Here is a 111273-nt window from a genome sequence, read left to right on the forward strand (position 1 = left end):
TCCATATGCAATCCATCCTGATAGCTATCACAGTTTAAAGGGTCTGCCTATGCTATTGCAAGGTAACCAAGGGAGAGGTCTGGGATTCTTCTTGGCCATGGACAACAGCAGTTGGGTTAGTCTTCTGGAACAGACATTGCCGCTTGGCTCTTGCCTGGCTCTTCAGAGATTCTCTGGTGATTCGCAGGGACTTAGGGGCTAATAATGCTGAGGGATTTTGGGCCTGAAAGGGCTGACTAATCCACTGCCTCTAGGCTCGCATAAGCCGAGATCTCAGGCCACGTCCCAGGCAGTTTGAGAGACTGGCTAAGCCACCTTCCTGCTTTCCCTTTGGGGACCTAATGAGGTATCACTGAAGCTTCCTTGATGATTTTGACCAGGATGGATTTCCTTTTCGTCATACTGGCCCAGGTGTCACTCTGAGGGATCTTTCTCTCTGGACAGCAACATCAACACAAGCCACACCATGGGTGAGATCAGCCAAGATGCTGTGGAGAGATACCTGGAAGAGAACCCTCGGTTTGCCAAGGAGTATTTTGACAAGAAGCTTCGAGTGGAGGCGCTGGGGCCCATCTTCCAAAATAGCCATCCGGGGGTCCAGGCCAGCATGTCTCTCCCTGAGATGGCACAGGTGGAGGAGTCAGCCCTGTGCCTGGAGCTACTGCAACAGATTCAGGATGAGGAAGGCAGTGCCGAGCAGGTGGCTCACAGGGCCCTGCAGAGGCTGGCTCGGCTCCTTCAGGCTGACCGCTGCAGTATGTTCACATGCCGAGCCAGAAATGGTACACCCGAAGTGGCCTCCAGGCTGCTGGACATCACCCCAACTTCTAAGTTTGAGGACAACCTTGTGGCCCCTGACAGAGAAGTCGTGTTTCCGTTGGACATTGGGATAGTTGGCTGGGTCGCTCATGTGAAGAAAGCCGTTAATGTTTCAGATGTGAGAAAGGTAGGTGGCTCTTCCTGTAATGGGGCAGAGGTCTTGTCACAGACCTGGCCAGACTACAGTTAACAAAATACAAGGTGCCGGTCGAAGCTGGGTTTTAGAGCAGCGGTGAATACAGTTTTTATTGTAAGTGTAAGCGAGTCTTGCAGTGTTTCTGTTTGTTTTTTTAAATCAGGTGCTCCTGGCTGGCTAGGTCTAGTATGTTCCTTATCTTCTCCCCATTTCCTCCATTGCTTTGGGGACTACCACTGTGCCAAGCCCACTAGGAGATTAGCCAGCACACTAAAGTCTAGCACAGGGAACCGTTCCCAAGCCTCTCGGTCACCACCCTTGTAGGTTTCTCTACGATGAACCGGCTAATACACAGATTCTTCCATCCATAGGTCCACGGTGCAAAAAAGAAAGCATTTCTCCTATTCAAAGGTTAAAATCTTTGACTTGAATCCTCACAAATGTGGATTTAAGTGATTCAGTGCCCATCCCCCACAACTGGGATGATCAGCCGCAAGTTCCAGTGGTCACAAATTCCAATTATATAAGGAGGCCTTTGCACTCTGCTAATGACCAAGACACCGCTGTCCTAAGACAAGGCATCGCTACGTTCCTCATGGAAACAGAAAACGCAGCTCTTTCTTCTGACCACTGGCACACATGGTCGTTTTAGAAAAGCATTAGAAAACGCTAATCACCCATAATCCCTCACTGGGAAGCACCGAGAGTGCCGGCCCGCGGTTTCTGCAGGCAGTGCCGTCTTACACACATGTCCGTCCCGTTACTGTGACTTGCTGTTTAACAGACCGGACACCCCTGGTCTGATGGAGGGGAGGTGAGTCAGAAGGCAGCCCCTGAAGTGTCTTCTGTTCAGGGTTCATAAACTGACTCGTGACTAAGGGCAGCTGAAAGGTCGGAGGTAATCTCCAAATACCTCCTGAAGCTGATTACAGGAGGCTTACCCAGAGAGCGAGGATCAGTGTGTCAAACATTAGCGCCATTCCGCAAACAACCGCAGGACGCTCCTCAGGTCCAAGGGTTGATTTGTCTAAAGACTGCATCTCTTGACCCCAGCTAACAGGCTACGTCCTGATGTTTCCGAATGAGAATATACTTCTTCACATCTCCAAAATTACGGACATCAAACTTCAGAATCTGATGTGTGCCATTTTTTTTTCTGAGACCTTTTTTTTTTTTTTTTTTTTTTTTTTTTTCCTAAGGAGAATTGGGCAAAATGATTTCTGGTAGGGAGGAGATAACAGCAAGAATGTGCCCGGCCCGTCTTGTCTCTGGAGCGTTGCAATAAGGGTGATGGACTCGGGGAAAGCTTATCCCTGTTTCCCTCAGCACTCCTGGTATTGAGAATCAGGTGGAGAGGCACCGTGTAGAAGCCAGAGAAGCTGAGCTCAGCGGGGGTCGGAGGCCTCTTTTCTCTCTAGTAGTCCACTAGAGTAGTCAACTCCAGCTAGCCGTGAAATCAGATTAATAATGCCTGTTCTTGCGGCTCCCAACTAATCAACCACAGTCGACACTCTTGGTTTGGGACGTGGGCTCCCCAGGTGCTTCTAATACACAGCCAGTGCTGAAAAGCACAGGTCTGTCGGGTGAGCAGACGCAGGAGGACAAAGAGAACTTCAAATGTGGGCTATCTGAGCAGGGAAGGCTTGGTGAATCTTTAGCCCACTCCTCTCCTATGTCAGATGGGAAGTTGGGGGTCACAGAACAGTGTCTGCCCCAGAGTCCTTGGTAGATGTCAGCGAATGGGAAAAGCTGAGAGGGAATCAAGGGCTGGCCAGCGCCCACCACTGCTCTGCGTCTCTCTAGTGCCCCATGCTTTGGCCACTGCAGTAAAATCTGCAGCAAAGGAAGGTCAGAGCTGCAGTTTTTTGTTTGTTTGTTTTTGTTTTGTTTGTTTTGCTTTTGTTTAATTACTTAATTTTTTATTGTTCCTTAGAAGCCCATTTGTTTTCAAATGAGGCAGAAAGGGGGTGGATCTGGACTGGAGGAGACGGGGGGGGGGCAAAAATGGGAGGGGAAACCATATGCAAGGAACATTATTTAGGAAAAAAATATTTTCAAAAAAAGGGAAAGAAAGTTTAACATTTCATAATCAAACCTGCCCAAATAATTTCATGCAACCTGTTCCTCCAGCCAAAGGGGTCTTCGCTCTGGAAATTCATCGCATAAAAACAAGAACAGGAATGCCTGGTGTGGTCTTGTTTGCCGACTGCTCAGGAGAGGAGAGTCACATGGATTGTCGTCTAGGATCTAAGAGTGGAGTCCACAACCACAGGCTTCACTTTGTAGGACAGTCCCTAAGATGATGTCAAGTGATTAAAATATCACATAAAGTTAGACAAGTAAATAGAAAATAGTGACAGTCACAAAGAAAGGTCTGGAAGGTCAGCAGGAAGTCACTACAATCTTCCTTACATGGAAGAAGATAGGAGGTTCTTGAGCAGTGGTTCTCAGCCCTTCTAAAGCTGTGACCCTTTAATACAGCTCTCCATGCTGTGGTGACCCCAACCATAAAATTATTTTCTATCGCTACTTCATAACTGTAATTTTGCTACTGTTATACATTGTAAGGCAAATATTTTCGGATATGGAAGTTTGTCAAGGGGGTTGCGACTCACAGGTTGAGAACCAGGGGTCTTGAGGGATTATTGATTTTTTTCTTATGCTTTGTTAGGGGGTTGGTAGTTTCAACTGTACAGTTTGAATTTGCAGTCCTGGTGTCCAGTGCGCTTCCCCTCCCTGTGCACACGGCTATAACCTGGTGATCCCCTTTCATCTTCTCAGCATCTCACTTTCCAGCAGGTTGTGACATCACCTCCTTCCTCCTGGTCCTACCTCAGCCTGATCCAGATAAGTTACTCCTTGGGTGGGAAATGAACATTCCGAAATGGACAGTTTCGTCCCATGCTGATTACAGAATGACATGGGGCGGGGGCTGAGGGCGGGACTTCTGAACTAGAGTTCCTGCGATCTGTTCGTAGGATTTTAGAGCGTGTCTTAGAGCTACCACTCTCTGATTCTGTCTATTTTGGCAAGTCCATGAACATCTTTTTTTTTTTTTCCAGAACAGTCATTTTTCTGACTTTATGGATAAGCAAACTGGGTATGTCACCAAGAACCTGCTGGCAAGCCCGATTGTCATGGGAAAGGAGGTCCTTGCTGTGGTCATGGTGGTAAACAAAACCAATGCTCCTGAGTTTTCCAAACAGGATGAGGAGGTAATGCTAACCCAGAGTTCACCAGACATGCACAGGAAGTGACTTGTACACCCAAAAGTCGGGATCCCAACTATAACTTGTCCCTTTCTGTGGCCTGTAGATCTTTTTCAAGTACCTCAGCTTTGTTGCTGTTGCCCTACGGCTGCAGCACACCAGCTACCTGTACAGTGTGGAGTCCCGGAGAAGCCAGGTAAGGGGACAATAACAGTAGTCGTCCCATGCCTTCCCTCCCAGCCTTCAGCCCTCCATTTGTGTGACAACCGACTGAGCTTGTTCAGTCTATGTCCCTGTTGCCTGTGGATTCTGCACCTAGGATGTGGTGGTGATTACAGTACCCACCTCATATGGCTGGGTGACTATTAAATTGTCGCTAGTTCTCACTTAAATCTCTTAGTTTACTGTAGGAAAAGAATCGTTTATTTGTGGCTATCGCTTCCATGAGACAGAGGGGCAAAGAGGAATATCTGCAGCCAGGATCCTCAGTCCCTCATCCATATAATACAGGAGTAGGCTTTGAGATGAGTGCGTCTAAGGTCTCTCCCTAATCCATCGTTCCAGGTTAGGCTAACTCTGACTAGCTAAGGATGCAGGGAGGAGTTCACAGGTCCCTTGGCAGCCCACTGATACTGGACCCTTTGCAAACGTTGAGGGCATTTGTTCTTTGTGCTGGACCGATCACGTGTCCTCCCCTTTCATAAGCCCATGGCTTGGCAAAGGTCATGGGTTCATGACCCATGATTATACATAGCTCCACTTAGAGAGCCCACGATGGAGGTTGTTGGAGGTTCAACATAGAACTGCAGTTTCTTGTGAGGTGTGTTCAGTTTTGAATATACTTTTTGGTTTTTTTTAATACTAATATTCTCTCTGTGTGTCTGTTTCTCTCCCTCCCCGTCCTGTTTTCTTTTTAATGCTCACTTTCAGATCCTTATGTGGTCGGCCAATAAAGTATTCGAAGAGCTCACTGATGTTGAGCGGCAGTTCCATAAAGCGCTGTACACCATCAGAACATACCTGAACTGCGAGCGCTACTCCATTGGTCTCCTGGACATGACCAAGGAGAAGGTTTTCCTCTTCCATATGCCTCATCTCCCCTTGGGTCACCTATAGAATGCATACCAAAATGAAACCTGGTTCACTGACAAACAGATATGCAAATACCCAGCCCTGATGAGAGCTAGGGCTACAAAGGCACAGCCCAGGGCTACTGTGAGCAGCAAGGAGCAAAGGGACACGGGCTTCAAATTTGGCTTATCTGTCTCACACCCGTACCCATCACCAGCAAGTCTCTTGTTTTGATTAATTGTTAGTCTTTCATTTTAGACTAGTTTTACGCTTATAATAAATGGAGCAGAAAGTACAGAATTCCAGTATCATCCTCCACTCCCACCACCAGATTTCCTATTGTTAAAACATTGCATTAGTGTGGTATATACAGAATAGCCAAGGGTTTTTTAAATTTATTTATTCTGAGACAGGGTTTCTCTGTAGCTTTGGAACCTGTCCTGGAACTCACTTTGTAGACCAAACAGGTCTCAAACTCACAAAGCTCTGCCTGCCTCTGCCTTATTAAAAGCGTCCGCTACCACTGATGCACTTCCTCCAGTAAGGCTCCACTTAGAGCTTGCTTAGCAACCATAAACTCCTTTAGCCTGCTTTTGTCATCAATGCGTTTATTTCTACATCGAATGTTATTTCTACAACCCAGGGTATAGAAGCCTGGGTTGGCGGCTGCTGGTTTTCAGAATTTGAAATATGTCTTTCCTGCCCTTCTGGCTCTGGAAGTTTCTTTTGAGAGGTCAACCATGATTCTTATGAGCTTGCCTTTTTCTCATCTTGTCACCACGTTCCTTGTGCTATGTAGTCAGTGTTTTTACTGTGATGTGATGTAGGGGGTTGTTGTTGTTTTGCTTTTCTCATGGCCTTGCCTATTTGGATTTCTATATGCCTCTTCTACTTGATGGATCCCTCTTCCTCTAGGTTTAGGCAATTTTCTACTGATTGTATTAAAATATTTTCTGTGCCTTTTACCTGGTGATATTCTCCTTCCATGCCCATAATTAATATATTTGATCTTTTCACAATGTCCCAAAGTTCCTGCATATTCTCTTTGTATTTTTTATTTAAATTTATTGTTGTTTCCAACTGAATGTACCAATTCCTATATCTTGTCTTCAAGTCCTGATGCTCGCCCTCCTATGAGTCATTCTATTAGTGAGGTTGTCCATTGAGCTTTCTGTTTGACTCAATGAAATTTGTATTTCCAGCATCATTTCAGCTTGGATTTTCTTCTGTATGTTTGTCTCTTTCTCACACCTCATTTTCAGTTTTTACATTGACTTCCTTGTTTTAACCATTTGTTTATATGTTCTCATGGAATTTACTCAAGCATCTACCTTTGCCTTCTTTCATTTCCTTGAACATAATTATCCTTATTCCTTTGGAAATTCTTTGTCTGGAATTTCGACTAAGTAACTGTCATTGGAGGCATTTACTGTGGTATTTTTTTTAGATTTTGGAGGGGATATGTAGTCTTGGGTTTTTATGTGTTTTGTATTGAGATTTGTGTATCAGGAGTTAGATTATTGATTGCATTTCTAAAAAAATTGCTTTGAATTTAGGTCACCTTTTTTCATCCAGTTGGAAATGTTTGCAATATTCAGAAGAGGCAGGTCATGGTGAGTTGAGGCATCGTTCTCCTTTGTAAAACACCGGGGAGCTAGATTGTATTCCCAGCCCTGCCCTGTGACAACAATCCATATCCAGAGGTAGGAAGACGCACTAGGAAAATAGAATAATGTTTGATTGTGCAATAATCACCCCTGAAGTACTAACCATTTTAGGAAATAAAGGGGCATTGATAACACTATGTATACTACTAGATTAGTTACCGTGGGTGTCAGGGAGAATAAGAAGAAATCACAGAAAGCCACGTAGTTACTATTGGGGAGACAGAAAAACGGCAGAAGAGAGAAATATTGGGGTCCAAAAGTCAGGACAATAAGGGAATTTAGGTGAGAGGCAGACTAAAGAGGAATAAAGACATGCTGTAGGACAATGTAGAATGGCTTCTCTCATAAGGCACAGGAACCCTGTAAGCCAAGCAGATCATGTTCTTGGGGAAGAGAAAAAGCAAAAAAAATAAAGAGAAGAAAATCTGAAATGAGAGGAAAGTAAGCAAGATAGGGCAAGAAGGAAGTTGAGATGGGCCTTGGGTACAAACACGGGGATAGACGAGGAGGGCGAGAAAGCTGGGTGGGGACATAGGTTACAAAAACCAATGATCCGAGGCTGCTTCTCATTTGTCTCTCCCATTGCTGTGCCTTTTGTAGTCTTCTCGAGACAGAATCTCAGTAAGTCACCCTAGCTGGCCTAGTACCCACTGCACTTAGCCCAAGGTAGCCTCAAACTCAGTACAATGTTCCTGCCTCATCCTTCTAAGTTCTAGAATTATAGGCTTGTGGCACCATGCCTAACTTTTTGATAACTCATTTAAAATTTTTGTTTCTTAAGATTAAAAAAGTGACAATTGCACATATTTATGGGGTATAGTGTGATATTTCATGTATAGATACATTATGAAGTGGTTATAGTAAAGTAATTAGCATGCCAGTCACTTTGCATAGTGGTGATACCATTTAAGTCTGGTCTTTTTCTTTTTTTTTTGGATTAAGAAACAAAGTTTACTTTTTTGTTGTCTGCAGGAAACTCAGATTTAAAGATAAGCAACATTTCAATGTGAAAGGAAGGAAACAGGATTCCATGCAGGTGGGACCAGGAAGGAAGGAGATTTACTCTCTTACTACCTGACCAATGACTTCAAGCTAATACTTATCAGAAGAAATAGAGAAGGACATTTCATTCCAATCTAGGGAACAATTAATCAAAAAGACATTGAGCCGGGCGGTGGTGGCGCACGCCTTTAATCCCAGCACTCGGGAGGCAGAGGCAGGCGGATCTCTGAGTTCGAGCCTGGTCTACAAGAGCTAGTTCCAGGACAGGCTGTAGAAACTACAGGGAAACCCTGTCTCGAAAAAACAAACAAACAAACAAACAAACAAAAAAAGACATTGAAATCCTATGAATATATGAACTCTGGTGTACCCAGTTTCATAAAAAGCATATTACTGTAACTAAAGACACCAATTAACACCACCCATTAATAGGAGGTGATCTCGGTATCCACTTTTCTCCAATAGCAGGTCATCTGGACAAAAAACAAGCAGCAAAATATCAGAATTAAATGACATTATACATCAAATACATGGACCTAACAATATCTACAGAACATTTTAGACAAACACAAAGTATATACTTTCTATTCAGCAGCCCATGGAAGCTTATCTAATGTGAGCTACATCCTGGGACACAACCAAACTTTTACAAATTAGAAAAAAAAAAAGAAGTAACTCTGTGTATGCTGTATGATCATGATACAATGAAACTTTAAATTGTAAGTCTAGTCTTTTTAACAGTTTTGAAATATATAGTACATATTCACTTTGGTTGTGCTTTTCTGTAATAAATCCTGTAAACTTGCTGCCTGGCTGGAACACTGTGGAATTTGCACAACTCCTCCCCGTCCTGACAATGGCCCAACCCCGAGTTTCTGGTATCTACATTCTACCCTCTGCTTCTGTGTTTGCCTCTTCAGATTCCAACATGCATTGACCATGTGTTTGTCTTTCCGTGCCTAGCCCATTTCTCTTAGCACAGCTCTCCGGGTTTGCTAACACTGCCACAGCGACACAGGTTTTGCGCTGTTTTTTCTTTTCTTTTCTTTTCTTTTCTTTTCTTTTCTTTTCTTTTCAGGCTGTATAATATCTCATTGAATATATGTTCCACATTTTCTTTATCCGTTCATTCGCTGACAGACACGTAGGTCAATTCCACATTTTTGCTAGAGCTCATATATTTTTTGCTAGTGAATAGTAGTGCATCCTAAGGTAGTCTGTTTCTCACACAGTGAAGAACATTACGGTTGCTTCTAATTTGGAGCAAGTATGAGCAAAGCTGCTGTAGACATTAACGTATGGGTTTTTGTGCACACATGCTCTCAACTCACTTGAGTAAGTGGCAGAAAGTTCAGTTGTTGGATCGTCCACGGAGACTGTTTATCTTTGCAAAGCGCTGTCAATCTGTCTTCCCAAGTGACTATCCCTTTTGCATGTCTACATTCTCCCTAGGAGTTAGTGGTCTTTGTATTTGGGTTCCACCCATTTCAAGACATGTGGGTGCATCACAGTTTGACTTTGCAGTCCCCGGTCTCATATACGATGTTGAATAGTTTTTGTGTGCTTCCTTGACATGATGTTTCTCATCGGGTGAAATGTCTATTCAGATCTCTTGCCCGTTTTTAATTTGAGTTCTCTGCTTCTTGGTGGTTAGGTTTCAAGAGATCTTTGCAGCCAGAAATGATAGTATGTATTCACAATCCCAGGACTCTGGAGGCTGAGGCAGGGGAATAGCTTGAACTTAAGACCAGCCTAAACAAATTAGAGTTATTTTTCATTAAAGAAACAGGGTTTGTTTTCTTCCTGGATGTTCCTTCAGTACAATTTGTTGACTAGACTAGCTTATCTTAAGTTCTTTGCTCTTCTGCCAAAGATCAGTTGGTTGTGTTTACATGGACCTGCTTCTCTCTGCTCTTCCAAGTTACTGATTTTTCTCTCCTTGGCTAATGCCACACTGCCTTGGCTGCTACAGTTCTAATGCAGGGCCTGAGGTTGCTACGGTTCTAAAACGGGTCTTGAAATCAGGCAATGTCAGCTCTCTGTCCTTCATTTCAGCAAGGTTTCCCATGCCCCTGGTTCTTGGCTTTCTCACCGGCACAGCAGGGGCATCTCTCATTCTCAGCTTTGAAAACTGGAGCGAAATAGGTCATTGAGTACATTGTAGCTACAAAATGAACTTAGTACCAAATTGACATTTCATATCTGAAAAAATAATCTTAAAGTAGAAAGGATGATGCCCACTCTCATCTTTGATTCTGTTGGACAGTTGGGATTTCAATATAACTGACTTGGTATCATTTATATTTCTTATCATCCATGTGATTGGCAAATGTTTTTCAAAGTCATTGTTCTAAGCGGGCGACCTAGGGCCAGGCAGCCTAAGAACAGGGTTCTAACACCAGCTGTGGGACTGAAGATATTGTCTAGGATGCTTCTGGTTACCAGGGAAACACCGCTTCCATCACTTTTCCTCTGAAGAATACCTTTATCAGGTAGCCCCTCAGCAGACGTCCCCTGACCTGATTCGTAGACTCCCCCTGACCTCATTCATTGGTCTAAACTGAGCCACATACCTGCTCTGGAATTAATCTGGGTGCTTCATGTAGACCCCTTATGGGCTGGATAGGACCCTTCTTTTCTGAACAAATTACCACCTGACATCCAAATGACATGGGGTTCAACTAGCAAGACGGGGGAGAATGGGTGTTAGTTAAGGCAACTGACGTTGCTGGCTGCTCTGAGAGACTTAAACTAAATTTCTTAACCTACCTGACCTTAATTCAGTTGTTTACAAAACAGATGCTGTACACGGAATCCTTTGAACCATATGCCAGCGTTTGGCGTATACTGTTCTTTAATCCTCACAGCAAACTGAAGTTGGGCTGTCCCCATTTTACAGACAAATAAAAGATAAGCCACCTTCCCATAGTCAGGTTCATGAGCAATATTGCTGAGAATTAGGGTTTTCTCTCAAGTCTAAAATTCCAGAACGATAGAGAGTAACATGAAGTGTGTGAGTGTTTTAATTGGGGCAAGGTAAGGTGACTCGTGGGCTAGCTTGTTTAATAATGGTTAACTGTGATTGCCTCCAGGAATTTTATGATGAGTGGCCAATCAAGCTTGGAGAAGTTGAGCCTTACAAAGGACCAAAGACTCCAGATGGCAGGGTAAATGCGAACATCTCCTTTAGTGCTGTCTGGGTATGGTGCCAAAGAAACTGAAGGGCAGGAGGAAAGAAACTTCACCGGGACTCTGCCAAGCACAGTCCTGCACAGCAGGGTGGGCCTGAACATTTCATTAAGCTCTTGCTTTCCTTTCCCCTAAACTCTAAAGTTGGCCTGTGGGCCTGCGGGTCTTTGCATGAGGCAGGCATCAGAGCCACTGGCACAAGGTTGTTTGTTTGTTTTGTTTTTTGAGACAGGGTTTATCTGTGTAACAGTCCTGACTGTCCTGGAACTCACTCTGTAGGCCAGGCTGGTCTTGAACTCACAAAGATCTGCTTGCCTCTGCCTCCAGAGTGCTGGCATTAAAGATGCCCCCCCTCCCCCAACACCTGGCAACACAATATTTGAAGAAAACCATGGGCACCTTTCAGCCATGCAGGATGGGGACCCGCTGGGGGGCTGGGTTAGGCTTACTGTCACACTCAGCTGCAAGCTTCGTGGAGGTAGGAAATGCCTTCACTTCTCCACCACCATACACTCTGCTCAGGTTAAGCAGAAGTTGATGGTTTTGCTGGGCCGCAGATTCTTCTCAGCCCAGGTCCTCCCAGCAGTGACCTCTCTTGTGGAGGACCTGCTGAGATGAGCCCAGAGAGAAGGGCCATGTGCTCAGGGTATGACTGATGTCTGCCTGCAGTTGACAAAGTCCTTAATGTCAGCTACACCTGGACAGCAAAGAAGCAACCCATTCAAAGACAAGACAGAGTCCCCGGTGGTTTGGTTATCAGAGTCCCCCTCAAAGCTCTTTGGGTAAATTCAGCTTTTTAAAATGACATTGAGCCCGCTCTTAGTGTGGGTATGCAGTCAATCCTGCTTCTTGTCTGATGACAATATATGTAACTAATATATGAGTAGTTTAGTGACTTACACTATACAGAAAACTGTGGCTAGGAAATCAGGTGCTATTTACATGAATTTTAAAGCCCACATCCTCCAGGGAGGACTCTTTTCTTTGGGAACTAATACTGTGCCCACGATCTCCTTCCCTCCTAGGAAATCATCTTTTATAAAGTCATCGATTACATTTTACATGGAAAAGAAGAGATCAACGTGATTCCGTGCGTGTTTGCCTGAAGTAGCCATGGGAGTGGCCGCTGGGTTTTCCTACCTGGTCATTTCCATTCATGCCAATGACTTTTTTAATCTTCTCCAAGGTCACCTCCTGCAGACCATTGGACGCTCCTTAGTGGACTGCCAACATATGTTGCTGAAAATGGATTCGTAAGTCACTAGACAAACCTCAGTACTAAATAACAGCCTGAAAAACGCTTAGTAGTTACAAGGTAAATGCAATAGTTGAACCAAGTACTCATGAGATAAGGGTGAGAAGACCACTTTCCGTGGCACAGAGAAAGGAAAGGAAGCTAGGAAAGACAATCTAAGTTAATCAGGACATTCTTATTCTGAAGAAGTACAATTTTCAGACATCTGCTTAAAGCTGGGGATATTAAGTCAGTGGCTGTGCCTCACGATTGGTTCAGTTCCATCTCATGTGCTCAGCTGTCTTAGTATGACTATAATTATTTTCTCTGAGACCTCACAGCAAAGGCTGAGAAACATGTCCGTGACAGAAAGGTTAGAAGAAAAGAACAAATTGATAAGCATCATTAAGCCACACTTGGAGGTCAATAGTCCGTGAAATAATGTCAATCATTCAGATTGGATCGTGAAATTAACAATGGCACCAGAGAGTCCTCGAAGTTCTTAAATTATCAATACTCAGGGAAACAGTAAGGTGGGGTGTGGGGGGACCTATAACCCCAGCAGCGAGGAGGCTGAGGCAAGAGGATCGCTAACCCCACACAATACGGAGCTGCATAGGGAAATCCAGACTCACACAAAGAAACAAGTACACGATAAACCCCGAAAGTAAACATGCACCAAAAATAAACAAAAGCTTCAGAAGATTTCTGCATTTTCTTTGTACGGCTAGCATAAAAAGAGTAGAGATATTTCATCCGCTCTTAGAAAGATCTGAGCACCAGCAGTTCCCATGGCTCATGGAGCTTGCAGTGGTGGGGGAGATAATCCTTCAGACCTCACCTCAAGTGTCAGGTTTCTTAGGAATTGTGTGAGCAGGTAAATGTCGGCAGCCTACACCCTCTAGTAGAAGTGTTTATACTAGATGAATGGGCAATTCATACAACCCCCGGGGTTCTCCCCGAACCCTAGCCAGGAGAACCAATCCCAGCAGCCCTCTTTAGAGATGACAATTTGAGTTTCATCCAGTAAATTTGAACAGAGCCCTAAACTTTTGGGGACTTCAATGTCCTCATCTTTGAAAGGAGAAGACTGCTCAACCATTACCATGCAGGCTTGAAATGCTGTCAGTTTAAGTTGGACTTTGGTTGAAGTGAAAATACAGTCTTGAGATAAGACCTGGTTTGTACATACAAACCAGGTATAGATAATTCAGAGCAACTCAAAATGGATATGAGAAAACGGTCTCCAAAGTCTGGCTGTAAGAGCAGTATCTTTAGGGAAATCTTACTTTAGAGCAACTGAAGCACTGCCCGGCCTTTCCCTCCTACTCCTCAGGCACCTTACTTTAGGGGAGCATAGACAGCAAGGCCAGGCCTGGCCCACGCACACCTGTCTCAGCATGGCTGTCTTTCTGTTCACCTTTCTCTTTTGTTTGTGCGGAGGGGTTGTTTGGAGGTGGGAAAGTGGGGAGGAGCAAAGGTGGCACTGAATGTCAGTCAGTGATGCAGCAGAAGAGGAGGTGACATCAGTAAGCCTAACCTAGGCTAACTAGATGTGGCCTAACCTAGAGAGCATGTGTTAATGTGTTTACCAAGTCACGAAGAGCTGCGTGGGAAACACTCACTCCCAATACGCACTCCCTCGCCTCCCTCATGGGTTTACGTGGCCCTAACCTCTCCATGTTTCAGAAGCACTCTGTCTCTTCCTTCACAGATCTGCAACATGCTGAATGCCCCTGCAGACGAGTACTTCACATTTCAGGTAAGGGCAGCCATGAGCCTGCCTCGTCCCTCAGGACTGGAGGCAAGGGGAGTGCTCTCTTCTTCCTTAGCCAGAGTCTGCGTTACTAGTGCCTTAGGTGCAGTCAGCAGACACATAGGGGGTACAACTAGCAAAACTCTAGCTGGGCCAATGGCCTTCATGAAGCAGATTCTTCAGTAAAGGAACAAGGGGTCTGAGAGAAGAAAAGAGAAGACGGGAGATTGTGTGTGTGTGTCTGTGTGTGCCTGTATGCCTGTGTGTGTGCATGTGTGTGTGAAAGCAAGAACGCACGCTGACACACTTCCATTCCCTTCCATTCTTGGTTCTCTAGGGCAACAACTGAGCTTGGTGCACAACAGGCAGGCATTCTATAGCTCTTGTCTGCGTGAATGATTGACTGGAGACATTGTATGGCCCAAAGCCAGTCCCATGGTGCCTTTCTCAGCAGCCCTTACTACAGTGTACTGTAACTAGGATCTAAAAAAGAAAAAAAAATTCTTACCAGGTCCTGGATTTTTTTTTTTTTTACCTTCTTTTAATCACTATTCAGAATCCCACTTCCAGGAGAAACCAACTTCCAGGAGAATCCCACTTTCGGGAGAATCTTCCTCCACTTACCACAAGGGAGCCCCCAGCCAGGCCCTCTGTATTTACTGTCTGGACTAACCACTTCTGCCCACTGTCACAGCTGGGGTTTGAACGTTACCCCTTAGAGTTCATGTGTTGAAAGCTCAGTCTCCAAGTTCATGTAACTATGTCTTGAGGAGCATGTTTAGAGGTATGCAGACAGACCAAGGTGTAACAAGAAGGCACAGAGCCTTACCAGCTTCCAAAGAAAGGGAAGAGAGACTTAATCTGGCCCTTTCAGGGCCTCGTGTTCTGTAATGCTCTTTGCTGTATTATGATTCAGTGAGCAGAGCCTCTGAGGTTATGGAGCTGGGCCCTTAGTCTCTCAATCTAAATTGACTTTTTTCTTAATAAATTACTCAGCCTGTGGTGTTCCATTATAGCAGAGAAAAGAGACCCCAGGGATAGGACTTTCTAGCTTCATCGGATTCTCCAGAAGGACCTGCTCATCTTGGCTAGACCTTCCTGGTCCCTTTGGAAAAGCAGACAGATGAGATGGCTCTACCAGAATGCCGCAGCCTCCCTTCTGTGCATGCTGACACTCCATGCCCTGCATGTCATAGACAGTAAAGCCCCGATCTGAGTCAGGAGGAGAGACTGCCCTCCCCAGGGACACTGCTAATGTTTGTCTTTCTCTGTGTGGTGGAGACACATGGAGTCCCATTGATTTCCCTAGGGTATGGTGATCCTGCCACAGTAGCAAGCTAAACCCATCTTGGGAAAACCTGTTCACAGCTGTTTAGTTAAATGGAGGTTTCCCTGGCTCTGCCTGCCCATCCCTTTGCTTACCGAGGTGGAAACACACAAACACCATATGGTCCTGTTTCTTCTTGTCTCTCTCTTCCTGCACCCAGAACCTGCTCATGATTGTGTTGAGCCCAACCCTGGCCCATAGGTCTATAGCAATTGTGTGCCAGGATAGAATACAAGTGAGTGTCAGAGAGGGAAACAGCGAATGGAGCAGCCGCTGTGGAATCAGCAGGATGGAGGTCAACCAGCATAAGCAGGTGCCTACTGAGGTTTGAGGGGCCCTAAAGTCACACCGTGAAAAGAATGGGGGGACCTTGCTTTAGCATCAGAAGTCCCTAGAATGGGACAAAACTCCAGTCTGCAATAATCACCCAGAAATTCAGTATATTTCAGTGTGGTATCCATGGAAATGAGCCTATAGGAACCCCAATGGTTCAGGGCTGCTGTACCCTGCAGTCACGTTTGTTTCAAGGCCCGGCCTTCCAGATAGTGACTGATTGGCAGGCCCATCCTAGAAGGCAACCAGAATCCTCTAATGGGCAATATTGACCTAGGAAACCCCAGCAGCCCTGTGTATTATTCCAGAGCTGCACTGAGGTGATTTTACTCCTCCTTGAGTCCATCTTTTTCTCTGTAGCCTGGGCCCTGTCTGTCTAACTGCCATTTCCAGCTCTTTCCCCACGTCCCCACAAGCACGCCCCATGTACTGGTCCCCAGAGCAGATATACATTGGGGTGTCTGCCGTCCCCAGAATACTGGCTTCCTTCCACACTCTGCCTTCCCGTTCTTACCCTGCTCCTCACGCTCGACCCTGAGGCTCATTTTTCCCTGTTGTACCTAAAAATGTTAAATGAAAAAACCAAACATTGAAAATGAACTGTTTGGGGAGCAAACCAAGAGAGGCAGTGGTTCTCAAACTGTGTTTCCTGGAGATCAATGTATATGTTTCCTACAGTGTTGTAACCATTACAGACAGGAAACAACAACAAAGTACCACTTACTCCTGGAAACAATCTGTGGTTCTGAAGCCCAGAGTATAACATGTTTCATACTGTACTAAAACCAAGATGTCAGAGGACGGTGTTCCTCTGAGAAGATGCTAGGATAGAACCTTTGCCCTGACCTTCTCAGCCCTTGGCTCCTATTGGCTGCTGGGATTCCATCATCCACATCAGCAGTTGGTCCTCCAGACCCTGCTCTGTCGGATGGTCCTTCCCTGATTCTAACTTTACTGCTTTTAAGAGTCTGGGTTATTATAAGGGTCCTCGGTTATTATAAGGTTATATAAGGGTCCTCTTGTAAAATTCAGGGTAATTTCTGCTTCTCAGTTAACCGATAGGTAACTATAATTTCATCTGTGTGGTCACACTCCCAGGTGCTGGAGATTAGGCATAGGCATCTTTGGCCAGGGAGTCTTCGTTCTACTTACCATCATCAGTGTTCCTTGAATTAGGTTAAGGGATCCTTCCTTTAAAGAGACCCTAACTCTGGGGCGTGGGTGGGGGGCAGTGGTGGAGGAGTACATAGAATTGTCTCAGTTAGAAGTTTTTTCTCCAAGTTAGATTTTCGTCTATCATTTTGCTGTCAAAATCTCTAATTAACAGCAAAACAAATGAAGATGAACAAATATCAAATGGACATTTACCAAAACACCCAGAAGCCACCAGTAAAGCTTATTTTGGAAGATTTAAGATGGTACACGAAGGATGGGAATGTAGCTCCTAGGTAGTTTCCAAGGATGGATCCTTGAAAGCATTGTATACTGCATTCTTTTCTTTAAAGCTTTAAGGTTGATACACTGAGGTTTAGTTTCTCTGCTTTTCACTCCCAGGACAGTGACTGGTAATAAATAATAGACAATTTATTTGTACATGCACAAACCCATCCACAGACACACACACATATGTCACCCCACCCACTCACCGCCCTTCATGTATACATGTGTCTTACGGTTTCTATTGCTGTGAAGAGACACCATGACCACAGCAACTCTTATAGAGGAAAACATTTAATGGGGTGGCCTACAGTTTCAGAAGTTTAGTCCATTATCACTATGGTGTGACATGGTGGTATGCAGGCAGACATGGTGCTAGAGAAGGAGCTGAGGGTTTTACATCTTGCGCAGGCAACAGGAAGTGGTCTGAGACACTGGGCAGTATCTTGAGCATATATAAGACCTCAGAGCCTACCTCCACACTGACACACTTCCTCCAACAAGACCACACCTACACCAACACCACACTTCCTAATGCCACTCCCTTTGGGGGCCAGTTTCTTTCAACCCACCACAGCATGTAACTAAAAATTTTTAAATATATATAAAAATAAAACATTTTTTAAAGATTCTATGGTATTTTAAAGCCTATGGTATATCAGGCTTTTTCTTTTGGGTCACTAACCAGTTCCCAAATGATGACACAGAGATTTAATATTAGTTTTAAATGCTCAGCCTTATCTTAGCTCTTATTCTAATGTTTTTCTTCATCTACATTTTGCCTCAGGGATTTTTACCTTTTCTTTCTGTATATCTTTTTTTTATTTTAAATACTTGTTTATTTATTATGTATACAATATTCTGTCTGTGTGTATGCCTGAAGGCCAGAAGAGGGCACCAGACCCCATTGCAGATGGTTGTGAGCTACCATGTGGTTGCTGGGAATTGAACTCAGGACCTTTGGAAGAGCAGGCAATGCTCTTAACCTCTGAGCCATCTCTCCAGCCCATCTTTCTGTATATCTTACTTTCCTGCTGTCTCTACATCTGGCTGGCTGTCTTCTGCCTGGTTTCTTGCCCTGGGTGTGTCCCCTCTTTCTCTTCATTTTCTTCTCTCATTCCACTCCAGACTAGATTTCTCCTCCTATATATTCTCTCTCCCTGCCAGTCCTACCTATCCCTCCCCTGCCTAGCTATTGGACTAGCTCTTTATTAGACCAAACAGGTGCCTTAGGCAGACAAGGTGAAACAAATGCAACACATCTTTGCATAATTAAACAGATGCAGCATAAACAAAAGTTCAAGTAATACAGTTCAAGTAATATTCCAAAGCATAGACAAATGTAACACATCTTTGCCTGGTTAAAATTAATATTCCACAACACTGTGGTCCATGGGTCACATTTTGGGAAACACTTCTGAAGCTATTTGTCTGCATCCCTCCCACTAGAATGGGAGCATCTTGATGTAGGACTTGTGGTTGACTCCTTATAACTCTGGCAACTGGCCTGGGGCTTGACTTGCCATTTGGTCTCACAGGTTTTCACAACCACAACATAGCATAACCTGAAAGACTATCTTGATGGGTTAGATAGAAATTAAACTAAGTACTTCAACAGAAAGACCCTAACGTAAGAAATTAACTACACAAACATTGCAAGATAAAAACAGTGCAAAAAGCAAAGAGGTAATATAAGGATAAGGAGCCCTTTCCATCCCCAGGGGTGTGGAGCAAAGGGGAAAGTTACAGTTTCAGAACACAGTTGCCCTAGTACATTTGAATGGACAGCCTGGAGTACTTATCCTAACCATGCTCTCATCCTAAGATTTACTTTAAAATAAGCTAAGTGGTGGTTGGGTAGTAGTCGTTATAGGTCTAGTAGAAGGGTGTATTGTGGGGTGGGATAGTTTAGTTGATTCTAATAGCAGTTAAAAATTTCCATAAGAGATAAACATATACATAAGCACAAAGACACATATAAATCTAGAGAGACCCCCAATAAGGACTATGGGTTGGATATTGTCTGTTTCTTGGGTTTTGGTACTGTACTGTGGTTACAGAAGATGTTTCTATTGGTGGGAACTGAGTGAAGACCTTGTGGATTTCTCTGTACATTTCTTTTGGAACATCTTGTAAATCTATAGTTGTTTCAAAAATTAAAAAGTAAAAATGTTAAAGTAACTTAAGTTCCCTTATTGTTTATAGAAAGGACCGGTAGATGAAACTGGCTGGGTCATTAAAAATGTCTTGTCCCTGCCTATTGTTAACAAGAAAGAAGACATTGTGGGAGTGGCTACATTTTACAACAGGAAGGACGGGAAGCCCTTTGATGAGCATGATGAACACATCACTGAGGTAAATGTAGGAAAAATCAACAGAGCATCTGAGCATCACCAAATGATAGCGGCTGCATGGCTTCTCCTTGGTCTGGAATGACGTCTGAAGAACATTTGAGACATGATCTCATCGTTGTGATCAAGATGCTGTTGTGTCGTTTCTTTTCTGGGTTTCTACGCTGCAACATTTTATGTTCAAGTATAAAGTTTTGATTTCACCCAAATTCTTTTCCAATCTTATAAAAACAGCAGAGAATATTTTTATCCTCCCACCGCTTCCTCTTCTATAATCTCTCCCATTCTTGGCCTCAAACGCCTGTCTAATTTTTAGATTCTACTTTATTTTATTCTGTTTGTAATTCCTTTCCTGCAGTAGAATATTCTGGAAGCATAGCACATTGAAAAGAAAAGCTTAGTCAGTCTTACTGTCTGGGCAATAAATTCAGATTTTTTTTTTCCTTCTGTTGATACAAGCAGCTGGGTTGGCAGCACGGATGGGGGAAGGGGTTTGTGAAGTCCCATCCTTTAGTTGAGGAACAATTATAAATTGGTAGCTTTAGGAGAAGGGTCGGTTTTCTTCAGAAAAGAGCCTCTGAGACGCTACCCAAGCTCCAGTAAGGAGCTTGCACATACAGACGGCACTAAGTGGATCCAGTGGTTTAAGCACATGAAGTTGAGAGGCAGAAGTGGTGGTGGAACGAGCGATAGGTGAATTGGAACGACTTAAATAAAGACGAACTTGATCAAAACACATTATGTGCACACATGTAATTTTCAGGTAATAGCTAAAATAATAAAGTAGCTTTGAAAACGAACTGGGCTGTCGTGGTGGAAGGGAGATCGCTAGGGAAAGTGTGCACATTGTTGTGCACAGAGCAAGTTTGCTTCAGCTACTTAGCTGAGCCACTGTTTCTTACACTTCAGACTTTAACCCAGTTTCTTGGATGGTCTCTCCTAAACACTGACACCTATGAGAGATTGAACAAACTGGAAAGCCGGAAAGACCTTGCTCAGGAAATGATCATGAGCCGCACAAAAGCCACCCCCGATGAAATCGGCTCTATTTTGGTAAGTGGGGCATCCAGTCCTAGATGGCATTTAACCTCAGCTTCTGGAAATCGCCTAGTGACTGGGGAGTCAGACTTAGTTCTGGAATAAGAAGAGCAGAACACAGTAAGGTGGGGGAGGAGCTCTGTTAGCCAGTGAGTTAGGTTTCTTAGAAATCCAGACTGCAGTGTTCCAATAGCACTTTGTGAAAAAAACAGCTCCTGAGTGTGTAGGAGCAGAAGCAGTGACTGCGAGATTCGAGTATACTAGTGAGGGAAGCAATATTTTGAAGAAGAGTAATGTATCAGTCAGTCATTCTTCTCCACTGCTGTGTAACAACCGCTGTATCATCTTGGTGACTTACATTAGTAGGCATCTATGCTTTCTTTACATAGCTGTGGGTTAAGAAGGCTCTGGCTGACCTTGGTGACCAAGCTGTGAGTCTGATTTACTCTCATCTTTTGTGAACCAGCAGCAACCTGGTGACTTAAAGTCTTTGCTCACCTGGTGGTCTCTAAAAGTCTCACTGACTAAATTGCAGGATCAAGTCCAATATTTTCGGATGAGGGAGCCACCAGATTTTTGCTAGCAATGTTCTAATTACCACAAAAGGAAGGGGAAACCACATCAAATAAGCACTTTGTTGTTGTTGTTGTTGTTTGGGTTTTTTTTTTTTTTTTGAGACAGGGTTTCTCTGTGTAGCTCTGGCTATCCTGGGTCTAGCTCTTGTAGACCAGGCTGGCCTCCAACTCACAGAGATTCGCCTGCCTCTGCCTCTCGAGTGCTGGGGTTAAAGGCAAATGCCGCCGCTACCACCCAGCCACATAATTGCTTTCATTTCTTGCTTTTTTTTCTAGTCTTTTGAGTGTGTATATAGGTGTAGTATAGTGTGGGGTATTTGGTTTTGTTTTGCTGGGGTCACTGAGAGTTAAAAGATATTTGACTGAAGGGCTGAGAAGATAAAATGGCAGCACATGCATGAACTGAGTGAAACTGCTATTGGCAATCAAGAGAGAGAGAGAGAGAGAGACAGAGAGAGAGAGAGAGAGAGAGAGAGAGAGAGAGAGAGAGAGAGAGAGAGAGAGGTAAGCCGCTCTTTTTCTCTTTTTCCTTTCTTGCCGACCTGAAGCCCATAGCTTGGTTTTAAGATGGCTACCGCTATGTTTTGCAAGGGAGAGAACTCAATCGCAGTAGATCATTTCTTTGGTCTAATTCTTCCTAATCACTTGCAATAAGGCTCTTCCCACGCAGAATGGCTCAGATGTAACATGTGAAGCCTAATTCGATTTTATCTTAAGTGCCTTATAATAGTAGAGGGATCAGATGGGAATCTTCGTAGGAATTTTACACTCCTACTGCTTTTCCACTTTAGAAATTTAAAGAGAAGTTCCACGTAGATGCAATCGAAGAGTGTGACGAAAGGCAGCTCCTGGCCCTGTTGGTGAGTGTGCCCCTCTGACGCCCGTGCTCTCCCTCTGACGCCCGTGCTCTCCCAGTAGACTTGGCCCTGTTGGTGAGTGTGCCCCTCTGACGCCCGTGCTCTCCCTCTGACGCCCGTGCTCTCCCTCTGACGCCCGTGCTCTCCCAGTAGACTTGGCCCTGTTGGTGAGTGTGCCCCTCTGACGCCCGTGCTCTCCCAGTAGACTTGGTCCGGGCACACATTCTTGCTTTGCTGAGCTTCTTTTTCCTCAACATTTTCCAAGACTGGAAAGAAAGATTTCTTCTGAATACTGACCTTTTGGTTTCCTGCTTTTCTCCATCATTGCTCAATATGGTTCGGTCCACAGAGATCATTTACAATCATAGCTAAACTAGATGCCTACAAGAGGTACCTCGGGATCTAGAGAGACCACGGTTAGGTTTATCTACGGTTAGTAGCTTCCAGCCACAGCATAGCCATCCCAGAGGGCATGCCAGGGTGACAGACCTCAGCCCTTCTCAGGGCAGGGACCATAGTGGGAGAGAAAGCACCAAGAGAGAGGAGCGGGCAGCAGCTCTGTGGTCCACCCCAGACCTGCAGGGGAACTCCGTTCAGGGACTGTTGGCTGAGTGTGCATTGTGCCCTCAACACTGTGCTGATGAGACCCAAGAATACAGAAAAGCATGTCACTACCTTCCATGAGTAGAAAGTTCCCCCTGAGATCAGTTCATACATATTGCAACACCAAATGGCACATTCCTGCTTTAAGCAAAACTATGGTTTCAGGTGCCTGAGCTGCCCCTGGTGCTCCGTTCCCTCCTGATTCCCAGTTCCCTCCTGTGTCCCTCTTCACCACTATTGCCTCTCTCCGAGGTGTCTCCCACCCCTGCAAATCCTATCTTCTTCCTCCTCCATCCCCAGCTCTGTTTCTTCCCTTCCTCCTTTAGCAGCTCAGCTCAGAAATGCCCCTCAGAATCCCCCCTCCTTTGACTAGCCAGAGCTTGTTCCCAAGCATTGTTTACCCCACAGCACTGCATGTGTGCATGGCACCCTCTTCTCCAGTCACCCTGAGCTCTCCTCCTTCAATGCTCTGCACTTTATAAGCATCTCACTAAACTAAATTCCTTGCTGGAAAGATTCATTTCTTTTCTATCGCCCAAGTTCTCCATCTACCTTCCCTCCCCCCACATATTCCCAAGCCCTTTGTGGTGAATTTAAAATTTAAAAAAATCCATTATAGAAAGATAAAGCGCCCCTGGGTTTGGATTGGAGTAAAACACACTTAGAAAAAATTTAAGTACAACTCTAAATTGAGATTTTAGTGGTAATCAGGTGCTTGGCGTTGTGTAACTAACTGAGTTGATATAAGGAAGAAGGGAGGGAGAGATGGAGGGGAGGGAGGGAGGGAGGGGAGGGAGGGAGGGAGGGAGGGCATAAGCGAGGGAGGGAGGGTGGGGGTGAAGGAAGGTAGAATAGGAACCATGACACCGTGGAAGAGAAAGCCCCAAGAGGAGGGACTTGGCTGTGTGGTTCAGGGACTTGGGCGTGGGTTTCTTTTATCATTGTATTTCTTTTTAATTACTCAATAAATTAATTGAGTGGGGGTGGGGGTTGAATCACGTGCCATGGTGCACATGTGGCGGTCAGAGGCTAACTCCTGGAGTCGGTGCTCTCCCTGCCACGTGGGTTCCGGGGACTGAACTCAGGTCCTGGTGCAAACACCTTGAGCGTCTGAGCCATCTCCGCAGCCCCTTTACCTTCGATACTGGGTGTGTGGCGGAACAGGCCGTCAGCAGAATGTCACCTGCACCCATCTGTCCTGTGTCAACAGAAGGAGGACTTGCCGGACCCAAGTGCAGCAGACCTGTACGAGTTTGGCTTCAGCGACTTTCCCATTACTGAGCACGAGCTGGTTAAATGCGGGCTGCGGCTGTTTTTCGAGATAAATGCGGTGGAGAAATTCAAAGTACCGGTAGAGGTCAGGAGGCATTTTGCTTGAGAAGCAGTTTGGTTCTGTTGCTGTGCCTGACTGATGTTTTCCACAGTTCCAAAGATTAGCTCAAGTTAGGATTTCGAATTATCATTAACTCTGAGAATACCATGGCTTAAACTCTGTCAACAGGACCAACACACTTTTTTAGATAAGCATGCCCCGGGGGCCTCCAACCCTTTAGAATTCTGTTCTAAAGTCTGAACGGTGTTGTTGTTTTGGGGTAACAGGTTCTTACGAGGTGGATGTACACCGTGCGGAAAGGGTACCGCCCTGTCACCTACCACAACTGGCGGCACGGATTCAATGTGGGGCAGACCATGTTCACGCTGTTGATGGTAGGTAGCACTGTTGGAAGCCACTGGAAGGGTTTGCAACTCTGAACAGTTCCCATCTGAGAAAGAACGAGAAACGGTTGCAGCCCGTTGTGTTCGATTTATCATTTGACATTTACGGACAGGATTCCACAGACGCACACCCTTCCGGAGCTGTGGGTCTCCCTGGGCACTTGGCTAGATTATCAATCAGAAATTCATATGCCTGCCATTTTAAAGACAGATCCAGACACGTCCTAGGTTTTGAAACTGCCTGGGATAACCCAAGAGTCACTAAACACGAAACTAATTTTTGGTGGAAACAAGGTGCCTAACCCTTCATCCCCACCCCCACTCCCACCCCTCACCCCCGCCTCCCTTGCAGTCAGACTGGGCTGGGCTGACCTCTATAAATACGTATTCATATATCTCTCTAGACAGGGCGACTAAAGAAATACTACACAGACCTTGAAGCGTTTGCCATGCTCGCGGCTGCTTTCTGCCATGATATCGACCACAGAGGCACCAATAATTTGTACCAAATGAAGTAAGTGAATGTGTGCCCTGTGCTGACGGATGCCAGAAGATGCCAGCGAGGGAAGAAAGAGCTCCCCCGCCCTCCAGTCCCTTCCTCTACCTCATTTATGGTCTCAGGCAGGGCTACTCTATCCCACCTCAGCTATAGCCTTGTGGCAGCATCTGTCCTTTGCCCATAGTGCTTGCAGGCCTCATTCCTTTCTGCTTCCACTTCTGGGGTCCCCCAGCTTTGTTCAGGCAACTTTTATCAGAGTATTGAATTCAAATATCTGAGTATATTAATTTTAGGCATACACTAGTATATACCCGGGGATGGCTCCCCTGCTCAGACTAAGAAGCATGTCTTTTGGGGTTTTGTAATCCTTTCCTTCCTGGTCCTTTGAGTCCACCAGCACCCACCCCCAGCTGCTTTGCTAGCGCATCACCGTGCCCCTTCCTTCCCTTGTCTTTATGAAGGAAGAGTAGAGACACAGGTGCAGACTCGTAGCAGACAGACTTAGATTTCAAGTCGTTGACATTCTCAGCCTTGATTTCCTCATCTGGACAATAGGAATTAGGATAATGGGGTGCAGCTGCAAAGCTTAGCTGGAATACAGCGCATAGAACCCCCAGTCACGCTTCGCTCTCAGCCCCTAACACACGACACAGCATCCTCCCGAAGCAGTCAAGTGTTCCAGAACGGCTTTGGTGTGTTGGCTTGTGGGCTTCGACTGCTTCCTGGATGAAAAGCCTTAGGCAACTCACTGATTCTGAGACTTGGTTTCTTAACTTGAACATCGACCTGTCAAAGATTGTTGTGGGAGTCAGGTGAGATCACTCCTATGAAATGTGTGTCAGGGACTTCAGATAAAGGAACTCTGTGAGTGAAGAGCACATCTGAGCAGTCTCTCCCCACTTTGAACAACTGGGCTATCAACTTTCATCTTGAAAGGAGCATCTCCACTGAAGCTCTTTCCCAGGATGTCACCATGCCTGAGGCTCCAGCCCATGCTGGGCATTATGTCCTCCCTAAGGCAAGGGTCCTAGCGGTGAGGGTAGGCGGTGTCAAGGGAGTCCTCTTGTTCTGCTCCAAAGAAACTAAGATTTACTGGACATCTCTTTTTCACTTAATTTTCTTTCTTTTGTTCTTTCTTTCTTTCTTTTACCAAGATAATGTTGCTATATAAAGCTAACCTTAATCTTATCATTTTCCCACCTCAGCTGGGACTGCAGTTGTGTGCCGCTAAGCCTGGTGGGTTAAACACCTCCCGTGTGCTGGAGGCTGATGGACACACGTGGTAGGCTTTGTCTCACTTCACCTCCTGCTGCCTCATGTTATCCCCCTCTCTCAGGGATGAGCAAACAGACTCAAAGATGAAGACAGACTCGTCCTAGGTTATAGTCAGCAGTATCGCTAGCTGAGGCACCTTCCTGCCTATGCTTTTCAGGACAGATGGGCCGCATCCCGGGCCTCACAGTGGCCTGGTATCTAATCTGTTGGTGTATTCCAGCCATTTCCAGACATAATGAATGTATGTGACAGAAGAGTTTCATGACATCAGACTGGGGACAAGGCCATCTTCTTCACCCTTAGCATGATTGAACCCTCTGGCAGTTCCATTAAGTTCCTGGAATCAAATGAGCTCTCCAACTGTCCTTCAAAACAAACAAGCAAACAAATAACAAATAAATCCCACAGCGAGCCCCTTTATGTACTTGTGCTTCATGGAAGAATTGCTCCGGATTCTTCAGAGATACCGCTCCACTGACAAATGTAATCACTGGAAAGCCTGACTAAGACTAAATCGCTCTTCTTGCTCCAATGGTGGTGGGAAGATCTCCTGCAGAGTGACCAGAGCTGTTGGGACACAGGGGACTCCTGGCTTGACCCCGCGCCTTTGGTCTGATCCTTGTCTCCAGGATGTCTGACCCGTTATCTCTCACACTCAGACTCTGCCCTCTGATAACACCCGAAAGCTCCCATTTTCCTGTTGTGATTGTTCCAGAGTTCCTGTGGACTCTTGGCTCACTTTGTTTTCCCAGCCAGGTGGTTTTTTCCATCCTTTGTGTGTCTGTAGATTTCTTTCCCCTCTCATCCCCTTTGCTCTCTTATTTTTTGGTTCTCTGATAGTTCTCTCTCCTTGGACAAATGCAGCAGCTATCAGAAGAATAATAAGAATGACAGATTTCCTTTAGCTTCCTCTCTACATCTCTTGTATTTTGCAGTCTGCACTTGACTACTTTTTGTAGTGGAGGACCCGTCTGCTCAAGGCAGGCTCTCCCTCTATTCTGGTATGAGTCTAACAAGGGACTCTTTGATGTTGACCTGAAATTGGTCTCCCTTCTATATAATTTCTATTTCTCCTCGTTTGGGTCTCTGGAGCTGCAGGAATTAGTATGGGTTCTCATCCATTGTCCCTTCTTCATGCATTAAAGAGAATTAGAACATCTTCCTGACCAAAATATTTGCTTTCCAGGCTGAACACACTAAGATTTTGAAAACTTTGAGGCATTCGCCTAGGAGGAATAGGGTCTTGCTACATAGTGAAAGCTGACTCAAACTCACGATCCTCCTGCCTCAGCCTTCTGTATGCACCCAGTTTGAACTGCTCTTCAAACAGTAGTTCCTACGGCTTAGTTGTTTATAATGATTCTCCGCACTCCAGCATTTTTATGTCGTGTCCTTCCTTTCCTCCTTCCTTCCTTTCTTCCTTCCTTCCTTCTTTCCTTCCTTCCTTCCTTCCCTCCTTCCCTCCTTCCTTCCTTCCTTCCTTCCTTCTTTCCTTCCTTCCTTTCTCTCTTTATTTTAGCTTTTTGAGGCGTGGTTTCTCCATGTATCTCTGTTTGTCCTGGAACTCACTCTGTAGACTAGGCTGGCCTCGAACTCACTGAGATCTGCTTACTTCTGCATCCCTGAGTGCTGGGATTAAAGGCGTGCACCACCATCATCTGGCTAATGTCTTTTCAAAACTGTGGATCCCAAAATTTGGCACGGTAATCCAGACATGCCTTGAAGTACTTTATATTTAATCCTACTGGAATTTTATTACCTTAAAATTAAGGGTTCTTCAAAACTATTAAAATTACACTTATTGATTTGTGTGTGTGTGTGTGTGTGTGTGTGTGTGTGTGTATGCTTGAACTCCATAGTACATGTTTGGAGGTCAGAAGGCAACTTTTTGGAGCCAGTTTTCTCTGTGTGTCCTATGGGTCCTTTAGGTATCAAACTTGGGCTTGGTGGCAAGCATCTTTACCTACTGAATCATCTTACCAGCCCTTAATTCTTTAACCTACTCTTTTTTTTTTTCAAGACAGGGTTTCTCTGTGTAGCTCTGGTTTGCCTGGAACTAGCTCTGTAGAACAGGTTGGCCTCGAACTCACAGAGATTCACCTGCCTCTGCCTCCTGAGTGCTGAGTGCACCACCACCTGGCCTTTAACCTACTCTTAATTGTAGCTTGGTGTTCTTGTGGAACTCCCAATAATGGAAATGTGTGTGTGTGTGTGTGGAGGGGAATGAGGTGTCTCTGACTCTTTTGCTGTACTTGGGATCCTTTTTCTTCTACTGGGTTGCTATATCCAGCTGTGATATGAGGGTTTGTGCCCAGTCTTACTGTATCTTGTTAGACTATACTGGGTGAATATCTCTGGGAGTCTTGCTTTTTTGTTTAAGTGTAACAGAGGAGGAGTTGATCTGGGGGAGAAGGAGTAGGGGAAGAGACTGTGAGGAGTGGAGGAAGTGGAAACAGAAGTCAGGATTAATGTATGGGAAAAGAATAAAGGTTAAAAAATAAGTAAAGAAAGGAAAGAAGGAAGGAAGGGAGAAAGGAAGAAAGAAAGGAAGGAAGGAAGGAAGGAAAGAAGGAAGAAAAAAGGAAGGAAGGAAGGAAGAGAAAAGGAAGGAAGGAAGGGAAAAAGGAAGAAAGGAAGGAAGGAAGGAAGGAAGGAAGGGAAAAAAGGAAGGTAGGAAGGAAAGAAGGAAGGAAGAAAAAAAAGGAAGGAAAGAAGGGAGAAAGGAAGAAAGGAAGGAAGGAAGGAAGGAAGGGAGAGAGGGAGGAAGGAAGGGAGGAAGGAAGGAAGGAAGGGAGAGAGGGAGGAAGGAAGGGAGGAAGGAAGGAAGGAAAGAAGGAAGGAAGGAAGAAAAAAAGGAAGGAAGGAAAGAAGGGAGGAAGGAAGAAAGGAAGGAAGGAAGAAAGGAAGGGAGGGAGGGAGGGAGGGAGGGAGGGAGGGAGGGAGGAAGGAAGGAAGGAAGGAAGAGAGGGAGGGAGGGAGGGAGGAAGGAAGGAAGGAAGGAAGGAAAGGAAGGAAGGAAAGGAAAGAAAGGAAGGTCCCTTTATGTCACACTGTGCCGGAGCATGACTTAAGATGTTCCCCCCAGTGTTTTGTCTTGTGGAAATCAGGTAGTCTTGTTTCCACGGATGCTCATCTGGGTAATGGCAATGTTGTGCTTCAGGACAGAGTTAAGGGTACGACTCCAGCACATAACTGGAAAGATGCTTCAGGAAACCAACTGTGAGACAATCAACGAAGCCCCTAAGTACTGTTCCAGCTGTTTCAGTGAGAGCTGGGTGAATACAATCCATACCCCAACATTCACAGATAAATACAATCCATATCCCAGCATTCGTGGAGGATTCCACGGGGGGTGGCTTCCCCAGTGACAGGCTGAAATCGCCACCCCGCTGTCACTAGGTTTCCGATCACACTGCTTTGGCATCATTTCCTCATCCCAAATCTTCTCTGAAGCTCTCGGTGATTATTTATAGACCATCTGTTTGAGCAATTACAGAGCCAATCTCCCCGTTCTCTCATGCACAAATCACACCATTTTCTACTTCTTGAATTTTGAGGAAAACTTTGTGCACAGCCTTTGGTTACCAAACCATCATCTCAGAATTTCCCAGGGAATATTGTACATGGTCTCCCAGTGACACACATGTCCTCAAATATCTGTGGGATGATTATGTATTGGTCAACTGGGCTGAAAAGTCGCTCCTCAGTTTCATCCTATAGTCACCCCTGTTGGAATTTTAATCTTCAAGGATTATTCTCAGGAAGATAAGGAAACCCAGTGGGTTAAATAATCAAACCGCACGCATTGCCTTTGTAACCCAAACTCCTCTCTGGTCATTTTCGCCTACATAGATAGACACCATCAATACGAACTGTATGTTTTTGTCAGTTCAAGCTCACTGTGGTCAGACGTTCTAAAAATGGAAAACTAGTACTGAGTTTTATGTTTCTTCTTTCTCCTTAAGATAGCTTCAACATCTTCAGTAACTTCTCTGAAAACCACCATTCTAGGACACGGCCGTGTCAAGTTAGTTTTCTCCTGTAAATACATATGTGTGAATATGTATACACATAGATCAGTTCTCTTTGTTACTGATGTATCTGTGAGTCACCTTCAGCCACCCAGGCATTTTGTTCCTAATTATTTCAGCATGTGCTTCCCAAGCATAAGAGGGCTGTATGCGGAGATACAGCACAGTGGCCCCACTGCACCCCAAGGAAATTCTACAGCTGTGCTGTGATATTATTTGATGCAAGATGATTGTTAATTAATTAAATTAAAATTAATAATTTTTCTAGTCACCTCAATACTGTCCTCCACAGCACCCCAATTGATTGGAGAGATAAGCATCATCTGTTGCAGGATCATTGTTGATGATCTTTATTCTCCTTTAACCCAGGGTAGTCTCTTCCTCTTGCTGTGTTTCTCAGGATACTGTTTGTGAAGAGTCTAGGCACGTTATTCCTTGGCATCCCTCTCCATCTGGATGTACCCAATGCTTCCTGATCACTAAATACATCATAAGTATTTTTTTGGCAGTTCCTTCTATGTGAGCTGTGTCCTCAGAATATTGGTGTAAAGAGGCCCAGGGTATCAGTGTGTCCCAATATCTGAAATTGTAAATTCCTTGTGGTTTAGATGGACATGTTGCTGTCTGTTGTTTGGTTATCTCTCTGTGTAGTGAAATATTCCTTAGCTCTGTAACAGTAATATGTCAAGTGTGACTTCAAGAATGAGCAAATATTTAGTTTCCCAATAACAAATTTCACTAATTTAAACTTTTAATAATTTGTATTAGTTCTTTGAGTTTTTGTACATGTTTTAGTCATATTTACCCCTTTTTGTTCTGACTCTTCCCAGATTCACCCCTTTCCCCTCCGTGTCCTCTTTGTGTCTTCTTGCCCACCAAAACCAATTTGTGCTGCCCAAATGCTCTTCGCTGTGTGGTCTTTCCACTGGAGCCTGAGCTACTTATCAGGGACTACACGCTTAGAGGAAACCGACCCTTCCTTTTCCCAGAAGCTAATATTGCCAATAGCTCTACGGTTAGGAGTGTTAATTTGTGTTCATCTCCCACACCATCCTGGGATCCGATCTGGCTTGGGTTGGCAAAGGTCTTGTGCATGGCGTCACCCCCACTGTGAGTTCACAGGAGCAGCTGCCCTGCTCTGTCTAGAAGACACGAGTTCCTCGGGGTCATCCACTGCCTCTGCCTCTTAGGCTCTCTCTGCCCCCTTATAGACATCTGCTCCCTATTGCACAGTGATCCCTGAGCCGTGGGAGGAGGCTATCTATCCCATTTAGGGCTGAGTTTTCTGCAGTCTCTTAAAGGAATTAAACATTTTGCTCTCTTCTAATTGAAACTGAACTTAAAAAAAAATCTCTGATGCTGATATCCTGTAGAACTAAAATATTTGTTTTAAGTGATCAATTATAATATTGGCTACTGCGCCCATGGTGACTTGGCCACGCCTCCTCCTCACAAAGGTCTGGTCTTTGTGGTGTGGAAAGAGAATGTTTTAGGGCTGCCACCCAGCTTCCTGATAATTTCCTTTAGAAGATTTGTCTTTCCCTGGAAAAATCTTCCCATAACCTGCAGAATTTTGGTCCTTTTACTTTTTTTGTTTGTTTGTTTTTGAGACAGGCTTTCTCTGTGTAACAGCTTTGGCTATTGTAGACGAGGCTAGCTTCAAGCTTGCAGAGATCCACCTGCTTCTATCTCCAGAGTTCTGGGATTAAATACATGGCCAGCATTGCTTGGCTGCCTTTTACCTTTCTGTATTCACTGTGTCTTCCCCTCCCAGCGCAGGTGGCATTGAAGAACAATGTTATCAAGGAGTGGGGTCTTCACTTGCAGAGAACTGTCTTGTAGTTCTTAACAAAGGGAGGATCTTAATTTCCTCGAGGAGGAAAGAAATGGCACTTTATACTGACTTGTAATTGTTTCCTTGGATTATTAATTAATTAATTAATTTAATTAGTTTATGGTTTTTGAGACAGGAGCTTGCTATGTAGCCCAGGCTGGCCTCAATCTTGTAATCCTCCTTCCCTCAACTTTTTGGTTACAGGTTTGTGATCCCCAGGCTCAGCTTGGGAACTCTTAATGGACACTTTCTATACAGAGAATTCATGAGCTTCTACAGTTGCTGGATGTTACATAAGTCATAGGATGGCACCACGTATTCAGAGAACCTAAAGATTTTACCTATAGATCAAGCTCAATAGTCTAAATAATTCAAATAATTCAACCTCTTAGACATTGCTCCCCGCCCCCTTTATTTTTCACTTTTTGGAGACAGGGTCTCAGTATGCATGTAGCTCTGGCTGTCCTGAATTCCTTATGTGGACCAGGCTGGCCTTGCACTCACAGAGCGCCATCTGCCTGCTTCCCAAGTGGCAGGATTAAAGGTGTGCACCACCATGCCTGGCAAGTAAAACTTTCTTACCTTCTGAATTAGAAACAATCTTTTCCAATAGTTTGTATTTGGCCATTTCCTAGACATTGAGTGGGGAAAGAGATGAGACAGAACGGGAACTCCAGAAGAGCAAAGGTGTGCTGTGTGGGTGGATTTCTGTGTGATCTCTAAACGGAAGATCTTTGCCGTATCCTTTTCGTCCTAGGTCCACATCTCCACTTGCAAAGCTTCATGGGACTTCCATTTTAGAGCGACATCACCTGGAATACAGCAAGACTCTCCTGCAGGATGAGGTATGAGAGTTTTTCTCTTGGGAAGCTTACAGGTTCTGGATCTAAGACTATCCCAAGCGCCCAGGGGAAACATCGGTCTTCAGGGAAAACACTGGCGATGTGTTCCCTGCCCAAGTATAGTTTGCACGCCCCTGCCTCAGTGCAGTGGCAGAAGTTGCCATACCGCATCCAGGTTTTGAAATACCAAGCTGCAAGTGGTCAAGACCTAGAAGAAAAGAGGCACAAAAGTCACAGAATCTCTGGGATCATTGGTAAAGAATTCAAAAGAACTCTGGGCACCCTGACCATCTATTTATAAATGTAAAGGGGTAACAGCTATGCAGACACTGTTTTTTCTTACTCATGGGGCACACCCTGCAGAGTGTGGTGTGACCTTGGAGAAAGTCAAGTTTGGGTAACGTAAGCTCGGATGAAGATATAAGATAAAATCAAATAGCTTCCACAAGAGAGGCCTTGTATCAAGCTCCGTTCATGAGAGGTAAAGGGGAGGGGTCAGGATGGCTTAGGCAGGAAGTGGCTCCCAGCCCCTTGAAGCCATAGGACCTGCACTCATGGTATACCATAACCTTCCGTAGGGCGAAGCCACGCTGCTTCCCCTTGCTAACTTTATTTCAGTGTTCTGAGCATGTGAAACAACTCAAAGACATGGTTTTAGAATGAAGGAAATTGTTTCACACAGATAGAGAATCTGCTTAGCATTATATGTTCCCGGGAAAACGCTGGACGGTGGACTTACCCTCACCTTCTGTAATGAGGCCCTGTTAAAGGCCGAGGAAGGGAATAGAGAAATCTGTTCCGGTCTAGAGAAAGAACACACCTCAGGGCCTGGGCGACACCTGTTAGGACGATGAGAAGGAAGGGTGAATGGAAAGGATTTGGGGAGGTGAGAATCCCTTCTCAAGGCCTAGATTGCTAGAAAACCTTTGTTTTGCGCTGTGGGACAGTCTTCATGGGGCAGTATTCCTGAAGTATTTTCTGGGCACCCCTCTTCCACACCACAGCGAGGCAAAGTCAGTTCCGGTCAGTTCCGATCTGTCAGTCCTGCTGCGCTTTGTAAGGCAAATCTATTTACAGAACTTCAGCTGAGTTTCCCACCACATAACTTAGAAGGCACCCACCAGCTTACATGTTTTCGGTTTTGACAGTTTATAATAGAGATACCCTTTTGTTTTTTTTTTTTTTTTTTTTTTTTTTTTTTTTTTTTTTTTTTGGTTTGGTTTTTCGAGTCAAGGTTTCTCTGTGTAACAACCCTAGCTGTCCTGGAACTTGCTCTGTAGACCAGGCTGGTCTTGAACTCACAGAGATCCGCCTGCCTCTGCCTCCCCACTGCTGGGATTAAAGGCGGGCGCCACCACCGCCCGGCAGAGGTGCCCTTTTCCGTCTGTTTTGCATGGTCTCTATTTTGCAGTCTCACCTGATGTGCTGGCTACTCTTGGTCCATCACTCGGCACAGCTGGGGAGAAGGAGCCTCAGCTGAGGAGTTGCCTCTGTCAGTTTAGCCTGTGGGCCTGCTTATGAGCCATTTTCTTGATTGTTAATTGAAGTAGGAGAATCCCGCCCACTGAGGGCAGTGCCACCCCTGGGCAGGAGGTTCTGGGTTGTACAAGAAAGTTTGCTGAGCGTGAGCACGAGGAAGAAGCCAGTAAGAAGTGCTTCTTCGTCAGAGTCTGCCTTCAGCTTATGCCTCAGGTTCTTGCTGTGGCTTTCCCCAATGATCAGCTGTAATCTTCAAGCTAAATCAAACGGCTTCCTTTCCATATTGCTTTAGGTTAAGGTGTTTGCCGGCGTCAGAGATGCAAACTAGAAAGCCTGACTTTGACGGCTGTGCAAACGATTGTTATTCTTTCTGAAAAGGAACATTGCCTCTCAGTGATGTATACTGTCTCTTCAAGGGCTGTCTACAGTGCCATTCAGCCTCTGATTGCAGATGTGTAAACCTTTGTCAACATGGTTGCTAGACAACACAATCGCACAGTTCATTTATGAGCAGTTAAATCGATCACAAAAAATTGACGCTTTAGCTCATAATATATGTCTTTTATATTTTAGAAAACAGTGTAGCTCTTTTTATTATTCTGTAAGGAAAACAAGCCCACTAAAGGTTTTCATATTTTTAACAAGAGGAATCCTTGGAATTTGTTCAGCAATCTTGTCTCTTGTGGTCATCACTCAGTTATTTTGTTTTTCATATTGCAGTACACTGAACTGAAATGTCCTTATCTTTCATAGGGCTGCCTGTATTCCAAACTAGACAGAAAGCAGCTTGTGACCCAAGTGACTAGTGGAGATATTGTTAGCTATATTTGTAAGAATACATACACGCGCGTGCGCGCGCGCGCGCACACACACACACACACACACACACACACACACACACACACACACACCAGCTAAGCAATTAGGGGCTGGCCTGGCTAGAAGTGGGCTAGAGACAAGACCTCCTGGCTTGTATGGGCACACCTGCCTCTTTCTGTGTGCAATGTGCAAGGATAGGGAGATGAAGTATTACATGCTATGTATTTTAAGAATAACCTAGGAATTAGAAAAAAAATATCCTATCTCGATTATAAAAGTTCAAGTAATAGATGAAATATGAAGGAAAAGTATAAACGGGAAGGGCAGCGTTCACCCTTCTACCACGGGACGAGCTTCGCTGCTATAGCATGGTGGTGCTATAGCATGGTGTGTGGTGGAATGCCTGTGACCCGGACACTTAGAGGGAGGGGCAGAAGGGTGGGAATCCAAGGTTCTTTTTGGTCACACAGCCTGGGCTACTTGAAGCCATGCCTTAAAAACATATATACAGAGAAAACCCACGCAGGATCTGAACTGAGATGCCTAGTGAAGTCATTGTGAACAGTCTCAAGTAGGAATATGATTTTAATCCGGACATTTTTTTTCCCCTGTAATCTGGGACTTTGCTGGCTATTGCTTTGATTCTGTCCATCTAAAAACACTGACTGTAGTTGCAACAATGAACTCAGTGTTTTAACAAAACAATTGATAGATAGATTCCTGCCCGCCAGTTATGTTTGCCTTGAGAAATGGCAGTCCTCATTCCAGATGATGTAAAAAGATGGCCTCCATGAAAGTTTGTCATGTCTAGAACAAAGGTCGTCTGGAATGGCTGACAGCCAGATTTGGTTTGGGGTTGAACACCTTGTTTAGTTTCATTTTAAACTGGAGCTGATCTCAAACTCTATAAGATAAATAATATTATCACAATAGAGATATAACAGTGAGTTAGCGTGTAGCAATTTTAATTTCTGAGTTGACTCCCCAGGTTCGCTTCACTGGAGTTGACCTTGCACGGGTCTGTATTGAGCACAGACCGGGAGTGAGGCAGCTGGAAAGACAAGTTGATCCCAGCTGAGAACACAAGGGCAGATGTTAGGGCTGTGTCCAGCATACACAGCTATCAGTGGCGAAGCTGGGACCTGGCCCTGGCTTCTTGCTGAAAGACAGGATGGGGTAGAAACTGAGAACACTCAATGTGTGGACAGGCTACGTAGGTTCAGATATCACACCTGCCCTATTTGGCGGTTTAACCCAAAGCAAGTTGCTTAAAATCTCTGCGTTAACGGTTTGCCAGAGATTAAGAACATTCATGAAGTACTTGGTGGAGACACAAGCTCCTCAGCATTCTGCTCTACATAGGATTCCCCCTGTCTTCACACGGGCCTACAGCCTACTGCCTTTCTCTTTCCGGGGGAACTGTCCTGTGTTTCTTCACTATCGCCTTCATGTGGCAAAGCCATTGCACATCTGTCCTCTGTCCTGCAGGACTAAAATGGTCATCCAGAATGCCATGACTTTCAGTAGCCACTCCCACTGCCTATTCTGCTTATCTAGAAAACAAAGGAATGAAACTGATTCAAACACAAAGATTATTAATGAAAGGCTCTGAAGAAAAGATTTACTAGTTCTTTATAAAAGACTGCAGAACATTTTAAGGATAACACAAGGAGAGTCATTACATCCCTCCCCCCTATATATGTGGATATTAACACAGTCGGCATTTTCTGAGAGACAGTGGTCTCATGGTTACTCTAGAATTAGATGGTCAACAGTGCCACATGGGCACCCCCCTTTTCTACAAAAAAGTTTTTAATTTATTGTTGTATTTTCACATGGTCCTGAAAGAGGACAAGTGATTTATTCTAGAAATGTAGATACAGAGTAGCTGAACCTATTTTTAGAGTTTAAATGACCTACTCAACGTAGAGTAGAGACAAGTACTTAGACCGTGAGATAAACAAAAACAGACACCAGGGGCTGGAGAGACGGCTCAGCGGTTAAGAGCACTGGCTGTTTATCCAGCGGTCCTGAGTCCACTTCCCAGCATCCACATGGTGGCTCACAACTGTCTGTAACTCCAGCTCCAGGGCATCTGACACCCTCACACAGATATACACACAGTTGAAACACTAATGCACATAAAATAAAAATAAACAAATGATTAAAAAAAACCAGACACCAAAAAATGCTGAACGACAGGCTATATCAGCTCACTAAGTGTGGTTTGTTTTGTTTGTTGAGTCGAAGGTCAATTGGTGGTTGTGTTCTATTATGAACTGATGAGCTGAATTCACCCTTTCTTGTGAATTGTTCATCTTGCAGAGTTTAAACATCTTCCAGAATCTGAACAAGCGGCAGTTTGAAACAGTGATCCATTTGTTTGAGGTTGCAATCATAGCAACTGACCTGGCGTTGTATTTCAAGTAAGTATAAGGATGGGTATCAGAATGCTCCTGAGCCCGGTGTGGTTCTGCCTTCCATGAACCGCACTGAAGTTAAAAGGCTTGTTCACGTGCCTGGAGAGATGGCTCATTCCTTGTGAGCATTTGATATTCTTGCAGAGGACTGGAGTTGGATTCCCGGGACCCACACCCACAGTGGCCTCTAACTCTGGCTTCAGAGGTATATAATGTTCCACCTGGACTCTGTAGGCGTCCACGCATATGCATACATTTTTAAAAGCAGGCTCAGAAATCTCCTTTCTTTTTGGAATGTCAGTTATCCTCAAGATAGTTGACTGACAGTGAACTTACCCCATTTGGAGATAAACTTTGAAAGCACAAGCCTGCCCTGTTAAATAGCTTGTGATCTGAGGCGGTACAGAGGGGACAGCGGTGCCCGGCCTGAAGAAGAAGGTCACGAAACTGCATGCCATGGTGATGTGTCCTGGTGACTCACCATGGTCCAGGGTCTAGTGTTTAACTGGGTTTGTTCAGAGGTAGAATGCTTGCCCAGAATCTGGTATGTGTTATTTTAGGCTCAGAAATTTAATCCTATGAGAGTTTTGGATTGAACAATCTTGATGATTCTAACACACAAAGTAAACTCACAGAACTTGAGTTTTTACACAGCAGAGGACCAAGGAGACCAGATATGCCAAGTGTGTACACATTCTCTCCTAAGTGAAATGAAGTTTCACGGTGAACATTAATTAGAAAGAGGTGGGCTATTTATAGGATCCAAATATTTAGTGACTTTGGCACTGTCAAATTTTGCACTGACCATCCTTCTTAAAAATCTAACTATTAAACAGCCCAGCTATGATTACAAATGCCTAGGATAACATCATGGTATCCAGACACCCGGGGCTCACACCCCACCAGTGGGAACCCATCATGTCATAAGTGCTTCAGAAATGCGGGGTTTTGTTTTTTGTTTGTTTTTGTTTGTTTGTTTGTTTTTGAGGCAGGGTTTTTCTGTGCAGCCCTGGCTGTCCTGGAACTCTCTCTGCAGACTAGGCTAGCCTCAAACTCCTTGAGATCCGCCTGCCTCTGGCTTCCAAGTGCTGGGATTAATGGCTTGCACCGCCACCACCTGGCTCAGAATTACGTTTTTAAGGGCAGACACAGAAGCAGCGTTGCAGCTGGGGCAGTCCTGCCTTCGTTCCATCACGGAAAATCCTCTTACTTTCCAGAGAGAGAGCCATCTGCTACTGAAACGCTCCATCCTTTCCACTCACGCTCCTACGTGGCACCGCTGGGTGTGTCTCGCATTTTTCCCCATTTACGGCACCATACTGTCTGTAAATACCTTTCTGCAGCTCGCTTTTCCCACACAGCATTGTGCTTTAAAGATTTGCCTTTGGTGACATGACACTTCTAGATTGATTAAAAGTATTCACGTTGAAGCACTTCAAGTGGATGATATGGCATTCCCTAACACGTCAGATGCAAGACAAACACCCTGAGGAAACTGTAGAAGGAAGCGGTGGGGCTGTGTCCCGCCACCCGGCTAGCTTTACCCAAAATAATTACACAGAAACTGTATTCATTTAAATACTGCCTGGCCCATTATCTGTAGCCTCTTATTGGCTAATTCTCACATCTTCCTTTAACCCATATTTAGTCTGTGTAGCACCACGAGGTGTGGCTTACCAGGAGAGATCTTAACCTGCGTCCATCTCAGAGAGGAGAAGCATGGCGACTCACTATGGTGACTGCCTGAAGCGTCTCCCCCACTCTACTTCCTTGTTCCCACAATTCTGTTCTGTCTACTCCACCTACCTAATTTTTTGTCTCTTAAAGGGCCAAGGCAGTTTTCTTTATTAATTAACCAATGAAAGAAACATAGACAGATAACTCTCCTCCATCAGGAAACAAACATGCAATTTAAAATTAGTGAAAGGGCTGGCAAGCGGGGTAACAGTTAAAGCAAATGCTGTTTAAGTATGGAGATCCGAGTCTGGATTCCTCAGCACCAGTCCAAAAAGCTGAGCGTGACAGCGATCAGCTGGAACCCCAGCATAAGGAGGGACTGTTAGTGAGGACAGCTGAAGAGATGTCCACCTCCGGCTTTTACACACAGATAGATGGGCACTCCCCTCCCCCACACAAACAAGTACACATACAGAGATAGATAGATACATAGATAGATATAGATAGATGATAGATAGATAGATAGATAGATAGATAGATAGATGATAGCTAGAGAGTAAATTGAAAGAAAAGATTTGCCACTGGTAATACACAGAGAGTCAATTCACTTGCTTCAACTGTACCGCGTTTAACAGTTGGATAGACAATAACACCCTTACACTCCTACACATAAAAAAGTTCAGACTGTGTCTTATCTCCATTGTCGTCCACAAGGCTACACTGCAGATCACTGTGCATATATGTGGGTTTCTATACATAATGGTGGGGTGCATATGTGTTTTGTGTGTATGCCGCCTTGCAGAGTTGGGCTCTACCATTTACATCCTATCCGCGGCACATCAGGGCCCTCTGATCCCATATCTGAAGTACTCTTGATCTGGACACTGGATTTCAGTTTGTTAACTTATTGAGTATAAGAAGATACCCTACTGTTTAGGTCTGTATTTACCACGCATGAGACCAATCATCCATGTGTTTTGGCTTCTGTGTGTTTGTTGGGCGGTATGTTATGATGGTACAGATCCTGGCCTTTGTGTTTCTGTTGTGCTTTTTCCTCGTTTGAACTTCTGGTTTTACTGTATTCCAACTTTCATGGGTTCTCCCCACTCTGTGGTTTGTGCTTTTTCTGCCTCCAGCCCTCTGTATGCCAGAGATAGTCAGAACTGCCTGCCCTCTATCCTGGCTCTCGGCCCCTGCTAGGCAGACAGCCTAAGGCAGAGTGGGAACACAGACTATGAAAAGCACACACTAAAGATCCTTTTCTGTGCAAACGTTGATGCACAGCTGTCTCTTTTCCAGGAAGAGAACCATGTTCCAGAAGATTGTTGACGCCTGTGAGCAGATGCAAAGCGAGGAAGAAGCCATCAAATACGTAACCGCTGACCCAACCAAAAAGGAGGTCATTATGTGAGCAGTCAGAATATTAATTCTTTTTTTTTTTTTTTTTAGCAAAACAGCATGTTTTGTACTTTTTTCTAGTTTAATAATTTTTCTTTTCTTCATAAGGGCCATGATGATGACTGCCTGCGACCTCTCTGCCATCACCAAGCCCTGGGAGGTACAGAGTCAGGCAAGTCCCATAGCCTTGCCAGTCTGTCACACGCCTGTGACCTCTCTGCTATCATTAAGCCTTGGGAGGTGCAGTCAGGCAAACCCCACAGCATTTCCTGTCACACACCTGTGGCCCGTCACACACCTGTCTGCCATCATCAAACCCTGGGAAGTGCAGAGTCAGGCAAGTCCCAAGGCGTTTCTTTTCTTGACACACATCAGGCTCTGCCTAAATTCCATGAAAAGCCACACAGTGATCTCTGGCAACCCCAGAGTCCTATTCTGATTTTTACAAACAGCAACGGGTCAGCAGGTCACTGGATCATGTCCCAGAACAAGAAAAACACAGAAGGCTTTAAAAAGAAAATGGAGGGGGGGAAAGTGGGGGACAGAATTCCTTATTATTGGCTATAAAATGTTTATGTGGAATTCACCAGACATGGTCATTCAGACCTATAATCCGATTGCTCATGAGGAGGCTGAGGCAGGAGGATACAGGATTCAATGATAGCCTGGACTACATAATAAGACCCATCATGAACTCAACGCATGAGCTTTTCGGTAGGCAAAGAAGTCAGATTGTTCACTCTGCTTAGCTGGCCTTGCTCCCAGGGCTCTTTTACAATGTTCTGTCAGTGACCAGAAGGTGCTCACATTCAGCGCTGTTCTTTGTCTACTTTGGGCTGAAGACAAGGAGGTGATGCCTAGTTACATGTTCTCTCAGCTTGGAAGAAGCTGCCTTTTTCTCAATGCCATCTAGGTGAAACCCTCAGCAGAGGAGCCAGGATTACTCTGCTTCAACTGCCCATTCTGATTATATCTAGGAAGAAAAAGCCATTGGAACCCATTGTGGGAGAAGGCAGATACCTTTTCCCCAGCCATCCTTGGTTTGTGGCTGTAGTACAAGTAAAAATATCTAAGTAAAAGATATCCTGCAAAGAAAATGTATATACATTATACAAGTTTCACATACTAGATACAGGAGCCTTCATAAGTAAACAAAGGCCTCAAGAAAGTTACCTTCATAGATTTTTGAATAACATTTAAAGTGTGTGTGTGTGTGTGTGTGAGAGAGAGAGAGAGAGAGAGAGAGAGAGAGAGAGAGAGGAAGCAGAATGTGTGAGCATGTGTATGTGGTGCTCAAGCAGGCTTAGGATCTCTAGCACTGGGGTTACAGGCAGTTGTGAGCTGACGTGGGTGCTGGGAACAGAACCCAGGTCCTCTGGAAGAACGCTGCCCACTCTCACTCAGCCACCTCTCCAGCCCTGTATCCTTATGTATTTTTATGCAAGAATTGATGAAGCTGTAGTTCACGGAGAAGTACAACTGTACTAACTCAGGAAACTTAGCAAGGTCACTTGCTCAGGGTCTTGGCTCTCTTTCCCTCCAGTGCTCTTCCTCTGCAGGGGAAAGGGAGGGGCACCTCTTGAATGAAGTTGCCAGGTCAGCTTCAGGAAAAGGTCAAGGTCAAGCTTCATAAGCTGCTTTAACGGGGAGGGGGAGGCAAGTGGGACCTGCTCGGAGGTTTGATCAAATTCCAATAGCAAATAAGCATTCAGAGATAGCTCTTCCTTCTGTATTTTTGATGTGTTTATGTGTAATGTGTGTGTCTGTGTGTGCACACGCATGTGTGCATGTGCTCATGGAAGCCAGAGGCCCAAGTTGGGATGTCTTTCTCAAATGTTCTCCACCTTATTTTCTGAGATAAGATCTCTTTACTGAGTCGTTTGAGCTAAGTTGTTGGGAGTTTCAGGGATTCACCTGATTCCTGATATAATCCCTCTGTGGGGGTTATAGACCATCTGGCTTTTTAGCTGGGGATTTGAACTCAGGTCCTCTGAGTTGTGTGGCAAGCACTTTACTTACTGAGCCATCTCCTCAGCTCCCAACTGTATTCTTTATCTGTCAGGAGTAAGGCAGACATTCAGGGTCTCCCTTGAGTTCATCATTTCTTAATCCTTTCTGCCTATTACAGCTATTATGGCTTCTGTCAGACTGTATTCAGGGCTGAGGATGTTGGAGAGTGTTTGCCTAGAATACTGCAAGTTCAGATGCCAGCACCACATAAGTTGGGCATGTTGGTGCACGCTTCTAATCTTACCACTTTGGAGGTGGAGAAAAGAGAATCAAAAGTTCAAAGATATCCTTGGCTACATAGTGAATTTGAGGCCAACCTGGGCTACATGAGACCCCTCCCCATCTCAAAAAGGAAGATTTAAATCCAGCCTTTGGCGGGCAGTCTAGTGGTGGCCTCCCGGCTGATCATCAATGGCTCCCTGTCCTCTGCTGTCCTCTGACCTGCTAAGTGGATTATCTATAGAGCTCTGCTCACTCCATGGCTGGAAAGGGTTTTCAATGATCCATCGCAGGAGTTTCCAGCTCACTCACTTGTTTTTAAGAAGTACATTTGGGGGGGGGGTGCTGGTGTGATGATGCACACCTGTAATGCCAGCACCCGAGACCCTGAGGCAGGATAACTGTCGGTTCAAGGCTGCCCTGGGCAGAATAACAAGACACTGTCTCAAAAATGAAAACAAAAACCAAGTCTACTTTCTCCTCATAAAACGTGTACAGAAATGGCAATGTGACAGAGAAGGAAGCTTCGGCCTGGAGACCTAAGTTTATCCTCCTCCCCATACAGTACCCAGGCTTGCCCTGTCCTCCCTCACCTTCCTGCTGTCAGTGCCCATCACCCCAAGCTGGCACAGACTCCGGGCTCTGGGATCAGACCCGGGCAGACTGTTTCTCCCCGTGCATGGCCTTCTCTTTATCTAGGTCTACTGCTCACTCTCAGTGGTACAGGAATGCAGCCCCGCTCTGGCATGACGGGTCTGGGTCCTTCTCCCTCTGTGATCCACAGCAGTAAGCCTATTAGTGTTGTAGTACATGGCACACTGAGGGCAAACTGTTCTCACTACATGGCGAGCATCTGAAAGACAATGGCCCATCTCTTCCTTCTCGGCAAGCCTGGCTTCCACCAATGTCAGGTAGCTAGCAAATGTCTGTCCACATGGTATATTCATTTTTCATTATGAATTAACAGTTGATTATACTCACAGGGCTGTCAAGATACACGTATACCAGTCTTTCTCTCTGTGTGTGCGTGTGTGTGCATGTATGTGTGTGTGTGTTTATCATGTTTTCTCTCTGTGTGTGCGTGTGTGTGCATGTATGTGTGTGTGTGTGTGTGTTTATCATATGCAAACCTATGACCACAGCTGAGACGACCATTGGAAAATGTGAGCAGCTCACCATCCTCCCGCCCTCCTCTTTACTGAGAAGCGATGGCAATATGAATAGAAGACACACTCTCAGAGATAGTCCAGAACCCTCCAGTAGGAAGAAAACCCTCCCCCGTTTCAGAATAACCTGTAAGTGGCAACTCTTTTATAACTTCAGGGCAGCTCTCTTGACGACACCTCAAGCACTAACTGGAAATCCTACCCTCGGATGTCACTCCTGCTAACGTGGCCAAAGCTCTCTGCTAATTGTGGGTACCACAAACCATGCCTCTGTTCTTTGCAGGTAGCACTTCTGGTTGCAAATGAATTTTGGGAACAAGGCGATTTGGAAAGGACAGTGCTGCAGCAGCAACCGATTGTAAGGACCTTGTCATTCCATGTCACGCATTCAGAACCATCCGGAAATCGCAGGAAACCATCTTAAAGGGCTTTCTTCTCTTTCTAGCCTATGATGGACAGAACCAAAAAAGATGAACTTCCCAAACTTCAAGTGGGATTTATTGACTTTGTTTGTACTTTTGTATACAAGGTATGTAAACAAATTATTCGAATGAACTGTATAATCATTTCAATGATGATTTTTCCTTTCAAACTGTAACTAGAGTGAGCCAGGTGTGGAGGTGCATACCTGTAATCCCAGCACTAAGGAGGCAGGGGGATCAGAGTTCAAAGTCATCTTGGTAAGTTTCAGGCCAACTTGGGCTATACAGCAAGACCTTGCCTAAAAAACAAACAAAAGTTAAAAAAAAAAAAGTTACCAATGAAGAAAGCCATTAGGCCATTTCCTCCGTAGTATTTTAAGCACTGACTTTGATTTATTCAGAGTGGAATAAAATGCACGAGAGCCACACACAAGCCCCCTTGACATGGAAGAGCACAGCACCTGCCTTCCCCACGCTTCAGAAGCACCCAGACTCATCCCCGTAGCTCCAGACACCGCCCACCTCCCAGCTTCTCCTCCACAGATGAACACTACTGAAAGCCAACTGTAGGACTAACTAGTTTCCTGCCTCAAATTCTCCGCAGGAGTTCTCACGCTTCCACACAGAGATTACCCCCATGCTGACCGGCCTTCAGAAGAACAGAGTGGAATGGAAATCCCTCGCAGAGGAGTACGAGGCCAAGGTGAGGGTGGCTGAAGAGGAGGCAGGAAAGCAGGAAGAAGGCGCCACGGATGAGAAAGGTTAGCTGGAGCGTGTGTGAGTGTGGCGGTGGCTGAGTGGGTGTCACATGACACAAATACAGACCGTACGTGCTAGCAGGAACCCTGCTTCGCGGATCCAAGTGTAAGAAGTTCGTGGTTCATATTGATAGCAAAATGCTGGGCTGGGCTGGAGCTCAATGGTAGAGCATTTCCTCGCATTGCAGAAAGCAGAATGCTGGGATGGTGGTGTGGGTTGCCCATGGATGTTCATGTGTGTGTTTGTGAGTGTTGGTGTGGGGGCCTGAGGAACTGTGCACCTTGTTATTGGAAGGTTTTGTCACTGGCCTGGGGACTCACCTATTTAGCCGAGCCTGCTGGCTGGCAAGACCTATGTATCTGCCTTTTCCTACCTCCCCAGTAATGGGATGACCAGCATGTACCGCCATGCCCAGCTTTTTCACGAGGGTACTGAGAATCGATTCGGGTCCTTGAGCCCGAGCTGGCAAGCCCTTTCCTATTGAGCCATTTCCTCAGGCTGAGATGTTAATGTCCATCTCTCCAGAGGTTAGCGCTCTAACAGTTTTGTGAACCGTTCCTATTGGCAGAGAAACCATCTCTGGGTGGGAGGCCCTGCAAGAAGGTGTTTTTAAAGAACTCCACTGTTTGCTCAGATTTTAATTAGTTCATTGAGAATGGGAATATTTGCCTTACCAAAGTTATAGATGCCTTTCAATAGAATAAAAACAAGAGTTTCTGGTGCCTTCAAGCCCACTCATTAGAATACTCACAAGGTATGTGTTCTCACAAGGCTGTGTCAGACAGACCTTGGGGGAAAGACAGGGACCTTATCTCTAAGCTCTTACCTCTGAGGGAGAGCTGGGCATTAAGCAACCAATGTATAATCTGATGGTGAGCCTTGGAGAAAGCATGGGGTGTATACTAAGAGCCCAGGAAGGCTTCTTCGAAAGGGATTGTCTGTGCTGAGGTCCCAAGACCGTAAGCCCCAACCCACACGAAGGAGAAGAGGTGGGTACAGAAGAAAACAAAATAGGGTATGTAAAATAATTACTGAATGGCCTGGAGGGATGGCTCAGCTGTTAAAGGCTAGGCTTACAATCAAAATAACTACTGAAGTGGGAATAAGCTTGGGGTAGCAGAACCATGTAAAAACATGTCTATGTATAGTCAAGAGAGGGCAGAAACCCGAGTACCAGATGAAGCTGGCCGTGTAGGCAGCTGACCTAGAGTATATAGCCTGCAGTCAGCTGCAATGCACAGTCTGCAGGGGTCGCACAGGACGGTCTGAGCTGCACTTCAGGAAGGCAGCAGAGCTCTTTACTAGTTAGTTAAGCTTGCAAAGTTACTCTGTCTCTCCTGTTAGACTGTGAGTCCAGGGGAAGTCCTAGGACTAAGAAATTTGATGAGAAAGATACCGTCCCCTTTTCCAAGTTGCTCCTATATTTATTGTCTTCATTCTTTGAGAACTTCATGTTCAAATTTATTTTTTGTATCAATTTTTTGTATTTTTTGTATAAATACAATTGATTTATTGTATCAATTCTTGGAGAACTTCATGTAGATGCACAATGCATGTTGGTCGTTTTGACTCCACCCCCTCCTGATTCCTCCCAGAGTGGACACAGGTCTTCTCTCCGTTATTTGCATACATATATTTCTAATTTCTGTCTATTACTTGGCGAGCTCGTTGAGAATTAAGACCATTGTGCTCCTGGGTTTCAGTGTTTGCTCCTCTAGCTCAGAGTCTAACTTGTTTAATTCCACTGAAACAGAAACGGTAACTGCTTACCAAGTTTCATTTTATTTTGTTTTTTGAGAGAGCCTATGCAGCGCTCTAGAACTCACAGAGATCAGCCTGTTTCTGTCTTCCTAGTGCTGGGATTACAGGTGTGTACCAATGCACCTGGCACCTGGTTACCTATATACTTTTTTGAGTCACACCATGCAGCCTTTACTGACCTAGAATTCACAATGCCTCAGACTGAGCTCCATCTGCCTTTGCCTCCCTAGTGCTGGAATTAAAGGCATGTATCATCACACCCTGTTCTTTTTATTTTTCAATTTTTCCCTCAATTTATGTGTATGAGCATTTTACCTGTGTGTGCGTGCACCTGACGGACAGAGATCAGGCTTGGGCCCCTTGGAATGGGAGTTACGATGGTTGTGAGTGGAGCCACCACGTGGGGACTGAGAATCAAATCTGAGTACTCTGCAGTAGCAACAAGTACTCTAAACCGGACCATCTCGCTAGCTCCTTGAATTTTATTTTTAAGTGAGCCAATTGTGAATAAAAAATTGGCTGTAAACAGTCAAACCCTTGGAGTTGCTATAAGCTAGTGTTATCTTGAAGTAGTTATAAGCTAGTATTATTAATTATAGATCTGACACAGATACCATGAGAATGTTGGAATAAAAATATTTATCACACTGACTGCTGATAATGTTTTTTTTTTTTTTTTTTTTCTGGTCTTTCACTAGCTGCCACAGATTTAGGAGGTAGCACCGAAGACAAAAAGTCCAAAACGTGCTTAATGTTGTAATATGATCCAGCTGCTCGATATTTCAAGTATCGTCTAGTTTCCATGAAAAAGTATTCAAAGGAACCTCACTGTAGCCCTGGAGTAACAGAACAGCAAGACCTCCAGGAACACTGCCCCGTGACTATCCACAGAATATCTACTGCTGGCCTGGAAACCCCATGAGCTAAATAAAGTTCAATCAAAGAACAAAATATGACAAAAATAATGAATTTTATGACAGTTTCTTTTAAATTAAAAAATATGCTTTCTTGAAGTGAGTCAGAAGGTATATTAAGATTTATTTATATGTATGTGTCTGAGTGAGTCTATGTGACATGCGTGTCTCTGCTGGTGAAGGCCAGAGGAAGGCTTCAGATCCACACAAACTTGAGTTACAGGCAGCTGTGAGCTCCCTGACATGGGTTCTGGGATCCCAACTGGGGTCCTTGGGGAGAATAGCAAGTGCTAGTAACTATGGCCTGAGCCTCAAGTATTAAAAAAATGACAATGTAAGGAACCAGAGCATGAAGCAGCTAGCCAATATTTCAAGTATCATCTTAGTTTCCAAGAAAAAAATTCAAAAGAACCTCACTGTAGCCCTGTAGAGTCGATGTCAAACATCACCTCAGACTTTGCAGACGCCTTCAAATATGACTCCCATCATCAGCCACTGTGCTAGAGACCTGTAGCCAGAGCTCCAGCAGAGTTTGTAGCTGGTTTGCTTTCCAGGGTGTTAGCTCCTAGTTTTAAGCTGTCTTTTGTGACTGCTACCTTTTTGTCTCCAGTACTTTCCTTTTGAATTATGTGAATCTTGTCTGGTGGTTTTTTAAAGGTGCAAAGCCTATGCAAAACTTGGCTGGGGGAGAACCTGGCAAACGGAGATAGATGCCCCTTAGCTGGGAATTTGCATTTGGCATTGTCTCTTTGGGGAGCTTAGATAAGAGGTTTTGGGATATGGAAATTAACTTGCTAAAGGTGTAAATTGGATTAATGATTAAAAAAAAAAGCCCTTTGCTAAGCTACTGAGAGTCAGTCAGCCAGAGGCTGATCCCCTCCAGCTGGAAAGGCTAGACACCATTCTCAGAATGCCTCTGTCTCCTTCCCATGGACCCCTGAGAACCACACCCAACATACAACAGATTGCTGTGATTTTTATATCATTATCTGAATTCATACTTGAACCTAATATCATCAACTGTATTTATTCCAAAATATATTGTTCTATTGGAAAACAATGTATAGTCTTCCCAGCATTTCATTTTGCAGAACTCTATCTTCTGATTATCACAGGATGATGAAAATACCTTTATTGTAAGAATGCTTAGCTACAGGAATTCCAGTACTAATTAATAACTTTGGTGTTGGACATTTCAGGTAATTTCCCTCAGAAATCAAGATTCCTTTTTATTCACCTTAAGTGGTAAGCTGAAGAACACCTTTAAGAAATGAGGAACTTTTACACAATATTTAACATCAGTACACCTGACACTAATTTACTATTTTCTGACAGTTCAGAAAGGATTGCAAAATGACTTCTGAAACAGCTCAGCACAGTGCCTCATGCCTGACAGAAGCCTGGCCAGCAGTTATAGAGCAAGTGAACAACTGTCCGATAAAAGGAAAAACTCTTGACACTAACCATTTAATATTAGACATGAAATAATTTATTTACAGTTTACTGCCAATCACTCATGTTCAAATGTCACCTAAAACAGTGTATCATATACTGGAGAGCTATGGACAAAACAGATTTGTAGAAAAGCAACTGAGATGCTACATGAGCGAAGGAGGAAGTGTCTGAAACAGTCTGTCCTGGTGTCCAGACTCAATAGCACGGACAAGTTCACGGAGTTTCACGGTACACTTCCTCACCAAGGAATGATGCTCTCTCCCAGTTCACAGAAACAAGTCCTGAAAATAATCATCAAATTCTTCTTCCCTATTAAAAAAAAGTACAAATGTGGATTATACTCAAGAGTACTCAAAATAATAAAAACTAAATAAAAAATCAATAGTGTAAAAAGTTAAGATACATTTATATGAGACTAATAAAAATAAAATACTTTCAGTATAAAAGCTGACCATTCTATATATATATCAATATGTTTTCATAATTCAAATAATTCCGAGTTTCTAAAACAATCATCTATTCTCAAAATTGTTAAAATTGGAATGCTGGTACCTGTAGCTGGTAAGGGTTATGTCTAAGAGAAAGAAGAGAACTCTGAGTAGAACCTGTCACTACTGTGAGGAGCATCGAGCGCTAAATAACAGCAGTGTTTGCAGCCGGCCTCGAGCAGCCAAGCGGCCCAGGCTCTGAAGTCATCAGCGGCAGAGAGCAAGTGCTCCGCGTTATCTGTTGTTGGGAGGCTGGGATGAGTGCTGGCAAGGGTTTCCACACCTGTGTAAACCTTCATGGGGCTCCTCAGCATGGGTCCTGAGAATGTAACATCATGGGACAGGCTGTCCTAGATGCAAGTGAGCAGCCGCCTCAGAGGGAGTCCAAGCAAGAACAGAGGGCTGTCTGTTCCAGGGAACTGATGCTGGGCCCACTGGCTCTCTACGGCCAAGAACAATGGCTGGTAATAGACTTTTACCTTGCCAGGGAAGGGAGTCTTTGGCACTAAATTTTCATGGCATTAAATATTTTCATTAGCTGATACCAAGGACAGCTGTATCCACAGCCCCTAAGCTGACGCAAAAGGGAGCATCTACGAATTTAGCACTTACTGTGACTTTCCATCTGTCTCTGGCAGGGGACCCTTCCAGAGCTCTGACTCTGAAGTACTGTCGTCCTCATCAGTGTTTCCTGCTCATTTAGAAGAAAATGTTTGTGTTTTGTTTTAAGATAACACATTTTGAATCATTTACCAGTGCAATTAAATTAACTTTCAATTTAACAGCAGTTTCTACAATTCCCTGGAAATTTAAGTTATCCCTCCAGATACAATAATTTAAAAATTAAACAATACAAGAAATACCAGAGTCTCAGCAAAAAGGGCATCTTATGAACACCTTCCCCATGTTACACTAAACAAAACTAGCAGCTGATTTAGTTATTTCCTTGGTCATAGAACAGAAATGAAATTAAGATTTACATAGCGACCATGTCTGGATTAGGACCAACAGTTAAGAACAGCTCCTTAGACCAACGGTTGTCACTGGAGAGGAGTCACCAATTTAATCATGGGTGGTTTGTCTGTACGTTATCCAACACTGAATAAATTTTAGTTGAATATTAGGTGATTCATTTGAGGTCTACTTTTTAGTATTTTTAAAGAGGAATATATTGTTTTTTACTATTTAGTGGTAATAAGTGCTCACTGTCTAAAATAAGAGTGATTTGGAAATGTTTAAAGTACAGAGGAAGTTATTGCGAGCTTACAGGTAATATGATCATTACTTAAGTCTGGTTGGCCCTTACAAATTTATTTATACACAAAATTATGTGTATGACACATAACATACACATTTTTAAATAAACTGGATTGTACTGTGTATATTTTCTATAACTATAAAAGATTTGAGATAGCACAGTTTTCTTTGACTATATATAAATATGTCAAAGGTTTTTTATAATTAAGATTTTTTTTAAAGAATTTATTTTTATTTTTAATGATGCACATGTGTGCACAGGTTCCTACAGAAGCCTGACGTGTCAGATGTCCCAACAAAGGTCTTGGCAATTGAACTTGGGTCCTCTGTAGACCACTATATGCTTCAAGCACAGAGCCATCTCTCTAGTCCCATGAAAGTTTTAAGCAAGCAAGCAAACAAAAAAACAAACAAAAGAAAAACAGCTATATAAATTTTGATTAACCAATCTTCAATTCCTGAATGGTGGGAATTTAGGCTGTTTTCTTTTTTTTCTTTTTATCGAGGCGGTCAGTGATAGTGATTAAACCCAGGGTCTTAAAAAATGCCAGCAAGGCCTCCACAGTGGGACCACAGCCCAGCTGAATTGTTTCTCTTGTTGCACGGTGCACATTTCTGTCTGCATTTATCTAGGCACTTACCTATTCCAAATAAAATATCAAATTCTAAAAGCACTGGCCACCAAACATGCGCTCTAAAGCAGCTATAGGGCCGGGCTTTCCTCCAGAAGAAAGGTTACTCAGTTTCCACTCTTTTGAACAGCTGTTATAATTAAAGCAATAAGCATCATTTTTATAAAAGTCTGGCACATGTTTTTTCGTAAGGCAACTGCTGTTTTACACAGAGGCTGGGTCTCTCATGTGCTCACTCTAACACAACATGCTCTTTACAGATCCTAAGTCAAGAATGACGCTGCAAGAGATAATCCCCCCGGAGGAGTTAACACTGAGGTTCTGACTTCACCCAGATTTGGCTTGCCAGTACAGAACGTCCCTCGGCTCAGCACAACACAGCACAGCACAGCAAAGCACAGCACAGTACAAAAATAAAGCAGCATTGATTTGCCACGGTGGTGCTAGCCTTTTACCCGCTGAACTCTGATCCTTGAATCAATGTGTATGCCTGAACTTTGATCCTAACTGAGTCTGTTGTGGCACCGATTTTAACAAACAGCAGGGGAGGGCGCAGTCTGATGAGCTGTGTGCACACGGTGATGAAACTAAGAAGTCTCGGAGAGAGATCTCTGCTCCGTGACAGCATCACTACATTCCCAGTATCCTGAGCAGATCACACGGGAAGAAAGAATAAAATCTTCCACTCACTGAGATCAGAAATAATAGAAAATATTATGCCTAATAAAGTCATCTCTCTGGCATTACTGTTAAGATGTAGGAGAACAGAATCTACAGGGCCTTCCAAACCTAGCAGCTGATTTAAAAAAAGTTTTACACTATAAACTGCTGTTGCTGACTCTTGTTCCCTTCCAAGAATATTTTCCACAAGTCAGCTTCCTCTCACCGATTTCCTTTGTGTGAGTGTATTCGTCTATGTGTGTGGTGAGTATAGCTCTGTGTGTGTGTGTGCATGCATGGAAATGCACAGAGGCCAGAGGTCAGTGCTGTTCCTTGGGTAACATGTCCACCTTGTTTTTGAGTAAGGGTTTTTCTTTGGCCTTCAACTCACTAAGCAGGTAAGTCTGGCTGACAAGGACCCAGAGATCTGCCTGTCCCCACCTCCCCAGCAGGAAGACTGAAAGTGTGTGGTACCACACCTGAGCATTTCTCTTTACACTTACCTATGCACATATGGTATGGAGAGCAAACAACAAGCAGTGGACGTCAGTTCTCTCCCACTGCCATGCAGATTCCAGGGATTAAAACTGTCAGGTTGGTGGCAAGCACCTTTACCCACTGAGCTGACCTTAGCCCAGTTTTTAAAGTGGGCTCTGAGGACTGAGTTTAGTTTCTCTTGTTTCATGGAAGCACTGTACCAACTGGACTACTAATCAGGCCCTGTACATCAATTCCCTGATACCAGATAATGCAATTTTACTTTTAAAAAGTTAACTCACCTTAAAATGCCTCAGGAAACAAATGCATAGACTAGACTAAATGATTTGTAAAGTCCCTTCTACTCTATGAATCTAAAACTTCCTGGTTCCCTGAGGGTGACAGTCACTACAAACACCAACCAGCAGGGGTGACAAAGAGTACTGCTCAGGACTGACAAGGGCTGATACACAATGACATCCTTACAGCATCACTGTTGAGTGTTTTGCAGTAATCAGGTCAGAGGACATGTGAGCTCTGAGGATCGAACCCAGGTCATCAGGCTTGGCAGCAACAGCCTTTATTGGTTTCTGTGAGTATTTTCATTCAACTCTACCTCCAAAATGAACCCATTCATTGTAATACTTCTGATAACATGCAGCGTGCAGTCTGTCTCCCGAGACAGCTCACTTCCTCTATTCCTTTTGTCAGATAATTCCAAATGGCAGTTTTTCTTAAACAGAGGCAAAAATATGTCTTCAGGCCATTTTTATCTATAGACTCTAGTTCTGTGACCAATCACCAAACATAAATCTCCCATATAGTAACAGCCTCCAAACGCCTCCAATTTCTACGACCTCATCCTCCCCTTACCTCCTCTCACTCCTTCATCTTCCTCCAAACTAAACATCTGCAGTTGCGCCAGCATTCTTCCCAGATCACAATTTCACACTGGCTGCTCTGTGTTTGATCTACTCAAACCTCTGACGTTCTCCTTAGTGTACGGTACTTAAATACTTTGGGTTTTCCTGAATGGATATATATGGTAACTAAAAACTCACTCCACTGATGAAATGGTGAATGTCTGCAGTAACTATAATAAACGACAGGTATTAACTTTTGATCTGATCAATTCTAGAGAGCAAATACAGACTCTGTTTAACGTCTGGCATTTTTCTTTTTCCTGGCATTGCAACAGAACTACAGGGTATCAAGGACTTCCTTTGTGTACAGCACAGGCCTTGTGCGTGGGTGTCTTCTCTTTTCATAATAATTCAATGAAGCTGGCCTGTTTACACACCCATTCTACAAAAGAAGCAAGACATGGACAGATCAATCATTTAAGATGGATCTGTCTGTCTATCTATCTATCTACCTCCCTATCTATCCATTCTGTCAAACTTACAATGTAAATAATAGGGCTACACCTATATTAACTCATCAATAATGGACCAAAGAGCAAAAAGGTACTGTGTTAGATACTACAGACTTGAATCTAACCCTGTCTTTGACAGTAAGTACTTAGCCTTGAATAATTTCCTTGAGTTCTCTGGTTCCCAGGGGACCTAGTGAATAGCCTAGAGCTTAACTCACCACAGATGGATGTCCTCTCGCTGGACAGAGTGCCTACTTCTAGAAATTTGGAAGACTGAGACAGAAGGATCATGAATTCAAGAATAGTTTGACCTTGTCTCAAAATAAATACATTAAAAATTTTAAGCAATAAAAAGAAATATTTTAAAAATGCAGGGAGGGGGCAACACTGGAGCGGCGGCTCAGTGGTAGAGTGCCGCTCTTTCAGAGGCCCTGGGTTTGGTTCCCAGTGCCCACTTTCAGCAGCTCACAACCATCTAGAACTCCAGCTCCAAGGGGGCCAGTGCCCTCTTCTGCACTTCAATGGCACCTGCACTTAAGTGGATATACTCACATATATAACTTAAAAAATAATAAAAATAAACCTTTACAATTTAAAAAATAAAACTAGTTTTCTCTATCACAGACAGAAGATTTTAAAAAAAACCCTATAAATGTATGTTCCCTTTTATAATCCTACAGGAGATTCTTCCCTCAAAGCTTCCAGGAAAAAGCTAAATACACACTGAGGTCTCTTTATCATTTGACAATGGCACTGCTATTCTGCTGGCGATTTCATTACTTGCTTTAGCTATGGGTAGAACAGTGACAGAGCCGTGGTCTGCCTTTGCAGTCATGTGACCTGCCTTTGCAGTCATGTGACATGCTTTGGTAAAGGACACACCTTTGCCTCCACCTTTATTCTGCTATTCTACCTTGTTTCCCATTATTCCTGCATCACGAATTTTAAACAACCTTATACACCTTTTGTAAGTCATTGTGCACACTTGGGGTGTATTTCAAGGGAAATAAAGGATCTGTAGCAGTCACTGGGTAAAACCACTGCTTCACTGTAAGTGGTAAAACTGAAGCACCATCCACAGCGGCGGCTCCTCCAGTCCAGAGCCACAGGGCCGCTCAGACTCAGGTACAGTGAGGAACCTCTTAAGTCTCAACTGCCTTTCCTTCCCCACTCCAACTGTATCCCTGTCTCCTCCTGCACACTCTGCAGTGTGAAACTGAAATGTTTATGAATGATAATTACTGAAAAGATTCTGGTGCTTTCTATAATTAAAATAAGAAACTTCAAATTGTTTTTAACTGAAGAATTAATGTTCACTTTTTGTCCTTTATGATTCTTCTCATGTTGTACAAAAACAAATATAATTCCCATCAGAGTAGGAAACAAACAAAAAACACAAATTACAAATGCTTTGAATCTACATATTGCTATTTGAGAAAGAAAAGCTTGATACTTACTGTTTCTAGAATCTTCTGGCTTTTTTGAGGATGAATGTCCTGAAAGGAAAACAGCATCATTTTACCAAGCATCATCTTTGGGTGGTATTGACAGTTGTAGAAAAAACCATAAATTCTTCACAAATTTGTTTTTCTTATGCTCAAAAACAAACAAACAAACAAACAAACAAACAAACGAACGCACGCTTACTACTTTCTAATCTTTCAGGTCTCTTAATCTTATCTCCTTAATTAAAATGTTAGGTCCTTTTAGATAGATCGCCTTATGTGCTCATAAAGCCTGGGATAGCTAACATAAAACTTAAAATCTGAGAGCCTAGGAAAAGTCTCACATGACTTAAAAATACTTCACAGGCTGAAAATTGATAATAATAATAATATTGCTTTTTCCTTGTGGAGATGTTCAGCCCTTCCACTGAACAGTGTACAAATATACATTTCCACAGAATTTTTTCCAAGGTCATAGACAAAGGGGCGGTTAAGTGTTGGAGCTGCAAAGCAAGTGCTCCACCACTGAGCCACACCGTAGCCAACCTTGTCCAGCCACGGGGGCTATTAAAGCACAGCTTTTCAGCAGTAACTACTGAGGGAGACAAGAAGGGAAAGGTACACATCGTGTGTGTGTATTTTTGTTTTTGGAGACAGGGTTTCTTTGTGTAGCCGTCGCCATCCTAGAACTACCTCTGTAGACCAGACTGGCCTCAAACTCAGAGATCCCTTTGCCTCTGCTTCCCGAGTGCTGGGACTAAAGGTGTGTGCCACCACCGCCATCTATCTATACCTTAAATGACCACTCTACAGACTCCTCTGGGAGACATTTCTGGAGGGTGACGAAATAAAAAGCAGAGGTGACAGAATGACACCCTAACAAAACTGCAGAGGGCTAAGAAGCCTAAGTGTTTGTCTTTCAGAGGCAAAGGGGTCAAGAGCGCAGAGTAGAGGCATGGAAGTGCCCAGTGTAGGTGGAAAGGCGAGGCTAACCGTGGGCCTCCTGACATCAGCACAACCAAACTGGGAAGTGTAGGCTGGGCCACACGGCAGGGGGAAGCTCTAGCAAACACGACCATCTGAAATGTGAAGGGCTACTGTAGGTGGGCTGGGTTCCTCTTCCCTGAGACACTGAAGCAAAGCCAGAACCAACACAGGTCACAGGGCAGAGCTCTCAGACAGTGACTTCAGACCAGCATACAACTGATCAACACCGCTGGTCAGAACACTGTAGTTCGAAAAGCAAGAACTCCAGAACATTTTGATTATGAATCTGGGACTGATTTCTGGAGTTTCTCCAACTATGAATTCACCGAAGGACTCCCTCACCTAACATCCACTAAATGCCTGCAGTGTTAGAAATGGGGGTGAGTTAAACAGTCACACAAACCCTTCTCATAGAAATGAATTATTTCAAGGGTTCTGTGCATTCCTAGTCTGGGGAAGTGAGATAGGCGGTCTTAAGAAGGGCTTTTCCAGCTGAGCTGAACTGAAACTGAAGGGTGAGGTAGCTGAGAGAAAGGGAAATGGGGAGAGACGATCTTGAATCTTTGGCCAAGAGAGTGAATCTATATTTAAGGATTTTGTTCTTCCTTATTTGCAAAAGCAACCGCTCTTCACATACAAGCTGTCGTCTTACTTCCCTCTCTACACATTCACTATTCTCCACATCCATCCACGTGGGCTTCAGTTGTCTGCCCAGCCACTCACTCAATAGCACTCTCTATGATGCTAACATGAAGCTATAAAGGATACAGTCTCACATGACGGGGAAAGGATATCTAGGTTTGGATAAATAAGCAGTGCCAATGCCATATGCAACTGTGATGTTTAAATATTATTAAAATATTATTAAAATATTATTTTGGATAAATAAGCAGTGCCAATGCCATATGCAACTGTGATGTTTAAATATTATTAAATATTATTAAAGCTTATGCCAAATTAAGAAGGTCTAGGTAGAGATGAGCTCTTCCTTAATTGAATGATTACATGATATAATTACAACAAAAGGTAACAACATTATTAATGCAATAATGAATATAACCAAATTTTCAAGTGGTATATTACTATATTCGCATAAATAAAAAATTTTAAACTCAAATGATATTTTCACATTTATTAATTAAGATTTACTTTGGAGTTAGGAAATAATTAAGGAGGACATGAAAATACTTTCAGGTTCAAATGTCAACTCTCAATAAGGAACAGGATAACAGTTCTTCTACTAACCATCCACTCCAACCCAGCAATACTATGTACTATATACGCAAGAAGGAAAAATGCATTCAAGAATGCACCTCAGCCAACTATCTTCTTATCTAGAGCAAGGGAGCCCTCTTCTGTCCAAATCTTATATAACATTAGTTTAAATTTAGTTGAATCTTGCATTGCCCACCTAGTTTGATGCAGCAGAAGTTATAGACAATTAACTAGTGATGCTGAAATAGCAATTAGAAGTAACCTTTACAATAGCTAATTACATGGCAGGCATTAGTCAAATTCTTTAACAAATTATCTCAGTTTTTCTTATAGTCCCGTATGCTAAGTATACAATCATGACTTTAGATGAGTGACCCACTGTAAAGCTGCTTTACAGTTCTGGGTGCCTTCACATTCTCATTTTGACTCTGTTGAGCTTAACAAATATGGAGGTGGGTGTTCGCATCACCCAACATACACGGAGAAAGTAAGCTCAAAGAGTCGGTGTGTCCTCCAGGTAACACAGGAAACTGGAAACACCAGGAACTGACACTGCTTGCAGTATCATGTGATATGTTGTACCTGCCCAAAAGGAATCAAAGCCAACTCTGGTCTTAAAACTGTAAGTGACGATAAATTTACGTATGATTTCTCAACCACTTCCCTTTTCTTACTACAAAACACAATTCTACTGCACCACCAGCGAGACTCTGATCAGCACCGCAGAGACTGCATTTCATACTCGGAATGAGACGCTCTTAAACCTCCTTTACCTTCATCCGTCCCCTTGGAGGCCTCTGAAGAAGATGATCTGGATTTCTTACGTGGTGAATCATCACACTCAATCTTGGTCTTAGTCTTCCTTTTTTTTGACTTGATTTCTTTTCTCCTTTATGTTAAACAACACAATATTGAAGTTTATTTTTTCAACTTATTTTATAAAAAATTCAACAATTCAACAAATTAAAAAAGTTAAAGTACATATAATTTATATAATAAAGAACCTTGAATGAGTATGTAAATATTTCAGGTCAATATACAAGTTAAGATAATTCTGTAAGATAATAAAGCCTGAACAGCGATAGGAGCCATTCTGTGAGTCTCCACACAGCTAGTAAGACAGCTTTACCCAGCCTCCGCCAGCGCGTGACCCACACCCACCGAGTAGAGAAAACACGGGGAGAAGCAAGTGCTGTGACAGTTCTGACACGGTGAGAATACACTCTCCTCTCAGAATACAGACTAGAGGAAAGGGATCTTGGAGTGGAGAAAGTGCTTATTTTTAACTCACCTGTCAGCATTAGACAATTTATAATTTGCCTTTTTATTGTTCTGGCTTTACCTCTTCTTACAATTTAGTCAGTACAATAGGTGAAAAGCAATTAATTTTAATTGCTTAAGAAGGAAACACGTGAAAAAAGCTCTCCAATGTTTCTCGCAGACTCCTGACTGAGACACCCGTGCTGGTGCTATCATGCTGTCAGAGCAGTTAATCATAGTTTTTCTTTTATCAAAGTCATTTCAAATTTGATGACACTCAAAAGGGAAAATCACAAAAGACTTTCAGTCTCTCTCAGCATCACTGACAGAAAGAGGAAATGAAGGTTAGGGCTGGCTGCCCATGTAACAAAACATCCTGCTGACTTTAAGAATTTATTACTTATTTGTAGCAGCTAAAACACTATATAGAAATGCCTATAATAAAACCTATTTTAAGCCAGGTGTGGGAGTATATACCTGTAACCCCAGCATACAAGAGTCTGAGACAGGAGAATCACAAATTTGAGGCTAGCCTCAGATACATTATTATTGAAGGCTAGCCTGCCTCAAAAACAAGACAAACAGAACAAGAACAATAAAGAAATAACAACAACATGAAACCAATAACACGGAGGTCAATGATCTCCTATGTGTGCATGGTACAGGCCAGTGGTGCTCCTGCCTAACTCAACAAGGCAGACACAGTCCAGATGACGTAACAGGAGCCTGACTTACCAATGACGTTTATATCACTGAGAAACTCTATTTAAAAGACTGTTTAAAAGTAACAAGGAGGATTGGAGAGATGGTTCAGAGCGTGAAAGAGTCTTCAGTACAAACTTGAGGATCTGAATTTGAATCCTAAGAATCCATGTCAATGTCAAATGTCAGTGTGACCATGTCCACTAATAATCTTGGGGTTAAGAGGCAGGAAGGCTGAGACCAGAGACTGGAGAATCACCATGGCCTGCCAGTCAAACTAGTCAGAAATGGCAATCTCCAGGTTCAGTGAGAGGCCTTGTCTTAAGTGAGCAATGCTGAGAAAGCCGGACAGCACAACAATCAATGTCTGCCTCTGGCTTCAGAACTCACCTGCATGCACGCAATAACTTTTGAACTTTAAAAGTTCTAAGACCCATTCTATGTAGACTGCTTTATAATATCACTTCTAAGAATATTACAGTGTCTGGCCATCGGCTCCAAACTAACAACACTCCTAAAGGGCATCTTTGCCCCACACAGATGTTCACATACAAAACTGCTTCTGGATCATGGTAGAGTGGACGTCCGGTTCCATGACACACAATAATGTTCTATTTTCTAAACAATAAACTAAATCCACTTTCCAATTGAGATTTAGACAGAACAATAAAATGAGTATGGTCCAAATTACTAAATATTAAAAATAGTATTTTAAAAGAAAAAATTACCTGTGATGAAAATTTAATTTAAAGGAACATTCTTGGCATAATCCTAAAAGAGAAAAACATATATCACCGAGCTTCTGAATCTGTGTGACTATATTGTTACTCTATTTTAATTATGATTTCTCATGTTCTGTATACCCCTTGCTATATATAGGAAATATGAAGAAAATAATCTAACATTATACCTCAAATTATATTAAAATGTTTGAGAGTTGAAAATATTTTAACAATTATATTAAAATGTTTGAGAGTTGAAAATATTTTAACAATAATTTGTTTTTTTGTGTGGTTTTTTTTTTTTGGTTTTTCGAGACAGGGTTTCCCTGTAGTTTATATTTCTAGAACCTGTCCTGGAACTAGCTCTTGTAGACCAGGCTGGCCTCGAACTCAGAGATCCGCCTGCCTCTGCCTCCCGAGTGCTGGGATTAAAGGCGTGCGCCACCACCGCCCGGCCAATAATTTATTTTTAAAATTTTTCATACAATGTATTTTGGTTATATTGTTCCTCCTTCAGCTCCTACAAGAGACCCCCCTCCACCCACCCCACTTCATATTCTCTCTCTCTTAGAGAAAAGGCATGACTCTCTGAAGACAATGGATTTTCCCTGCCACAGCAGCTATCACTTACATATACCGCCCACCTCACCTTCTGCCCCACTGCTGGGCCCTGCCCCCAACTCTGGCAGACTTCCACTGCTCAGGGCAGGCCACACCAGCCAGACGGGCAGGTGAGGGACCCTGTGCAGATGAACTGCCTCACTCTCTGTACTCGGTTCTCAATTACAAATAGCTTCTTGCTTAGGATCAGGACTTTGTACCCATTTCCCCTCTCTAGTTTGAACCTGTGCTGGTCTTATGTATGCTGTCATAGTCTCTGTACGTTCACAGTGTATCAGCCCTGCTGTGTCTGGAAAAACTATTTTAAAAGGACTTTAGAAAAAGTGTCATCCATTGTGTCTCATACGCAGAATTAGTATCCGACATCAAAGATATCTCCTAACATAATAACATGATGTCATAATATGCATATAGTAACACTAAGCGAATGGTGCTGTGGTCAACTTTTTTTTGCAGTGAGAGATGATTACTGCAGAGACTTAAACTGGTCAAAGTGCTGAGAATAATCAGCTTTGAGTGCTCAGCTCTGCACAGGGCACCTGTCTTACCCCTCCAAGGCCCAGGGAACATCAACAAGAAAGCGGGAAAAGGATTAGGATCCAGAGGTTGCATGGTATGTTGTGTAATGCTGTCCTGTGAGCAGGACACGGCTACTATATACTCTTGAATGCTCAGCAGTTGTGATTACTTGAAAACCTGCACTAGATAAGTGAACATTCCATTATTGTGAGAGTGGGGGAGACACATGAGGCCCTCTACCTTCCTCAAGATTTCTAGGTGTTACCCATGCATCTATAAATAATCCCTCACCGTGCTCTGTAAGTAACCACAATTACACTCATTGGACCACCAACAAAAACAAAAAAACAAGACATGAAGGAGGACTAATAAAGAAGGGACAGCCAGTAGGTGAAGGGTAAAAGAGAGTGAGTGGTTTGGGGATGAGCAACATATATTATTTGTTTTTTTTTTGTTTTGTTTTGTTTTTTTCGAGACAGGGTTTCTCTGCGGCTTTAGAGCCTGTCCTGGAGCTAGCTCTTGTAGACCAGGCTGGTCTCGAACTCACAGATATACAGGCATGAAAATGTCATTGTGAGACCTATAGTTAAGTAAAATTACTGTATGTGAGGCAAAAACTTCTTTGAAAGGATTTTTTCCTAAAATGTCGACTGTCAAAGCGAGCTTATTTCCTGTCTGTGCCACATGACAGCTACACATTCAGCCACAGGGTCTACACCATCTTTTCTGACACTGTCACGTCGACACACAATCTAGTGACATCTCAACTTCATGGATCTTCACTCTATAAGTTACCAGCTAGAAATCTGACATTAGAATTGCTTTTATCAAAGTGTTACCAAAATGCTAAAAAATTTAGACTCAAAGTGTCTTTGAGGTTTGGGAAAACTACAGGGGAAAAGAGCACTTTCAGGAAAAAACATTGAATCTTTTAAAATTGAATGGTAAATAATCTACACATTTTCCAATTCTAAATTAAAGATTATCTTGGAAAAAATCCACCACATCTCCACTAAACTCAACTTACTTAATTTAACAAGTGCGTTTCTCTTCTCACCGTGCTCAATATACCCAAAGTTAACTTCCCAGCTCCTCAAGCCTTCTTTCTCATCACAACGTTTATTTCCACAAAAAAAACTGACCTGCGAAAAGTAAAGGACTATCAGCCAGGACACATGACTTATTGGCATATAAACCTATGACCTCTGAACTTTAACCCTACAAACCTATTACCTCTAAAACCTTCTTTTAAAAATTGTAAAATAAATAATAAATATAATAGGATGTAAAATATTCAAAATATATAATTAATTGTAACAAAGCTTATTATTAAAAATAATTGACCATAATAATTATAGCATCATGTATGATGCTATATGAAATCAAAGAGATGATTTGTGTTTTTCCTGGGTCGTGTGCCTGCTAAGCACGTGCTTTACCACTAAGCCACATACCAGCTCTTTTGTTTCTTGCTGGTTTGCTTGCAACATTGCCTCAGCTGACCTAGAACGTGTTCAATAGGTCAAAGTTGAACTTATAGACATCTTATCTCATTACCCGAATGGTAGCTGGGACCACCAGACTGTGTCACCAGACCTCAAGAGCTGAACTCTTAAAAGAAAGAAAATAAAAACAAAACCAAACAAACAAAAACCAGTCACAGAACTGATGAAAAACTGCTCATGTAGGTAGGAATGTAGGGAGTCCATATTAGAAAACCTTGCACTTGGGAAAGTGAAAACATGAAATGTGCTCACTAAAACCCTGGAAGGAGAAATCATTCCCAAAATATTTCTTCTTAGATCCGAGTCCTTAGTCTTTAATGCCAATATTAAAATTAATGTTCTCAAGTATTATTACATTCTTTACTTGAAGTTCTAGCAAAAATGTTCATAAAAAACATTTTAAAGGGCTGGAGAGATGGCTCAGTGGTTAAGAGCACTGACTGCTCTTCCAGAGGTCCTGAGTTCAATTCCCATAACCACATGGTGGCTCACAACCATCTATATTGAGGTCTGGTGCCCTCTTCTGGCCTGCAGCGGACATGCAGACAGAATACTGTATACATAATTAATAAATAAATCTTAAGAAAAAGACCCCCCCAAAAAAACATTTTATAAACTTCAACCTGACACTAAATTTTAACATCTGACTATTCTATCATATATCTGAAACTTCTAAACCAGGACAAAAACTGATGATCTGGAGGTGAAGGGACAACTAAAAATTATCTATTTTGTCAGAAAAAGAAAAACTAAAAATGATTTGTACAACAAACAATTTCCACCACAATAATTTACACTAAGCAACAAACAGAAACCACAAAATCTTTTTCATAAAATGCAAAAGACTGCCAAAGTGAATTTATAACATTAACATCTAATAGGCTAATTCATAACTCAGCTTTTTGAAACATAATCTATTGCATGTAGCCCAGACTAACCTCAAACTTACTGTGCAGCAGAGGATGACAAACTTAATACATATTTTTAATTTATCTATCTATCTATCTATCTATCTATCTATCTATCTATCTATCTATCTATCTATCTATCTATCGTGTATGTGTATACATGTTATGCCATGGCATATATAAGGGAGTCACAGGATGACCTTATAATTCATTCCAAATTAAACATGCACATGTTTATTTAGTATGTTTGGTTGGGGCTATTAAGCAACAACCACAACATTCTATCTTAACAGAGCAACAGCTTGCCCTCCACCCCAACTAGTCCAACACTCACTTATGACCTTAGAGAAAAACACCCACCAACTTTTTTAAAGGCAGTTTTATACACTTTTCTAAAAATTATACTTGACAAAATTAACACAGATATTTTTATTAGTGAAAGACATTTCAAGATATCTCATTACTTTAGGTAAAACTATAAAAGAAAATGTAATCTTAAGAAAATGTCTACACTGCCTTATTTTTAAATGTTTATTAGTACTGTGTGTGTGTGTGTGTGTGTGTGTGTGTGTGTGCGAGTGTGGTGCCCGTGTGTGTGTACGTGTGTGTGGTGTGTGATACATGTGGAGGTCAGAGGACAACTCGGTTGAGTCTGTTCTCTCCTTCCACTCCAGGTTCCAGGAACTGAACTGAAATTACTAGTCTGGTGTGACAAGTGTCTTTACCCACCGACCACTCACTGAGCTGCTGAATTGTTTTTCCTTCTCTTCTACAGAAAACATCCCTGCCATTTGTATGTGTGCACTCCAGGCACTCCTACTGCTGGGAGAGGCCAGAGAAGGGTTGGATACCCTGGAACTACAGTGCTCTTGAACTGCTCTGAATGTTTGATCTTTTGATATTAGACTAAATATTTGGGCTCAATCTAGAACTAGTCTGTACAAAACTTCTATTGGGTTCACATTTGATACTTAATTTCTACTTTCAGAATGTTTATTTCTGTTGGAATAGAGTACTGCCAATATTTTACTATAATTGGTAATCAAACACTCACTTCTTCCGTTATTAAGTCTGTAATTCTCATAACATTTTTTACATAGTCTCAAATATTCTAAAGGTCAAATTCTAAAGGAAATGTCATGAAAGTGTTTATCGAAATACATATTCCATAATTTTATTTTATAGATAATAGTTTATTGTTTATAACAGGAAAAATCTGACCCAATGATTTCTATTTCTATATAACAAAATAAGCTGCGTTCTATAAAACGTAATTTTTAAAAGTTACCTTTTCCTGAAATGACTTCTTTCTCTATTCTCCACCTGAATCCAAACTGGCATGAAAATAAATGCAAGCATGAAATTTAAATTACATACATATTCACAGCTAAACATAAAGCCATAGATGACGACATTTTCAGCCTGAAAAATAAACCTAATTCTCAAGGCTTTTTCTCTTTTAACAGGAATTTTAAATACCTCTGAACAATTACCAACCTCTGTTAAAAACGACTTTTAAAATACACTACAAGTTACAGGTGTCAAGGCAGGAAAACACCTGCATTTATATTAGGGGTTGTGGTTATGGCAAAGGACAGTATTTCAACATGTTAACCCTGTAGGATCATTGTACTGAGAAACAATCTAGGGGCTCAAGAGATGGCTCAGTGCCTAAGAGCACTGGCTGCGATCACAGAGAACCACGTTCAAGGCCCTGCACCCATGTCGTAGCTCATAAGTGCCTGCAACTCCAGCTCGGGGATCTGACATCTTCTGGCCTCACGAGCACAGAACACATATGCTGCACAGATATACATGCAGGCAAAACAGTCATACACAATTTTTAAAAAAAGAAGGAAAAAAGAACAATTAAGATTTAATCTTTTTTGTCAAATTTAAATCTTAAATGTACATAAAGACTCAAAAGAATGACAAAACATTCTAGTTAAACCCCAAATAAAAATAAAATCCTCCAAGTCTGCAGAGAAAAAGTAAAAATTTTAGGATAGCCCCCTTTCATTTTATGCTTAAACTTATATATGAGTGCAGAGATTGTGTACCATTCAACACTGTTGGACTGTCTGCTGAAGCACCAAATCAAATGCATTACTAGCAAGAGTTTCCCAAAACTTTCCTTAAGTTAATTTATTTAACAAATATACTTATTAAGCACCCATTTACTGGATGTGGTATTCAAATGAGGATAACAGGTAATTCTAAAAATAATGTCTGTTAAATCTTATTTTTTAAAAAATGGGGGAGGGGTACTGAAGAAATGGCTCAGCTGTTTAGAGTGTGTAGTGCTGCTGCAGAAGACCCAGGTTTGGTTGCCAGCATCCATAGAGTGGATCACAACCATCTGTTCCTCCAGTCCCGGGGATCTGGCACCCTCTTCTGGTGCCCACAGGCACCATGCACCCACATAGTACACATATGTGCAGACAAACATTCATACACAGAAGATAAAAATAAGTAAGTCTTTACAAAGCAATATCCATCATCAGGAAAGTTGTAATCTATGGGGAATGGGGAACTGCACTATCATATGAAGTAACTTCTGTAGCCTCATACCCTTTCCTGACACCAGTTCTTGCTGGATTCAAGCTGAAGTTACTAAAGGGTTGGTCCTGAATCCTGCCTCCTGCAACATAGATTCTGGACACTTGAAATTTCCGTGAAAGAAAAATAGTTTTTGGCTCATTTAGGGCAGTGTTCTTTTTTCCCTTTTTTTTTTTTAAAGGAAAAAAATGGCCAGGCGGCGGTGGTGCACGCCTTTAATCCCAGCACTCGGGAGGCAGAGGCAGGCGGATCTCTGTGAGTTCGAGACCAGCCTGGTCTACAAGACCTAGCTCCAGGACAGGCTCTAAAGCTGCAGAGAAACCCTGTCTCGAAAAAACAAAAAAAAAAAAAAACAAAAAAAAAAAAAGGAAAAAAATGTTTGTTTTTTTTAAAGTTATCTTTTTCTTGTGTCTGAATCTAATTCTAAATGACAGACTAATCCAAATATATTCTGAATTATGAAGTTTTCCTTTCTTTTTCTTTTTTGGTTTTTTGAGACAGAAACTCTATCTTGTGCTGGAACCCACCATGTAGACAAGGCTGGCTTCAGACGCACTGAGATCTGCCTGCCTCTGCCGCCCGAGTGCTGGGATAAAAGGCGTGTGCACTCCACAAGGCATGAAAATTTTTTTCAAAGAAAGGTGTAGGAATGTGGAACAAAGGAAGTCACTAGAAGTGCCTCCCCTCCCCCTCTCTATATATGTATACACACACATACACATACATACATGTGTGTACACATACATAGAGTGAGAGAGTAGGCACTTCTAGTGACATGTATATATATGTATGTGTAGACATATACACATACAGAAGGGGGGAGAGAAGACACTGAATTAAGAGCTGGTTAATAAGTGAATAAAGCATTATCTGTGTAAACAAAGTTAAGAGCAAATGCATCCTACCCTGGACCACTTTCTGTGACACTTCAAACATAGTATGCCAGGGATACATCTACTAATATTTTTTAAATAGAGCCCTTAAACACTTAACTTTTATTTGTGTATATCTGTTCTCCTCAACTATACCACAAGTTCATTTTCTTATTTGTTAATTTGTTTGTTTTGAGGGAGGATCTCCCTCACATTTGTTTTGCAGGCTAAGTTCGCCTTGAATTCACAATCCTGCCACTGCCTCTTGAATGCTGGGATATGTCCTCCACTATCACATCTGACTAGACTGCAGCTTCGCGTGAAGGGCAGTCACTCAATACTGCTTCCAGTTCAATTTTAACAAACACTGGAGTGGTCCATAAAAAGCCCATGGCTGAAAAGCCACTGCCATATATCCCTGGAAAGAAGGTGTTTCAGACTTGACAAGCAGTGCTGTGGGGATTCCAGATTAGTTATGGTAATTAACTGGTACAGACAGGAGCTCTGCAACAGCACCCACAACTAACATACAAGAAACTGAGCAGCCAGGATTATGCAAATAATTATTACTACTGTTTATACAGAACTAGAAAACAACTTACAAACTAAAACCACTAAAGAGACCAAACTAAATGAAAAAGAACTCCTTACAGCTTTTTTTAAGATAGCTGTTTACAAATGGTTGTTTTCTTAGTAGACAGAAATATGCACTACCCAACATGCATTCCTTCTTTTCGCATTTCCGACTGAGATTATCCGTTCCTGGAATACCTTTTTTAGTTCCTGTGGAAGTTGAGCTAGGAATAAAAATAGCTTTAATATTAATTAAAGATGTAAAGTAGAATTGGGAATCTGCAACTACTAATTATTACTGACTGAAAGTGAATTTTACCAAAATAGAAATATTTATGTAACAAAAATGCATCTGCTACTCCATAAATGTCAATCAATCAAAACCGTTCATTTCAAACATGATCTGTGAATGAGACATCATTCTGCAGTGCTTAATCACTAGAGGCTCAAGATGAGAGAAGAGATAGGATCCAATTGCCAGCTGTGTGTAACTTTAGGCTTTTTATGGTTATCTCACAAACAAAAAGCATCCCATCCTTCATAAATTCCATGGATTCTTTGTAAGTCCCATGCACAAGTTAAGCAGTCATAATGATATTTCAAAGTGCAAGATAACAGATTCAAATCAGTGCCATGAAAGAATAATGTGGGTCATGGTGGTTAATAAAAATTAATGCTGTACTTGCGCAAGAGCTTCAGCTATAAATATTCACAGGACATACCTTATTTTCTTTGTATCTACTAAGGTCGGCTATGCAGTATTCCTTGAATAATTTATCATAGTATTTCTTTGCAAGTCTCTTCTCCCTAAATCCATAAAAAGTATGTAGCATACATTTAGAAGTCCGACCATAGTTTGCTGCTTTGAAACATTATCAAATAGGTAGCATATGATATAAATATTAATGTTAAAAGAGGCCTAACGCAGACAGATGTGCTGACTATCTGGAGATGAACTGCTAATGGCAGGTCTCTTGGAAAATGAAGGACTTGGGGAAATGAGAAATATAATTACTCTTCATTCATTACCCTTTGTGATATCTGGATTTTGAAAATCACTTTCATGACTTCTTTCTCCCAAAGTATTCAAAACATTTTATAAGAAATATACAATATCTTATTATAAGACAACAATAAAATAATTATTTTTGAAGATGGGGGTCAAACAATTAGAATTAATATGCCAAAGATTACTGAAGGAAGAAAACCAGAGTCAAGAGTCTTAATCGTTAAGTTCTATCCTTGATTTAGAAACTGTCCTATAAAGAGTTGAACGCCTTGAATCAATGATGACTAAGACAGCGTAGACTGGTGCTGGAGAGATGGCTCAGAGACTAAGAGAATGTACTGCTGTTCTTCGAGAGACCTGAAATTCCCAACACCATGCTGAGTGCCTCACAACCACCTGTAATTCCAGGGAATCAGCATCTTCTGGCCTCCACGGGTTCCCACACACGTGGCATATACACACACAGATACACACATACACACACACATACAAATAAAAATAATAATATCTTTAGTAAGTAATAAGAAAAAGAGAAAACAGAATAAGAAAGACAAGACTTGGGGCTGGAGAGATGGCTCAGTGGTTAAGAGCATTGCCTGCTCTTCCAAAGGTCCTGAGTTCAATTCCCAGCAACCACATGGTGGCTCACAACCATCTGTAATGAGGTCTGGTGCCCTCTTCTGGCCTGCAGGCATACACACAGACAGAATATTGTATACATAATAAATAAATAAATCTTAAAAAAAAGACAAGACTAAAACATCCGCTTCACTAGAAGCTAATGGTTAAAATTTCCAAGCCATCAAAATGGCAAGACAGTTTAACAGTGACAGCTCCCGCCAGTCCTGATGACCTGCGTTTGAACACTGGAACCACAATGCAAGAAGAGAACAAACTCTTTCAAGTGGTCATCTGATCTCCATCCACATACACACAAAGTAAATAAATAAAATGTAATAAAGTTACCAAGTCATATCTGTTTCATCTTCTTCATTCCATAGGAATCTATGGTTTTCTCGTATAACATCCAGGTCTGTCTTATCATTCTCTCTAGGAAACAAAAATTTTCATTTAGTACAAAAATAAGTCAGATTTAGATTAAATAGTGCTAAAATTTTTGAAACCTTGAATAAAAATATAGATAAAAGTATAGTTCTATTTGGAAATTTTTACATACAACAACTATTTCAATATTTTCAGAAACTATTTAAGAAAAATGCAAAGCCGGGCGGTGGTGGTGCACACCTTTAATCCCAACACTCGGGAGGCAGAGGCAGACGGATCTCTGTGAGTTCGAGGCCAGCCTGGTCTACAAGAGCTAGTTCCAGGACAGGTTCCAAAGCCACAGAGAAACCCTGTCTTGAAAAATCAAAAAAAAAAAAAAAAAAAAAAAAAGAAAAAGAAAAGAAAAATGCAAGAAAGGAGCAAGTTCAGTAGAGAAACAAATTCAATCATTTCTAAGGGGTCTAATTATATAATTAAGGGGTCTAAATATGCAAATGTTGTATGCCACCAAAGCAAGAATGAGAAAGCCGAATAGACTCTAAGTGAGGAAATGGGAATGACAAAGTGAGAACAAATCCAAGAGACTCGCCCTCGATAGTATGCAATGTTACATCGTTTCACTAGTTTCCTGGGAAGACCAGTAAAGAAGGACGAGAAATAGATGCTTAGCATGGAAGCAGAAAAAACACTTGAGCAGTGTGGGCTCAGTGGATGGGGGATCAGAGTGGGACAGCTAAGAGAGTGTGCTGAAGTCTTTAGGGCCTACCACCCAGGAGGAAATTCACGCAAGAACAAGAGCCTCAACACAGGAAAAATTTTCCGTGTGGAAATTCTAGAGTGAAGTTTCTAGTTTGTCTTACTTTTTTATTATTTTTTTTTACCTTTTTGAGATTATAAATATAATTACATCATTTCTATCCTTCCCTTACCTCCCTCCAGCCCCTCTCAGATACCCTCCAGAGTGCTCTCATTCAAATTCACAGCCACCTTTTCAACTGTTTTACACACACACACACACACACACACACACAATTATTGGTTGCATCCATTCTTTGGACACTCGCATGGCACTTTCTGGTTTGGGAAGGAGCCTTTCATATCCTTTTATGAATCGTGTGTCCTAAGTGTCTGATGTCTTCAGTAGGGACTTACCTTCAGCCTCCAGAGGGCAACCAAGAGCAATAGCAATAGCCTTAATGTTTGGAAAGTCTCATGGACATTGCCTTATTTTTGCAAAAGCAATCCTGGACACTACAGTTTCCTCATCAAGAAGACACAAGTGTATTTCTCAAACACACTGGTACTTCCCACAGCACTCTTGCTTCGACAGGTAAGGAAGCTACCTGCGGCCTGCTGCCAAGGAGGATATAACAGAGGGCCTAGAAAACCACCCATACTTGCCCTACATCCTATGTAAGCTTCACAACACTTACCCTAAGCGCTTGAAGTCCTCCCTTTTGCCACCATAGTACAAAATATAGTCATTTACAAACTTTGTGTGTCTTTGATACTGAAATGCAAAACATTAAGGATTTTAATAACTGTTCAAGAACTGTTCCATTGGAATATATTACTAAATGAGAGATACATTACTAAATGAAAAGACAGAATGGCATGAGTCCATCTAGCATTTTCAAATGTCAGGCAGACAACTGTATGACAGACTTTCACTTTCTGCTGAAAACAGTTCAAGTGCGTATTACTTGTAATATCTGGAATCTTCATGCAAACATTATTCTTGTGATAAAAATGTACAACACTCAGGGAGAAGAGGGAGCTTTCCGTTCTGTTCCTAGACTGCACACAACCCCATTCTCTTATCCAGTCTAATAATATTACACATAAAGAAACTGTGGCTTCTACATTACAGTAAGAAGTAGAAGTTATTGTCCATTATTACACAATATAATAATCAATGATAAAGTATATAAAAATAGGATATGTTTATAAAATTAAGTCATACCAACATTAAGGTTTCAAAAAGCAAACAAGAAATCAGAAGGCTGGCATGGTTGGCTAACACCTATAATGCCAGCTCAGGAGGCTGAGGCAAGAGGAACAACAAGAGTTCCTGGTCTGATGTGGGATTCCCTATTGTAGGTTGTAAATATCACTGGTTAATAAAGAAGCTGTTCTGGGCCTGTGATAGGGTAGAGCAGAACTAGGCAGGGAAAACTAAACTGAATGCTGGAAGAAAGACTCGCTGAAACTTTGCCATGACCTCGTGGTGATGCACAGATTAACAGAAATGGGTTAAGTTAATATGTAAGAGTTAGCCAGTAAGAAGCTAGAGCTAATGGGCCAAGCTAATTAAGACAGTTTCAGCCTGCTCTTCAGGAGTCTGGGCAGCTGGGAAACAAACAAGCAGCTGCCTACAACACTGGCCAGCCTAGGCTACAGAGTGAGACAGTGTCTCAAGAAGAAAAGAAATGAAATAAATAAATCACAGTATTTTATTCCACAAAACCACGTCTATTTTCCACACACTGTAACAAGATACGTGAACATTTAGCATTTGCTTGTGACGCCTTGGCAGTGCTCTCCCCACTCAGCAAACTGAGCTGTCTCAATTCCCATGACCACATTCTTAAAGACACAGTTAGTTCACTGGCCATGATGTATTCTAATAGAACACTTCATCAGAACATGAAATTGAGGTGGGGGGAGCCCAAATACCTCAAGGCCTGGGTTCAAACTCTTCAACTACCACTAAATGGGCATGGGACAGGAGCAGCTAATTTTTTCCATAAGGACCTAGGTGACAAATCTTGCAGGCTTTGCAGTCTCATGTCTGCTGTCACTGCTCAGCTCTTCTAGTATAACATAAGACAGTCAAAGGTAAAAGGCAGGGCTGTGGTCAACACAACTTCTATTGGAGAAAACTATGTCAGTGGGAGCTTGGCTTCCAGGAGAACCAGTAGACAAAGGGGCACCCCTCCAAATTCCTCATATACTAACAACTCCAACTTTGGGCAGTATACATAAAAACAAACACAAGCCTGCGAGAGGTGGTGACTGAAGGGCACATCCCTAGGCTTTCTTTTTGCCTCATCTATCCCAGATTTGGAGGTGAGGCTAGCAACTAGAAAACACTAATAAGCACAGACTGAAACAATTACAACACCCTGCTCTCCTCCCTCACCCACAGCCTGCTCTCCCTCACCTTTAAAAGGCCAAAAGTCATTCTAGAAAAATCATTATCTGTTTTGTTGTTGTTGTTTTGTGTTGAGACAGGGTCCCACAACGTAACCCTAGTTTTCTTGGAGCTTACTATGCAGACCATGCTGGCCTCAAATCCAGAAACCTACCTGCCTCTGACTCCTGCATGCCGATACTGAAGGTGTCCAGCACCACACCCAGCAAGACCGCTAACTTTTAAGATAACTACTTCACTGTAGCTAAACATCCCAGAAAAAAACTGATGTCCTCTGCTGTGGACAATGGTTTTACCCTATAAAGATTTGTTTCTTGTACTTGTTCAATTAAAATGCTGATTGGCCAATGGCCAGGCAGGAAGTATAGGTGGGGTGAGCAGGCAGAAGTAGAGGCAGGGCAATGAGAACAGGAGAATTCTGGGAAGGAGAAAGAGTCAGTCTGCAGCTGTCACCTAGACGCAGAGGAAGCAAGATGTGACTGCCTCGCCGAAAAAGGTACCAAGTCACATGACTAACACAGACCAAAAATATGGGCTAATGTAAGTTATAAGAGTATAAGAAGCCTGAGCTAATAGGTCAATCAGTTTATAATTAATGTAGACCTCTGTGTGTTTCTTTGGGACTAAATGGCTGCAGGATCAGGCAGGACCGAAATCTCTGTCAATAGAAACCCCTGGCAACACCACTACCATCCATGCCAGAAGAACAGCACCTATACTTTCATTCCTGCTAGTGCCCTAACACCCACAATGAAGGTGAAGCGACGGGAGAAGATACGTTTAAAGCTTACGGGAGATAAGACCCACTTGGAGGCTAAGCCAAGCTTCCAATGGGTTAGGAGGTAAGAGAGAGAGAAAAAAAAAACCTAGGACACAGTAACTTAAAGAAAAGAATGGCACAAAGTGAGTCAGATGACTCTACAGTGATGCTTCCTTTCTCAGTCTCCTGGAGCAGACCCAGAACACCCCGGGTCTTGCCTGACCTCTCCAGTTCTCTACTCTCCCCACAGCAGCGTGACATCAGTGTAGCAGTGCCATCAACTCAGACCAGATGGCATCCAGTTCCACCTGAGGAGCAGAGTGACAGCAGGCCTATGGATGGCACTCAGGCAGATTTAATTTTAAAACAGAAGTTTTGCAGAAAGTTTAAAATAGCCAAGAACCAGGTGTGAAGGGAATACATTAAAATGATACTACAGAAGACAAGAACAGAGAAGGGAAATTTGGAAAGACTGACAAGAACAGGCTGGAACATCTATAAGTTCATGGACTTTTTAAAGTCTATTTATAGAACAAAACTAATATTATTCATTATTTTTACTTTTGAATTTTTCCTATATATTAGTAATAGAGAATTATACCTGAAAATAAATGGCAAATATCTATATCAATAATTACTAGCCTGTAAATATAAAACTAGTCCTTCTGACTTGACAAGATTTTGATTTTTAAAAATTAGAAAACATGGTTAATAAGCGGACTTTGAAATATTCTATTGGTTATAAAAACAGGACTATAAAAAGGATACAGCATCCATAGCTATGAGATGAAATCTTCTATTTCTTGCTTCTTCCCTGTTTTTTTTAAAAAAAGTTTAAGTTAACTCAAATATCCATATTTTATTAACATAATAAAATCCGCTTGTCCCAAGATTATAAAACAGCTTAAACCAAGGAAAGTCCTAACACCAGAACACCACACCTGTCCAGCAGGTCCGCGGCCACTTGCTTGTGGACCTTCCCATGGTTTTCTTTCTGAAATGGTTTTGTAAGCAGCAACTCATCTTCAACTGTCCTAGTGTATTAAAAAAAATTTCAAAGAGTTAGTTTTTCTTGAAGGCTTCACCCCAATTCTTTGCACGTTCACGACTGCACAGCAGTATTCTATTAGTGACCTGCATCTCAGCTGCGGCAGTTTGAAGGGAAAGTTTCCTGGAACTACAGCTGAACACTGGGTCCCCAGCTGGTGGTGCTGTTTTAGGAAGGTGGAGCCTTGCTGGGAAGTGGAGCACTGCAGAAGGACAGCGGTTTTATAACCTGGTTCCAGGTGTTTCCCTCCCTGACTGTACCCCTTTATGCTCCCATCTCCAGGTATCCCCCATGCCTGACTATACCCATTCATGCACCTGCCTCCAGGTATCTCCCCCCACCTGTACCCCTTCGTGTTCCTGTCTCTAGGTGTTCCTCTCCCTGATTGTACCCCAACATGCTCCTGCCTCTAGGTATTCCCCTCCCTGACTGTACCCCCTCTCAGTAGCTTCTCATTAAGCACTGGTTCACAACAAGAAAAGTAACACATCAATTCAATGAATTAAAGAATTAACTTTAAATGATTCGCTGATCTTTAACAAGACGTTTTGCATCTTATTTCATTTAATACTTGTAAAATGGAAATGACAAAACAAAATGGCTAGTTTAACCAGCAGGTTCCTAGTTCAGTTCCTGACTCAATCATTTACCACCTAATCTTATTATTAGGTTACTTATCTGTAAAGTAGGAATAAGGATGATTTAACAATTAAAAATATGGAAAAGAAAGGTTAACTATAAAGGACACTGACCACAAATGAGCAGCCTTATTGATACAGATAAATGGAACCCTAAACCATAGTATCCAACTAAATTTGGTCAAATTCTATTCTTGCATACTGCACCTGGGGCTTCATGTATCTGAGGCAAGCATTCTACCAACTTAATTACCTCCTCATACCAGAAAATCTAAAACACATACATTGTTATAATATTTCATAATTATTACTATTCTTTTTGTTACTCATGAAGATTGACGATCTTATAAAACGTTCAGTCCTAGCTAGTGAACCTAACATATTAGTCTCACTGTGGAATAATGAACCAACTTCTCTAAGCTCCATTAGTATGAACCAAGCACTCCAATGTCAATACATAACATGAAGTTTCTAAGCACAAAAGCTAAGAGCAATGCCCCTAAACACAGCAACTTGAAGACACAGCCTTTAGCTGGACATGGCAGCTCATACCTGGAATCCCAGCACTTGGGAAGCTAAGGCAAGACTGTGAGTTTAGGACAGCCTGGACCATATAAGGGATTCCAGGCCAGCCTCAACTACAAAAACACTGTCCCAGAAAACAAAAATGACAACAAAAGCACATGTCCTGCTTGTGATAGCCAGGCTTGTGTGCTGGGTCTTGGTCCCTCCAATTCAATAAAGCTCCCAGGAGTTCCCTCCATTGACCTGCTCATTCAAGAAAGCATCACAACTGTTCTGAATTACAATTCATCCTCCACATGGACCTCACTTGGAAAGCAAGCACTAGCAACTAAACCCCCTTGAAGCTGGGACATTTTCAGGCACACAGTCTTAACAACTGAAAAACAAAATAAAACAAAACACATACAATAGTGAAATCTTTCCTTTTCCCGCCATCCCTTTCAATAAACCCCTTCACAACAAAACTTTATTTTTCCCACAACTACCTCCAAATGTAAATCCGTCTATTACAGTGTAATGAATAAAGCTCACTTGCTACAGCAGTTATTTCCATATGCAATCTCAGTCCTAAACCTTTCAGTATTACTTACGTATACTTCATGTCAGTCCAGAAGTAATGTGAACTACAGACCAAAAAAGACTTACTTCTTCTTTTTGCTGGATTCTCCACCTTGCTCATCATCACTAAAATCCGAGTCGTAACCTCCATGCCCATGCATCTGCAAAGGAGTAAAGTCAGCTGTGTAGACCCTCAGCTGCCAAATATTAAGGAAACAAACATAAAAAGTAAGTGATCTCAAACAGCCACAAGATTTATCAGACGAGGTAGGCAGACCGCCGTCTACGGCTATGTAGCTATCTAAACCTTTCATTGCCTTTGAAATAACGGACTGAGAGTCCAGAAACGCACCAACGTTTTCCACCTTTAGCTGCTGTTAAGCAAATTAGCCGCTGGCCTTTCCAGTGAAACCTAAGACTGGATGCTGCAAAGTGTGTCACTTTCGTCTGACTCACAATGTAAGTTACTGTCTAGTGTGCACCTCCTAACCGTGTTTCAGCCATTGACAGACCCCTGAAAAACTTTATAAAGCTGAGACATTACTGCCCAGCACCTCAACTACACATTTTACATGTGTAGCTATTCCTAACTGTGCAAACAGCATTACATTAGTTATCTATAGTAATAATTACAACAACATGATATACAGGGTTATAGCCTAGAAAGAAACTCGTTTCCAAGCTGCCTGTGGGGTGGGTGTGTGATGGCTGTACCACTGGGTAAACGTGCTCTGTGATGGCTGACCACTGAAGAAACTGCCAGAAGACATATTTCTCAAGTGTCTCTTAGTAAACAGTGAACTGAACTATATAATCACTTCATCATAGGCATTGTGCTAAGTACTTTATAAACAATGCTTATGACTTTCCAAGTTAAAAACAAGCACTTACATTTTAGGAATGAGAAGGGTCAAGGGCAAAACCAATTTTACAAAGCAAGTAGCTAACCTGATCTACTTGATTCTTATGGCCCCAATTTAAACCCTGTCTCAGGAATACGGTTAGTCACAACTAACCAGAATCAGTGTTTGCAAACAGTACACTATCAAATGTTTAAAAATCTTCCCTTAATTTTTTAAACATGAGTTTTGTTTTGCTTGAAGTTTCGTTTCCTCAGAATAAATTACCTTACCCCTTGGCTTAGTCAGTTTTATTGCTTATTTTTAGATGGACATTCTTGGAGTTGGTGAGAAGCCTTAGCTGTCAATCAATTATGTCTGAAAAAGACATTTGATTCCAGCATTCCACAGAACCCGGAACACACATGAGCAGGGGTACAGATGGGTTGCCTCACTATTGGATGCCATCAATATTCAATTCCTACACCTGAAGAAAGCCAGTCCAGGTCAGGTGACACTATTTTTAGCTTTAGTATGTGTGTCAGCAAGTGCACAGAACTTGGGGCACACATTAATAGAGGTATGGGTGGGTTGCAATCTCTACAGCTGAAAGGAACCAGTGCAGGCAAACTGGCATTAACTTTAGCCTGTGTGTAGGCAAGTACAGCTAGGACGATGCTTCCAATCTTGACGACCTTCCTTATGTGACTGCATCTCTTGGGATTTCATTCATTTGTTAAATGAGGTAGCTGTGTCCAGCCGCTGAAGTCTGAGTCTGTAATCCCACTTCCAAACTTGGGTGTGTGAATACTCACCTCTCTTCCCTATCCCACCAATTGCTAAAGACCACAGCCAAGCTCGAAGGCACAGGTTTGCATGCCATGGTTTCCCACCTTCCCTGGCTGACATCTATCACTGCCTTATACATCGAAACTTCATAATTTTTAGCAGATCAACATAATATCACAGCTGTTCCTCTAATGCTACATCCTCACTTTCTTCATATTTTGAGGGTGGACAAACCATAGTGTGAAGCCTGGGGCTTTAGCCGAATCCAAGGTCTGGCATTTATGTTATCTTTTTCAAAGAGAGTAGTCCTTAATCTCTCTGGGCCTCGGCTTCCCCACTTTAACAGAAGTCCGACCCTCGCAGGAGTAAATGAGCCACCAAGCTTAAAGGGTTTGGGAATGGTATCTGGCACAGTAAACCCTGTAAATATGAACTAGTAGATCATCCTGACCCCCTCGTCCCCGACACCACTTCCCTGCTCTGACTCCCCTATTGATCTTTCCTCTGGGAGCTTCACCAATTCCATTCTACCTTAACTCAGTAACTTCACTAAAATCCTCTCACTCAAATCAGACTATCAGTCGACTAGAGCTAAGCAAAGAGAATGGGGAGTGGGGGGTGGGGGGAATCTGCTGCCCCTAGAATCTGTCAAAATAAAAATTACAACCAACAACTATGAGGAACCAGTTTCAAAGTCCCTTCTAATACGCAACACGCCCACGGCCCTCCTTACACACCCCTTCCCTTCCGCTCCTCTCTGTCTGGCAAGTTCGTTCCAAGAGTCGTGGCAGCTGCAACGACGACCCACGGCCTCAGCGAGCCGCTGCAGGTCCGTGCCGGTCCTACCGAGCCGCGCAGCGACGCCACCAGCGCCACCGCCACCGCCCGCCGCACGCCCGTCCCTACGGGTACCGGCTGGGAGCAGCTTCCGGCCGGCTCAGAGGCGTGTCACTGCTACAAGGCACCGATCTCCGGCGCTCCGACCTGGTGCTGCAGTCAGAACGGCTCGGGGGAAACAAGGACGGCAGGAGTAAAGGCCCGGAAGAGGAAGCGGAGGCTGTGGTCCTCCATTCCCTCCTGGGCCACCTCCCTTTCCCTTTGGGGAATCCAACATGTAGTATAATGTGGCACTGCCCGCAGCCCAGCCCACGTCCTTCATTGGAAAAGATATCTCGCTATAGAAATAGCCTGTCGCCTGCGGTCCTCTCTCTAGTAACCTTAGTAACGCCTCCACGGAGCATCCTCGCCCAGAAAGCGGCTCAGCCTCAGATATACCTTATTACCCTCCTCTTCCCCAAGGAAAAACAGTGCTCATAATTAGAACAAAAATAGCTTCTCCGCGTTCCGCCACCCACACAATAGATACTGTTCCAAATGCAGTGCTGGCGGCTGAAGAAATCGAATTGGCGAGGAAAGGAAGACATGAGGAATGGGAGAGGTTTCACAGGGTGGCGGATTCTCGGCCAATAAGCGACGTGCGAAAGGGCATCCAAAATAGAATTTTTAAAAGGGAGGGGGCAAAATTAAATTATTTTAACCCCCACCAGTTCTTCCTGCATTGTGCTCGTACACCGTGACGTACCATTCTGCTTTCCACTGGATTCAGATCTTGTCTCCCTCCACGAGATTCATCTCGTCCTTCTCACCCAACAGTGTTTTTGAAATCAAAGGAGCTACTAAAGCATTCCTTGAATAGGACTGGCTTTCACAGCAGGCCCACTTTAAGAAAAATTCTGGCACATAATAATACACTTTGTTTTTACATCTTTCATCCTAAACAGTAGATAACAATATCTCTGTCAATCAGTTCAAGACTTCTTTTCATTCCTGGCAGTAAATTATAGATACATCCTGATTTACCCGGAGCAGTAAGTGTGATCTTGTTAGTTACATGATTATAAATTCATGTATTTCAAGATGCATTTGAACTATACTGTGATAGAAATATTTCCTTAAGAAACTAAAGACAACAGGAAGCCTCATACTTTACTATTATAAAATATTGAGTTATTTTGTGAAGCAGTTATTTTTGATAAATATCTAAATACCAAATACTTTGTTTTTTTATATATATTACTAATGAAGTCAAAAACATCTGTACTTTATATCCAACTCCTTTATACCGATGTTTGACATATTAGAATTCTTGTTTCTTTTTAAGTGTCTTTTATCTGTTAACTTCGTTTTGCCTAAAACTCTGTGCCACTATTATAGGCCCTGCATTTAAATTTTTAAAATTTTTTGTTTACGCGTACATATGTGTGCCTGCTTCTCTGTGTTCCATTACATGTGGAGGACAGAACACTGTGTAGGAGCCCTTGGAACAGGAGTTAGAGTGGTGTGGGCCATCTGTTGTGGGTACCGGTCCTTTAAAAGAACAGCAAGTCTTTCAACAGCTTTGCCAACTGTGGTTGTTTTGAATGAAAATGGTGCCCATAGACTGATATGTCTGAATGCTTAGTCCCCATTTATTGAAATGTTCAGCAAGGATTAAGAGGTCTGGCCTTATTGGAGGAGGTGTGCAACTAGGGTAGGCTTTGGCTTTGAGGTTTCCAAAGTGCAGAGGCCCAGTATCTATCTATCTGTCTGTCTATCTATCTATCATCTACCCATCTATCATTTCTATCTCTCCACTACCTGCTGCCTGTAACTTGTGGATCAGATGTGAACTCTCGGCTACTGAACTAGAACCATGCCTGTCTTCTACCAAGCTCCTTGCCATGATCGTCATGAACTCACCCTCCGAAACTATAAGTAAGCCCCCAGTTCAATATAAGTTTATAAGTTTCCTTGCTTACGGTGTCTCTGCACAGCAATGGAAGTGTAAGACCCCATCCCTCCAATACATGCTTTGCTTTACACATGAGGGAGAGAAGCACAGATTGGGACTCTGCAAGCTGATGAGGGCTTGGAGCTGGGCAGTGCTTGCCTTTCTACGCTTCAGCTTCTATCCCTCATCTCGTGGTTCTATGGGAAGTAGCTTCTGGTTTGATATGTGTGTCTATTTTTCATTCAATCAAAGCTTTCCTTGTTTGCTTTGAGGTCACCAGCTACTGGAGACCATAAAGACAAAATACATGCTATAACTAGGTCACATCACCTGAAATTGAAACAACACAGAACAGAAAACTTATATAATGAAAAATTTCAAGTAAGCAATTACAACTCAATATTAAAAGATACAAACACCCATCAAATACTTGTTCTGGATGGGGCAGTCATTAGGAAAACAGATATGTAAAAACTACTCCTTTATCTCCAAGACTTGCTACTTGGAAAGACAAAGCATATAAAATAATAGCACTAATGTATTTTAGTATACATTAGTATAAGTATATGGTGTATGATAAAATGAGTCCCAGGCTTTAAGATCTGTTATTGATGTTTGCAAAAATGTAAATATACATTGATATTATGTAACCCAAAACAACAAAATGCTATGGTAAATATGAGATAATGGTGAGAGAACATGGATGATGGTGGTGGTAAAATACCAAAGCTGTGTTTTTAATTCCGATTATGAACGCAGAATTTTTAAAATGAGTAGTGAGGGAAAGGTTGCTGAGAGAACCTGAGGGCAGACTGACAGTGGTCTTGGAAACTAGACTTTGGTGTTTGGTTAGTTCTAAAGGAGAGTTCTAAAATACAGGGTGGTATTTTGGCTCGGCAAGGATATGAAAATCAGTGTAGATGGTGTGTTTAAAAGGTTCAGTGTCATTCCTGGCTCATAGTAAGGTTTAAGACATGTTCGCTGTTGTTTTGAAAAGGAGACACTTTTTGTAGTGTTTTAGTGATATATTTTCTCTTTAGTGGAATGTAGAAAGACAAGAACGGCTGGGGGCAGGAGGAGCAGTGGGGAGTTCATCAGGAAAGATGGCAGGCAGTGTTGGGAACTGTGAGAAATAATTTAATAGTTGAAGGAATAATGGTAGATGTTGTGGCCAGTTGAGTGCACAGGATGAGGGATAGAAGAACAAAAGGTGTATCTAAAGTTGAAAAGACTGAAGGATTGTAAGCATTTTACTGAAGCCAGGAGGGTTACTTAAAAAAACAATATGTCCTTAGTGAAATAATAAATTTGCTTGGGGGGGACTGGAAACTAGCAAAGCACACAAAAATATTAAAATATCTCTTTTGTGAAAAACTTTGATATTTGCGTACTTTGGTTTAGACATCCTCTACCTCTTTATTCTTTTCTGAAGATTTTTAATTCATTTCTATTTTATGTGTATGATTGTTTTGCCTCCATGTATGTTTGTACATCACATGCATACAGTGCCCAGAAAGGCCAGAAGAGGGAATCAGAACATTTGGGACAGGACTTAGAGACAGTTGTGATCTGCCATGTGCATACTGGGAACCAAACTAAGATGCCCTGCGAGAGCACTGCATGCTCTTTACCACTGAACCATCTCTCCAGCCTGTCTTCTTGTAGAGCCCTTCTCTTCTCCATCTTTCTCCTGAGAACATAATATCACCACTGTCATCCCCTATCAAAAACGTCTCTGACTTCAGAGTCAACTAGAATTTCCCTGGAGTCATGTTCCTGCCACTCACAAGTTAGGCAATTCTGGCAAATGATTTCATTCCCTAAATCTTAATTTCCTCACTGATAAAATGAGACTATATGTATCTGTATTATAGGGACTGATGAAGTTTAAAAGGAAGTGATTCAGACCAAAGGATGCCTTGCCAATAGTGACTATAATAAGTGCTCCTTGAGAAAAGAACCCAAATACAAACAAAGAATAAGTTTAACTACTAACTGCTTCTCAAGTATGCCCCCAGAAATGGATGAATATATACCCAGTTCTGTGGTTAACAGCAGAAGATTCAGTATGATCTGTTCAATAGATAATTCTGGGTCAATGGAATAAAATAAAATTATGTGAGACTTTTTTTCCTGGGGGAAGCATGATACTCAACCCTGTTACTCATTCTAGATAGGGAACTAGCAACAGACCAAAATAACAATACCACAAAAGTCCAACTCAGCAAACCAGTGAGTTTCTGGAGTCAGAGGAACATGGGTAAGTAGTTACTTACAGAAACACAGACAACCCAAAGGCAGCTAAATCACCAAAAGTTCACCCCATAACTCATGAAAGCAAGAATACTGGAGCTCTCTGCACAACTTACAGGCAGCTCAGGAGGTCAGTATCTCCTCTTCTGGACAGTATATAGCCTTGAGGAGGGAGATGCCTTGTGAATCTGATAAGTTTCAGGGACTTCTTGAGACTTGCGAGTTGTTTACTGGCTGAATCTTAAGGAGCCTTCCTTTAGAACTTACAGAGACTTGAGTTCCCTCCCGGGTGGAATATTTCAATTTGGAGGAAATTGGGGCTGCAGAGATGGCTCAGTAAATGCATACTGCTTTTACAATGGGCCGGAGTTCAGTTCCCAGCACCCACATTAGGCAACTGCCAACTGCTTGTGACTACAGCTCCAAGGGATCCAGGGCCCCCTTCTGGCCTCCTCCAACACCTGGTCCACATGCACATGCCCAGATATTTATAGACATAATTAAGAAGAAGATAAATCTTTCAATTTGGAATAAAGTGCCGTACAACATATGGTTTAAAAAGTTAAGCTCGATTCCTGCCTTAAATGATATACAAGTTAGTTTTAAATAAAACAGGAAAACATCTTCATGGTATTTTAAAATATTTTTCTTAGAGCCAGAAAGACTTTCTTAAATAGAACGCACAAGAAATTAACCATAAGGAAACATAAATAAGTTAAGACATCTGTTCACTTAAAATCTTTTATTAAAAAACTGAAAAGTTAAGTTGCAGTTTGGGAGAAAAAGTCACATATGTATTCACAAATGCATACATACACACATATATGAGTATGTATACATAGACAATAAATTATAGAAATATATACATGTATATATATATAAACACTATTATATTAGGGGCTGGAGAGATGGCTCAGTGGTTACAAGCACTTGCAGAACTTGCAGAGAACCCAGGTTTGGTTCCCAACATACACACATCAGCTCACAATCATCTGTAACTCCAGTTCCAGTGTACCTCATGCCCTCTTCTGCCTCCAGAGGCACTTCACATATGTGATGTACATACAAACATGCAGGCAAAACACTCATACAGATCAAAGTAAAAACAAATAACTTGCTTTTAAAAACACTGAAAAATGCATTACATTAAAAGTAGAAGTCTTGTAGGAAAAAAACGGCAAAGGACTTGAGGGGATCATCCTCAGAAGATAATAAATGCTGGTGCATAGACAGGAACACACTCATTTTTACTCTTGCTGGACAAATGCAGGTTGTGAGCACAGAGCACGTGATTGCACACCACAGTGGACAAGGAGAAGGCAGCTGACCTAGTGATGGTGAAGAGGGCCCTGACCTCAGCTTCTACACACTGGTGCTGAACGTTGGGAACAGTGCTGAATAACACTGACTAACATTGGATAAACATAGACTGTTCCATTTGATTCTTTAACAAGAAAATGTTCATAGTCATTATAAAACATGAACTAGAATATTCATGGAAGGAAGGAAGCTAGAAGAAGCAACCCAACTAAGGGAGTTGAATGAGTTTGGGGTTAAGTGCACAACAGAATACTATACAGCAAAAACCACGAAGAAACTACAACTAAATGCAGCAGTGTGGTTGAGTCTTAAAAATGTAATGTACAGCAGAGAATTGCAAATGTCAGGTGATACATATATGCTTCTATCTACATAAAGAGCAAAAGCAACAAATATGATGATTATGTAAAGTAATGCTCATGTTAGTCAGCTATATCTAGTTCTTCTATATTGTAAATTTATTTCAAAGCAATGTGTTGAAGAAAATTTTATCCACCAAATTGAAAAAAAAAGGAAGTGAATTTACAATCTTGCTGAAAGTCATTGGTGATGTCTAAGGAACAAGACTAGAAAGGGAAGAAGACAGGAGGTGAGAGCTCTGAGAATGGGAATGGTCTGTCTGACCCTGGTGCTCGTGATATAAGGGGCTCTGTTACAGATGAGATTTATATACTTCCATGTATATGTGTTGTAGCCAGTGGAAAACTTATATATGTTTGTAATAATATATGATATGTAACATAATGTATGTATATGACTGTCTATGGCTCCTAACAACTTTAACTGAAAATGAAAATTTTGTCAAAGCAATTTCAGTTGAATACACAGATTGAAGAATGGTAGGTAGAATTTAGCGTGTCCTCGGAAATCATGCCACACAAATGTTCTCATAATCAAAAACAAACATCCTGTGGTCACCAAGACGGAGCAAGGGTCGGGGGGAGCTCTCTAAATGCTGAGACGACACAGCTAGTACCCAGAGGACCTTCAACTTGGCAGAGCCCGCTTGGACTTCACAAGCCCAGATCTCGAAGGTATCTAGGGAACCTCCGCGCAAAGCTCGGCTCTTGGCTAGAGAGAAAGGGTGCGACTATATCATTTGCCAGATGGTCAAAGGTTGTGTGCTCACTTGTCTAAAGCCTGGAGGAAGTGGCCATTCAGGCTGGGGTGAGTAAATACTGCAATCCGAATGTGCACTGGAAGACAGCAGATCACCAACTAGCTAAATGAATTGATTGTCTTTTTTAGGTCTGTTCCCAGGAGACGAGAGAAGAGACAGGCTGTCTATAAAACCCTTTGTGAGGCAGTAGTGGTTGAGGGACCTTGTGATCAAGAGATAGGAAGCACTTAGTGTACAGATGAGACAGAAGGCAGAGCCCAGGAATACTAAACGTCACTGGGAAATTGATGAGCTGAGTTCTGTTATAAGATATCTAAGGTTATCAAGGTTTCAAGCCTCACCCAGGAACTGCTCTGGGAAAGGCTAATGTGGGAATGAAGGGGGATGTGGATGTGTGCTGGGTGGACCTTTCTTCAAAGGCTGACTAGGCTTGGGGCTCTGGACATGGGTCTTCTCTAAGGGGAGCACAGTGACAGGTTATTTAGTACTGTATGGTGAACAAGAACAGAAACAGACCCAGGAAGTAACAGAGATGCCAGGAAGGTGCCTATCCTGAGAGAGGGGAAACCAGAAATACCTCAAAGATCAAAGACTTCATGTTGGAAATGCTTAAACTTCTGGAATTAAGTCTGTGCCCCAAGTTAAGTTAGTTTTGTGTCCTGAAGAAAAGGAGTATGGGAATGTTCCTGATGGAGGAGTGTCTATGTGTTAATTTCATTGGCTAATAAAGAAACTGCCTCGGCCCTTTAATAGGATAGAAAATTAGGTAGGTGGAGTAGATAGAACAGAATTGTGGGAAGAAAGAGTGGGGAGACGCTTCAGGCAGTCGCCATAGTGAGCAGTCGCCATGCTTCTCCTCTCTGAGATGGATGCAGGTTAAGATCTCTCCTGGTAAGCGATCCACCTCGTGGTGCTATATAAATTACTAAATATGGGTTAAAGCAAGATATGAGAATCAACCAATAAGAAGCTACAGATAACGGGCCAGGGGCCAGGCAGTATTTAAAAGAATACAGTTTCCGTGTAATTATTTTGGGTAAAGCTAGCTGGTTGGCTGAACGCAGCCCCGCCGCTCCTTCTACATGTTCCCTCAGGCCTCTCACACCCACAAAGGACTCCCAGCAGCCCCTCCTGGTGTACAGAAGACAGCAAGCGTCACTAGCAAGCATCTTCACATTTTATGACCTCTAAGTTGGCCATGAGGCAGTGCACTTGTACAAACGAACAAGAGGACCAGGAAAGCATGTAAGGACACAGAAGACCTGAAGTTAGTTACACCAGGTTATCAGGAGATGAGTCAGCATAAACGGTATGCAATTCCCCCCAACAGGTGTCTTGACTAGCAAAGTCTCTGAAGCAAATTCCCTTTGCCTCATGATGGTGGTACCAGAGGAAGCAGCTGGCTGCAGGAAATGTATATACACGCAGGAAGCATGAAGTACGAATAGGTCAGGGGAAGAGATCCGTAGAAAGGAGAGGGCGGGCCCCTGCTTCTCTTCGCATTGACCGTATAAAAGCAACAGCATTCAAAGTAATAGCTGTTTTCATGAGCAAGTATTCAGTATCATACTTCATTGTCTGGCATTTTATTAACCAGGTTAGAAAACATACAATACACACAGGCAAGAATTGCTGGAGAATCCGTTTTTCTAGAAAAGTTAGAAATCTGGATTTTTAGATACAATATCCTTGATACTGGGTATTGTTCATATCAATACTCTTGATATGGGCTTTTCAACACAGGGTTACAAATCAAAGCAAAGCCCTATGGGAACAGAACACTAAGGTAAGCTGAGTTCTGTCCATAGAATACAACTCTCCTGCCAAAGGGCGAATCCATTGCCTTTAGTCCAGAACTGGTCTTTAAGGTAGACTTTGAGTGTAAGGCCTGCCTGGTGAGCCAGGTATGGGAACCCCTGCAAGGGAAGACTCAAAAGGACTGGAGAGATGGATTCACAGAGAAGAGCGCTGGCTGTTTTTCCAGAGGATCCAGATTCAATTCCCAGCACCCACATGGCAACTCACAACCATCTGTAACTCTAATTCTAGGGGATCTGATGTCCTCTTCTTCCTAGGCTGGATGTGGTGCGTAGATGTGTATGTAGACAAAACATCCACACACATAAAATACGATAAAAATCTAAAGTTTTAAGCATTCAAGAAAAAGAGAGTGGTCCTGAAATCCCGGTCTAAAGCCTGTGCTGCCTCAGAAGATAAATCTGTCTCCCAGATTGAGGAGATACAATTCACATCTCTGAGCATCCTTGGATGCTGTAAAACAGAGAAAAATGTTACAGGAATTCTCCTCTTCCTTACCCTATCTTTTCTTGTGCTCTGGAAAACAGTTTACCATAAAGAATCTCTCTTTCCCATTGGACTTAAATAAGACAAGAGAAAGGCTGTGATAGCCAATTTTGATTGTCAGCTTGACTGGAATAAAAGTGATGGGTTTGGGTGTCTAGGGGACAAAACCAGGGACATGCCTGCCAGTGCCTTTCCAGAGATTCAGCTGCGGTGGAAAGATCTATCCTGCATATGGACGGCACCATTCGGTGAGCTGGCGGTCCTGGGTCAAACAAAGCAGAGAACGTGACTGGGTGAATATTAGCGTCTCAGCTCCTCTGAGCTTCCCGATGGTGGACACAGTGTGACCAGCCTCCTCATATTCCTGCCTCCTGCCCTCCCTGATGAGATGGACTGCCCTCAAACTTTGAACCAAAACAAATCCTTCCTTCCTTAAATTGATTATATCAGGCATTTGTCACAGAAGTGAGAAAAAGCAATATAAATAATAATATAAATAAATGAGTCCACCCAGACTCAGCAAATTCCCTCTCTTGCTCTCATAAATAATAGGTGGAACTACTTATTCCACTGCCCCACTGACAAACTAAACTGCTTGTTAGCCAGACTTCGGTTAGCATTTCTTCTGTTGACCACTCTCGGGTTAGCCAGCACACAGCCTCTCCTGGGAACAGGCTAGTCTCTGAGTGAGACATTCTGATATACTATCCCATCAAACCCTTCGTCCTCTTTCTCCACACCCTGTCCTTCCAGCTTGGTTTCTTCATCTCTGTAAGAGAATAATGCCCTTTCTGCCCAACTCCTCATAGATCCTACGGTAGCTGTGTTCTCTCTATTGCAACCTTCCTCCTCAGCTTTGCAACAGCCCTCCTGCCCCGGCTGTAATCTTTTTTTAATTAAGTCTCCCCCCTGTTAAGGTCAGATTGACATATTGCTTAGCAGTGTCTTTATGCGTGCTAATTTGTACAGCAAAGTTCCTGACATACAGTGTGTTATTGAAAAAGTTCTGTTTAAGGACACAGATCTCAGTGGAAATCAGGCATCCACTGAGTTGACCCCACTGGAGAGTTAGTAGCAGTCAAGAGGACGATCATTTTTGTTCCCTGTGTAGCGGTGGATTCCACAACATCACACCCAGTTCCCCTCTTCCTTGGACTTTATGCAATCTGGGGACCCTGTTTCTTTGGGTTTGTGTTGGGTGGACATTCTTTCTGTCTTTTAACCACTCCTGTGGCCCAAAGGACCTGGAGCATCTCTCTAGTCCAGAACTGAACTCCGGACCCACACAATCACCTCTATATGTAACATCTCTCTGCAGCTACCTCCAACTTCATGGCAAGACAGAACCTGGTACCAGGAGTGGAGTATTGCTGTGACAGATCTGACTGTGTTGTTTATGTGAGGATTGCTGAAAGGCTTTGGAAGTTTGATCCAGATCTTGAGGTGGGATGACACATGCCTTTAATCTGGGCCCCACCGTCTGCTGGAAGCCTTTATAAGGACAATGGGAAAAAGGAGGGTTCATTTGTTCTTCACCCGCTTGCCCTCACCTTGTCAGCACATCCATTCCTTCACTACCCTTGGAGTCTACTTTGTGGTTCCAGCGTATACAGATGATCAGTTGAGACACCCAGCCTCGTGGGACTGAGCAACTACTAGATTCTTGAACTTTTCTTTCACGGTTAGTCATTGTTGGATTGCAGCCTGTAAGTCATTCCAATAAATTTCGGAGAGAGAGAGAGAGAGAGAGAGAGAGAGAGAGAGAGAGAGAGAGAGAGAGAGAGAGAGAGAGAGAGAGAGATTCCATAAGGTCTGTGACTCTAGAGAACCCTGACTAATACAACCACCAAAGACCACAGCAGCCATGGAGCAGAGTCAGTAGCCTAAAAGATAGAACTCATGTGCTGTGGATGGCTGGCCAAGCTCTTAGAGGAGCCCAGAAGATCCTGAATGGATCCCCGCTATTGGACACTGAGATATTAACACAGTTGGAGTTTGGCTTTGCTTCATTGACATTGTGACTGTGCTTCTTCCTTCTTGAAGTAAGACAGTATTTATTTTTTATTTTACAGGAGCCCACAGTTGAGAGACTATGAAGTTTTAAAGAAATTTTGACGTTTTATAGAGACTTTGGATTTTAAGAGACTGGATATTTTTAAGCAGACAAATTTTAAAGCACTTGACTTTGTAAGGCTGTGGGACTTTTTAAGTTTGTAAAATGTTTTATATTGAGATATTTATATTAATATGTGATCTTGGGGAAGAACAAGAAAGGTAGGGTTATGGCTTTAAAGTGATGTATTTGTGTGTCAGAATGACAAGGGATCAATTGTGTTGGCCAGTTTTATGTCAACTTGACACAAGTTATATTCATCGGAGAGGAGAGAACCTCAGCTGAGAAAATGCCTGAATAAGATATTGTTTTAGGCAGTATTGTAGGGAGTTTTCTTATTTAAGAATTGATGGGGGAAGGTCAACCCACTGTGGGTACCAACCCTGGCTTGTGGTCCTGGATGCTATAGAAAAGCCAGCAAGAAGCACCCCTTTATGGCCTCTGCATCAGCTTCTGCCTTCAGCCTCCTGCCCTTGAGTTTCTTCCCTTGATTATATTGGACTGTTGCCTGAAAGTGTAAGAAGAATCAATCCTTTCCTCCCCAGTTGCTTTTGGTCATTGTGTTTCATTACAGAAACAGAAACTCTAAGACAAAGTCCATTCATGTTGTAGTAAATATTGAGGTTTTATTCCTTGAAAGGTTTGAATAATATTCTACTGCATTTATATGCAACATTTCGTTCATTTATTCACTCATTTGTTGGTAATACTTTGGTCTCCTCTCTCTTTGTAGTCAGAGTTTCTTTGAACAGCCAGCCCCAAATAATGACATTGAGACATCTTATTAATTATGAATGCTTGGTCTTTCTTAGGCTTGTTCACAAATACTCTTATAACTTAAACCATTTATATAAATCTACATTCTGTCACGTGGCTCATTATCTCTCCTCCATACTGCACATCTGAATCCTCTGAAGCCAGAGGAAGCAGCTGGCTGCTCTTGCCTGGACTTCTTGATGAACTGGACATGCAGGACCCACAGAGAAATGACTGCTGAAGTTGCCTAAAGAAGGTGAGATGGTCCTTCAGGGTTCCTGCTAGGCATTTTTCAGGACACAGAAGAAAGTGTCTGACAAACTGCCAACCAATATAGGCGGAACTGTCTTTGAAACTTCCTGCTTCATGGAAAAGTCTGCTGGATACTATGGGCCTGTAGGCTGAAGATGGATGCCCCAACATTACAGAAGAAATTTGGGTGACTGTCCGGGAAGCAAGATGTCTCTGTCAATTCTAGAATTTTGGAAGTTGCTTACAATGCACTTCCTGTTTATTTAGGTAATAGTATATCCTTCTGGAGTCTTTGATGGAGTTGAATAATAGATAGTTATAATTATAGTTTTTCTTAGTTATGATAAAAGATAAAGTAGATATAATTATTATAACTGTAATTCTTGCTTGATACCTGTTTTGTTATATATAATTTTACTATGTTAAAGTTAAAACCTTCCTTTTTATTTAAACAGAAAAGGGGAAATGGTGTGGGAGGTCCTTCTGTATATGTGTTGCAGGATTATTAGTTAATGAATAAAGAAACTGCCTTAACCTGTTGATAGGGCAGAGTAGAACTAGGCAGCGAAAACTAAACTGAATGCTGGGAGAAAGAAGGTGGAGTCAGGGAGAAGTCACGTAAGCCACAGCCTTGTGGTAATACACAGATTAATGGAAATGGGTTAATTTAAAATATGAGTTAGCCAGAAATACGCTTAAGCTATTGGCCTAACAGTATTGCAAATAATATGGTTTCTGTGTGATTATTTCAGGGCTGAGCAGCTGGGAACTAACAAGTGACTTCCTACAACATACATCACCTGTCTTTTGGTTTTCTTTGATTTCTACTTTTATGTCTGCAGCCAAGATTTTCAAGAGATCTCTCCTGGTCAAACCTGATCTTTATTAATTTTGAAGAGATCCATAGTTTTTTGATAGTGCCTTTTATTTAATACACAAAATAAATGATTTTCATGAAGCTCAGATCACAAAAATACTTTCAAGAAGCTAGAATTGTGGCTCATGTACAAATATGAAACTAATGTGTCTGAGATTTTATATTATATTTTATATTTATAGCGAATGAGGCCGTCAGTAAGCTGTTAGGACTGGCTCAAAGGAGAATTCTAAGAGCACACACACAGGCAGTCAGAAAAGCTACTGTGCATTCAGACACTGATGCCAAACTGGTTGGCAGCCACAGGGAAAGTGACACAGCCTCTGGTGGGCAGTGTCCTGGTATCTGTACACACGAGGATCATTTGTAGGACTCTCAGTTTTCTACAGCATTGTAAAATAGTTCAAAGACAGAAAAAAATCTGAACAACTCAACAGTGTACCAGAGAAACAGGTTTTTCTTTTCTTTTTTGGGGGAAGGTGGAGGTGGGGTGGGGGGAGGATTACTCCAGAGTCTTTCATAATTTACCCTATGCCCTCCAGTGCGCTTTCTACACCTCACATGGCAGGAACACCCTGCTCTCCAAAGCTTCTGCCGTTCAGCACCAGGATAGCTACTGGGGACAGTTTGCTTCAGCACAGCGACTGAGGGCGTGGGCGTGGGGGGGGGGTGGAGTTTGATCCTGCAGTCCTTCCGGCTGCTTTCGATAACTACAGTATTATGAACCAGAGCCGCCCGAGAAGGGTTGTGAGGCAGCTTGGTCTCATCTCTGTGAGCCTTACTCTCCAGATGGAGACAAGAAAAAGTAAATCAAATAATTACAAGCTGTGATAAATGCAACGAAGGCAAGCAGTTGCCGACACGGAATCGCAACCAAAGGGACCTCTAACTGGCTGCCAGACAGGCTGCTCCCAGCAGAGAACAGTGAAGCTGAGACGGGAGAGGTGAAGAGGAGCCAGTAGAGGCGTTTGGGTAGGAGTGGCAGGAAGTCAAGCCAGCAGCCAACTCTATAGTCTGTCCTCACCCTCTGTACTTCTAGGGACAGGCCCGCAGAGGCTGCCCCATACTGCTGATCCTTGTCCAAGACCCAGAAGGGCTAAGTCCTGCCCTCCCAGCAGTTTGACTGGCTGGTTTTCAGTATATGCTCCGAAAAAAATGTCAAAGAAGAGCCAACCCTTCTCAAGCCAGCTCCCCTTTCCCATAGGTCAGTGACCTTCTGGACCCCCTATGCCTAAGGGAATCCTGAAATAACAGGGTTGAAACCGCAAAGACCATAAAAGGCTTTGCACATGCAAATAACCGGGAGAGTTGGCACATTAGTGTGCTGGTGTGAAATGATTAGCTCTTCCCCGCTGAACCTCCATCAGAAAACTGCAAAGCACAAGGACTTAGTGGAAGAGGATAGGCCAGGGACAGAGTGGGGGTGATGGAGCAGCAGGGTCAATGTCACCTGCCTCACAGCTAAGTCCTGGACCCAGGCTGAATGAAGCGCAGCTCCGTTCCAAAACCAGTCCATGCGGCTCCAAGGATCTCACCAGGAGGTTGGCACTAGAAGGCCAAGGTTGGGAACCATCTGCCCAAGTTGGAGCGATGCCCCAGGGGACAGACAACAGAGGAAGGAGCAGGAGAGTCTGGGGGCAGTGATATAGGCAGGAAAGGAAGTGGGAGATGGAGAACAGAATTGGAGAGCCCACAGAACTTGGGAGGGGGACTGTATCATAGCAACCGAAGGGAAGTGTTTAAAGAGAGGATGCTGCCAATTATGTCAATACAGAGGACTGTTTCTCAAAATGTGATTCTGAGAACGCCCCCAGTAGAGCCACTCAGGGCTGGTTAAGAATTCAGTGGGTGCTGGCAATGCCTGCTTCAGCACCTCTGCCCTTGCAACCAGAACTGAGCGATGTAATAGGTACGCAGGAGTTCTGCTCTCCTGCTGCCCCTAGAGCTCTGCGGTTGATGGTTTTACTCGCCTTCATCAGTTTCTGTGCAAATGTTAAATTGTAAAAACCCAGAAATAAAATAATTAAGATGAGTTCTAAAATGTGTGTCGTGTTAAGTATCCAAATCTCAGTCTACCTGGCTATCAGGTCCCGAAGAAACTCAGGAAAAACGGCTAGGGTGCCTACTAGCATGCCAAAGCACATTCTGACCTCCAGGCTCCCTGACCACACAAGTTTCTGGTTGCAGGGTCCTGGCTCCTTCAGCACGTCTCGCCAAGGCTCGGCCCTACATACTACATACACGTCTTCAGTCCCAGGGGCTTTGCTTTCTTTCCCCCAGATTCTCTGCCATTTTGGCCACAAACTCTATCTCGGTATATCTCTCGCTCTCTCTCTCTAGTCCTGCTCGTATCTACTCTCTCTCGTCTATCTCTCCCCTCTCAGATCACAACTCTCTCTCTCTCTCTCTCTCTCTCTCTCTCTCTCTCTCTCTCTCTCTCTCCCTCCCTTCCCCCCCCTCTCTCTTTCTCTCTCTCTCTCTCTGTTCAGTCTTGGCTCTCTTGGTCCACTTGCTCTCAACTCTCCTTCTCTTTCTCTCTAGTTTCCCCCACCTGGTGGCCCAGTGCAGTCTGGACTCTTCCAGATGCCTCTACGTGTGCTCTCCCTCTATCTACAATAAAATACTTCTCTTCAACCATAACTCGGAGCTGCCGTGCCCTCACTTCACCCACAGGCTCCATCTAGACTGGTTGTATGAAGTGTCCCTACATCCAGTGTATGCACACTGTATATGTTACACACATACACATATGTGTATAGATATGTTAGTCACTGAGTGCAGCCCTGGCCCTCATTATCAGATGAAATATTAGATCAGAGTGTTTTATGTCCAATTAACCTTGCTTTATTTTAAAAGTTCTCAAAGTGGCTGGGTGGTGGTGGTGCACACCTTTAATCCCAGCACTTGGAAGACAGAGGAAGGCAGATCTCTGGGAGTTCAAAGCCAGCCTGGTCTACAGAGCAAGCTCCAGGACAGCCAAAGCTACAGAGAAACTCTTTCTCAAAAACAAAACAAAACAAAAAAGTCCCCAAAGTGCAAAAATTGATGTTGGCAATCCAGACACTCCAAAGGGAAGCAGGAAAGTGATTCTTTTAAGTAAAAAGGTAAAAATTCTTAATAGAGAAAGGGGAAATGTATACTGAAGTCAAAGAAGAGCTTTGGAAAGTGAGAGACCATATTCCATTGTCAGGTCCAATTTTGGCAGTTGAACAAAAGCCAACATACCTCCGGAATTTGTGAAGCTTGTTCGCCCTCTACCTGACCACTGGCAAAAGGGACAAATGGCTCTCTGTGGGACCTACTAGCATATGAAATCATATGCTGGCCTCTAGGCTCCCTCAGTATTGCAAGTACCTGTTACACAGTTCAGAGTCTATCGGCATCCTGGCTCTTCTCACCCTGCCCCTTACCTTCATGGGCTTCCCTCCCCCCATCCTCCTGTGCTCATTTCTCCTTTTAACCCTGCTACTTCAGCTATGTTCCCTTCTTGGTCTCCTTCGCCCACACTTTCTCTGTCTTCCTCTCTCCTTCTCCCTGCCTCTCTCTCCCTCTCTCTATCTCTCAGATCTAGCCTGCTGGCCATGTCCAGCCAACTGCTTTCTGTCTCCGTTCTGGACTCTTCCAGATGACTCTGGCTGCACCCTCTTTCCTATCTACAATAAGAAACAATAACAGCGAACAAACAAACAAACAAAAACCCTTCTGCTCAACCATAACTTGGCCGTTTTGTCAGTTTCTATGTCTGGTGCTGAAACCCTCAGTTTATAAATGTGTCACTTCTTCCACAGGATGGCTGTGGTTGCTCTATTTTATTATTTATTGTCAGTCTCCTAATGGTTCAGTCTTTAAATTCACCTTTACCAAAGTATGTATGTAGGAGTCAAAACCACAGCAAACATAAGGTTGAGAGTTATGTAGTTTTAGTCACTGACAGGAGGTTTGGCATCCATCTTCCATTGATACGGAAAATTCATGCAACTGAAATGTTTTAATACACTGGAATATTAGATAAATTATGTATTTTCCCTGAACCTGTTTTGTTTTTTTCATTCATAAAGCAATAACTAATTCATTCATAAGGTTGACTTACAAACTCTTCACATATGATATTTTTCTATACAAACTATGCAGTGCTTAGCACATGCCTGCAACGTACCTGGGAGTCAGAGAACTTAAAGTAGTTATATAGTAAAGAAATTCACTGGGGTCTAGTGAGAGGGCTCAACAGGTAAGGCGGCTTGCTGTGCAAGCTTTAGGGTTTGGAAGCCAGGTAAAGGTAGGAGAGAGCAGGAGAAAACTGCCTACATAAAACTGTCCTCTGACTTCCACACATGTGCCATGGCACCATGCCCCCCCCCACACTTTTTTTTTAATTAAAAAAGAAATCCCACTGGAGACAAGAAGAAGAGGAGATTTTCTAGGAATTAAAATGGAAACAATATAAATACTCAAAAGAGCAGATAAAGATTATAAATTCAAAACAGAAATTTGCAATCTGAGAAAAGGTGGCTAGGTTAATAGAGAATGTTACACTTGTAAGAGAAAGTTTAATTAAATAGCAAGGACTGGGGGTGATTGGCAGAATGACCAGTAATGATTCTGTGGTGTAGATACCAGAAGGAAGCAAACAGGACTGAGACCTAGCTCACAGAGAGGATGAGAGGGAAGTTTTGAGGATGGACTCTAGATTGCTTCTGAGAAGTTAGCTGCTCTGTTTCCTGCTGAGAATCCAGGAAGGAGGTGTTGCAAAAGCCCCCACCAGTGTGACCCCAGAGCAAACCCCACCCTGGAACGTGTTAGATATGCACTTAAGGCAGCACCCCAATCTTACTGCATCAGAAATCCTGGAGGGCTTGTCTAGCAATTTGTGTAGGAGAGACTGTTTGGGGGTTTTGTATATGTGTATATATATGTGTGTGTGTGTATATATATATATGTTCATGTGTATTCCCATGCAGATGTACACATGTGAGTCTAGAAGTCCATCTCATTTCCTGAGACAGGGTCTCTCAATGAACCCAGAGCTCACTGGCTAGACTTTCTGGCTAGCAAGCTCAAGGATTCTGCCTGCTTCTGGCCTGCTTCTCCCCGCTCAAATATTGGGATCACAGGTGTGCGCTGCCATGCCTGGCTCACATCCACACACTTGTGCAGCTTGCACTTTATATAGTGAGTCATTGCCCTAGCCTCCTAGGTGATCCTTGTATACCTTAACTCTGAGAACTAACTACTGGGCTAGGGGATAGCTGCAAAAGCAGAAATCTTTGACTTCTAAGTGTAGTGATGAGCAGTGGGCCACGTTCCTGCCGCCCTGCTCCCAGTCGCCTGGCTAGCTTATGCCCTGAAATAACAACACACAAACTGTATTCATTTAAACACTGCCTGGACCATTAGTTTTAGCCACTTATTAGCTAATTCTCACATTTTGCTTTAACCCATATTTAGTAATGTGTGTAGCACCATGAGGGGTGGCTTACCGGAAAGATTCTAGCCTGCATCCATCTCAGAGAGGAGAGTCATGGCAACTGCTTGAGGCATCTGACTAACTTCCCTCTTTCCCAGCATTCTCTTCTGTCTACTCCACCTATCTAAATCCTGCCCTAGCAAAAAGCCAAGGCAGTTTCTTTATTAACCAATGAGAGTCCTCCATCATACCCTTTTTCTGTTTAAACAAAAAAGCAAGGCTTTCACTTTAACATAGTAAAATTACATATAACAAACCAGTTATCAAGTAAGAATTACAGTTACAATATTTATATCTATTTTATCTTTTATCATAACAAAGGAAAACAACTATATCTATCTATTTTTCAACTCCATCAAAGGCTCCAGAAGGATATAATATTACCTAAGTAAATGAATTTTTTTAACTTTGGTTAATTATTTATAATTACAACAAAAAACATCCTGTACATTGCATATATATATATATATATGTACACACAATATAAACTATATATGTATGTATAAATAAAAATAGAGTTGTGTTGGGCTGTGGTGGCACACACCTTTAATCCCAGCACTCAGGAGGCAGAAGCAGGCGGATCTCTGTGAATTGGAGGCCAGCCTAGTCTACACGAGTTCTAGGACAGGCCCCAAAGCTACACAGAAACCCTTTCTCAAAAAACAAACAAAACAAAAAAAAAATAGAGTTGTGATGGAAAGTGACAGGTGACAGAGATACATGGTAAATGACTGCCTAGGGAACCAAGAAGGTGACAGCAGGATTTGTGGAAGAGATAGGATGCCTCACCTAGACAGGAAGATTTAGAAGGGAGGCTATAGCTGGGGGACCAGCTTCAACCTATGGGCTTGGGTTTAATCAGGGCCTGGGTCACTGCTGCCTATGAAATAGAACACGAGAGAACTGAAGCATTTACCTATATTGTTCTATTATTAATAAAACTCAGGAGTCAGATATTGAGGTTAAAAATCTGATAGAGACCAAGACCAGTGAATGCTGTGGGACAATGGTCTGTAGCCTGTCACTTATATTTTAAATAAATGCTGATTGGCCAGTAGCCAGGAAGGAAGTATAGGCGGGGTGACCAGGCAGGAAGTAGAGGTGGAGCAATGAGAATTCTGGGAAGAGGGAAGCACATTCTGCAGTCGTGACCCAGCCACAGAAGACGCAAGATGTGACTACCTTGCTGAATAAGGTACTGAGCCACGTGGCTAACATAGACAAGAATAATAGGCTAATATAAGTTTTAAGAGTTAATAAGAAGTCTGAGCTACTAGGCCAATCAGTTTATAATTAATGTAGACCTCTGTTGATTTCTTTGAGACTTAACGACTGTGGGAACCAGGCAGGACAGAAAACCTCAGTCAACAGGGGAAGTAATGATCAGCTGACCCTAACTCTCCACACTTCCCAGATCAAAAGGCTGTGAATCTCTCCAAGCCATTCCCTGTATCTTTCTGTGCCCTACTACCTGGGTCCTCCAAAATCTCTATGGCTAATTCTGGTGAGCCAATTGCTGACTCTGCCCTGATTCTAGGTGAACTTTATTAGCAATCTTGGAGTCTATGAGAACAAATATCCCGCAACAAATATCGGCAGAGAGAAACAGAGCCCTCCTCCCTCTATACCCTGTGCCACTTCCTTCTCCAGGTAGCTCCTTAGCATGTACTTCCCTTCACCTTCAAGTCGTATGTGTGGACAGCTGTGCACAAACTTGAACCTGCTTGTCGATCCTTTCAACATCTGTGTACTCATTGCCCAGGTAGTGCATTAATATTCTTCAAAGCCAATGCCACACCCAATGGGAATTTGAAGGTATTCACAATTGAGTGGCTTTGACCTTCACGCTTTCTACAAAGGGCTTGGGATTTAAAGCTGAGAACTCAGAAGCCCAAATATTCTTTCTTCCTTCACTCTTCCTAGCGCCTGGGACACTTCCTCAGGCTTTGGGTTCTGTTGCTGCCTGTCAGGGAGCACTAGACCCATCAAGGACAAAGTTTGAGACACCACACTCAGATCATTCATACTGAAGGGAACCAGGGGAGTCACTTAGGCTAGGCCATGGGGAACCAAAACCTTAAGTGGCACATATGAAAACAAAACCAGACTCAGGTCGCCTAATGCCCTAATAACACCAGCTTCCTCCTTCCCTCTTGGAATAGAATCAAACAGAAGACCAAAACTAAAATATTTTTAACTCAACCTCCCTCCCCTCCCCTCCCCCCGTCAGACTAAAAGTACCCAAGATGCATCACAATCCAAACATCTCCATCAGTTCAATAATTGAATAGCATTCTCCAAGGAAAATTATTCTAGAAAGGGAAGAAAATGAAGAGTTTTTATATTCTTTACGTTGTTTCTGCCATCAACGGCAATTGACATACGCCGGCCTTTCCCTAACAGGCCACAAGGGTTCTTCTTCCTGAACTGTGCCGCGTTTCCCTCATTTCCGGTTTACATTCCTTTAGGGACCAAATCTGCCGAAAGGGAAAGAGCACATCTTATACATTTTTGCATTTTCGACACGGCTTTTCCTTTTCATAAATATTTGCAGGATGATAAGACGTAAAAGAACCTGAAGCCAATATTTTTGCAACGTTCGCTTTCCAGATTTAAAGGGAAGCCAGACAGCAAGACGAATGTGCCACATCGGTGGGGGAGTAACTGCCTCTTAAAGAGACAACAGCTGAGGAGGCGCCGGGCTCAGCTCCACAATTCAGAAATCAAGATCACGAGCCGAGTCGGAAGCGCTGGACCAAACCTGCTGAGGCAAATTAAAATTTCAACCGTAGCAACACTGACGAAATCAAATCAAATTACATTTAAGCTAATTCCCCTTTCTATAGTCAATGTGTTGTTTTGAGGCAAATAACAATAATACATCTAAGGAACTGGGTTTATTTGCAGTTCTTGAAAGAAAAACTGCCTGCTTGCTTTCCGGAAGAAAAAAAAAAAAGGAGAGGAAGAGAGGGGAGGGCTCCTAGATGCTTCAGCTGAGAAATGAAACAAGTGCCCATGCCAATAACTGAAAAACAAGGGGGAAATTGTGCCAAACACTTGGCAGCAGCTGGAGCAATTAAATAAGCACCTGCTTCCAGCTTCGTCTGCTGCCCCCCCCCCCTCCCCCCGTCCCTTTGGGCTGCTTCCTGAGAATTTTGAAAATACTTGCAACTCACTGTGCAGGCATACGGATCTGAAAATCCCTTCTTTATGTTTCTTATGTTCTTGTCTATCATTGTCTCCAACAACAGAGTGGCAGGCAGCTCCAGGCAAGGCAGGTGGTAAAGGCACCTACATCCTAAACTCTTGAGTCGTTATAGAAGCGTGAGGCTGCTGTAACCATAGTAATCCTTTCGACATGAGAGTGCCCCATGTCCCCTGCTCTGACCAAGCAGCGTCACCCCCAGAGATACCCTGCAAATGAAGAAATAGGCTAGCCTTCTGGAGGCTGGATTGCTATTGATTTAGTCTAGAACAAAAGCAAGTTGGGCTGCAGAGATTTGGGCTTGCAGATCTTATCAGCACATGGTAAGCATGGTAGTCAGAGAAGACAAATGACCCAGGCTTGGAAGAGCTGAATTGTACAAATGTAAGGAATGCGTTAATATTAACCTGTTTATAAAAATTCAACCCAATGGAATAAGATAAGTTATTCATCTAGCAGAAGTGAATGAACCCCATCCAGAGCCCTGGGCTGCCATTTCCTCCTCTTGTCTATAAAAGCTAGCTAATGATGCTCACTTCAGAGGTGTTTGTGAGGTCGGTTGAGATTGTCTAAGTGAGCCACTTTGCTCCGAGTTTCCTTTATAAAAGATACTTTATGACTGTGAATTGCTTTTCAAATGGAAAATCAAGCTCATTATCCTGAGAATTCCTCCTGCTCATAGTCCACTAATAGACACTTCACATTAAATCGCACATTTTCAATAGAGAAAAATGGAAAGGTTGCCATCCGCAGTTGACAAGCAGTGGTTCTGGCGGCTCCTCAGGAGGCTCCTCACATGGAGCAATCCAACCCTAGGGAAGTGTGAGACAAATACACATTTGTCCTTCTAAATGTCAAATTAACAACTCTCTCTCCATTCAAATTCACACTACTCTGTCCCCTGGGGCCCGGGAACTATTTTAATGCTTTTGAGTTCCTCCTAACACAGCCAGGAGAAATTCTGAGAACACAACCAGAGCTCCTGGCTACAGCCTCACAGTGCCCTGAGGACAGGAATCACTCTGCCTGCCCTGCTCCCCACCATCTCCCAGCATCTTCCAGAATGCTCCCCACACTGTAGCACTCAGCATAGGGTTACTGCTTGACTCCAGTGCTTCAGGGCTAGGAGGAAGGAGCTGAGGATGGGAACTAAAGTTGTTTTATTTTGCCAACTTAATTGGCATGCCCTGCTTCACACGCCTTTAAGAGCGACATGGAGTCACATTTGTCTTATTGTTTACATTGCGACTATTGTTAGGATTCAGGCGCTATGCTGGCCTCTGTCACCTGGCAGGATGCACTCAGGCAGTACACTGGCCAGCCCAGGGTCCCATGGCTGCTACTATCACTACTATGTACACAGTGCAAAAGGTCCCTTTAAGAGACAGGCTCCGACAAATAATGCTGCTATGAACATAGTTGAGCACATGTCCTTGTGGCACGATTATGAATCCTTTGGATATATACCCAAAAGTGGTATTGCTGTGTCTTGAGAAAAGTTGTTTCCTAATTTTCTGAGAAATCGCCATACTGATTTCCAAAGCGGCTGCATCAGCTTTCACTCCCACCAGCAATGGAGGAGTGTTCCCTTTCCCCCCACATTTTCTCCAGCATAAGTTGTCATTAGTGTTTTTTATCTTGGCCATTCTTACAGGTGTAAGATGGAGTCTTGGAGTTGCTTTGATTTGCATTTCTCTGATGGCTGAGGATGTTGAGCATTTAAGTATAGCCAGAACCTGGTGTTATTCTTTTTAAAGATATGGCGAGGGGAGGGGGAGAATGATCCCACGAGGGGCTGCAATGAATCACAGGGTGAGTCCCAAGAGGCCTTGGTGTGTTGGCAGGTAGGAGACCACAGTGGGTGAGAGACAGACAGATATGCCACGCACAGAGAGTTTGGATATAGAGTTTATTTAGAGGGTTATGGAAGGGAAAGGGAGAAGGGGGAGAGGGAGGGAGGAAAGAGATGAAGAGAGAGAGGCAGCCACCACCTCTTCAGAAGAGAGACTTAGTATATATAGAGAGTGTGAGGGCAGAAGATCCCGCTTTGGGGGGGGGGGGGAGTGGGCAGGGGTTGTCTCTTAAGGGGATAGGGTACCTAGGTGACAGGACAGGCAAGTAGATCATAACACTTGGAAACAACCTCAATGCCCCTCAACCAAAGAATGGATAAAAAAGATTTGGTACATTTACACAATGGAGTACTACACAGCAGAAAAAAAATGACTTCTTAAAATTTGCAGGCAAATGGATATAGATCTAGAAAACATCATATTGAATGAGGTAACCCAGACCCAGAAAGACAAATATAATATGTGCTCACTCATAAGGGATGTTTAGACATAAAGCAAAGAAAACCAGCCTACAATTCACAATCCCAGCGAACCTAGACAACAAAGAAGACCCTAAGAGAGATTAAATGGATCTAATCTCCATGGGAAATAGAAAAACCAAGATCTCCTGAGTAAAATGGGAGCATGGGGAACATGGGAGAGGGTAGAAAAGGAGGGTGGAGGAAGGAAGGGGAGCGGAGAAAATTATATAGCTCAATACAAATAATTTAAAAATAGAAATTACAAAAAAATGACAAGGGTTAAAAAAAGAGATGATCCCTGCCTACTCCCAAGCTCTCTTTCCCACTGCTCTTCTGAAGAGGCAGGCTGGTCCTTGCCTCTTCTTCCTCTTCCTCTTTCTCCTCTCTTCCCTCCTCCACTTCCTTTATCTCACTAAAACTCCCACATAAGCTCTCTTGCATGGCGTGTGTGTCCCTCACCCGCCTATGGGCGCTCACCTGCCACATCTCTTTTGCCATTTACAAGAGCTGTGAAGTTTTCTGTTGTTGATGGGGACAGTTTATCTTGTTCTTAATAGGTACTTGTCTTGTGACTAAGACCCAGAGTTCTAGAAGCAGAATCTAGAATAGTGAATTTACTAATTGCCAATTAGTTAACAGTTACCAAAAGAAACCGTTAAGACTGGTCAGACCAGAGTCCTAGAGACTAAAGGCTTAAGGATTTAAATGCTCTCACTCGCCCCTCCCTCTTTTCTGTCTCCCCTTATCACACTCCTCTTTCTTTCCATTTCTCTCCCCAACTCTTTCTCCTCCATTTCCCTCCTTCTTTGGCTGTCCTTGGAAAGCCTGGACCAAACAGGTGTGAGCTTCTGGTTGTGTCATCCATGGAATACAGAACTTTTGAACACACACGTGCGCGCGCACACACTCGAACACACACTCACACACACTAACACTGAGCTGCTTTGTTCTCAAGGCACAGCTAGGCATGCTCAAATGTGCCTAGACAGCTGGGTTAACCAATGCAGCATCTAGCCTACCTGTCTTGGGGTTCCTATTGCTATGAAGAGACACTATGACCACAGCAATCCTTATAAGGAAAACATTTAATTGAGGTGACTCACTTACAGCTTCAGAGGTTCAATCCATTATCATCATGGTGGGGAGCATGGCAGTGTGCAGGCAGACGTAGTGCTGAGAATCCAACATCTTATAGGCAATAGGAACTCGACTGAGGCACTGGTGGTATTCTGAGGATAGGAAACCTCAAAGCCCATTCCCATGGTGATACACTTCCTCTAACAAGATCACACCCACTCCAACAAAACCACACCTCCTAATAGTGCTGTTCCCCATGAGACTGTGGGGGTGGATTACACAAAATAATTCAGACTACCACACTACTGACTGCTCAGATTTCTTTTATTAATCCCCCTCCTATAAAACCTGTGGCTCCTGTGCTCAAGTTCAAGGGGCTAACACTAAAGTGAAGCTTGGAAATGAACAGGAAAGAGAGGGAGAGCATGTAGGGAAGGGAATCTGACCTAAGTCAGAGTAATGGAGACCCAGACCTTAAACAGCCTTCACTTGTCTGAACACATCACTCAGGTAGTGATGGACAGGTAAGAGCTACAGGAAGGCAGGGCCATCGAGATTCTAACATCTAAAGCAGTCTCCGCTGCCTCAGGGTATGACCAAAAAGCCCTAGAGTGCTGCTCTTTATATCAATTCTAAGCTCAGGAAGAAAAATAGAGCCACTGCCATGGTTTTAGTATCTGACAGATCAGTGATGACCTCATAGTGGCCCTAATGTCTTAAAATGGCACACGGAATAGACAGTCTTTCAAATCCATAGAGGGAAACCTCCAAAGCAAATCTGAAAAACGTGGACTGGTTCTATGATGGGAACCGGGTAACAATGTTTTAGCGGCCCTGAAAGACAGTCAGGAAGATGACAGATCAGGGGAGTGGGCCCTCTGAAAGCCCCATCTGTCTTGGTTACTAACAAATCCTTTCGCTTATCCATCTGACCAAGAAGGATATGAGCAACTGATTGGCTTAAGCTGATCTTGCCCCTGCTCTTCAACTGTGTCCATAAAATAGAACTACCTGGGAGGCTAAAAATAAGTTCCCAGTTCCTAAAAATTAGTAGATGGTCAGATCCACACCAGCGATTCCAAAGCCACATAGAGGAAAGAGGAGTATAAAAGTCTGGGGGTAAGAAGGCAGGCTATGTTTAGGAGGCTATTCATAGTTCTACATAGCTGTAACACAGATTTAGGATATAAATTTTAGGTCTTAGATGACCCATGGGGGCCACTGCTCCTCTGTAGAGCATTCATGTGGCAAGGAAGGTGTCCCCATTTCTAGAATGTGGTAGGGTTCTTCAGAGTTATACAACCCCAGATGGCATTAAAGGGGGAACTGAAGATACCTAGAAGAAGGGCGCAACAATTAAGTGATTAGCCATGCTGCAAGTTGTGCCCAGCCTGCCCTCTAATACTAAGGGAGCAAGGTCAGTGGCCAGGATGATGCCTGTGGGGGAGAATCAGATCTCTAGAGGTGCACACTCCTGGATCACCTTATCCTCACACTGTTGCCCCTCTGGTCTATCTATCGTGGTCTTGAAGACTGTAACATTCACATGTTATCTTTCAAACGTCAGACAACACCTATGTTTGGAGAGTGTGCTCAGGAGCAATGACAGTTTCTTCTTTAGCTGCAAGACACCATAACCTGCAGTCAGGTTCTTTGGTCCCCACCCTCCAAGAACTCAGCATACTAGAACCTGTCCTGCTTTTTTGTTTGCCATGTACGATTACTGGGCAAGTTACTTTATCTGCCTGAAACTCTCAGTTTTATCTTCAGTATGGGGGCAAGAGTAAGTAGTTTGGAGAAATGATACATTCTCCAAACTCTGTTTCCTTTTCCTTCTGGTCATTTCCAGTGCACATTCCCAGCTTCTCTTGCAGCAAACTCAACCACATGACTGAGTTCTGGCCCTTAGAATGTGGATGGAGACGAAACGGGCCTTTCAGACCTATATCTTAAGAAACCGCCTCTGGGGTCCTTGTCATCTACCCTCCTTTCTTTGCAGATTTGTTCAGCAACATACCAATGACTCCAGGGGCCTTACAGAGGTTGAAGTTTCTCAAGAAGCAACCTGAGTTTTTCTTCCTTCCTCTTGTTCATACAATGGAAAAAGAAATCAGCTGCAGCTGGGCAATGGTGGCTCACACCTTTAATCCCAGCACTCAGGAGGCAAAGGTAGGCATATTCTGTGAGTTTGAGGCCAGCCTGGTCTACAAAACGAGTTCCAGGACAGCCAGAGCTACACAGAGAAACTCTGTCTCAAAAAACAAAAAAACCCAAAAAACCAAATCAGTTGCTATAATAGTAAGTCATTTAAATTTTGGATTTTTGTTTTTTTTTTTAGTAGCAATAACCTACCTTGACTAAGGTAACAATTATATCACACATATTAAATGTTTGACAAGCAAGGGTGATTTTTTTTAGCGTGACTCTATCTCACTTGAGACACATGAATTTTCCCCATTGCTAGTGCTTCCTCTCACTCACGAGACCACGGTGCCTCCGAATGGGCAGTGTTACCTTGTCTTTTAGCCTGATCACAATTTTAATGCACAGCTTCCCTCCAGACCTTGAATTTCTTACTGCATCTCCTTGCAAAAATCTGGGAAGGGTGCAGAGGGCCTGTTTCTATTGACACGATAATAATTCTGAAATGAGTCAGAAGCACGAGGCGGTCCAACTGGCACGGTTCATCACGGCTCCGGTTTTTCTGCTTTCCACATTTCTGTACGAAGGCTAGGGCTGAGAGTTAAATTAGTTTGGGAGCTGACTCCATGAGCAGCACAATCTGCTCCTCTGGGGAAAACATTTCATAGAAACCGTTCCTGTCGAATTTTCGTGCAACTTCCAACTTTTAATTAGAAACAGGAGGCGCAGATGGGTGGCAAGAGGAATTTAAGGTAACCAGGGAGCAAGTGTTCGTAGACTAAGGTTAAAACCAGTAACCGGGGCTGATGGAGGCGCTTCATCAATACACTAGAGCAGCTTCAGGGCTGCTCTCCGGAGGACCTCAGACATCTCCTTCACTGCGAGTTGACAAAGCCTGGAGTTTTCCCACAGCAGCCCTAATCATATGCCACTTTATAGTTTTGTTTTTGAGATACGGTCTTGCTATATAGTCCAGGCTGGCCTGGAACTCAACAATACCCCGTGCTCCCATCCTTCCAAAGGCTAAAAATACATACCTGATGTTTCTTAGCCCTCACAATTCTCCTGCAATGCAAAGACATAGTCACAGACAAAGAGACTCCATAAAATCAAGGGATCTGTCCAGATATTATAGCCAGGAAAGGGCAAAGCAAGAACTTGTGCACACAGCCAGGGTGCATTGTCTTTCTACTGTACTCAAGCCTCCCATGGTTAAGGTTTCATTCCTTGGGGTTCAGTGTTTGCTAAGTAATTGATCATTCAAACAAAAATCTTCCCAAATCTTAACATACAACTGGGACTTTTCCAGTATTAGTGATTTAGGAACTTAGAGGCAAGTCCAAGAAATCAAGTTGAGAAGCTAATGAGGTTAAAACATCAGTCCTTTGCTTAAATGTAAATAGCCTAGAATGAGCCACTGTAGTGTCCTATAGGATTCCCCCCCTCACCCCGCAATGTGAGAGGAAGAGATTAAACAACAGGTCCAGGTTAAGCATCTCGGAATAAAACAAAATGGGAAGGAAGGGGAAAGGAAGAATAACACAACATGATCTGCCTGTAGAAGGATCCAAGATCTCTGGCTAGAACAGTTCATGGTTCTGTTCACAGATGCTTTTAAACTCTGTTAATGTAGAAATGGGAAAAAGAATCTAGAATTTACAAGAAAAGTCAATCCCAACACAAGAGGCCTCATCGTCCCTTAAAGGGTGTTTATACTCTAGAAATATCAGAGAGCCTTGTATGCGTTTTAAAAAGTCAACTGTCTGACCCTTATGCAAATGCGAGTATGTGTCATGGATTTATTTGGTTTGTTAGTGCAAGACGGTAGAGGTGGCTTAGAGGAGAGTTAGAGGCACCTGCATCACGCAGGAGCTGGAGAAAAAAACCATCACAACAACAGCTCTCCAAGACTAGTTAATACATATGTGGGCAACAGAACCAAGGTCACCGGTTAACTTTTCAAATTCACACGTTTCCGTGCTGAACTCAGGTAAGCAAGTTGAGGCATGACCTCCAGGCCTGAACTTTTGAGCATGTAGTGTAGCAACCTGAAAGAGGACAGGTTTACTTTAGTTCCCGCTGCAGAGTTTTTAGTCCATGGTGGCTGGTTGTGTTGTTTCTGGCCCCCTGGGAAGGACAGTGCATAATGAAGGCATGGTAAAGCATCTAGCTGATTCACAGCTTTCGAGGAAGAAGAAAGAGCAACCAGAAGGGGCAAGAGAAGAGGTCTTCTTCCCCTCCCTCCTTCCCTCTCTCCCTCCCTTCCTCCCTCACTCCCTCCCTTCCTCCTTTCCTTCCTTCTTTCCTTTTTTCCTTTTTCTTTCTTTCCTTAAATAAGGAAGACTTGTTTTTATTTTATGTGTGAGCATGTGCATGCTTGTGTCCATTGTGGCCTGAAGGGAGCATCAAATCTCCTGGACCTGCAATTACAGGTAGCTGTAAGCTGCCCTGTTTGATGCTGGGAACTCAACCCAGGTCTTCATCGGGAGATAAGATTCTCTTTTTTGTTGTTTTTGTTTTGTTTTATGTTTTTGAGACAGGGTTTCTCTGTAGCTTTAGAGCCTATTCTGGAACTAGCTCTTGTAGACCAGGCTGTCCTCAAACTCAAAGAGATCCACCTGCCTCTGCCTCCCAAGTGCTGGGATTACCACCACACCACTTGAGTTTAGGTGCTCTTAACCACTAAGCCATCTCACCAGTCAGTGAAGGTTTATCTTTCAAGGACACAGCTTCCCAAATGAGGCCCTACCCTTGTGACTTCATTTTGAACTAATTATCTTTTTTAAACTGCTATCTTCAAACAAAGTGCCATCAGAGGTCTTCTACAGTGGGCAAGCTCTTCCTCTAATGAAGGGTTCCAAGCATACAACTATCTTGAATGCTCACCCCCATCCTGAGATGCATTTCACGATGTGATCGGAGAGGACTGATAAATGCCCAGAGGTAGCCAAGTAACAAGACTGTGGCCATCTTGTAGAGGCACTGACAGGCTCTGCAACCTCTGTGCTTCCTTCTGTTTGCTCATGGTCGCACTCCTTACAACAAATGCGTCCGGAAGAACTGTTTTCCCAGGCAACATCACCAAGGCTGAGTCCCAGTCACAGCGGGAGTACTAAAAATTCTGAGTGGAAGAAACAGAGATGGGATAGAAATGGGCCTTTGAGCAGACTGGCCCAAAGTCTTGGAGCTGCAGGAAGGAAGACACAGGGGTGTGGGCACTGGCCTGTGGCTGGACAAAAGCCAGGACAGGCTCTGACAAGGTGAGAGAGACCGGGGCAAACCGCTTGTTTCCTTGTGTTCTTCTTGTCATTGAGAACTCCTATCAATGATCTCTGTCTTTATTCCACCCAAAAACCCTTTCCAGGAAGAGTACCTCTCACTCTTGTCCTTGGGGAGATTTAATAAGAAAAAAGAAAAAAAATGAAGGAAAAATAGCCTTAATGAGGGATTACCCTGGCTGACAAGTTGGCTCAGCTGATAACAGTGCTTGCTACCAAGGCTGGTGACCTTGGTTCAATCTCTGGGACCCAGAAGGTAGAAAGAAAGAACTGACTCCTCCCACATACACTGTGACATGTGTGCACATATGCACATACAAAGAAATAAATATATGTTGTCTTAAAAGAAAAGAAGTGGCCGGGCGGTGGTGGCGCATGCCTTTAATCCCAGCACTCGGGAGGCAGAGGCAGGCGGATCTCCGTGAGTTCAAGGCCAGCCTGGGCTACAAAGTGAGTTCCAGAACAGCCAGAGCAGTTACTCAGAGAAACCCTGTCTCAAACAAACAAAAACACACAAACAAAAAACCCAAACAACAAAAATTAACAATAATAACAACAACAACAAGCAAACTTGACCAGATGCCTGCTGTTAAACAGAAAAGTCAAGGCCTGAGTCACAGCCCTCACACTAGACGCATCCCTTGGGTGTCCCCAGAGCTTTGAGAGCTGGTAGGTGTCTTCTGAGAGCCTCTGGAGGCAGGAGGGCTCACACAGGAAAGAACTGCCCAAGATTTCACAGACCCCATAATTAGTTCACCCCACAGTGAAATTGAACAAAGTCAGAAAACAAAAATATGTTCTTGGGCCTACCGCTGCAGCTGCCCTGGATTCTGGTTCTGTGTCTGTACAATGAGGACATTAGTGCCTTGTGTCTAAGGTAGGTGAAGCAGCCATCAAGACAACCCACGGGAAGCACTAGTTCTGCAGGAGGCCCCAGGCCTGACTTTCTCCATCTTCCTGTCTCCATGACTGAGAGCAGCATAGCATTGCTGCCTGTGAGGCCCAGCTAAAGCATGGCCCAGAAACTGTTATATTTCACTGATGTGGGATTTCCCTCTGTGTGCTGTGAATATTGATGGAGGATTCCCATTGGCTAATAAAGAAACTGCCTGGCCCATTTGATTGGCCAGCCCTTAGGTGGGCGGAGTAGACAGAACAGGAAGAAGGAAGTGAGGTAGATGGCTCAGTCAGATGCTATGCCTCTCCTAAGTTAGACAGACCACCGTGCCTCTCCTCAGGGAGACAGACGCGATGAAGCTCCAGCCCAAGATGGACGTAAGCTAGAAACTTCCCGGTAAGGCACCACTTTGTGGTGCTACACAGATTATTAGATATGGGTTAATCAAGATGTGAGTAAGAGGCTGGAACTAATGAGCCAGGCAGTATTTAAAAGAATACAGTTTCTGTGTCATTATTTCGGGTAAAGCTAGCCTGGCGGCCAGGAGCCGGGCAGCGGGAATGCGGCCCGCAGCCCCTCACTACAGAATGGCGCCCAACATGGATAACTGAATCCACAGAAAGCTTGAGAAAGCTTGGGAAAGAATAGAGTAAAGCATGGCTTCTTGGTAGCAGCAATTTCTCGGGTCCTGAACATGTGTTTCTCGGTTTTTAGCCATAGCAAGAAAA

At 43.1% G+C, this 111273-nt stretch overlaps 2 protein-coding genes across 2 annotated transcripts; one reads left to right on the forward strand and one right to left on the reverse strand.

Annotated features, from left to right (window-relative positions):
* The first annotated feature begins 406 nt into the window (after positions 1-406).
* On the forward strand, positions 407-47944 carry Pde6c (phosphodiesterase 6C). The gene is made up of 22 exons (XM_038313653.2): positions 407-946; positions 4018-4170; positions 4271-4360; positions 5095-5235; positions 10997-11071; positions 12119-12183; positions 12280-12346; positions 14042-14089; positions 19386-19535; positions 20441-20584; positions 21936-22004; positions 23815-23961; positions 24204-24311; positions 24725-24834; positions 32717-32804; positions 37425-37525; positions 40496-40603; positions 40703-40766; positions 44273-44347; positions 44435-44518; positions 45016-45172; positions 47630-47944. The coding sequence occupies exons 1-22, from the start codon at positions 467-469 to the stop codon at positions 47689-47691; spliced, it is 2586 nt and encodes an 861-aa protein (XP_038169581.1). The 5' UTR covers positions 407-466; the 3' UTR covers positions 47692-47944.
* Positions 47945-49311: 1367 nt separating this feature from the next.
* LOC119806258 (protein FRA10AC1 homolog) lies at positions 49312-79327 on the reverse strand. The gene is made up of 15 exons (XM_042054471.1): positions 79140-79327; positions 76862-76935; positions 74947-75039; positions 74774-74819; positions 71525-71601; positions 70053-70136; positions 68800-68884; positions 65362-65407; positions 64814-64965; positions 62688-62802; positions 60527-60569; positions 58610-58725; positions 55647-55685; positions 50401-50479; positions 49312-49609 (listed from the first exon to the last, which is right to left on the reverse strand). Exons 2-15 carry the CDS (start codon positions 76933-76935, stop codon positions 49567-49569), a joined length of 1092 nt encoding a protein of 363 aa, XP_041910405.1. The 5' UTR covers positions 79140-79327; the 3' UTR covers positions 49312-49566.
* Between the last annotated feature and the right edge of the window lie 31946 nt (positions 79328-111273).

This window comes from Arvicola amphibius, chromosome 1, assembly GCF_903992535.2.
Source record: "Arvicola amphibius chromosome 1, mArvAmp1.2, whole genome shotgun sequence".
In the NCBI taxonomy this organism is placed as follows: Eukaryota; Metazoa; Chordata; class Mammalia; order Rodentia; family Cricetidae; genus Arvicola; species Arvicola amphibius.

What these genes read in the sequence shown, in the direction of transcription:
- Pde6c (XM_038313653.2), top strand. Translation starts at nt 467, where the DNA reads ATGGGTGAGATCAGCCAAGATGCTGTGGAGAGATACCTGGAAGAGAAC. An exon ending in TTTCCAAACAGGATGAGGAG is followed by an intron (nt 4,171 to 4,270) that starts GTAATGCTAACC and finishes TGTGGCCTGTAG; the next exon opens with ATCTTTTTCAAGTACCTCAG. An exon ending in GGCAGCTCCTGGCCCTGTTG is followed by an intron (nt 22,005 to 23,814) that starts GTGAGTGTGCCC and finishes CTGTGTCAACAG; the next exon opens with AAGGAGGACTTGCCGGACCC.
- LOC119806258 (XM_042054471.1), bottom strand. Translation starts at nt 76,935, where the DNA reads ATGCATGGGCATGGAGGTTACGACTCGGATTTTAGTGATGATGAGCAA. An exon ending in ATCTCATAGCTATGGATGCT is followed by an intron (nt 71,602 to 74,773) that starts GTATCCTTTTTA and finishes TTTGCATTTCAG; the next exon opens with TATCAAAGACACACAAAGTT. An exon ending in GCCAGAAGATTCTAGAAACA is followed by an intron (nt 50,480 to 55,646) that starts GTAAGTATCAAG and finishes CTAAATGAGCAG; the next exon opens with GAAACACTGATGAGGACGAC.